A 124,810-nucleotide genomic window follows, 5' to 3' on the forward strand; every position below is an offset into this window, starting at 1 on the left:
TCTACAGTGCAGCAAGACTCGGCAAAGACACGCAAAAAGGTAGGATCAATGTGCTGCAATGGACAGATTGAATTCATTAGCTCATGGTAAATGATTAGTAGCATGTTGGTCAATGAATGTGGATTGTCGTTGATGACTACGATGGAAGTAATAGGGGGGTAGTCGACTAGATCAAAGTCGACACAGCCGCGCTGAGTTGTGCAATCCTGAACAGAACAAGTCGCTGCTGAGGCCTAAATCCATTGCATTGAATAACTGATCCTGCGATATCACAGTCAAATGGAATCATTCTAGGCAGATTTTCTTCAAATGAGACGATGACTCAATCACAGTACTGTATTACTCTTAAAGTGCTTTGAAAGGGCTTTTGATGCCATCAAGGACTAGTTTATCGTGTACAATCGTCAACTTTAGCAAGCTCATTGGTGAGAATAGTAGAATAGGAACGTCTTAACGCTTCAATTCAATCAAGACTAAATAGGGCTTCCTCTTGATGCTTGACCAACAATTTAGCCAGAATGTTGACGATATTATAGCTATTTGTGAATTACGTAGTACAGGACTGACTTGGTGAAGTAGAGTATGACAGGACTACAGAGGAAGGAAGAAAAGGACCTCACAGTAACCTGCTAAATTACACTGATGTTTATCCTTCAAGGATCTCAGTCATTCCTCTCCAAAGCAGCAGATGAAGAAACTGATTCCATTCCCTGTGTTGCGTACTGGTTAACGAGGACTGACTAGTAGACATTTTTGCTTTCTACAATGTGAATGACTACAGCCCTATATCTACTAGTCGGTAAGGACTTTACAAAAATGACTAGACTGAATGGATGACCTAGGAGTAGAAACAACTTAAAAAGACAGATTGACGAGTAGCAAACTATCGAGGATCATCTATCCAATGGAATACAGATTGAGATCGCAGATCGGAGGTGGTTATTACAATACTTTCAGCTACTTGAATCAATCAATCAATCACTTTTCACAGTCTATCCTTGTCGATAAAGTAAAATAGAGCCAATTCTCCAGTATCGCTCGTACTGTAGTGACTGATGATGGTCAAACGCTTAGCCAGGGTGACAAACTGAAGCTGTAGTAGAAATAGAAAATGGACAACATAAGTGATATTGTATGACACAATCTTATTCGTTTTGAAATCATTTTTTGAGTCGTTATCGCAACCTTAAATTGAATCAGCGATGTTTCTTAATAATTGAACTTACCTCAATGATGTTTCCATTTTTATATGAGTTCTATACGATGCTAGATATACTCGTCAACCTGCACTCTGCTAGCTTTGTAATATCTGATCAACTAGGATTACTTTTTATCTTGGGTATTTAGAGTAATTTTTTGTAACTGCTCTAGAAACTAGAATGATTGATACAAATCGATTATCTAATTCGTCTTAAGAGTTTGTGCAGGCTATAGAATATCTTTAGATGATCCATTCACTTGAGAATGTTTACATTTTTTTTCTTCAATTATTAATTCAAACTTTCAAAGTAGTTCAGACATGGACTACTGAGTTGTATATAAAAGACGATGGAACATATCAAAATTGATCTACTAGCTACAACTAGCTTCATGGCTAGTTGATTCTTCATAATGGTAATGAAATTTGAAGGTGGTTAGAGTCCGGTTAATTTGATTAGTCAAACCGAAGTGTAATTAAAACTTGACATGAATTGGTAATGAGCTATGCTAAACAGCAGGGGACGAAAACCAAAATAATAATCACCAGTGCTCACGCTGCCTTCTTGACCATTAGGCTGTTGACTGCTTAACCAAATCGGGGATAGACAATCTACAGTAGGTAATGTATAAACAAGGAGATTCATTTTGATCAACAGCCTCTTTTTACTCAATTTGTTTGTTAACGATTGATCAACTTGATAGCACATTGAGTATTAATAATTTATCAACCGTTGACAAGACAAAAGTACCAAAAGTGATGCACAATTAAGTATTGTCTTGGCAAATATTACACAGTGTATTTGCTAAATAACTTACTCATTACTTTATATTTTTAGTCTGGTGTATAATTGTTTCCTTTCAGTCCAATTCTACTCTAGTTGGTTTGCTATTATTATATACGTAATTCCATATGGATTTTTTCGCCTTCAAGGAGGTACCCACTATTGGCAAATGTGGATCTCGCCCTATTGATTTAGTGCTTTTTTCCTTTCATAGAATTAATAGTTCCATCCTGTGTAGCCTGCACTGTCTTTTCCCTCTTAGTCAATTAAAATAATAATATAAGTGCAATTACGAGATGGACTAGTGCTATTTTTCTACCAACTGAGATTGAAATAGTTGTTGCATCTGTCTAGGAACTGGGGATACGATATTCAATGTTGAGTGATAAGATCCAATCTACAGTAGGACAAAAACCAATTAGTACTATTGTCAGGATTAGTTCACCTTTGTACCCTCCATCTTGAAACTTTTCTACCTTGGTATATACTGTATATATATATACGTCTACTCCTTTTATTTTAAATTGCTAGTGAGGATACAAGTAAATAAATAAAAGATACGTACAGTCCTAGTACAAGTAGCAACGATATCATTACAGTAGTGCTATTTCTAACTCTTCTATCCTTTCTACTGGTTACCTTGATGTCCAATCCTTCTACATGTCAAGAATATCTTGAGGTACACTCAATGCCAAGTAGGATAAAGCTTTACACAATTTTTTGCGTCAGTTTGGATAACTACATGTGTATATATAATGGTGGAATTTTTTTTATTTTACTGAAATTGTGCACAAAAGTAAACTATTCTCTAGATTGAAAACTTGGTTTAGTATTGTTTTTATTACTAAAATAACCACACTGTCTTCATTTTATTGTGGTCACTTGGTGGTAGAACAGTCAATACATGTATTAAAATTGTTGTCTGTTATTAATCCTTCTTATCATTCTATAACATTTTCAACTTTGACCATAGTATTACATCGACAAATGTCATCCAATATTCTATTCCATGTTATTTATCAATCATAGCAAGACTGTAGTTTATCGTAAGACTACACAAACTAGTCCTTGAAAATACCTTGGTTGTGCAGTATTTTTATTCTTTATGTTTTGTAAGAGAAGAATCGAAAGCTTATTGATGCCCCTATTTTAATTGTTCGACATGACAAATACAGTAGTTACGTTAACGTCCGATAAGATCCTATAACCGATTGATAGGGTACTTCCATCTTACTGCAATGATGTTCTACTTGTTATATTACGATGTTGTCATAACTTTCTTTTTGCATGCTCGATTTCCTGTTCCAGTACTATAGAGTAGAATAGAGTAAAAGTGAACAACTATCGATACCAATGCATATTATTCTAAACGGTGTCATAGAACTGAATCATCTCAATGGATTATTTTATCAATTTTGAATTTTCAAAGATACCTTGTACGACTGTCTATTAATTAAGGGATATCTCTTCTTTTCCTCATCATGATAATAATGAAGGACAATGTGTATACTATTTTCTACTAACTTGTAAGGCGGATAATGCATGTGTTCATACTATTAATAATTATTTTGATTAACCAAGAGAGGTTAGATAGTATCGTTAGCAAGTATTTCAATCGCTGATGGACTTGAATTCAATATGAGAGCTAGTGACGTTAGATGGATAGTCATCATCTATACGATGGGGATTATACAAACTCAAAAGATATTCAATCGTCTCGTTTTTGATGATATAGGAAAAAAGGATATCATCCTGTTATTCTTTCGTCCAAGAGTCTTGTTACCCTAAAGAGTCCCTGTTGTTAGGACGATTAACACATGTATATAGACATAAATACACGTTGTTGGCCGACAATACATGGGATACTTTTTCTGCATGATTGACTTTATCCAATACGGTTATTGTATTGCAATGGAATGATTATTGGGCTCAGCACAGTACAACATCGAGTTTTTTCTTTTGCTTTACTACTTTTAAAGTAATACTCGTCGACATTGGCAATAAGAAATAAATTCATTTTACTTTGAGAATATCGTGATGATGCAAAGCACATGTTGAAGATTGAAAAATCGTATCCAAATGTTTTTCAATTGAACCTTTTTGTTGCAATTGTAGATGCTTAGGGCCGGCTCAAGGAGTGTAACTTATCTGCCTAACCTTCGCGCTGTTATAAATCGTGTAAGGCCGCTAACTGTTATCAATGGACCGACAAATTCTACCGGTAATCAATCCGCTTTCGCTCCTGCAGAAGAAGATTATTATAACGATTTCGGTAAGACCGATAGAGATAAACCACTTGGTATAATTGGTACGAAAATGTCATGATTTCCATCATATCTAAACTACTTCTTATTCTTTTAAAGTCTGTAGTCCATAATACTTATTTGTTTTTATTCATTTCACTCAAATAATGAAGTATTAAATACAAATTACAATTATTTATTATACCTCTATTCTTATAGGTAGGCGTCAATATTTGAGCGCTTACCCTATACTTTCTATCAACTTGGTAGCAGTAAATTTGATTGTTGACATTGATCTACGTTTTCATAGAATACCTTCCTCATTAGATAGATCCAATGGAAATATGTTCATTTTTAAAAATATGAATAACAATCTTTTGCTTGTATTGATTTTTTCTTGAATGGGTTTTATTTTACAAAGTTGGTGGCGATAGTAGCAGTTCTCTATCCAGTAGAAAGCTTGACATCAAAATGAGACAATTATTACTAAATGGATCAAAACACGAGTTTTTGCAAAACCCAATTGATGCTCAAGCTAAGCTACAAAAGGTATTGTATCTTTAAATTGTTGACATTTTTTAATACATTTGTTTATGGAGTTATTTTGACCAACTTGAAGTCTTTATTCTATCTCTAATTACGGTAGTTGTAAATTTTGAAAAAAATGGGCTATTTTTCCATTAGCTTATTTGTTATTTTTGGGTTGTATCGTTTCTAGATTATGAATAATGCTCCCAAGGACGAAGCAAAGCCTGTGAAAACTGTTTCGGTATATACCCAAACGACAAAATCACCTGAGGAGATAAAACAAGCTCCAGTAGGTAGTGTCGAATGTATCGTCCAGCAAGTACCTTCCTACTATCACCAAAGCTTTATGGAATTATTTCCCAGTATTCGTTGCGAAGTTGGCGATTTAAATGTTCTGACGTTATGTCAAAGAAGTAAATTGGATTCATCTGTATATTCAGAAGACATGGCATTAGAAAGAGAGCAATTATTAAAGAATGTAAGTGATTGAAATTTGATCGTGATGCCAAGAGTTGTAGAATTATACTTTTGATTTTTTCACGTCTTATCTTCATTCATTGAAAATGCTAAATGCTTTATGATATTAATACAGCTTAGTTTGGCTAATGTTGAAGGAGTTTATTGCATAAGAATAATAAAAAAGTCGCCAATAAAATTGTTTGGATAACGTTCGAATTCTTCTTCTTTAGTTTATATCTGCTTCCATGGAAATTGTCAGCAAGTTAATATCTGCTGGATATTGGGCTAACTTTATCGATCCTGCTTCAGGGCGAGCAGTAAGGATGCTACTTCATTATTGCATAAGCAAAAGTTTTAATATTACCGGCTATAACGGAGATTCTTCAATTTTAGTTTTTAGGTACGTATTGCAATAATACATTTTATGAAACAGATGAACGTTATAGACATCTTGGCTTCAAAATTGAAGATTTGGGTTGTTGTAAAGCGATAATTCATCGTTTTTGGGGAACTAACGTCTTTGTTGGTTCAATTTTTACCGATGCTCCTATTGATTCACCTCTCTTAAAAAATATTTTTACTGAGGATGTATCTAAAAATTAAAATATCAATACCGAAAAGAGCAATGATTTATTATTCTAACTACAGTCTAGCTTTCACTAACTTTGATGACTTTATTGCATTTATCGGATATTTGATGAATTTGGTTACTTCTCGCATTAAGCGTTTGTAAAACTATTTTTAAGGAATTGTTTTTGAAGCTTTATCTACCACGACACTGTTCACTGTGTATGTCAATCGCATTAAATGATTACAATTATGGGCATATATCTGAGTAAGTACATTAGTGGCGATATACTATGCATCGGTCGGAACAATTCCATCTATGCTTATTTCTTATCAAGTTTTCTACCATCTGGGGATTGATATAATTTTCTGGATAGCGGTAGAATGTGTCATGGACTAGTAAATCCTTCTTTACAATTTTGTAGTTTATGAGTGAGTGTCCAAAATGATTACAGAGAAATTACATGGAATCATTCCAAAAGAAAGGCTGTAGGCTTGAATGGAATTGATAATCAATGGTAATTCCCTATTTTTGAAACTTTCAAATGGGAAAACCTTGTATATTACTGAAGTAAGGATTGAATGTATACGGCACACCATATATAGTTATAGACTGCAGCAGTGAGCTGTCAAGTAGAAGAGTTAAACTTTAACAACCTAATTTGCAGCATTACCGTGTCTGGATAAATCATTGGCAAAATTATAACTTATGATCCTACTATTAATATCATCAATCTTTAGCTTAATGTTTACAGATTTCATTAATACCGGCATACTGCTTGTTGTTGTGTAATGGCCTAGAAGTTAATAGCATTTGTATTACGCTAAGTAAGAGCCTGTATGCAATAATTGAAAGTGGATAGACGCAAATTAAGAGTGTTTTGAATCCGCAGTAGATAGTGTACTAGAATGATCTAGCTACAGCATTTAGGATGCTGAAATTTGATAGAATCATGAATCTAATCCTACCTAGAAGTTTATAGCTGGAAGGTTACTTTTACTCATCCATATCTTGACTAGTCTTCATGACAGTGCGAATAGAATAAATTGTATACTGTAGGGGCAACTATTCTAGAACACTCTTGGTTATCAACTGTACCCGCTCCAACGGATGCCACTGCTCGTCGATGATATACGCATAGGCATGGGCTATAACTAGACTTTTGAATTGATTTTAATTCTATTCTACTGTGGTGAAATTGCGAACAACCGCTATCAGAAGAAACTCGAAGAGAACACCCTTTATATGACGTAGTATGCAGTATATGCGTGGATTATTACAAGAAAATACTTGAGCAAGATACTGGCAAGAGAGAGGGCATTAAGCAGCCATTCGACTTGCTCATTGGAGTTAGTACAGCATAAAAAGACTTTCATCATTGATTTCTGTTCTACTCCATTATAATGAAATCGCGAATCAACTGCTGCCAGAAGTAGCTCGAAGACAACGCGCTTAATTATAGGATTCGAATCCCCTGTAATATGCGTTGATTAAGCTTGCATCTCCATGAAATATCAATAAGCCGACGGATGAAATAGAATATCCTGTTCTATCCTAACAACTACATCTAAACTTTTAATATCAGGCCAAATTGTAGATCCGTTCTATCTGTAGGATCGATAGTTTAAGAATGTAATGGCCTCAGAATTGAAAAATTTTTCATTCTCGCTCACCTTCCTTTTCTTGTCTCGAAGTAGAACTACCGAAACAGTCGACGATTTTAGAGTATTTTGACCACATGATGGGCAGTGGTTGTTGATTTACTATGGTGACCAAGTCTATAGTAGAAAATAGAAGAGACTAAATGAATAAGCTTTTGTATGGGATTTTATCCTAGAAATGGGCTAGTATACTGATTGATTTGCTCATAGGAAAGTAAGACTACAGTAAACAGCTGGCTGAGACGGTTACGCCTACAAACTGTGCATTGGCGCTACTCTCTACCACGACTTCTATGCTAACAAAAGCGCTGTTTGCTACACTATACTGTAAGGTAGAAACATCAGCAACATGCAACTCCGTTATTAGCGTACGCAAGATTTTTATTTCCAAGCCTTCCAGGTGGTCTTAACTAGCAATAGAAAGTATCTTTTCCAGCTAAAATAACTTTCAAGGACAGTAGTAATCATGGCTGTTGAATCTACACGTGGTAGTAGAGCGGCTGGTAAGAGAATTTCAACAAGGCGCTCTCGATTAGATGGCGATCGATCACGACCAGGAATTGTAACCAAGAAAACAAACTACTTTAATACCCCTATAACTCCAGCTGAGATGGAATTTACTGAAAAGGTATTTTGCTTTCTCTCTCTATTATAGTTTATGCTTTCTTATTGTCATGATGATGGATGATAGGATTAAGTAGCAAGGCATGGCAGTAGAAGCAGGCTTGTATACGGCGTGATAGATCTTTTATAAAAAGTGATCAAGTTGAGTATCAATTCGAGCATCGATGCATGATGGATTGCTGATGAAATTAATTGTACGCTACCTTAACCTTTGATTAACGTTCAAGTACTGCGATTACTTATCACAACCACTACTGTATATAGAGACAAATGAATGAATTTATCTGCACAAGCTCTGTAAAAGCTTGTTACTCAAACTATGGCTACTCAAATGGAAAAATATAATCCTTATTGATGGTAATATTGTCGAGCATGAAATAACTATCGGCGTGCATGGGAGTTCAAGCATTCTCAGTGCTTACAGCAATTGACTGATTGGATTATTTATCTACAAGCTGAATTGACTTTTTCTTGTCACATTTGCATGTACATGGAAGCAGTGATGGCATAATGAATGATGGAAGGATAGTCATAGGGTGTTGTCTGAGGTGACAATCAGCATGCATAGGAATCAATATATTCTGTGTTACCTACAGTAATTTAAAGGTTGGATGGTTGAACTCTCGAACAGCTGAAATGACTCTTTCTTCACTTAATTGCATGGTTATGGAAGCAGTTATTGCATGATGTATTATGCAAAAGATAGTAATATTATATTATATGCAATGAGAATCTGAATGCATAGGAGTGAGTACATTCTCGGTACTTACAGTAATTTGAAAGGTTGGACTGGTTGTCTACGAGCTGCAATGATTTTTTCTTGACGTAAAGCAATTGTATAATGTATTATGCAACGATAGTAATATTGTGTTGTATGTGATGAGAATCAGCAAGCATAGAAATCGATGCATTCTAAGTACTGACAATAATTTAAAGGTTGTACTGTTCATCTACAAGCTGCAATGATTTCTTTTTCACGTAATTGCCTGGCTATGGAAGCAGTTATTGCATGATGTATTAAGCAAAGATGGTAATATTGTATTGTAGGAGATGAGAATCAGCATGCATAGGAGTCAATATATTCTCAATGCTTGCAGTAATTTGAAGATTGGACTGTTTATTTACAAGTTGAAATGATTTTTTTTCATCTAATTGCATAATATTCTGTCTACAGTTCAAATGACTTTCTCATTAGAATTGCATGCTGGCTAGAAAAGGAATTACATGATAAATTGTATAAAGAGTGACAGTAGTATTGTGTGCTATATGGGATGAAAATCTGTATACATAGGAGTTAATGCATTCTGAGTACTTACGATAATTGACTGATTTAATCAGTAAGCTCCAATAACATTTTCTCGTCGGATTTGCACGTATATGGAAATGGTTATTACATGATGTACACTATGTAAAAGTGGCGGTAATATTGTGCTATATGAGATGAGAATCAACGTGCATGGGAGCCAATACATTCTAAGCACTTATAGTAATTTGCTGAATTGATTATTTCGCTACAAGCTCCAATAATTTTCTTCAAAGTAATTATTACATAATAATTTATGGAGAGAGGGCATTTGCATTGTTTGGATATTTTTGATGTAATACTGAATGATAATAATTGAATAAGTATAACCAAAGGCATTTACTGTATCTATCATTGTGTAAGCGTTTCAGTATATACTCGTATTTATAATGTTGTACGTTTAAGTGGCGATGAAAAAGATTTCAACGTATAACTTATCACAGGATATGATGCTATGCTTTTATTTAGGCTAAAAAATTCTATGTTGGTGTCATAGTTTTCTGCATTTCGCTCATGGTCATTTTGGTTGTTTTCGTTGCTAAACCCACTGAACCTGATTATACTAGCAAAGATTGGTTTATGCCTAAAAGGAGGAGTATCTTAGCCATGGCTAGCGAAGTAATAGATAAGAAAGAAGGTGATGGATACTCTGTGAGTGATATGAATTTGCAAGAGATTGATGAAAAGGAAGGCACCAATAAACCTGCTGTGAATTGGAGTGCAGTACCAGATGAGATCAAGAATTTTAAATCAAAAAAGATAAGAAAAATAACCATGAAAAATATCTATTTAGACAGCAAACGTAAGGTGTACAAAGAAATTAAGCACAAAAATAAGAAAAGCCATGTTAAAATATACACCATTGATGCATTTCTAAGTGATAAAGAATGCGATGGATTAATTGGTGCTCATAACAGATATGTTAGCAAATTCAATAAACAAGATCCTATCATGTGCTTTGATGCTATCTCTACGCTCAGGTCAGCATCATTACTTATAACGATTTTAATCTAGTTGGTTATTGCAATGATTGATATAATAAAAGATATTCTTGGTTATGTTACGATCAGCCCTGGGAGATGAGTATTTCCCTCTGACCATAATAGTTACCTATAAATTGAACTGCAACATAATTTTTGACACGATGTACGTTACCCTATGAAGTATTTATTATGTAACCAATTCAAACTTACTTATATCCATCTAATAATATTTAAATATATGTATAGTGCATAAATTTTACCCAATCATTACAGTTGATAAAAAATTACTGATTAATATTGTAGTAATACTAAGAAATCTTTTTTAGCTTATCATATAATTTTATATTGTCTACCTGAATACAGGAGCCATCTGAAAGATGCAAAGTTGAAAATGCAAGTTACTCCGAATGTCTTTACAGAAGGCACGACATGTTTAAACGCTAGTTTTTCTAGCTTATTAAAAAAACATCTTAGGTGGAGTTATAGTACTGCCTTTTATAATGGTGAAAGCCCCTTTGCTACTCGCTTCGCAGAACGTATTGAGGCAGCGACAGGCCTGCCACAAAGCCACGGTGGAAAGTTTCAAATTACATCATATCCAACATCTATAAGTACGTCTCTAACAATCAGTCATGCAGTAACATAAATAAAATCGAATGAGCGAAATTTCTCTACTACTTTTAATTTTGCTAAAAGTATTAGCTGTAATATTAAATAAGTATTGTATTATTCGATCTTCAAGCTTTATTTGATAGTCTCCATACATAAACTAATACCGCTACCTGACTCTGCTAGTCATATAATCATACTCAATGTAACTAAAGTAATCTGTAATTAAGAGCAATGAATAAAAGTTGCTAATTTAATGTATGGATAGAATAAAAGTAATTTTATCAGTTAGTAACAATTCTTTTAATCTCAATTATGCCATACATGTTATACGCGTATATATTGTAAATTTTCCTTGAGATATCTTTTTGTTGCTTACAATATCTCAGTTATGATATATGGATTATGAGGTTTGTTAATCACTATGTAATTTATTTTTTAATCATAGTATTATTACGATTTCTTTTATAGATTACAAAGCTCATACGGACTGTATGACGGCTACTAAAGAAAAACGAGATAGATATGCAACTGTTTTGGTCTATTTAACGGACGTCTCGAAAGGCGGCTATACCAATTTTACAGAATTAAATGTACCTGTCGTCCCTGCTAAGGGTAAAGCACTAATATGGAATAACATGGACAAAGGCGGTAATTGCGATCCTACTTCCATACATGCCGCATCTGAAGTGGTTCGAGGCTTTAAATATATTATTCAGAGATGGTAAGAAACTTTTCCTTGAACACTATTATATCATTTTACATTGGAATTGAATTATATTAATTATTAGTCGAAATTACAGTATAAGCTACTTCTCCCTTAACTCCCTTAGTAAACAAATAATTAATCTGTAACACTGCTTATAATGCAGATATATAACTAATAGATATAGATACTTTTTTATGTAATTTAATTTTCTTACACTGCATTTCTCAGCAAAAGCAATGTAAATTTAAACATAATTAGTAATTACCTAACTGTAATAATATCTACGACTTGATGCAACATAGTTATTATTGCTAGCTTCTGTAAAAAAATTAGGGAATAGATGCATTTTAAATGAAGAAATCAAATTTAATCTTGGAAGTGCAATTTATTCCATAGGTACTATTATGAAAATTTTTATGCCCTTGGAAAGCGTTTAAAAGAACCCGAATTGCCTGACCGTAAGCCAGAACAACCCAGGGTTACTTGTGATGAATATCAATATGGAAGTTGTCGATGGTATGATGAATGGAATTATGAACACTTACTGGCTTATCGTGAAAGTGCAAATAAGTTATAATTTTAGAGAAAGTCACAGTATCCTAACTTCTAACTTTTGATCGTTCTTTTTTTACTATGTTTACAAGAAAAGCTGCTTTTAATTTCCATTTTGACATTTATTTTTGCGATACATCTGTTTGTTAATAAATTGTTCTACACTTTAGGTAGAAGTTTGTACAATTAAAAGTCTTAGTTTGCACTTAATGGGTAGAATCCTTCGTGGATTCATGATAAAATTCACACGTAGTATTTCTACGGTGTAGCATACTGTGAATACGATAATTTTTAAACTTTGATCAGTTAATATTTTGCAATCATGTATGAGTGACTAGTTTTATCTACTAAGTTGCATTTGGTTAATGCGGAAGTTGATTTAGATAATTTCTTTGCCGTGCTTCATAAGTAGTATTAGTGCAATAACTAGAGTAATGATCGAGACTTATTAGGGAGGCCTGTATCAATTCCAGCACTCATACCGAGTCAATCAGCTGCAGTAGCTTACTATAGGATATTATTTACGTAGTTGGTTAATCCAGTGGTCTACTCTTGCTATCAGATTATGAAATACATCGATAGTAATATAGGATTATTATTGTATTCTTAATAACTGTACGGTACTGCTTGCATCTGGAGTGTCAACTGCGTTAGTAGTTTTACAGATAGTTGCAACACATGACTAGAAATGCTAGGCGGCTAAAACTGTACTTAAACATTGTCGTCTCTAGTTAGGCGGTTTATAATGAATATTTAGACTAATACAAGTATGCTAGTGGCATAGTACGCGAATACTGTATGTAAAGGCAAAACGAAGCTAATCTAGAAGCAATCGAGTAAAAAAACGATCATTTTATCATACGATCGAGATCGCTACTACATTCATTTTAAATTTTATACCATTAAATTATAAAATAATTGCAATAAATGTACAATAAATTTATTTCGCCAGCTTACTGTTACAATGTAAAGTTTATATAATTATAAACCGTCGAGTCGCAACAGAAACCATAATATAAAATAGAATAGGAAGCCAAACTATCTATCGACTATAGGCTTAATATTAACCAATGAGATTATTCATTGTCCAAAAGTAAAATTGTAGGTAACAATCTACAGAGTCTACAATAATTTTCAAAAGCAAGTTGAAGAGAAATGTAAATTATTCCGTAAAGAACAACAACCATTTTAGGAGTGATTCTTAAATGCATCTTAATGTAATAAGCGAATATCCAAAACGAACATTCGATTTATAGAGAGTTGATGACTATAATAACTTCCACTTTGTAACAAAGATAGAAAGAAATACGCGAATACGTCATGAATATGATAAGAAAAATGCATAGATTGCAAAAAAAAATTCTATACATTAGTAAAGTTGATATTTGGTAAAGTGAACGAATAGGTCGAGTTAATAAATATTATTATTATAATAAGATTTATGTTAAATTGTTTAAATGTTTTTACGACATCTACATTGGAATAAAATATACAGGATAATTAAATGATATCATATAGTACATGACTGCAACTTGATAGTCGTTATGGAGGCAATTGTAGTAACGAAAGTGAACAGGAGATAGTCTCGATGCTACAAAAGTAATAATAAAATGAACTAGTAGATTAAAGGCACGAAAGGAAATACATAAACGTGAAAGTAAAATTGTAGTCGAAGTTATAATATAAAGATCTAATAACATAAGACGTTTAAAATCTCAATTATCCACAACAATTTTCCATTTGTCGACACCATCCAATAGTTCGTTGGTATGGGTGGAATAAAATGGAGAAGTTGGGCTAAAGTTGATATTGACTTTGCTTTTATCCGGACATAATATCGCAGGCACACCTTTCCGACTGAATAATGGATTATGATTGTAAAATAAAAAGTTACCAAAATAGCGAAACTTTACGTACTGTATACATAGATGTATAGTAAGCCTACATTAGTGATTGACAATGACAAGTTCAAACTTAACGCAACTTACTTATGCCCTTCGACCACTGTAATTATCTTTTCTACGCCATCAGGTGGTTCTCTCGCAAAAGATGATAACTTATATGAAATAGGCGACGGCGAATTTGCTACATCTAAAAACGAATAAGGTCGTTAACTTACTTGCACACACAGCATAATTAACATATGCAATTTACTAATGTATAATAATTGAAATTTTTTTATTCAAAATAGATATACGATTAATTCAATCGAGCGAAAAGGACAAGTTGAACTTGTCGATGTAGTAAAAAGCGAAATTCGGTATTTTTTGGACTAGTGAACACCAACAGTATGATGGAAAGAGAGTTAACTGCTATTGCTTTCGATTGCTATACCTATAGCGAAATCATCATATGTTTGAGTATCAGCGTTCTTAGTGGATGCTGGAACTGTTACTGCAGAAAATATCGGCATGGGTGCCTTGTGTCCATCAGGAATCTCTACAACCTATATATATTGGAAGGATCACAAACAAATTGTGTTTGATTTTATGCAATATTGTAGTGTAAGATCAAGGAAGGATATAGGATGGACATTGATAACAATTAGTTTTATGTGTGTTAATTCCTGGTGAAGATATCTCACCTCATTAATATCGAAAATATCACAACACTCTTCCGCTTGATCGAAATTAAGAGTTTGAATTTCTTGATTTAAACTTTCCATACTTTGGCGTATACACTTTGCTAAACATTTTGATACAGGCCAATAAGGACGCTGAAAGTTATACATTAAAAATATTGGAGACAACACAGCAGATGACGATTTTTGCTTTATTCTCTGTCGCTGTTGACGTAATACCTATGCAATAAATCAAGAGTTATATTCAGGATGATAGGCACGTGTATAATCCTTTGAGTAGATTACAATCTTTTATGATGAAGCACTATGATAAACTCAATAGAATGACAGCGTCTATTCTTTTGAAGTGATTCCGCAAATATCAATTAGATCTTGTACAGTAGATTACAAACCAATTTAAGAGTGTCTGCACTTCCCCACGATGCTGAGCGAGCGCATCTTCGCTTCGGTTCACCATCTATGTCACCAGTCTAGATGATTACAAATTTTGAAATAAAGTCAATCATAGACATTGATTAAAATGATATTTTTGCTTTAAAGTCATCATTTTTCCTTAAAATATTCTTCATCGCATAACACTAGCTGAATTATTGCCAATAAATCTAGGTCATGTTGTACTAAGCAAGTACTAATGGTATTGATAATGTCGCTAAGTAGGCGTCATGCAGTACAACACTAATGCATGCTATCTCTAAATCTGTGATGGAAATTGACAAAGCAACAACTACTAGCTTATGCGATACAATACGCATCTTTGGCAATTTCAAGCATCATTCATTAATAATCCTGCTAGGAATAGCAATAGCTAAGATTAACATCTTACTTGTGTAGCTTTATGGCAGACAATATCTTCATTAAAGAAACCTTCAGGAGGCCAATGACCAGCTAAATAGGGTTCAGCAATGGTATCTAGTGATCCTGTGCGATGAATAGCCACTGGCGATGGCGTACCGCGACCTAAAGATGGTACAAATAGACGTATCAAATATAAGCGTCAGCATACTTGATGTTTTGCAAAGTTAGCTGGTCATTTCAGGAATAAAGAAGGATCATCTACAGTACGTGTATTAACTGACTGTTAAATGGAAAGATTTTATACATACAAAAGATAGATACTACAATACGCTTAGTATCGTTAATTTAAACAACTGGAAATGAAAATGTAAGGTTACGATAGCGAAATAGTCGATTGATATCAACGTCCTGTAGACTGCTTGAGACAATACAGATTGGACATGATTGCAGCAGACATTACTGCCGTATGTACAGTAGAATAAGTGGCGTAGGTTTAGCGTTCAATTTTATCCTTTATCATAAGGTAAAGCCACTATTTTGGTTAGTGACACTATCAAGCTTTCATTGAAAGTGGCTATTTGGATATTTTATGAATATTCGACTAGTTGTGTCTTGTGTTGAACGTGGCCTACTTGAAGTACTACAAATTGCAAAAGCAAAGATTTTCCAACATATAGTAAAGTATGTCGAGATCGGTAGCGCCTACAGCTCCTATTCGTCCAGTGTGTTTTACAACTTGCTTTCTGATTGACATTTAAATTGTTTCCTGGCGTCCGATTTCAATCTATATATATATGTCATATACACTGTGCTTACAATATATTCCTGGATATTTATTTTCTACCCTACTAGTGCTTGCTTGCCTGTTGAAATAACAGCTTTTGTATCATTGTACAGCATCAGCCAAGAGACACTAAAATTGCATGCATCATTTTGTTACTGTAGTGTTACAGCAGCAACCAATGAAAAATGGCTATACTATTTGTAAAGCTTTTTTTTTTCAGAATAATAACTTTAAATTTTTAACGTATAGTATAATCTAATTTGAATATACTCCAGGTTTCATCCATGAGAGCACATCGAGCATTAGAGTTTATTCTGTGATAGTGATCCACTGAGTGAGGACCACTGGCTCCATCCAACTGTGTTGGTTTGTCGAGCGTTCTTGAAAAATGCATGGACAAAATTCCATCAATTCATGATTGGCATTTTATGCGTTGTTACAGTCCTCCATTAGCTAGTTGTCAGACTGTGGTTAACGTAAATGGACAATAAAGAGAAAAATGGAATCAAGCTCTATTGCCGCAATGAGTTATTTCGACTTTCCTCGACCCCTGTGTAGGCCTACTCCAATTCATTTTCAAGTTATTGTATAGTAGAGTATAGAAAAGTTGAAGGGAAGACGCTGTTGGAAAGACTTTTGTATGGCACTTGGGTTAGTGAATTCATGGTCGACAGGGACGGTACTTATTACAGCGTGCAATATACAGTAAACAGTATGGCATGGCATTGGCGAAAGAAATACACCAGCCGAAGACTGACATGTGTTTTGATATTTCTAAGTTGATTACTATGAATGAGTAAGCGTAATTAGAGTACATGAAAAATGGGCCACCATCTCTTGCAGCGATTCTATTATTTCTTACTCACACTTGACTACTCTTGATGCCTAATGATGATGCTGTTCAATCAATACGACAATATAGTATACAGTGGGGCTCTACACAAACATGCTTGGAACTTACCTTGATAGAAGAGAGGAAGATTGCCTATTTCGATAGAAGTTTTGTAATCTGGAGAAGATTCAGATCGACGCAAATGATAGAACGATTTCAAGTTCTCATTGGCTGTCGGCGAAGGTGGTGTCGTCGGACTCATGTGCCGAGTTGGATGCTGAAAATTTTGCTGCTGCTGTTGTTGATGTTTGACCGGGCTGCCATGATTGATCAAAGTAAACGATTGCGTAGCCCTAATAGGCTGGGGTTTTGTAGCCGTTGCCGGTGGAGGGTTACGCCGTGGTCTTTGCGATGGTGTAGCCATGGTGTAACTCTTTACATTGAATCAGTACACAACATACCATAGAGAGGAGGCATAGAAAGGGCTGAAAATACAATGATTAAGATTGGAAGTCGATGACAACTTGGTGTGCTGTAATTGCAGGCTCAACGACCAACTGGTGGAAAGAAGAAAAAGCAAAAGCTGCAAAATGATCGATCGGGTGATGATCGAGTGATTGGACTGCACTGTCGTCCGTATCCGCGATACTGTCTAGTGTACAGTATAAGATGTATCACGATCGACGCGTATCTCTATACAATACACTAGCAATGTATCGTTGTCAACGAATCCTGTGCGATGGACAATTTTCCCAATCGATTACAAGGTAGAAATACTACGATTAAAGGCAAGAAAAAATGTCCCAAATAGAGTTTATTTCCAATCAACTAGACTGTCGATTGTTCTGTTATTCAGGCTAGCGTCTTGAATGTGTACTACTTGCAAATTAATTGATTAATTGGATTTTCTTTGAAGAAATAACATTTGAGCTGCAGTCAAAATGGCAACCTTGGAGTGGCTGGGGGTTCTACGATACCCCTCTACATTGCAGTATGCAACAACCGTGCTGCGTGGAGTCTACAGTAGATAGTACTGTAGACACTGGACTGTAGACTGCAGGCTGGACGTTACAGTACAGTACTGTACAATACTACAGTATACGACGTACAGTGTACAGTGACAACTCGTCTTGTACTGTACTGTAAGTGGCCATTCACTATCATGTTTACTACAAGCACAGTAGGACTGTCGATTGTAAACAAGTGTAGCCGTAACCGCATCAGCTAGACCTGAGAAAGGTTCGGTTCGGTTGGATACCTTTATGCTCTATAGGACATCACCATGAAAAGAAAATTGTATACAGTACACCATATTGCACAAGTGTCCCATTTGCTCTACAAATGGGACCGATAGCACCAAACGATCCACTATCGTCGAGTCGGATGACGACGAGGCAAAAGTTAGTCAGGTCTAGGCAAAACATCGTCGTGGCATTAACTCACTGCCATTTCTATCCTAACGTAAACCACATCACCATGAAAAGAAAATTGTATACAGTACATCATATTGCACAAGTGTACAGTAGGCTCTACAAATGGGACCGATAGCACCAAACGATCCACTATCGTCGAGTCGGATGACGACGAGGCAAAAGTTAGTCAGGTCTAGGCAAAAGATCGTCGTGGCATTAACTCACAGCCATTTCTATCCTAACGTAAACCACATCACCATGAAAAGAAAATTGTATACAGTACATCATATTGCACAAGTGTACAGTAGGCTCTACAAATGGGACCGATAGCACCAAACGATCCACTATCGTCGAGTCGGATGACGACGAGGCAAAAGTTAGTCAGGTCTAGGCAAAACATCGTCGTGGCATTAACTCACTGCCATTTCTATCCTAACGTAAACAAGTGTAGCTGTAGCCACATCACCATGAAAAGAAAATTGTATACAGTACACCATATTGCACAATGCACAAGTGTACAGTAGGCTCTGCAAATGGGACCGATAGCACCAAACGATCCACTATCGTCGAGTCGGATGACGACGAGGCAAAAGTTAGTCAGGTCTAGGCAAAACATCGTCGTGGCATCAACTCACTGCCATTTCTATCCTAACGTAAACAAGTGTAGCCGTAGCCACATCACCATGAAAAGAAAGTTGTATACTGTACAGTAGAGTACACCAGGAGCTATTGGTACGATTGCACAAGTATACAGTAGGCTCTGCAAATAGGACCGATATCGTCGAGTAGGATGACGACGAGGCAAAACATCGTCTTGGCATCAACAACTCACTGCCATTTCTAGCCTTACGTAAACAGGTGTAGCCGTAACCACATCACCATGAAAAGGAAATTGTATACTGTACAGTACAGCAAGAGCCATCAGTACGATTGTACAAGTGTACACTGTACATTGTGCAGAACAAGCCAGAATTTTACGTTAGCGATATTTAGACGCGCGGGTTCAATTTATCATAGCGTCTTTTTGGTAAGGGTATAGTCATGACAGCTATTACCATGAAATAGGATAACCTTTACTCTATACCATTACAACAAAAATGTGAGAAAAATCATTGGAAAATATCCTGATATTACACTTAGAAATCTCAAATGACTTTGCACACACCCTGTACAGTGTACACTAGGCTCTGGAAATGGGACCGGTACCACCAAACGATCCAGTATCATCGAGCAGGATGAGGACGAGGCAAAACCTCGTCGTGCCATCAACTCATTGCCATTTCTATCCTTATTACGTGCACATCAAGAAAGGAAAAAAAGTTAATAAATCAATCAATAACGACCTCATTGTACTGTGCATTCCAACTCCATCATGTCGTGTATTGTAAGGCACTGCATGGATAGCATTATTGTTGGATTGGGAGATGGAAGAAAAGCTTCCGTAGTTGTCTGTTTTGAATTAGCGTCAGGACCTTGCAAGAGAAATGGTCTCTGATGCATTGCAGATTCCTTTTTATCCTGTCATGGCAAGACGTCCATTTTGTTGTTCTTCCTCCTACTCTGTACATATACAGTGACTGTCTTCAAATAATGAACCCACTCAAGCATACTTTGTCGTGCCTATACAAATGCCTTGATGGTCATGCCAATCACGCGTACATCCGTGCATACTGTAGGACATACTGTCTAGCACTCGTCAAAATCTCAACCTATCTTGTAGCGATTGATCATCATGCCATGCAAGAGATCATTCCTTGTACGCTAAACCGTGTAAAGCACCCTGTACGCTAATCAAACTACTAAAACGAGTGGTCCATTCATCGCGTGATGCACGGGCTGATACTAAATGCTTCCATTTTACTAAGAGTACCGCATACGCTATTTCAACATCAGTGGAAAATTGGAAATGACAATGTAACCACTTGGAGATTCCGCCATCAGCCATGGCAACAAATGCCAACAATAGTTGCCCAGTCTAACTTGAATCAATCATGGTGAATACGTGACAATGCGCAACTCGTGTGCGATTCCCCCCACTACTACGAGTAGTATTTACTAAACAAGCAATCTTCACATCCTTAGTCACAACGCCATGACATTTGAATTCATTTCAAACTGCAAAGTCTATTGAATGCATAGAGGCTTTATGCATGCAGAGGTTATTTTTCTCTTCATTCAGCTTAATTCCCAATACAAATTCAAATTACACTTATGATTAGTATTTGCCAATTTGACACTATTCTATGCATAGGCTTCACTAATGTAGAGATTATTTTCTCTTCATGCAGCTTAATTCCCAATACAAATTCAAATTACACTTACGATTAGTATTTGACACTATTCTATGCATAGGCTTCACTAATGTAGAGATTATTTTCTCTTCATTCAGATTAATCCCCAATATAAATTCCAATCACATTCTGACGATTAGTATTTGACACTATTCTATGCATAGGCTTCACTAATGTAGAGATTATTTTCTCTTCATTCAGATTAATCCCCAATATAAATTCCAATCACATTCTGACGATTAGTATTTGACACTATTCTATGCATAGGCTTCACTAATGTAGAGATTATTTTCTCTTCATTCAGATTAATCCCCAATATAAATTCCAATCACATTCTGACGATTAGTATTTACCAATTTTACACTGTAGAGATTATTTTTCTCTTCATTCAACTTAATACCCATTACAAATTCAAATTACACTTACGATTAGTATTTACCAATTTGACACTATTCAATGCATAGGCTCAACTAATGTAGAGATTATTTTCTCTACATTTAATCCCTAATATAAATTCCAATTATTGGAACAGCGTAGGCCAACAAGGAGTAAAAAGAAGATCAATTTATGAGAGAGTAAGACATTAGAAAAGACAGGCAACATTGAAAAATAGCTAATGTAAAAATGAATACACTCGTATAGTAAAATGGGATGAGACTTTATCATCAACATAGATCTCATCGATGATTATACGATACAGTAATGATAGAATGGGCTATCTTATCCACTCTTGTACACTTAATGTACAGCACTGCTATCAAGTAGAGTAGTATCTAGTAGTTCATAGTTGTACAATCCAAGTATAGTAGTAGTCTAGCACTGCATCTTGGTAACTAGCTTGACTGTATTGACAAGTGAAATTTTGAAAAGCCGATAAATTATTCTCCAATTTGAGCGTCTATCGAGTCTATTTCTTCAATTGCCGGCAAGGGTATTAATAATCCATTACTCAGTTAGGGACTACTCAAGAGAGAAAGCTCTCTGTCTCTTTAGTAGTCTATGACAGTACCGTACTCGTACATAACTTCTGCATGCAATATTCACTAGCACACACTTGTACAATGTACATGAAGATCTTCCAGTTTATTGAAACGGGCACCCGGGGGCAAAAATTGGGATGTTGCAATCCCTATTTACAATCAATCAATCATCGATTATTACATAGTACAAGATAGATGCTGTCCGTAGCTATACAATTACAATTCTATACAATATAAACGAGTTGTAACAGGAGTATTATTAATTAATTCATTCTATTTGAATAAGAAAGAGATTTTTCTCTTCCCTCTTGTCTATTTTGGACTATTTTTAACCGCCACAGTCGACTGTACCGTACTAGTACGACTGGACGTTAGTAATGGCCATGGATTGCAAGCGATTTGCCACTCCAAGTGGAGCAGATTTTTCCCAGTTACGTCATGGTTGGAACATTGGACTGTAAAATGAAGATCAACCCAAAGCCAAACCCTTTACTGTACTATCGGTCTTAACGTACTGTAGTCATCAGTAGTTACTCCACTAAAAGCAGAATCACTCTAGGATCTGCATCCCCAACTACAAATCGCATTGGTCTTCCTTGATCGGCAATATCCAAACCAATTGCTGCTATTACAACATTTATTCATACCATTCTAATGATTGGTATTGTCAACTTTCATCCTCTTGGCTAAAGTGATATGAACTGATATTAATTTTGACTCCCCTGTGTTGTAACTGATTCATCAACGGAAATACTGTCGACGATACTCGTAGGTAGTGAATTCCAAGCTTGCTATGTTTTCTTCTCTGTTCGGATCATCTAATAGAAAAGATAATAAATCAGCAAATACTTCTGACGATCGTTGCGTAGCGCCAACGATCGTTAAAGATGAGTTTGTCGTTATTGACAAGACAGAGGTACCAGGAATATCTCCAGCGCCACTTTTAACCGAAGTAAGTCAAAAAAAATCTATTCTATTAATCTATACAATTATTCGTCCAAAATGGCGAAATAACCTTATTATGAATGACAAGTCTTGTTTATAAAAATCCTTTTGACTCAATGCTCAATTGGATGCTTATGGATCAGTTTTAGCTACTACTATACTATCTCTCCTTCGACAACTGCTATGAGTACAGTAGTGTACTTTCTTGCCAACTTTTCAAACACTCATCATTTGCTAGTCTATATTCCATCATCGTATTATATCAATACTCAACAACGTTCATCGCTACCGTAGTACGCTTTCACAGAGGAGTAGGAATACAGGCCAAAATCCTTACTTGACTGTAGTATATGCTGAAATTGGTTTATCTCTTCTTCTTCTCAGGAGATATCAAGAAAGTCATTTTATTATTGACTTGACGTTGTCGTTCTAGAACGTCATACCTTGACTTGCAATCAGTACTTGATTCGAGAATTTTCCTCTGCACATTCACCAAAATGAAGATTTCACATAACGCTGTTCTACTACTCTATAACTTGAATTTTATTCTGAAAAATTGTTGAGATGGTAAAGATAATATTTTACGATCGTTGTACTTGCGCTTCTAGGGAAGTGCAAATAGTCGCCCCTTGATTAAGTTTATGATCGTGATGGATAGAACTGATAGCTAATGAAGTACTATACCGCGTAAGACTTTATTTATGATCACATAATTACTCAACTCAAGTCATCATAGATCATATAAAGTACACTACCACACAGTACTAAATTGGAGCATAGTGACTTATGCCTACGTAAGAATTAAATACATTGATGATAGTTCATTAACCTTGTAAACATAATTGAACTAGTGATAATGTTATGGCTTACTGCAGCATAGTACTGTACATCACAAATCTATCGACTGCATGGAATCACCTTAACTGTCCAACTAGAAATCACGATAGTGGTCAATTGCATGCACAGCTTTACAGAATTAGATGCAAAGGCCTCAACAGTAAATCTTAATATCAAAAGTACAGTATATATTATACCGCACTGGATCATCGATCCAGTTACATAGTTAAACTATCTACAAAATAATTTAATAAACATATAACCCAGTATTAATACTATGAGCAAAGGCAAAATACAGCATTTTATTTCGCATAAACTGATATTACAGGTACAACATGTACATAATTTATCAGTAAATCGATCGTAATATATTGAATGTTAAACAACTTGATCCGATACTTACAGTTTATGAACATTATTGTCTATACAGGCCTTATTTATTAAATTCAATAAATATTGTATGCTGGGCTAAAAGGACAAATAGTACGTGTAATAGAGCAGAAGGAAATACAGCCTGTTTGTTAATTATGATCTGAGTGGACTGTAATTGGCTGTTTCCGTTTTACAACGGGTATTGCGAAGCTAGTGGAATATAAAAATCCTCGATACAAGATTGATTGGATAGACTTATTCAACGCATATGATATACAGTACGCTATATTTTGTAGTTTATACATGTATATTCGTATATTTGCGCTTTCCGTAGTCAAGTCTAAATATCAATGGCTTGCGGACGTTATCTTTAGTAAACACTGGTTGCTTGCCTAATAATGTTTACAATGAATCTGTAGTTACATATGTTTATATTTATTATAACCTCAGTATTAAACATATGTCGAAATGGAATAGAGTCTCCTAAAAAATGTCGGGGATCATCCATCCAATGCTTTAGACCCTCCTTAAAAATGCGCATTCACCGTTAGACTACGAATTAGTGGTTGTACACGAATCAGCAGCAATATGCAGTACGTACATGAATTACGCCTTATGTTGTAAAATAAATTTCAGTCACAAACTTATTTAGCATCCATTTCTAGCAGATTCAATGGTAGACTATCAGCGTATATTGGAGTGATCAGGAATATACGTTCTATATATATGCCAACTCTCAAAGAATGTTCATAAAAGTCATCAATTTAGGACAGTATCCATGAGAAATACAGTAGAAATAATAGCAATAGATACAGGTACGCTTGCTCGTCTACTAAGGATGGATCTAGTATTTATTTAGGCCTTAATACTGTATATGGGCAGTGACTGCTTGTTGCCTCTGCTGTTTTGTGGTAAAAATTTTGCGACATGTATCGCAGACTACAATAAGACATTGGTAAAGTTGGAAAATTTCAGAGGAATCAATAGTCATGCTTCAATTTGAGACGCAATAAAGCTCACTAATACAGTAAATAGTTACGATTCTGATTCCTACTTTAAAATAGACTATTAAAATGCGATATCCAACGATACGATCGGCTCGCGATATAGTGTAATATCAAATTCCCAGCTTATTTAAGTATGCTCATATTTTAACGAACCCTTGCGTGCATACAATATATGCTAATATTTTAAATTGTCAATTCACAGTTTGTACGCAAGAAAAACTCTTTAAACAAGTAGTACTCATAGTATTGTATAAGCAACAATAATTTTAATGTGTGTAAGTGTAGTCGTCCTGTTCCTCCGCTACATTGACAACTAGTTCGCTCTATACTAACCTTATGATTTACAGGATTCGGTCTATTAAATTCCTATTCTATCATTATAATCTGGCATTCTATTAATTGCGCATTTTAGACTGCATTTGATACTATTTGTTTAAGATTTATATTATTTTCGATTATCAACTACTGTAAATGTTTATTATTCCTCCGTGATGATTTTCTCTAGTAAACTTCACACTCTAGCGCTTAACTAAATTTTTTACTATAACTATTTAATATAGCATTATCAACGTCAAGCTAATGCTGCTGTGGATTTAAAACCTCGCTCTTCGTCATACCAAAACTTTAATGCTAACTTAGAAAATCGGGATCGTTGCGATACTTTCCCAGTAATATCCGAGGACAAAAATAGTAGCAAATTCGATTCGTTAGATGGCGAAACTGTCAGTAATCTGGATAGGATACCTTTCGTTTTATCTCCTCATGTACGTGCACTCTGCTCATCGATGTCCTATCAGGGATCAATCAGGTCGGTACAGTGGAAACAATTCGAACACGACTTTACAATCGAGCAAAATGTACTACAAAATGTCAATTTATGGTCCGAATAAAATATCATAATTTGAATATCGACTTTGGAATCGATTCTGTCTAAAAATTTTAATGATTGACTAGATAATAAATTAGATAAATTAACCTGCTATATGTACCTCTTTATAATTTAATGACTTAAATCTCTGCTTTCAATGTTTGTATTACTATACTCTTTAATGTGTATACAACATAATCCAAATGTATCTGAATTACGCAGAATAAGAGCTTATCGCTTCTAGTGATAATAAATGTAACTATAGTATTCTAATAAAATCGAAATTTAAAATTATGTCTTCAACGATGTCTTAGACAAAGTAGATATTGATGATAGCGATCACAATAATGCCCTAGTAACTATGTCCTTCTTTAAATATTTTCGAGCTATTTACTGGTATAATGCGGCAATTGATATGCCTGCCGATTATTACATCACACTAAATATTATTAGCCCTGTACTTCAATATTAATTGCAGCTATTGTAAGACAGCTGAGATCAAAATCACTATTTTATCGATTGCAGATAGTGGCATTTCAGGTACTAATCGGATCTTACCATTGCAGTGATAAGAACATGTGAAATCACTATCAAATTCACATTTATTAGTGTAATATATCAGTACTGTAGTACTTACTAGGATCTATCACGGTAATTCACTGAAAAGTGAACTATATTTTACATTTGTCTAGTAAATAAATACAGTGTATGAAGCGTTAGCATACTCGACAACAATTATATTCGTGGAAAGATCAACCTTCGATTGTCAGTAGTAAAATTTTAAAACTCCTACGCTAATGACTTCAAAATACAATCAATCGCTAGAAGCATTACCGCTGAACTGTTACCCTCAAAACTTAATACTTATACGTACGAAAATAAATTGGTAGTTACTGAACTGAACTAACAAAAAAGCTGCCTAGATATAATCGACAACTATTAATCATAATTACGGTAATGGAAAAATTATTTATTCCCATGCAAGAAAGCGAACTATAACACTGCTTTACCCACAACAATACACTGATGATCGTACACATAAACCGATTTGAATAAGCAGAACTTTTCGTTATTTTCGACGCCACCATATCATGAAATGCGCACACACTTTATTCGAAGAATATCAATTTGCGCATTAAATTCTTCAACTAATACATTATAATAGTAATTAATAGTGTTTTAAAATCATTAATGTTATTGAAAGACGAAATACAAGTTACGATGTCAGTTACGACTACAGTGTTAGCACTCCAATTGCTGTGTATAGTGGATATCATAAAATATTCCATGTACTCAATCGTAGTCGCAATATCGGAGCAGATATAAAATGGCGGAGTACGTACAAAGTTAACATTTCATGTCCACCAGTGTGGTACTGACTACTAATCATTTAACTATGTCTCTTTAATAGTTATCCAGGGTACGTAGATATCAATATAAGTAGCTCACAACAAACCTATAACAGCTACATAATGTCACCTCGAATTGCGACAAAGTAACGCATAATACAGTATTAGGTATATTACATAAGCACTACAGTAACTAAGTTGCTACCTTGAAATTAAATCACGCACTTAATGATAGACAACTAAAGATTGCCTTAACCTTTAATAGCATAAGATTATAATATCTATTCCGTTTTAATGTCACCGTTACTAGTGTAAATGGAAACGAGAAATTAGCCATTGCTCTCGATACGCAGGAGACATACATTACTACCTATGTTAATGCGTTATACTAACTAGTAAATTGCTAGTACTACTATAAATGGAAATGAAAATTTCTTGCATTGCTCTCGATACGCAGAAGACATACATTACTACCTATAATAATGCATTATACTAACTAGTAAATTGATATCATAACATCAGCCATCACAACCCGACCGAAAATTGAATTATTTATCGATATTATTGCAGTAGGAGAATCTATAATACCGTAATAATCTTGCATTAAGCCTAAAGAGCTTCCTACTGTTAACAAAACGTTGACAACAAACATAGGTAGTCATGTGAAAAGAATAAAAAGTTGTATTTATCAAAGGTTAATCACTGCGTTATCACAATTTTCAAGTACAAGTAAACTTTATTTAGATCAACTCTTAAAATGTATTTTACGATCTATAGCCTATGCTTATTTGATAACTTTTTAATGATGGGAAAAAATAAGGTCTACTCTGACCATTCTACTTTTGACCTTTCAATTCGTTGGACAACCAATCTAATCCTTCATATAAACCATCACCATTAGTTGCACATGTAGCTTGAATATACCATGTGCGATGTCGTAACGAATGGAGTCCCAACTTGTCTGTAACTTCGGCAGCATTCATAGCATTAGGCAAGTCCTAATATGTAAAATTTCATTAGGTTAGTCAATTCTGTAACATATTCAAATTATTATCAAGCATAATATTACAATTTGAAAGCATTTAGGAATAAAGTACAGTAGTAATTACGCCTAGAGAATTAATTATTCAATATCATTTTATATTGTCAGTATAATAAGATAAACGGATCGCAATACAAATATGCTCAGCGATATCTATTTCCGTACATGCATGGTCGGTCACCTTATCCAATTTGCAAAATAACGTAATAAACAACGGCAGTAAAACTGCAATAAGTATAATGAACTTATTTAATGCAAATTCGATACCGAGCTCGATCGAAATCGCTACATCTTGATGGTAAAACTAAATGCAAAAGAATTGCAAGGCATTTCTGCTACAACAAAAGTATTAATATAAACTCAGCTCTGCCAGCTGTTGCATCCAAGGCTGAAAAATTGCCAGCCTTAAACGGTGTTGGCTATTACAAGATGAATCTTTACGACATAGCATTCAAAGATGCATTTTTTAACTAATCAATCGATACATGTCTCAGCCGTATGATACCAATTTGTGTAGTCTAAAGTAGGGGTAGTGCAGAAATATATGAGTTTCAACAAATTTTAGCTACAGCACCTCGATACTTGCAAGAAAGAAGTAGTGACGAAGTGTAGTAAAACAGCCGTTCAAACATCCTATTAAACTTTACCATACAAGCAACTGCGTGATAAGGTGTAAAGAACTAGATAGAGCATTCTATTGTAGTTATAGATCAGAGACCCGTAACGAGATGTCTCCCAGTTCCCATGGCAAAGAAGAACTTTATCACGACATCTCGAAACATGTATAACACATAATATTGACATATAACTATTACTACTGGTTGTCCAACGTCTATTCAAAATAGTGGTTTACATTTTGTCTGATAAAGACAAGATACTTTATGACTGTATCGTAATCACGGTAAACATATGGTGTACCCGAACCGGACATTGAATATACTCTATGATGATAATAAAATTATAGTTAAAAACTCTAAAACTATAATTAAGAGGTTGAACCACAATAGAGTTAAAGAGCAGATGTAAAGACTGCAATTTTTTATATTAGTAAAGCAGAGTTAAATGAAAATCCTAGTTAATAATTTGTCAAACAATCTAAAACTATAATATTTACTAAGAGTAGTTGTTCAATGATAACTTATAGTATAGTATTGCATATACTACGTACAGGTATATAAAGTAGTGCACATCAAAGAGTACAATAAGGTCATGTTTACCCCTTTAACTCAAAGAGTGTACAGCAGATGCGCGTGAACAGTCCGATGCATCATGCTCCTAATAATGTAAATTCTATACGTACGAGATTCCATAATATAAACCGTATCATTGCCATTGAGGCAGCTATGCGCCCATAGTACAGTATTGTAGTAACTCAAAAGCTAGTTCAATCACTACTTAATATTGATAAACGCCAAAAGTAAAGCAACTGCTATATCTACAATGGTCAGTTGGCATGACCGCCATGAAAGTAAAAACCTTACTACAATAGTTCAGCGTTAAAGGAGATATCATTTTGGATGGTAAAATACAAACTATACATATGCAATACTGTACGACACAGTAACAACGGATAAAAGGTCAAATAATCAATCATTTCGAATCACTACTGTCAATAAGGAAATCATCGCCAATTATAGAACGTTAGTTGCTCCGGACTAAGGATCCTACTAACGAGTAACACAAAGGTACGGCAGCAGAAAGAGATTGGGAAGTACGAGCCTTCTTGACTTCGTACGTAGCTATCGATCGAAATGACCATAATATAGTCCTTTGTACATCAAATTAAATCAAATCCAATGCTAAACGGACTACATTACTTTTGTAAATTGCAAAAATTTTAAAATATCAACTGAATTAGTGTGTATATAGACTACCGTACTAGACGATGAGGACTAGACGGGCTTCTTCTAGCAGTTCATCATTAGTGTAATTTAGAAATGGTTCAGGTTTACAATTTCAATTTTCGAGATTACAAAAAATTCCAACTTTTAAGCATAAGCAAAAATATTCGAACACTGTATTTGGTAGATATTTTAATAGAATGTCCGTTGCCGCTGCTGACAATGACACAAGCTCACAGCTGCATATCTCAGACACAGCAGTCAGCGATTGCCAGGTGTTTAGCGTACAGTACAGTAGATATTTTGATGACACGGTACCGTACTGTACTGTACACTGTAGAGTACCGTACAATACATTGTAATATGGTGAAATTGAAACATTCAAATGTATTGTACTATACAGTGTGATAAAAAGCATTTTTGGGGGATTAGTTCGTTACGAACTTTGAGCTGTACAGAACGAAAATTAATCAGCAAGAAAACATATCTGATTAATCTTGGCGTAAATAAGGGCAAAGTAACATTTCACTATGTTGCGAGCCTACAACAGCAGTGTTCTACAGTATAGTACTTATGAAAGTTATATTCACCGGTCGGTAAAATAACATTATTTTTACAAATTTACTAACAATATGTTTCAAAGGAAAAGAAGGGTAAATCATCGATTCAAAGGCTCTACAGTACAATATATGATGTCAGTGGGAAGTTTCGAATGGTGATTACTTATAGTACTCGGTACAGTAGCAAACCCTTTAGATTTACTATGCTCTAGCAGCACTAGATCATTGAAAAGGAGCTTAACGCCCCATGTCAGCTGTTACGTACAGCATTACCGATCATTGTACTAGGATGCAGGCAGACACTAACAAACTGTACCTGTCTCTGTGAAGGTGGTGCGATAATCTATAGTAGATATACGTCCTAAGTTTGAAGTAGCATCGATGAAATCGATGGTTTATTAAATCACTCCATCACTAATGCTGTAGCAACAGTCAAAATCGATAGGAATACACTGATACATTGATTGCGCATATATATTCATTGTTCTCAACTTTCCTCTAATGTTAATCAACTATGAATAAAAGGGAAAAGGAACAGAGTACGTACCCTTTACATGCCACTTCATTATTCAAGGAACGCATTAGTTATGAACTCAAGTCAATGCTAAAATATCGTTCTATTAGTCTTACGTGTTCAATAATCAATCGTTTCGATATTTACGATTACTACAAAAGTACAAGTATGTTCTGGTACTTCATAAAAGGGTTCATTTAATTATCCTTTAACTCTACGTATTCAATACTGCAATATATCACTACTTTCTTTTCGATAAAGCAAATTCCGTACCAGAAATAGTACATCACATCCTATTTACTATTCTTCCGTAACAACAAAAATTTATCGGTACAGTACATACATAGTACGTCACTACATTGACGCAGATGCGACGTTATCGTAATATCGTATACGAATAATAAAAATGAAAAAGCGTTGACGTCGACAGCAGCATTAAACTACCTAAGGTGGAATAATTATAACGCTAGCAATCACCCACGATCCACCGGATCAACTGGAGCAATTTCTACAGTACCTTACTCTCGATTGATTCAACTGCTCTTTCGGTGAAAGTATTGAGTAGTGCATATTAGATTAACGCGTAAGTATACTGCACCAATGCGCCCAATCGCATTTTTTGATATGAATGACTTCTTACTTTACCCTACGACGTTACAAGTCCAAAAATGCAAAAAGGCCGCCTTGGTACAGTACGTTAATACGGGTGTCACTGTTATTTAATGCAATTAACATCCGAATTGCGCACAAAAAGTTTCGCAAATTACATTACTGTAATAAAAATGATGATACCACACAGTTGCGAATAATCCATGTCCAAATTCAATGAAATGAAAAGGGGGAAAAAATAGTGACAAACATTCAAAACTAGGCGTTGCTCCTTGTGTAAAAAAAAAAATGCTGAATGTTGTAAATGGACGCTTCTTTGTACGGTACGATACTGCAGTATGCGGGATCCAACTAGGTTATTGTATAGTACCGAAACTAGTACTACTGTATTGTCAAGAATTAGGGTCACCTTCGATACTGTAACGTCTGCAGGTGTGACAGTCTGTTCGTGTCAAGCGTCTGTAAGCAGACTATACGGTACTATACTTGACACTAGGGAGGCTTCAGGGTCTATTCTTATTCTGTACACGCTACAAAGTCCGAACCCATACATTATCGAAATGATGTAGAACGATCATACTGTCGTTCGATTACTGTCATCTTTAGCATTGGAATATTCTACAATATTTAGAAAGCCTCTATTTCGTAGTAACAGGATATCGCGAAATAGATATTCAAGAATAGAATATGTATCATACTGGAAAGTACTACGTCTACAATAATCATACTGGTATTGCCGATTCTTAGGCATAAAAATTAAACTCATTCTACTACACAAGGATAGTTGTAGTTGCTGTCATGATTTACACATTATTTAAATGCTTGATGGCTAACCTGTTTGTTAGCAAAGACCAATAACGCTGCATCTCGTAACTCATCCTCGCTAAGCATTCTCATCAATTCGTCGCGGGCCTCATTAACTCTTTCACGATCATTGCTATCAACTACGAAAATAAGTCCTGCAAAATAGTTAAAAAGAAAATGCAAGTGTTAACGAAAATAAAATAGACTACATAGCATCACACGACAAAGCAGATTCTTTTTAGCACAAAGAACTTCTTTAACAATTATCAGGCGTTCGGTCCAAGACCATGCCGTCAGCAGGATGATTTAAGATATGGCATAAGAATTTATTCATAAATAGTAAGCGACGAATGATTCAATCTTTGTAAGAGTGTTGTATCCAATATCATCCAGGGGTATTTTATGGATAGGCGTATCATCCGTCAATGGCAGTATAGATACAGTAGAGTGGATTTCAAGGGGCATCATCACCGTACTTAATTTCAGCTCTCAAATTATTAGCGTACTCTTGAGTAACAATCTTTGTATTTTATAACGGAATCGAAACAGAAAAAGTTCCAAAGTTGAAGAGAAACTTTCCCGTCCGGACGTCCGGACAAGAAAAAGTAATCGACGGCCGATTACGAAGGTACAAGTTTAATTTCACATCTTTTGAAGGATTTTACCTTGGGTATTTTGGAAATAATGACGCCATAATGGCCTAATTTTGTCCTGGCCACCAACATCCCAGACCGTAAAGCTAATATTCTTATACTCGACAGTCTCTACATTAAAACCTGAACAGGATTTAGAAGAAAAAAATGTTAACAAGGATATCCCATGATATGGACCATTTTGATAAAAAGCCGTATGTACTTACTGTACTATGGATTGTCATGCCGTACTTAACATTGAATACTATATATCACGTACTATGGTATAGTACCGCAATACAATATAAAAACTACACTGGCGACTAACAATTCGAACATGCAGTCGTGGACATATGCACCACCACAAATCAACGTTGATTACGAAATGTCATGCAGATCAAGCCATTCTACGATTAAGTTAATATATCAACGGCGTATGTTGGCAAAGATTGTTAATTCTTCTTCATTTCCGTCATTACTCACCGATTGTGGGTATAGTAGTAACTATCTCGCCCAGTTTTAATTTGTACAAGATGGTAGTTTTGCCAGCGGCATCCAAACCGACCATAAGAATACGAACCTCTTTTTTACCAAAAAGTCCCTTGAATAAACTTCCAAACAGATTGCCCATCGTTAATATTATAGTGTGATTTCTGATAGTCTTTCCCAAGAACTAATTTGAGAATGGCATATAATAGTTCCAATCAATCATCAGGCGAACGAATTACATTGAATTGAAAAGAATAGTTTGGTTGAAAGATGGTGAACAAAAAAAGGAATAGTGAATTAATATTCAAAGGAATGAGTAGATTACTAATATTTTATTAAAAAGAAAGGCTTATCCTTGTTAAATTGGAAGAATTTTAAAAGTTGAATTAGGTTTTGATGCTATACCTGTGAAAAGGATAAAATAAATTAGAACAGCCAGCAATCACACACCAGCAACCTAATTCTTATAGCCAGACTTGAGGCAAAGCAACCGATGCAAGAAAAGGTGAGCTAGGAATGGTGGGATGCTTTCCGTCAGTAAAGCCGATCCCATCACATGGCTTGGTGATGTCATTGAATTTCAATGTACAATACTATCGTACCGTACTGTAGAGACGCTGAAAGGTGTACTGTACACTGTACTGTACTGTACAGTACAGTACAGTACTGTGACACTGACAGTACAATACAGTACTGTACTGTACACTCGAGACCCTAGGCTCTAACTACAGCTTGAGTGATGCAAGATTGGCCACGTGGCTAAATAAAGGGCATTTGCGACGCACAGCCTGTCTCTTGCCAATGGCGACGTCGACGGCTGACTACGCGTGCGCAAAGCAAGCTGGCGCCACAACACCACGCCAAACCACTGTACACGGTAGACTGTAGTACTGTACAGTATGAGCAGTAGGTGCAGTTGTACTTTCTGTATAGTACAGTACAGTACGGCGCTGTCTGCTGTACTATACTGTACTGTACTGTACTGCTCAAGGTACCGTAGATGGAATGACCGGGGCAGGGACTTGTTGGAGAATTTTCTATTGAAGCCCAGAGAAAAATGGGTTAAGCCGTAACTTCACTGCGAAGATCTCTAAAACTGTATATGGCACACTCGACAGATTTCCTGTACAAAACTGCACGTGCCGAGTAGCAGTGCTTTTAAAACACTACTATGTACTATACTGCCATTTTTTCTTTGGCGGTGACACAGATTTTTCTTTTATCCTCATGACGGTTGGCTGGCGGCAGAGTACAGTACATTGTACTGTAAAATACAGTGTACCGTCCTTCTCAGTCTGCTAAATACGGTAAGGCAAAGTTTCGCGGTAATCTCCAAAATTGCCATCAACAATCATGGAGGCTCGACAGAGAGTAAACGGAGCGATGATGAATGCTAACATCGGCAAAGAAGTGTGTATCATTGGCAAGATAGAACAGGTAATAAGAAATTAGATTCATATGGAAAGTACAATCTTTACTTGACTGTATAGCAAAGAAGTTTGTATCATTGGCAAGATAGAACAGGTAATAGTAAATTAGATTAATATGGAAGGTACAATCTTTACTTTACTTTACTGTATCGCAAAGAAGTTTGCATCATTGGCAAGATAGAACAGGTAATAATAAATTAGATTCATATGGAAAGTACAATCTTTACTTTACTTGACTGTATAGCAAAGAAGTTTGCATCATTAGCAAGATAGAACAGGTAATAATAAATTAGATTAATATGGAAAGTACAATCTTTACTGTATAGCAAAGAAGTTTGCATCATTGGCAAGATACAACAGGTAATAAGAAATTAGATTAATATGGAAAGCACAATCTTTACTTTACTTGACTGTATAGTATTGTAGCTTATTAGCTTTAGCTGTAGTCATTTTAATTTCAAATTTGTTAGTCAATAGATTCTGTTCTTGCAAGCATTGACCTATGGGTAAGCTTGTACCAGCATGCATACCAAGGATTACTTGCTATGCTTGATTGTTGTAAAACCTTCTATCTAGTACTAAATGATCATTTGGTACTAAACTGTACTGTAATTCAAAGGAATAGGTGAAGGGGAGAAATAATGGGTAGAACGTTGTGCCTGTTTGACCCTCAAAATAGCCATCAAGTCATTGTTATTAGTTTTGTCGTGCACTCAAGTAGATCCACGATCGATGGATGGATCTAATTACTACAGCTTTAAGCTAAAAATGAGCATGAAGCGGACTGGCAGATCTGGACATAGTACATGGCTATCGCTCCTCTCTGTGCACTCTACTATATATGTATTCTTGCGATAAAGATATTACATTAACTAAATTCGATCGTAGATTGCATGACCTGGTAATGTTGAACATTGAGCTTGCAGTGATTGCAGCAAATAAGATGTAACCTGTACAGTACTGTGGATCGATTTGCGCCTACAAATTACAATGAATGATTCACAGTTGCCTACTGTATCATTTAAGATCAGCATTGGATGTAAAGGATATCTTCTTTGGACCAATCTAATATTATATTATTATTCTAGGTCATTGAAGGAACAAGTATTAGGCTGTCTTGTTCCGACGGCAAACTTGTAACCGTTAGCTTTATCGAGCCTGTAAGTAAATCATTCCATAGAGTAGCACAATTCTATCAATGAATTCATTTATGCGATAATTGATGTTACCAAACTTACTCTTGTCTGTAGTTGTTACAATGCAATATCTATCCATGCATGGATAATCTATATATCTTTACAATATATTGTTCTAGTTCATAATGTCTAACGTACGTAACATAATATGATCCATTCTTATGTCAATCCATGTGCGTTAGTTAAAAGACAATACAGGTATCGTTGAAATAGTTGGAAAAGTAGAAAGTAATGGTAATGTAACCGGCCACTCAATCGTTTATCTGAATGGCAAGACACAATTTGGTAATGTACAAATTAAATTAATGCATATTTTCTATTCAAGATAATTATATTAATGCGAGTACATCATAGGCGTATATATACACGTTTACATCTTCGTAGCATTAAGTTAGCAATTAGCATGAATGACCGACATTTCTACTTGCTAATCTAATCTTTTAAATATCCACCGCAGATCTGGCTGTGTATAATGAAGCAATCAGTGTTGCTGTTAAGTATCCAGACCTATTCTAAAATCTTACGTCAGGATTGGGATGTTGTCATTATTATGAATTAAATTATATAGGCAATTACTGTAACTTTGAATATGCTATCATGAACGAGAATAACATCAGTAGTGATTCTATGATTCAATAATTGTTTACAGAATATTTCGATTGATACTACATGTAATGTATTGTAAAGTTCGTCAAACTACATCGTTTTGCTTTAAATATCGGATTATCCGATATTGTACTTGTCCTATCTAGTACCACCACAGTATTTAGCAGTACTAATTATAATAACTGAGATCTGATGTAGATTAAGGCTCCTTCACATCTATATTGTTACTACTACATGTTGTACTTATAAAATTACTTCCTTTTGTACTACATAACAGAAATAAAAAACCATAAAATTTTCAGAAACTGCGTGTTAAGAAAATATGGTCTTCAATAAATTAACTTAAAAATAGCCAGTTGTCGGTAATCTGCTGTAGGAAGTATATTCGAAGTTTCTTCGAACCACTATTGTTACTCTGTATATCAGCTTTCTTACGTTATGCTCCGTCAGAGATAAAAGAAAAATCTTTTTATCTTTATAATGCTATCTGAGCATTACAGTGATATAAGATGCATGATAATATACTTTGGAATAGAATGAGCCGCGATTTTTGCCGAAAATTTTGAATAATTGAATATATGGACTATTGTCCACATTTTGTCTTTTTACGTACGTATAGTACCATATCTACCTATTGTAGAAAGTAGCTAGAGTTCTAAATCATCAAATAATAACTTACTGATTACTTTTATCTCTGATTTATACTGCTAATTAATTAGATAAAATAAGATGTGATCGTGCAGCTTCGGGAACTTAAAATTATAACATCATACCGGTATAATCTATGCGAACATACAAGCAGATTTAAAGATGTACTTCAATACAAACCCAGTTAGTCTATTTTGACATGTCATTAGTTGGCATATCCATGCATAATGAAGTGGTAATCATGTAAAAAATTTTGAATATTAAAGTATGTCAATCGTCAAATTTCCAGAGCAAGAGTCAATTGCCTAGACAGTAATTAGCGTAAATCAATTCAATCCGATTATTTCATCTTTATTTAATGCAGTAAATGTAATTCGAACGGTACAAATAATAGAATTTTTTCTGGTAATATTCGTAAATATAGCGTTGAACTATTAAAGATCAAGTTCCTATAAATACAATCGATACTGTATAATATTATAAACCTTCAAATCGGAAAATTCTTCTATCTTTCAGTATGCATCATTAATACCCTTCAATTTTGGGTAAAATAACAATTACTATAGTACACTTTTAAACTTGATCACACATTTTTATGGCAAAAAAAGATGAATCTCTCGCAGAGCAGCTGCAATTGCAGTCTTGAACTGGACATTCATTGTGATTCCTAAATAATAGTCAATTAAATTGAAGTTATTATAATTAGTTACTGTGAATCAAGCTACTAAATAACTTTAATCTCGATGGGCAGTAGATCAAGGCTAAATGAAAGCTTCGAGTCTTTAAACTTACGCAAACCAACTCTCCATGTGTGTTGCGTGCCCGCCATGTCGGCAACTTTGGCACCATGAAAACCATGAATTAAATCTTTTCTTTGGATACATCACTTTGCCCCCATCAACATCTATATCAGTATGAGACCCAAAAAACATAACTAGGAAATCGTAATTTATGTTAATATTACTTTTGAGAGTAGGAAAGTGAGTACATATTATAAGATATTACGTATATTTGCTGATTTTGTATCATTGGGTAAACGATCGATATCAAGACACATATTCCGCAAGCAAATTGCACACTTCGGGAGAGCTTTCCCACAATTGCGACACCTGTCAAACTATTTAGTAAAAATACGCACGTTAGCTACAGTAATGGTACTATGCCGAAATAGTTACACGTCACAAGCAGTAACAACATTAATAAAGGGTAATGATATGTTCTAATATGACTAAAAAGAAAATCTACCCTCCTTACGTACAGATGCATTTTTGATCTGTTTTTGTAAAGCAATAGGAATTCTTGGTACGTATTTGGCATTAGGAGAAGTAAAATCTTTTAACAGAATATTGAATAAATATTAACAGCAAACTGGGTATCAAAAATATATTACGCCATCATTTACTCGATGATGATATTTTTAATCGAAACTCTTGAGTTTTAAAGCAAATTCAAATAAGCTACAATAAGTATCGCAAGTTGTTTAAAATTACCACTGGCTGTCAAATTAATTGGCTTAGAGCAGTTATTACAACTAAGAAAGGCGGTTTGAGGCGGTGGCGTTGTGTGTCTATTACGCTTACGTAAAATATCCAGTTTGCATCTAGTAATGCAAAATATACAGTACAAAGAACCAAAACATTAACTAGATGTAGCGGAATTACAAAAATCAATGAAAAACTTTTTTGGTTAAGAATCACACAATTAAAAACCTATAATGCCATAGCTCCAATCTATCGAGGAATTCTCGATAACTAAAAGGAAAAAGTACGAATAAATTAGAGCTAACTTAATAAAATTATTAAGTGAAAGCTAATAGACGCAATTTGCTCAGGGTCGATACAACTCAATGATTTATATTACAAAATTAAATGCAGCATCTAGAGCAACGAACATACGTTGCTATATTATATTTTACACGTGAATACCTTTCAATCCAAGATAAAACTCTTTCATTATTGGATATTGCACTAGGAATTCCATGGATAACAGCAAGGCTAGCGGTTTGAATATCACCCGTCTATTGTTTTGTCGCGAAATCGAGAAAAGGAATTAACTAGGTGAGAACTTATATGCTTAATAAGTCCGGCTTAAAACATTTACGACTAAAGTGGAAACTATGAATATAAACGATTATTATAATCATTTAAGTAAGGAGGCGTGTTTCTTACCGACGATTGATTAACTAACTTATCGTGAAATCTTTTGGGATACAAATACTACAGTTGACTTCATAACAACTAGCATACCTTATCAACGAATTTTTGTAACAATTTTAAACCGTCAGTTGTAAATCCTGAAATCAGAAAAATACATCAATTGTAGAATAGGTCTACAGATATTAGATGAAAGCAAATACACATAATATAATACTACCGGTCAAAATAATCCCTTCCAGGTTACCGGTACTGATAACTTCGTAAGTTAATGGGGCAACATAATTTTGCAGCTAATCATTCCATTCAGAAATTAAATCGTTTAATAGTACAGAAAATGAGTAAAGAAAGTATCGATATTCATGTACAAAAAGTAATCAAATCATTACCGTTTCATCGTCTAAGAACATGCATGCGAAGGCAATTCTATCGCGCAGTTGTAGGTCAGGTTCAGTCTGAATGGTATTAAATAATATTGTTTAAAGTTATCATGGCAAAATTATTGGGCACTACAATATATTCACTACTCTGTATTAGGTATATATATATACGACCAATGCGACCATACGAACCCAAATAACATCATCGAATTTTCCGTCATCATAGCTCGTAATAAATGCAAACGCAGCCCTCAAGTACGGATGTAAGAGCTATTTGAAATGACGAAAATGTAAGATTAGAAAAGAATTGAAGTAAATTTTGAATGGTATGTGAGTCATACATAATATCGATGAAGAGTATATGCTTTCAACAACTTTCTCGTCTATGTAGCTAGTTTACCATTACCGATATTGAATTTTATTCATGATATATTTAAGATTACAACAATAGATACTACCATCGATCTGTAATCGTTACACATTTTAGTCCAAAATGCTCGTTTATCATTAGTGTAACCAGACAATGCCATAGCCACCAAATGCAGGTTACTTTTTGATTCTAATTGTAGTTATGACGATGTAATAATGAATAATTTGCTTGTAATATTTACGCAATAGTTAATCATGATATAATAATAAATATTAAGCTTCATGTTACCTTCCCTAGCATCCCGTATCATTGCTCCCCTACTTAAGGTTTCCACAGCTGTTTTCATATCCAAATTAAACAAAGAAATTGCTGCCGCTCTTTCAAATTCATCATTTGCTTCAAGTCTTGATTACATATTGTACGTAATGTTGAACGTTATCATTGTATTGCATTCAGTATCGATCGTGTAAGGTGTTACAACTTACAAGTACCACAAGTGCTATACCTAGATAAATACTCTTTCCTATTTTTAGCACTATCAGAAAATCCCCAATTACATAATTTCATAGCTAAACTCCTAGAATTAAGTAAACAATTTAAGCTACCATATTAGCACATACGAGTAATCTGTTTACTAGTTTTAAATTAAAAGCGTAATAATTGCTGAAAGATAAAATTTATCACAGAAAGGCTATAATAAAGTCGATAATAATTCTGCTTCAGCTACTGTTCTCATAATTACCTGCAACTACTAGTATATCTTTTAACTTTTGGTCTACTCCCCGCGTCTGGTTTAACCATTACTGACTTCTCGGTTTGGTTAGAGTGAACTAACGCAAAGCAAATATATAAGGTGTATAATTAATTAATTAACTCTTTACTTTAATTGATATCCTGAATTTGTAATCGTAAATTGTAATCGTTAGCTATGACGTTAGCTAATATAACCGTCAGGATATCACCGAACTTATTTACCTTTTTTATTCGAAAATTCTCGATTTATAATAGAGTTAACTCCTTCAAACCGATAATCTTTTCTAAGTTCACCTATACGAGTTTTGGATGCATAATTGAATTGCATTACTAGTTTTAACAAAACCGAATAGCATCAACTATATAAAATAATCAATCACGCAAAACAAGCACTGGAGTTCCTGAAGATTGCTGTAGTAATCTATTTTTTATGAGATTTTCGCGGCTATTATATCAACCTTCATTTATTAGTGATTTAACATTTAGAAAATGTTAAGGCAAAAATGCGGTATAGCGATTTTATGCTTCTAAGTAAAATGGGAAAAGTAAATAGTGGTTCTAATCATGTTTAAAGATATGTTTAATCCACGACCAAAATGTCTTGAGATCTCGTTCATCGCAAATATTTTCAACATCTATCAATGATTCCTAAATATTTAAAGAAAGAATGTCACTTTACATATAATAGCCTATTATTAATTATGTTAGTGGGTAGTATCTTGCTTATCTTACAAATAAGCCGTAATCCTTGCATGCTCGGTTATTCATCTTGGTTGCTATATCACTGGATACGAAATTTAAATACTATTGCGGTAGTAATAAAATGATAAGAAACAAATTAAGAAATGAATTTTAATCGACATTTATGGGATCTAATTACTATATTCTAACAGTATTACTTACTGCCGCTCCTTTAGGCTTCTTTTTTTCTATATTATCACAGATGAACTCATTATTGGGTGACCATGACTTATAAAGAAGTATATAATGACATATTAGAGAATAGGTATCATCTAAAGGTATGCGCGGTACAATTCTACAGTCACTGCATTATCGATTCCGTTACATTCTCATCAATCGTTTAATCTATATATTGCATTCCATAAGTTTACGAAAAAGCAAATTTCTCAGATGACAATCTTTAGGAAAATTTTATGCAAGTATTTTATAATATAATATAATGCAGTTGCTATCACTTACCATTGGAATCAATCTGTTGATATCAACACTTTTAAGATATCCTGAGTAATGCAAAAGCGATTAAGCTATAAGTTAACTAGTATAAATATACGCCGTACAACCACCCAACTAAAGTTATATTGTATAACTGCTACTCTATTGTCGTAATTGATAATCATTAGGATCTCATTACATTTCAAGAACATAGAAGTCCGCCATACTCACCTTTGTTATCAATAGCTAATAAGTAACTATTAAACTCAGCATGTCTACAAAACGAAGCCGATGCAATAGAACTTACTAGAATGGTAACACAAATCAAAAATAAGAAGTTAATAATTTTTCTACTATATTTTACCAATATGTTTTATGAGATTTTACTTTAAAAATCTCTGAAACTGTTCTAGAAATCAATGATTATTGTGCTTTCGCATTATTAAAGAATTAGTACCCTACAAGAGCTGAAAATGATTCTACACTCAGTTGAAAGAATTGCTACTCACATTGTGTAGTTTTTTCGTAGGTATCATAATGTACACCTTTTTCTAGAATGTTTACGCTTTTAGATTTCATTTCTAACAATATTAAATAATAGCAACTTAACAGAACTGGATATCAAGAAAGATAAACCAATCTAAAGTATATTAGTACGAGGTACGGTAATAGATATTAAGCCAATTTACCTTCCCAAGAGCTGCATAAATCATGAACTTTAACAACAGAGCTATCCTTTAAAAACACTGCAAAGGAATTTTTCCTATATCCAATTAAATATAGGGATATTAATGAAATCTTTTTCCATACGATTTTACAAGTTTAAGATAATACCTGGAAGGACACCACTGAAGACTTGAAATCGGCGCGCCAACATTCCAAGAACAAAAGTGCATAGAATTAAGGAAAATTCCTTAATGACGTGATTATAATAATATTGTGACTTTTGAATTAAGAAACTTATATAACAGGATATAGCACTCGTAGTTTTCCTTAAATCCACTATTTCAATTGTGCTCTGTAGCGCATCCAACAAATCCCCATAAGAATTAGCAATTAGTACAAATTTCAGTTAAGAAAATCATGCAACCAAGCATGATCAAACAGTAGGGAAATTTTTAATGTAACATACGTCATTATAACCCATAACATAATTTGATGAGAATGGATCTGCGACGATTCCATTAGTTGCTTTACTGCTTATAATTGTTGGCGTACGAGGATTTTCTGTATCACAATTAGTCAACGGTCAGTAAAACATTGCAAAAAATTGTTAATTACTTAATGATAAGTAATAAGTAATTGCTGGTTAAAGGTTACAACAGTTCCTAATGTATACAGCTTACCTTTTATGTCGAATAATTTCATTTTTGACCCTATTCCTGCAATAAAATTTTTATCTCCGTTTTGAAATTTTGGAAGCCAACAGAATGAATCGACAAATTCTCCGTTGGCTTTTCATGAAAGAGAACATTATTTCCTTAAATTTAGCTCATCAAGGGAAAACTAATACATAAAATTATGAATATCCTCCAACACACTTAAAACTATGAATTAAATTACCGCAATCAAAAATAATTCCCTTGAATGTATCTGCATTTGATCTAGAAATTAAAACAGTTTTAAGTATCATGATTATGTCAGTAAGACCACTAATATTGATTATGAGATTACTATGAATTAATACATCTATCTTTACCGGAATTTATCTAGTGGAGAACAGTCTGGAGAAATATCTGATATTATTAGAAGATGCCGGTTAAAAATATCGCAATGATCATAATAAAAATAAACTTAATTATTAACATTAATTTCGCTAGCACATTTAATTGTATAGTGACATAATCATTGTAACAACTCAGAATAATTAACTATAATAAATATCGATTGCCTCAACGTTACAACATATCGTAGCATGCAAAGAAATAGCAGATGTTTACTCAAATCTCGGATTATAATTGAAGCATCTTGTCGAAATTTTGTCATAGTAGTAGCCAACTGTAGGAAAGAATGACGCATATTAAGATAAATTAACTATTTTTAATAATATAACTCAACATCAATGTTTAATATTAAATACGAACATAGTTTGGCCTTAGTGGATGCCATTCCAGGTTATGATAAGATTTATTGTTAAGATCTACAAATTTGTACAAATTATAGGTTATGAATATTATTTTTTACATTTAGTAGTATGTAATCAAATCTAGCAAGATATCATGAGTAAAATTCAATATGTGGTTATTTACATTAATTTCTAGTAATTTTAAGATATGTTTCCAGTATTTTAGGAATAGTCAAATATTGTTTGATACTCACGATTATCAGCAATGGTATGAAAGTATCTCTGACTTCCATTTTGTACAAATCTAAAAAGTTATGAGTAAAGCATGTTAAGTTAATACCAACCACTTTAAATGTAATACATCAAGAGCTGTCTTAGCTATTTAAAATCACAGTGAAGTTTTAAAATCAACAACAAATAGCAAATCGTATAGAAAACTATTGTATAACACCTCAAAACCTTGTGAGTGAATAATTTTACCTCGTAATAACAGCCTTATTAGTATTTTTATTGGATATTGCTAATGCAAACACGAAATCATCATTGCGGCCTTGACTTGGTCTCCATGACACACTCTATTAATATCGTTAGGTTGAATTAATGATTCTATATGTAATGACTATTTCATGTTGTAAATTTTATTAATTCGGGATTTCTACGTTGTCTTTTTTACGTAGTTTACAGACAAGAAGACTTCCTTGATACTGATTGCTATCTTAGGCTTATTTAGACAAATGTAGTATCCCATAATATGATGTTGGTACAGTATATCCACGGAAGATAATATAGTTTATCGTAACTGGCGAAGTATAGTCCAACAGAAGTCAACAACACTTTTGATAAAACTATAATACATGTAAAAAATACGCGTATATGTAATTAGTCCAATCCAATGATATTTACCTTGACAGTGCCAGAACAAGGAAAACTTTCCAAGGCATATGCATACATTCCATTATTGAGAGCAATCACTAAAAATGTAGAATAGACATAGGCATTAGAATTAGACACATACTTCAAGTTATATCCGAGACTTTATATATTATCAAGCAGCGGATATAAAATTTGCACACACAGGTCACAAGGCTAAGATTAGATTTGATAAAATATATTTGCAGAACTGGAATATTAATAGTGTGCAGGTATAAAGTTAATATTTCCATTTCGGTATAGCAATAGACTATACGATATTGCATATTGAAACAATAATTACATTTGCTTTTGTCCACATATTCGCTGTCAGCATCCTGTAATGTTGTAACAGATAACAGATATAGAAATACAAATAGGAATTAGATGATATCAAACCGCTTACTGCCAATTCTAATAAATACCTCTGATGAAATACTCTACAATTCTAATAAAAACATATAAGTAAATTTTGTAAGGTAGTATAACATTTACTATCACAGTGTTAAGACAGCATTAATGATGAAAAGTAATCGGTTTTTATACGATGAGCAATCATAAAGGAATTGTTTTTACTGTAGCATTCGATCGATAGTATAACAATAATGTGGTCATAATACTGTATTATCGCATGGATCTATAATTTAAATGAATTACCAAACAACCTTCCTATAAAATCAATGCATGCAACTGTAAATTTAAACTTGGACATTTATCAATTACCTTGTTTATTATAAACAATGATGCAGTATCCTTAGCATACGTATACGAGTATTTATACATTAAAATACAAATAAATAGATTATTGGAGGCTACCGTGCAAAAACATGCAGTAGTGTATACACCAATCACAACTTATTTTCACATACATTATCATAAATGGATAATTTTTAGAACGTCTATTATAGTTATGGCTATCGGATGCAGTAATGGGCCAGGCCCTCCTGATGATCCCAGCGACTGGTAGAACATCTCGGATACCGTACGTAGGCTACTTTTAGCTCCATTACTATCGGCATTAAAGCTCAGGTCTAAGTTGAGTATCGTATCTCACTTTATATTCACTGTGGTCTAAGGTTGGCGCAATTACCAATTTACCGGTACAAGATCTAATTATGGATCTTTGTTATACACTTGAACATTTCGAACATGTAATGATATTGAAGACGTTAATATAATTCATTTATGAACAATCTCGTTCTGTTATTACTCTGCTACAAGGTAAGAGAAAAGTCTTGCTATTGATCAAATTTAGCTACTTATCCGAATTTAGACGGTGCCGTATGATGACGTACTGTATTCTACATAGTATAAGCTATTAAGAAAAGTTCCACTTGTAAGTTACACAGAATCAACCCTAAAATCATTCTAAACATATTCATGTCCATTTTGCACTTAGCAGTCATTACAGGTAGGACTGTATAATAACAACGTTATTATTCATAATAGTCATGCTATAGACACGCATTTGCAGGTTATTGTTATCTTGGATATTATTCGATAGTATTTCGAGATTATGCATGTTGTAGCAACATCTCGACATTTGTTGACACTTACACTTCTGCTAAGCACAGTATAGATACAAAATTCCGATCCAGTGGATATAAATTTATCTTGATGATTACATGACCACAGAACACTATAATTGATGCCAGTATGCTGGCTGCTAACGCTTGTCATGGTAGTTTTACTTGCTATAAAATCTCAATAGAGAGAATTAAAACACCACAATCGATTGCTAGCTTGACACGCTATAACATATGATCAACTCGTTTCCTGCTTGAAGAATACACAGCGATATCTTGTCTGGAAGCACCAGTTGTAGAGTCAATTTCGATTCTTGCCAGAATAAATCGGATGGATTTGACGAAGGTAAACAAGAGCCGAAGAGTTGAAAATGTCCATCTACTCGGTACCGTATCCACTGAGCAACTCAGACTCCAGACAGATGGATGGCCAGACAGAGCCGAGGTGTACAAGTAGGGTACAGTACAGTCCATGACTGGGATCGAAAACAGTAGCGGTAATATGCTGTTGGTTTCACGCGACACATCTCATACTGTACAGGTTACATTAGTCTACGTATAACTCGATTTCTACGACAGCCATGATCGACTACAGTACGGTACAGTAGAAAAAGGCCTTGAGAATACTATAATGTCGTCATCGAACGGATGCTCGATTCTATAATTCATTTCTTTTTCTAAGTACAGTAATATTCCACTGACTCCTATTCTGTTTTACTAATTCTGCTTAAAAGTAATAATAAATATTGTTAAATTAGTAAAAAGTAACTAAAGTGAATGATTTTGGTATTTTTCTCCGGCAAATTCTGGAGAATTCATATCGATCTTTCCGGCGTCATTGGTTTCAAGAGTCTGTCTATCCGAAGCGTCAGAGTCCGATCCGAGCGACCGGGTCGGGGTCTTTTTTTCGAGTACATAATACTGTACCGTACTGTACAATGTACAGTACAGTACAGTGCATAGTGTACCGTACAGTATGCAGTATTGTAGTAAAGTACTATGCACTGTACATTGTACAGTACTGTACTGTACTAGGGCCATGTGCAATCGGAATCCAGTACCTGTACTGGACTGAACAGGTCATACTGTACAGTACTGTAGCTGCAAGTGCATGTTATTTCACTACTGTAGTACAGTAGAGTCTTTAGTCAGAGAGCCATATAGCCCATCAGCTTCCCTTTTTTCCTTCTCTTCCCTTGTAAGCAAAGCGACAAGTGATTTTTTGGGGCTGCAGGTAAGACATGATGTATCCCTAGCTTTATCGATAGCATCAGATCACCTATCGCTACACGATTTTCAAAATAATGTCCAGAAATTGTATCTATCGTTCATGTTGTTGTTATTTCCACTTCGTTTTTATTTTATCGTCCCATTTTTGTGAATGAATGTTATACGATTGACTTTGCTTAAAGGGCAAGTCATGCCTCAATAAGAAGATATATCAAATAGAGGGAGAGACTGTAGATCGCATACTGATAACAGCATAGACATGAAATAGTTTCTATCCGAGATTTAGCGACGGTTGTTTGATAGCAATCGTCATCAAAGTATCATGAGAGGACGACAAAAGTTCCATGATAATAATACTCTGTTACGTTTATAGCAGTTATTGTAGTAGTTCATCTTGGCCAACGCAACACTTTCAACGACCCGTTTTGAGTTCAAAGTCAGAATATGTAGTAGAAAGCGCGTTCCGAGGGTGCTTAGCTCGCCATGACTTACAGTACTCATCAGTGGTTAGCAACTGCCCAATGGCTATGAATAAATTGTCAATTTACTGGTAAAGATATCAGTTTAATGTACGTTTAACATGGAGGCGTTGCGCTATTTTATCAAACCCTTATAATGGTTACTGTACTCTTTCAATCATGGCAGTGCAATACCTTCGTAACACCAATCTCAGAAAAAACGGTCAAGTTTACTCATCGCACCATACTTTCAGTATTTTCCAAAGCGTGTAACCAATAAAATAGGGAAAATTATGAATATCGAATAAAATAAATTAAATTGAAGATGTGGGTCACTGTACATGCACTGAATCCTTCTTATTTTTTCAAGCCATGTTATCATAATTCATGACTTATTATAACTTGTTAATTGTACCAATCGCAATTGATGATTGATTTGTGTTTCCATTTAGCACGAAACCGCAATGGGAAAATTCTTAAAATCTGGTAAAGCTGTTATAGTTTTGAGTGGCCGTTATGCAGGTCGCAAAGCTGTAATTATCAAAAATCACGATGACGGCACTGGTGATAGGCAGTATGGACATGCTCTTGTTGCTGGTATATCTCGCTATCCATTGAGAATAACCAAGCGTATGGGCAAAAAACGTGCCAGCAAAAGATCCAAGATAAAGCCATTTGTCAAAGTCTTCAACTACAACCATCTCATGCCTACACGGTACTACCCAATGTTTATATAATTCAAAAATTGATGTGTAATTATCGTACAGTGGTATAGAGCTAGTTCTATAGCATAAAACATTGAAAGTTTGGTATATTAATAAAGACTACTGCACTATATTCGCTTTAACGTAGTATTACAATTAATTAAAATTGATACATTGATTTTATGTTATCACAGCTACAACGTGGATATGTCATTCGATAAGCAAGTAGTCAACAAAGATGTTTTCCGTGATCCAGCTTTAAAAAAGAAGGCAGTTCGTTATGTTAAAGCTAACTTTGAAGACAGGTATGAGATCATTATAAGTTTATATGGCTACTTTTTAGAATGGAGAGTAACTCTATTTGCATGGGACGTTAACTTCTATTTATGAAAAGCATGTAGTAATATTTACTCCTGTCTTTTCTTAAACAGATACAAAACTGGAAAGAATAAGTGGTTTTTCCAAAAATTAAGATTCTAAAACTCTGGTTTTAGTTGTACATTCTTAACACGAGATATTTCAATAAATTTGAACAAAAAATATGTTAATCGGTTGGAATTTTAATTTTTGTAACTCATGTAGGGTATTGTAGATCCATTCGCATGCCGTAGATATTATCATTATATATTTATCAATTTCGTTATGCTGGAGATCAAGTCAAATAATGATAGCTTGACGTAGAAAAAACTGCATTGACTCATATAAGTTTCAATGCGATATGATTATAAAATAGCGATCTTACCACAAGCCCCACTACAATACTCCTGCCTCATAAGGTTAAGATTATTGTCATTCCAAATTACTAAACTATCCAACTGATGTGTTAGCGAGAAATGACAGCAACGCATTTCATGTATACTTTCTGTGATTGTATATTATAGTATTAAAATGACTTTGATGAAGGTCCTGCATGCTTAAGTAGTAAATTGTTTACAAGCCAGTAGGCGTTAATCCATTTACAGTTCATTATGTACTCGTAAATATTGGAAATTTGGAACAACTCAGACTGAAATAGGAGGAAAATCTAAATTATCTTTCAATTGGTACAATCATACACCCAAGAAAGGCGAATGCATCTCTGAACGACCGTGCAATTTTTATATAACATGGATACTTTTATTCACTGTCAGTAATATTGACCTATAAATAGATGTAAATTAAATCACAATTTTCAATTATATGTTAGTGCTACATTTCCATTATGTATATATATATTATATTAATAAGTGGCTATCATTATAACTATTAAGTGTAAAAACGAATCTTAAGTTGAGAAACAGCAATAGGTAGGTATACGATTACACATACTGTATATACTGGTATATATATACGCCTTGTATAGTATGTATATAGAAACCTTTTAGTGGATACTAACACTATTTCATAAATCCGCTATTCCTGTAGACTTTATACAACATTACAAGATCTAAAAGGCAGCGTTTAGCCTCCTAAGTATTACTTTTGATACGTGGTTAGCTTCAAATCGTACTACAGTCACTAAATAAAAGGCTAAATTTAAAATATTATTGAGTTGATGATAGAGCTGATCAATAGCTTAAATATTGTAGCAATGTAACTTTTGACTATTACAAAGCGTAGAGATACTACAAATTCATAGAGCGTTAAACTTACAGCTACGACATTTCACGTCTGTTAGTTATTATGTGAAACGAATCATAGCAAAGCCAAATAAAACTCAATTTAATTACAGATAAACTATATATATACCGTGAACAAATACATCATATTATATATCAAACATTCCATTCATACAACATACAGTAATTTCAGCATAAGCCGATATTTTTTATAAATTAAATTATATAGAATCGGATTTCTAAAATTTAAAAGTAGGTTAAATGAGTGAACAACCCCCATAACAGCTAGATGCCTTGGCCTCCCCATCTCTTTCACCAATTTTAAGGCCACTGTTACTTTTTTCAGTATCCCATAAGCCAGGTGTTTGAATAATCTATATCAAGCAATAACAATCATCAATGATTTCGATAGGCGCATTAAATACCTTTTGTACCTAATATCTTTTGCATCTAAAGCGCAGAACCAATAGTGTTGAGTTTCACTTACTTTATGCACTAATTCATCGAAGGCATCTTGAACATGATCACAGGTTTTTGCGCTACATAGACAATAATTGTTGAAATGTTATCAATTTTATTACAGATTTGAAAGATTAGGAAAGCAACCTTGCAACTTACACTGGTACTGTATTGTTAAGTAATCTATTCACCGATTGGATTATTCACTTACCTGCATTCAGTAAATAGCATTTGATATCTTCTGGCAAAATTGGTTCCAGTCAATGTGTCGACTTCACGTTGATCCTAATTAAAATTAAATGATATTATTTTGTTTACCGATTTGGGATATAACTAGAATATACACCCATTATACATATACGATTATATACTTATTCTCTATTGAGCTACTTTGTAATTCAATTATAAAGGTAAGTATCAATATCTATATGTTACCTTATCAATTTTGTTACCAACTAACATTTTGATGACATCGCGCTTTGTGCAATAGGTACGAAGTTCCGTTAGCCAATTTTCTAGCTTATCAAAAGAAGTTCTCTTGCTGGTATCATATACTATTCGCAAAAAGAAAAAGAGAAAGAATCTATCAATTTTGATTACACCATACGCATATAGTATTACCAATTAAGCTGTTATCCTTAATTGTTTACCTAAAATAACCCCTTGAGCCCCACGATAATAGCTTGGAGTCAAAGTACGAAATCTTTCTTGACCCGCCGTATCCTACGAAAAATACATACATTTTCTCTTCAGATACTTTCCCTAACATTAAATTCTCTATTTATGTACCCGTTCTGATTACGAATTAGCATAAAATGATAGAGGTTATCATCAATGCAGAGGACTGTTATACAAAGTGTATCTAATTACGCACATTTTGACCTTATCAGTATGATCCTGATAGGATAATTACTATAGGAATCTAAATTTTATTACTATTGCTGTACTAGCAGATGTATACTTGTATATACCCAAATAGCCAATTTTACGCGGTTGCCTTCGACATTAACAGTTTTAATTTTAAAGTCAACTCCTGAAAAGTGAAAATAGAAAAGCAGAATACGATAAATAATGATGCACAATACATTTAGTACATTTAGTAAGTGTAATTGAAAACTTGTCTCGTATTATATGTATGTCCTAAATAGAACACTGCATCGTACTTCAATTCTAATCTGTAATCTCAAATAGTACAGCCATTTATGGATCCTCTATGCACTTTAGCAGTAGTTATTTAATTCTTGCGATTTATGGCAATTATACAATAATTTTTACTATTATGATAATAGGCCAACAAAAATCACGACAGTTTATTAAAATTGATCTGAATTAGGTTTTAGACTACTTCTACATAGTATGTCTAGTATAGTATTTTCCATGAAATTGAAGACTAATATCTACTTAGCATACTGTAGAGAGTACAGATATGCCAGGTATCACTGACATGATTAGTTATATATATTATATATCAACAATAGCTGTTGATTTCTATAAAAGATACAAATGCATCAAGTGCAATATTTTGGCAGTGCAGCAGAGTGCAGTATAATGGTCAAGGTAAACTATCAGATAAGTAAGACAGATTGGTAGATCTTAAATTGATATAAAAAGGATTAAACTGTATTATCAAGCTATTTAACCAATTACCGCTATATAGACTACAACTATCCAAATGTAGTACGTATAGTCAACAATTATACAACATTAATGATGGTATTTGTATACAGTAATTTAATTTCTTCCTGAAACAGCTAATTATTCTGTAAAGCGATAATTAATGTTATTCTTAATCCATGTATGATGAATCATCGTCAGTGATCAATAAGAGATTGATAGCGAATACAACGTTGATAATAGACGTTTCCGAATGAGGTAACACTACCGATGTAACAGTTTTCTAAAATGACGGAGCATTCCATGTTGTTACGAGTAGAGTATATAAAAATACTAACCGATCGTTGCCGACTGTTCAGGATCAAATTGGTCGTCGGTGAAACGGAGTAGAAGGCTATAAAAGAAAAATTGAAAACATACAGTTTTATGTATCAGAAGCACACCAGTCGTTACTGATGCAATATGGATTATTAGAATAGCGAAATAATGACGGCATGTAGTAAGCTAACATCATTTGTACACGCCAATAATAATGTCACCTGTAGAAAGCAGTTAGGTCTAGATCGAAAATACTGTCTACTAAATTGAACATTACATATTGGAGTATTTAGAACACTGTAAAGACAGAGAATCAATACTGTGGAGAATGACTATCTGGCAGAGAGATCAACAATATTTCTATACGCGTATCATCATAATTATTGCAAGTAGAGGGTCGATATTGATCCTAAATCCATCTCAATCTATTCATGCGAAGATAGAAATAGATAGGAGTCGTATGTCAACCAAGTTGATTTAAAACTGCCCTCGATTCCAATACTGTACACTATACTGTAGTCTCATCGACTCTAAAGTGTTTGTGATCACTGTCTTGCTTGCTAAGCGTGCTGTACCTGGATTTACCAACGCCAGCTTCGCCTATAATTAAGATCTTTAGTGTAGCAATAACGTCGTCCATGGTTTAGCCTTGTCAGTTAGATCAATCTGGCAATATTATCATGTAAAAGGCCTGAAAAATGGCTGCTGGCCGGATGTAGTTGTTGGATTGATGAAAGGAAAATACAAGGCTAGGCACCCAAAGTGTACAGTACTGCAGTACTGGACTGCACACTACACGCACTAGCGTACAGTAGACTTTATTATGACTGGTATGGTATGACTGGTGGAGTGAGTAATGGTCGTATAGTACTTTACCAATTAGTCATGGACGTCCAGAATCCGGATACATTTAGCTGGACACTTGCCTCGGACGGTCAGACATTTCTGCCTAATCTTGTACAGCTCTATAATAAATTAATAATACTATTTCAAACACTTCCATTCGCCATCATGTTATCAAGTGGATCCTCGATTTTGTCATTCACTTATTTTTCTAAATTAAGTAATATTACATTGAAATCTATTTTGTTTTACAAAGTTCTGCTGGAAAGCAGTTTTTTAGGTGATAAATATTTATTTTTAAATTAGTACAAGCGATGAAGAAATATAGACACTAAACATCCATACTATGGAAGTGATTTTTCGAGATTTGAACAGGAGTCATTTGGTCTCAAAAGGTCTGTCCGTCCGCACAATGTCCAGTCCAATGGAGCATGGAGTACACTAGAGACTTTACGGTGGGCCAAAGGGACAATTTTCCCGAGCAGAATGTGAACAGTTGTGAAAAAGAATTTCTACACAGTAGAGTGCAAATTCTACGGTGTAGAAATCATTTCTACACAGTAACTGTACTGATTGTGCTCTGTAAAGTTGTCCCTTTTGGCCCACCGTATTTACTGTAAAAAGAGAAAACAGGACAGACAAGAACGGACTACACCAATAACAACAGTGTAGCACAAGCGGCATCCTACACGATTTCATCATACTGTAATTGAATGGCAAAAGTGCTACAGTATGCAGTAGAGGAGTAATGGCATTTCCCCAAACAAGGAATGGAATACGCAAGATGTCATACGGACTACAATAACACTGTACGCATGCGTACAGTACTTTATGCTCTCCGTTGAAATGATTCTCTAATTTAAACATGACGCAATGTTTGAAAACCTGAACCCATTTGCTTGGCGACTAATTCATTCTGCCTAATTACAGTACAGTACTGTAGATTGGCAGTACTGTACTCTTACAGTATTATGGCTGTACTGTACACTGTACACTGTACAGTGGATGTAGCAGTCTGAGTAAGTCGGTCAGTCCGTGTGTCTGACAAAAGTTAGCGGTAGAATTGAAAATTTCTCCCTAGGTACAGTTGAATCGATAGACAATCATAAGATTTACAGTCTGAGTAAGTCGGTCAGTCTGCATGTCTGACAAAAGTTAGCGGTAGAATTGAAAATTTCTCTCTAGGTACAGTACAGTAGAGTCGATATAGATAACCATAAGATTTACAGTATAATAACTCAGTATCGACCAACAAGGTTGGATAGTATCGACTATCGCGATACGCTCGAGGTACAGTACAGTACTGAGTAATGAGAGCAGTAGCATACTGTACTGTACAGTGTGCACATACGCTGTACGGTAACGTGGACTACCGTACTGCACTGTACTGTACTGTATACTGTACAGTACAGTACGATAGTCAATTACATCGAGTATTGCAGAGACTGTACAGTACATTACTAGTCAGGACAGAGAGTCTTCATTGACCGTTACCGCTCCCACTAAGGTCTTGCAGATCGTGCCCAAAGGTCCTCAGCAATTTCTATCCATTGCTTAATATTCTTGCCTTCAAGCATTTTTGCAACAACAGTTCTTAACTTGGACGCCATTGACGATAGGTAGAGTATAGACTATGGATCAATTTTTCTTAAAGATACAACGGTTGTATAACTTGCAGACTGTTCAAACCAATTGTGACGCTTATTGACCAAGTTGAATCTTGATTCATTTTCTCCCTGTAGTTTCTTTCCTTATTAATTGCAATCAAATCATTCAATGGCGATAGTAGTACAGATAATGATTGCTGTAAGACTGTCTGTCAATGATATCACCGTAGTTACAGTATCGATCAGAGTATTACAAAGTTGAAAATTTGACACAATCATCTGCTTCATTTTAGACTTTCCACTCTAAACCTACTTACTAAACGAGTAGAATACGAATATCGCTAGCATGGCTTATTACTTGACCTACTCCCACAGTGAATTCGTCAATGTCACTACCGATGGATTCGCTGTTCTGATTGTGATACTAATAGAATATTACTTATGATACGTGGTACGCAATTGATTGTGATAGCTGCAACAGGGTAGTCTAACCTAATGTTAAATCAGTCTTTCGGCTTTATAATTTCATTGAGCTTAGTGTAAATGGCTTTCAATGATGTCATTAGTAGTCACTTGTAGCAGACATCACTATCAATTTCGTATCTCAGCGAATAATCACTGTAAAACTATGAACAAAATCTCGAGAAGACACCAACAGTTTTATGACCTGTAGACCGTTTAAACCATTCACTACGGCCGCTGTCATTGAGTAAGATGATCTTAATTCATCTTATTCTAGTATGATGACTGTGTAGTACAGTATTATTCCTGAAAGTCTTCCTGCAATCACAGTACTACAAGTTGAAAATTTTGCACAATACTTTAATTTGCCACGTTTTAGATTTGCAACTTTAAATATTACAGTTACTAGACTGGCATGTAGCAAGTATAGTGCACTTCGGAACGTATAGTAAACTAATCAATGTCACTGCAAATTAGATAGCTATATCTGGATATACTACTGGTAGAATGCCACTTATGCTACTAGTAATACTACAAATAACCGTAAACCTGGAACGTTTCTTTCTTAATTTTAATATAGAAATTCTGATTTTACTTCATATAGGATTCAATCAATGGAAAATACCAATACAAGTGATCCTGAACAACCTAGTTGCTTCAGTGCAATACAAATACTTCCTCCCACTGAAAATCAAGTAACTATCTGCGAGAAAAACTGCTTGTACCTTACAGAAGATGCCGATCAACTACGTTGCAATAGTCATGTTACTCAGGTACATCACGATGAGACAGAGTAAGATAATAATAATCCATCTGCAATGATACCATTGAATGCAAAAGCTTTGAAAAATAACTTCCATATATGTAATAGGACTAGCTACAATACCCAATGATAGAAATAAAGTTGTGCATGGTAGACAATTTCTACTACAGTACAGACAGTATATGACAGTCATATTATTATCAGTTGTTTACCACATTTCGCCTTGATTTAACTTCTATATTATACTTGATGTAAAGTTATCAAATTTTTTTCTTATATGGTTATATTCCATTTTACTATTCTTTACCAAACCTGCTACGTGCTGCAATAACGATGATGTAATCCAAAATTACTTTTCATGCTCATAGATTTCCAGTTATAAACGCATTGAGGTCAATAATGAACTAGAAAAATTTCGAATCGTATCATCCTCTGTTAGATCGGCCTTTGTTAAGCAGCAAAGTAATTACTGGCAGAAAATTTCACGTGCTTGGTATGTTTCTTTTCGATCCTGCTGTAATTCACAATAAGAATATAATGGATTATGTGGCAACCAATAATGCATTCACTGATACTATTTACAACAAATGTACCTTACTTGTTTACTGCAGTCAGAATATATACGCGTATGTTTAAATTGCATACAGTATGTAGTATATTCTTTCGATAGTCTATGCTTGTCAGCGTCATAGTTGCTATGATTTCATATGATAAAAATGGGTACTTCATTTTCAGCTGTATATATGCACATTCGCTATTCTAATGGCGCCTGCACTGAACATTGCGATATAGCAAAAACAATAACTATACACAATACTATAGATCAATCATGAATTGTCGATTGCTTTATAACGATAGCATACTAATATTATTGCATTCATCGTAGGAAAACTTGCGGTATTTCCGGCATTGTTCAAGAATTATCAGTAATAGAGAGTTCTTTAGACGATAATCAAAAAGCGACTTGGACTTTCAACTTACAGAAACTAACCGAAAAAGTGCTAACTTGTATTTTAAATGCACAAAAGCGATGGTTTCCTGCATCATTTGTAAGATAGAACAACTTATGACTATACAACTTAAGACTTACCATTTTTAACCAATTGGCTATTGTTTTTTTCAGATGATAAATAAACAACTAGAAGCCAGCTATCTTCATCCGCATGGGTAATTCTTATGTCATGTAATAGTCTCTAAAAAAATGTTGTATCTGTTTACGTTAATGCAGCGTAAAATATCTTTAAAACTTTAGCTACTGCTTAACAGTCTATGCAAGTTTGTAATATATTCAAGTAAAGTTACTGATTAAATTACTACCTTTACTGATACATACAGTAAGCGATCTTCTATTGTGGCTCTAGCTTGGCATCCGCACATTTCCAAATTTGCTGTCGGTTTTAAGGTAATGTTATCGAAATTGGCAAAATATCGATTGTGCATATTAATAAATTATAAAATCGCCTGTTATGCAAGTCTATAAAGGAAATAGATCATGGTTTGATTCTCATCTGTCTTTTATTGTAGGATAACACCGTTAGAATAATGTCTTTAACAAAGTTAGTAACGTTAATACCAATTTCATTCAAAATGCGATTTATTATGATGCCGTAACTTCACACTCCCATATTACAGTGATAAATATAACTTACTCAAGCATGGCCAGCAAGAAGGAGTAACTTGTCTTGCATGGAGGTAAGTTCGTATCCATGTTTAAATTTATTATTGTCAATAATTATTAAAACATAGTAACGACCGCAAGTAGTATTCATCATTTATTACTCCATATTACAGGCCATTTGCAGGTTCTACTCTCGCAGTTGGTGGATTACATGGCATTATCATCTGGTATTTAAATTCTACCCGAGATACTACGTCTAGGTAGATTTTGAAAAGTTATTTTTATCATCAACTTAAAGAAATGAACGATAATCTGATTTCCTCAATTAAATAATTATTCATCGCAGGCAAGGCATCCGCTTGTTGGAGTGTAAAAAGCATTCACCTGTCGTCACAATGGCATGGAGTCCAACCGGAAACTATTTAGCTTCTGGATGTCCCCTTGATAATGCCTTGATGGTATGGTATATGCATACCTACTATAGTTTAACTATATTTTTACTTTCTTGTCTTGATGTCCATATTTGATACGACAGATATGGGACGTAGAAAGTGAAACTTGCACTCCTCTACGTAGAAGTGGTGGAATTTCCCTGCTAAAATGGTCCCCTGATGGATCAAAGCTATTTGCTGCCTCTTCTGAATCGATCTTTAGGTATTGTAATATTATGTTTCGGTAGAAAGATTTAACGTAAGCATATTAAGCAGCGTGATAAATCGTCAACAATTGCGAATATTTACAAAAACAAAAATATCTTTGACAGAGTTTGGGAAACTAGATGGTGGTCATGCGAAAAATGGTCTAGATTAAAGTCTAGCTGTAAGAGCGCATGCTGGAGCCCTGATGGAAAAATATTACTGTTCTCATTAAGAAATGATTCTTCCTTATATTTTTTAAACTTTAAAGGTCAATATTTGAAGATAGCGTCAGCGATAATAGCGATAATTATGCACATTAATTGAATATTATTCTCATATTTTTAGATGGTAAATTAGGTAGTAGTGGAGAAGTTGCTACAAACTTAACAAACTTGCAAAGATTTGAATTTGGTAACGGTGTAAAGTGAGTAGAAAACTGAACTTCTTTTAAGAAAATTTCCTAATAAGCCCTTTTCTATCGCTAATTGATTACCCTCTCGATGATGATGCTTTTAATACAACACTGCATACTGTAACAGGGTTGGAGGAAATATATGCAACCTATCGTGGGAAAACGATGGGTCACGCCTTGCGGTTACTTTTTCCAGTTAGTACATCGACGAGTGTAATGTAAATATTTTGTTTGATTAGTAGTAATCATTAAATGGATATCAATTACCTTGCATTAGATAACGATGATGATGAAGAGAGTAATTCTGAAGTTATCGTAACCTTTCTGACTACGCTAAAACCGAATTTTAGGATATCTTTATGGTATAGATTATTGTATAGCAGTATCGAATTTTTATTGATAATACTGAAAAATTTTGGCTTATCGCCATTACCATTACCATTGCTATTCTAATCTTATATTGTATATGAACTAGCGGTTTCATTAGAGGAGAAGCTAATGAAACACCCGACCTTATTGAATTCCATAGCAGTAGAATCAACAAAACTTTATTATCAGTGGTATGTTAAATGTTATATATATATATATATACTGATGCTTTCACGCATTTCCTAAATTTTAATCGCTGCAGAGTGTCAATTATCATTCATTAGTCTTAATGTTTTATATTTCAGTGTTGGTCTAGTGGCTATATGTCATTTATTCCCTTTTACTTGAATGAATTAAGACAAATCCGCCAAACTGGTACAATTAATTCTCCCATGCCTAACCAACCTACAATGAAAAATAATATAACGTTATACTCAAATATCCAACAGCAATGAATAAAGTGTCTTTTATTGGAAACAAATTTATATGATAAATTGATTAAATAAACTAGCATCAGGAGCAGCTGACTATTTTGAACGCACAATAATTATATACTGTATAATACTAATATACATATTATATATGATACGCAATATTTAATGTATTCGTACCAAATTTGCTAATTTAAATATACGCTGACTTACTATTAATGGTTACTCGGCATGTATGATTGTATGAGGTTGTACATATTTTATTGATTTAAGTAAAATAAAATAAATCTCGTCAAGTATTCCTGATAGCTATTTTAAAATATAGTTTTGTAAATCAATAGATTTCAAGGCCTTGACTAGTAATAAAAACAAGTATTCATTGAGTGCTGCGACTGTTGCTAATTTGTTATACTTTAAGGAAGCATGAATTCACATTTATCAATAAACTCAGCAAGTTGACTGTGAAAGCAATGAACAAATTGCATTAGAAGATTGCTATGTAAACCGATATATTATACTTTACCATTGCTTATATTTTACTAAAATGTCTAAACTGCCCATAAAGACATCCAATCAATGTAAAGCTATCAGCTTAGTCATTGCCGTTATGCAGTAAAGAGCGTACGGTATAAAGAAAATACTGCAAAGGTAGATCTTTGAGCAAACTGGAGCTAGATTAGACTACTTTCAATGGTAAGAACGATTATCCGACTGTGATATTTTACGAATAAGCGTATATAGCATGAAGTACAATTTAACTATACATCGTTACGAGTACCTTCATTACGTGCAGAATACATCATACACCCGTAAAATAGTCCTTATATAACAAACCAGCTACATCAGCATACCGTTTTCTTATACAGTATAGCCACCATTACGATAATTTCTTTTAGACGTTTTTGAAATTTTATAGGAATCTTATTTGAGGACTGTTCTAATTTCAATGAGTAAGTAAGGGCAGCATACCTGACACAACCTATACCGTTCATTAATTTGTGCTTTTGATTCACGTGAGTTATTAAAATTAGCGAAGAAAAAAACTTTAAAGGCGCCGCAAACTTATGAATCATTGGGAAACTTTTTCACCTTAAAATGCTAAGTTTATCATAGCTAAATTCGTTACAAGTAAACTTACCTGACGTATATTATATACTATTATTAAGCATATAATTTCACTTATGTTATCGAAATTAAGATGATGATTTATTTTCATTTTCAGAGCTATCATTATAATATTTTCGAATAGTAAATATCATCAATTTCGATTCAGAAATATTTAATAGCTTGGCTTAGAATAATTTACTGATTGACCCTGAGGACATTGACATGTATCGCACATGTTAGCGAAATTTTAGATGATTTTACCGCATTGTTTCAGTTATTATCATAAGATCAACAAAGACTATCAGGTAACTAAAAATGAAGAATAGTACAAAAATAACTACGGTACTGTATCCGATTTATCATGTAATATGGCAGATTTTGCTTGTAACTCCACATCACTTTATTAATTTATTTCGTTACTTGTACAACAGTACACAATACAGCAAGTAAAATTTGCTACCTATCGACATTTTTATAGACTTAGCAGTTATTTCTAGCATGATTGAGCTTAAATTAGGATATGAATACAATCGTAATAGCTTAGATAGTTCCGGCTCCTCTATATGCGTAGAATAGTTATAACCATAGCATCAATAATTAATTGTAATAAACAAAAAATAAATAAAGATATAATCGTATTCGTCATATACCATGGATAGAAAAAACGTCTACATTATTGATCGAGTGACGTTTAGCTAGTTTAAAAATTTCATAGAATGATAATTAGAATTCATTTATGTAAAGCTGACATTGACTTGTAATGATAAGATACTAACAATATCTAGCACCATAAGCCATTTTTCAATATTGAATCCTACTCAGAAATCAATCCTTATTGTAAAACAGGGCCCTCTTCATTTCGAGGTAGGGTACAATCGGTAAATGTCTTTGATCTACTTAAATTAATTAAGTAGGTATCATTAATTTTTATGATACTGGTCCTTATGATTTCATACTACAGAGAATACTGTACTGGGGATATATCCCTAAGTATAAGAAAAGGAAAGAGTTATGCCTTTCATTAATGTATCATATTGCTACAACAATAGTCGAGTTGCAATCGTGAGGCAATAAAAAAAGATTGGATCGTAATTAACATTCACTCAAAGGTGATTATAGAATACAAGCATACGAGTATTCTGTCAGAAGCTATAAAACAAAGCTGGAGGATAGGATAGATAATTAAGATTGTTACTGTATCCTGTAACACTAAAATATCCGAGTACACTAACACGACCATCGGTTAGAAATTATCCTCTACTTAAAGGTAATTATAGATTATAAAACATATTTCATAATAACTTATAAAAACAAAACCAAAGAATAAAATAAGAAATACAATAGCTACACAGTACCGTAACATTAATATATTTACACAGATGCAGATAGAAAATTTAACTATCATCTTTATGCCAAGAGAGAGAATCGTATTAAACTTTACCCACCTGTTGCAATAGAAAGTTAAACGGATAGGTAAACAATCTACAAAATTCTAACATATCTACTATGATGAAGTTGCAATACTGTGTAGAGGAGAAAAAATGATAATTGAGTAACTTTACCCATAATAACCAAAATAATAATACGGATTATTTGATGTAGTCTTTGTATGCAACTATTTAAGCCTACGTACCATAAATAAAAAATTTTATCAATAGAATTCATTAAGATCAAGTAAAAAAACAAATTTATCAATGGATCTTTATTACAGCATAATATCCTTAGACATCAAACAGATAAATGATAAAATTTGTTCCTAATAGCCATGGCAATAATACAAATTACTAAATGTAGGCTCCAGTAGTCAAGTATTGAAGGCTATGGTACAAAAAATTATTATTAATACTATTAAATCAAGAAGAAAAAATCAATTTATAAATAGATAATTATCACCAATCTTGAAATTGATTGGATCGGCACTCAATGATTAATCGTAATTTCAATCTACCGATGATTGATGTAATTTAACAAACTAACATGTTGCTTGTAAAGCAAAAATAAAAAGAGTGTAAATAAGAATATCGATGAGTTGATTGAAGAGTCGATTTATAATTAAAACTATTATCTACCTGCCTAATGTTATATTTTAATCTATTATATATTAAATAACGTTATCTAGTTGAAAGCTAACCGACGCCTTCATGTTGCTTTGTCTATCTATTCGTCAGTTACTGGCGTCATATATATTATCTATCAGACAGGAATAATAACAATAGGTAATTTAGATTGACAATTTTCTTCTATATAGACCCTGCCTAAATTACCACTAGTATTCACCTCTAGTATTTGGACTTACTTAATTTGCAACGGAAATATCATTTTTCCGCAAGAGAACTCTATTCATTCCATTTACTTTCCTCCGAGGCTATATAAAATACATCTTCAAGTCAATTCAGTTATATGATCAAATTAAATCAACTAAAAGCGATCATATTTGACCTAATACTAACTACCTGTAAGACCAACGAAAAGTGCTCGCAATGTTACTTTTACCTTGCTTTATCCTAGCAACAGCTTTCCTTTCCAGTTCACTAATTACTGGTAAGTAAAATTGCCTCTGGTACTTCTTATTCTTATACCATTATATATTGTAACTGACCAAAATAGATTGTTCAACATACTTACGAATATAATATGATAAATATTGCAATCTCTGTAGCTGAAGCTGTCGATTAATGACGTAGATTTCAATTTGATATAGTTGATGACCTATGATCGACAGCATTAGAAATGTGTTAAAATTTACTACTAACAGCTATTTTCTACAATGTGTAGTATGTTGGCTTGGATCCAACTTTCAGTCTACCAATTTTTTCCCTGTATAAAGTAATCTAATAGAAGATTATAAAGCGATATCTTTCGTATTTATAGTTCTACATTTTGTTTTTGAACCTTAACATGATTTAGCTACAACAACTTCTTGCTGCAACTTGGCAACAGATTCTCTCGATTGTAAAGCCGCCTGTTTAGAGGTAAGAGTGCTCCTTCAATTCATATACTATTACACTTGGTTTCGTTGATAGATAAAACCATATCATCTAAATATTCTAGTAAATTATTTTAAGATTTTAAAATAGCGCAGTATATCATACCAAAGTACTCATAAAATTACTTGAAATCGCTATAGTAAGCGTATTTTAATCGTAATTAAATTAGCATTGATTCTAGTAATCGATAATAATTGAACACAACCACTATGTAATTATGTTCATACTCTGGTGCACAGTACAGTTTCATCTTGCAACGATACTAAAAGCATTTAAATTATATTCTTTCTTAAATTCTATACTCTCAAACTTTATGCTTTAATATATGAAATTTTCGCTAGTAAAATCTTCATTTTAAAATTATAGTAACATCCTTACGATAAAGGGGAAAGCTATTCCTTTTGATAGATTGAAAGTTGCTTTACGCTGCTGGCTGATAGAATTCAACATTAATTTTATTTGCGTACATCTAAGCCATTATATATTTCTTCAATATCTGCAGCAACTACGTTAGCAACATCTAATTATATCCACCTTATTAAACGAAATACTACCTCCATCATAAACTAAAATTACTTTATGCAACAGGTTGATTGCCTATAACATCTGTCACATTTGCGTAAAATCAAAGCACTACATGCCGTAATATATCATGTTTGCGTAAAAATCAAAGTATCACACATTTCTTTATCATCCATAACATCCATACGAGTAATATATTATTTTTGGCTTGTTTTACATGCTCATGTTATTCCTCGTTACGTTAGCATATTCTTCAAGTCTAATTCACCTAACGCCAAGATAATGCATGATTCAACAATTGAAAAGTCATTTTGCGCATTTTGAGTTAGGGTATAAGCTAATGGTATCTTTCAATCTACTGCAATTATTAGTGAGTCAGGTTAAAATTGATTTTATGCAAAATGATCTAATCTAATTTCGAAAAGCTTGTATCTAATATCCATTTAAAGTATATGCTAAAGCATATGATGGAGGTAGCATTAAATGCTCTCACTTTTTATGCATGAATTGCATAAAATGTGATTATTTATCAAAAGCAGTTTTAATGAATGCAACTGCATACTGAATTTCTAACTTAGAAATAGCTGCAATAGATTCATTATTTAAGCGATGCATATTTCTATATAGGTATCAGCTAATGCCAATGGTTAATATTAGGACATAATTTCATCCTTGATTGCATTTTTCAGTGGGGAATAAATACAGTTCTACTCTATATTACCGTTAGAGTAAAATAATTACGATTTTAATTTGGTGTATTCTGTTGAACAAATACGCGTGTATCATGTGCATGTTATTGTCCTATAATGATTCCATATACGATATTAGTAAGTATAACTGTAACTAAATTCATAGAAACGCTACAAATCAATTTAGTAAATTATTGAGAGATACAATATGACCTTCAAATTCTTCATGTTCTTTTAATGACGTGGAAGAAAGTCAACAAATACACTTGTATTGAATTCATCTCATTTTTTGTAGCCTAGCTACATTGGATAGCATTGAAAAATGTCACAATACATCGGAATCTTTGATCGCAATTCAATATAGTATCAATACTATCAATGTCAACAATGATCGACTTTGAATAATATGTTTGATACAGCGCTAGCGAAGAGGAGAGATTATAACTAAATCATAATTGTTCGTGTTATACTTAAAAATTAATAACTTTTTATCTATGTGTATTTACTACTTATGAATAAATTAAGAAATTTTATTACTCTCTTTCATTATAGCTGTACGGTGTTCATCCGGGCGACATGGAAGGTTATACGAAGAGTGTAACTGCCTTGCTAGAGCGTTGCCCTTCTAATAATGTAAGTTGAGTACAGAACAATATGCGTTTCATTTATTTAGCTATTTGTGCAGTATTATACAATACTGTGTCATGTCAATAATAAGAGCAAGGTCAAGTACATAAATTTTTCGGCAATAATATAAATAGTATAACGTTGTATCCACCAAACTGTTGCCATCACGCTGATATATCGAAAATAAATTAGTATTTATTTTTATAATAATAGTTTAAATTAAATAATGGAGACATCTGCAGCCATTACGTTGGCAGGTAAATTGTAGTGTATTATTTTATCTAATATTATGATGTAGTATCTAAATTATAGACGGCATAATTATCATCTTTTAATGATTTCTTCGCATTGTCTGCGCGCTAGTATACGTCTGCACTCCCTACTGTGTTATAAACTACCGCTACACAGTATGGCATATTACTGTTAATGGTTATAAGTATGATTTGAGGATAACGTCATTTACATTAATGTCTGCTGTCACAATCAAAACTGTCTCAACTGACCGCGATGATCAATTTTAAATTTATCGAAATAAGATGCGCAAAAGTTCATATTGCTATCTATAATAATTATCAGATGGAGCAAACTACACGAGGCTAGCTGATTTAGCGTTTAATAGATTTTATACTCTAATTATTATGAGAATTATCGTTGAACATTAAGTCGCCACAAACAAGATATCATATCTGACGATATATATATTGGTGAATGTATACGATAGCAGTTTGCAGCAATTTTGCTATATATTTAATATAGGATTGAATAAATTATAGCGCAATGTAATACAAATAGGACTTAATTTACAGCGAATATGCAATTGCGATAAAGATCATCATTGTGTACCGGATTTTTTCGAATAAGTATCACATAGAGGCAGATATGTATATATATACGGAATCGTGGTGGCGACATGATTGATTGAGTATATAACAACTATTATAACGCTCAATTCTTGATCGATTCTCGCTGTACGATGAAAAATTATTTCCGTGCATTCAATTTGCTCTAGTGAAATGTCATATAATCCTCTTCGTATACAGTATACTTGCAAGATTTTCTCTAGTTATAATGACGATATAGCTAGCTATACAATATGCGGCTATTACCATTAGATCGAGTAAACTCGAGTTGATGGTTGACTAATTGGCCAGACTTCAGCAATTATTTACGAAAATTATTAATGTCCCTATTTTAAGATCAATGGCGCAGTTATGTTATAGTATCAAGATATAGAGTTACATGTCTAGCGGCCTTAAAATTATACGCGAGGATATTTTTAGATCAATTTAATGTATATCTCGCCTATTAACTAGTCCAATAATTACCTAGTTATAATTAATACATCATAGCGTCGCGGCATTATTTTTACTCCTTCTGTATTCGTTTAGGATAAATGTTTTTGATGTACGATTTGGTAATAAATGTATGACTATACAGAATTAGCCGACACCCAAAGGAAGTTAATATCCACCGCAGCTACCTACTATGTTGCAATTGACTACTTAAGATGCGTTGATTCTAATTAGACCACGTTTACAGTAACAAAAGATAGTGCTTTGCTTCTATATGAGTGAGGAAATATTAAATACACACAATATGTCGATTACTCATACAACCATTCTTCGCCGTAGAAAAATATCTACATTTAGCAGTAATAAATGCGAGTATAGTAGAAGTACAACTTAGCTATGACACAGTGCGCATTCTTTAAATTGTATCCCATATAATTTACCTTTACAATTTTGTACTATAATTTTATGAATAATGCCGATAATTAGTAACTGAGAGGCATGTCGAAAATTAGATAGGTTCTTCTATACTTTTGAAGAAAAACTCTCTTAATCCCTCTAAATGGATTTGCTCTAACTACGGCAGAAATAGTTACCTCTACATCTCGATGCATAGTTTATCAGTGCATATTCTTTGCTTAATATGCCCCTATTGAACTTACTATCAATAAAATTAAGTAATTACAGGTTTCTTCTGTTGGAAATTCATTGAATAATTGAAATAAAACAGTATAACGACCTATTATAGCAATAAGGAATGCGGTATTTTTACCAATTAGTTTAATGTATTAGTATGACATGCTTTCATTACAAACACGGCAACTTTTCCTTGTCTCGTGCTTTCGGTATTAATCCTACATATCTAGATCGTAGATTTAGTGCTATAACATAATTATTAAAAATATAAATTTTAAGACTCTGATATTTTAGGTAGAGCTTTTTGCTGTTAAAACGGCTACGTTAATGCGGAATTTAATTTGAAGAACATACTAGCATAGGCGATACTTATTGTGCAACATAGGGTTGAAGCTGAGTGAAAAATCTATAGCCTAGCTTGACGCGGGAAGCAAAATGTCATGTTACATTACCTACAGACTTGATTAAGCATAACTATATCTACATAAAATTTAGTACATTAATTTGCTTATAACAATATCAATATTTTAATGACAACTTTATAGGGTGTACACTGTACAGTGTACACCCTATAATGAACGAAAGAGATGAACTGCAAGAATGAGTGAGGAATATGCCATATTATATCATAGACATATAAAACAGCAGAATCAATCAGGAAATTCGGTAGATTTGAATTACTTACAGTTAAAAAAAAGCGTCAAAGATAATTATGTAGAGCGAGCATTTTACATAATTATTATCTGTTAATGCAAATTAAGAAATGAAATTATAGAAATATCTTGGCATAAATAGAAGACGAAGACCAAAATAATCGTAATTATTTGTAGACAAATTTATTTAATACACATACTGTACTTATTACTAGCCACTACGTTTGAAGTATATCCGTATGATAGTATTAATATTAGTAGCCACATGTTGCACCAACAGAACAAAACATGGAAAGTAATAAACTATATAAATTACATTAAACAAGGGACAAATAATTACATATATAATCAATAAAACGCCAATTCAATATAAGTATCCTATCGACAACTGTTGAATGCAAGAATTTACTAATTACTTCTTCTAAATTATCAGACGCAGTTTTGGCAATGTATTCCTCCAACTCGATCAGGTAAATTGATGAACTAACTGATATTATAATTATTAATATTAAGCTAGAATATTATAATCAATGCCTGTACTTTAGAACGCAGTACTTACAATTTTAGAAAAGGTTTTAGTCGAATGATCTTCATATGTACATATTCATATTGTACCATGATTTTAATTTATTTTATCTCTATAATGGATTTTGCAACAGTAAAAGGTATCAAAATAGAGTGGGTCGAGGGCTACTACTTTAATTATCAAACACGAACCTAGCGTCATAGCATTCAGATTGTTACAATCTCTTCCCGAAGAGGTTATGGCATTTTATGCGTGTAACATAATTAAAGAGTCTTAGTGAAGCTATTTAGATTTAAAGCGGATTGAAATTAAGAGATATTTCAATTCCGTACTGTCTACTTCCAGATAGAGTCATATAATACTAATTAAAACATAGTAAAGGAGAATCGAATTTAGTTGATCGAATTTCTTCCTCAATTGATCAAAATATTAGATTTAGCATGATGAACAATTGAACATGCTGAAATAAACAACTTAGAAAGTGTTTCATTGAACAAAAATTTTTCTAGTTAAAAATAATATTTTGTCTTTCTGTCAGAATTTTTTGTGGGCACCCCAGCCCTTTTCGATGATCAACCAATATGGCGAGATTGTTGTAACGTTACGGTTACAAATAGATGTCGAAAAACATGTCTAAAGGTAGGAAAAACTACAGAAATAGCTAAATAATTTCCCTGTTCACTGCTAAATTGATCATTTTTAATGGATTATCTTCGTCGCTATTGTTTTTTTTCTCTAATTCTTGTGCTCTTTCGAAACTATCCAAGACACACCATTTGCAAAGGCTAAATGAGAGATGTCCTAACACTACAGAAGTAAATAACATATTTAAGATGTAAAACATCGTAGAAGCCCTAGTTGCTTTCTGCTAAGGCTGTTGCCAAAACAAAGAACTAATAAAATATTACTTGTTTCTGCTTCTATTAATAGCATTTCTTAATGGCATGCATCGAGAGAAAGAAAGGTGGGTGTGGAATAAATTGGTGAAACTTTTTTGAAACCAAAAGATAGACTTGCTATAATCAATAAGTAGTACAGGTAGTCTATGATTTTAAGATCGATTTTGCTTGTATAAGTTATTTCTACTATATTACAGTTTCTCAGGGATGTTGTAATATTGCATCGATTGGATCAAGATGTAGTAGAGCTTGTAATATGGTTGGTTTCCTATCTATTTACTTTCAAATTTTCATTTCACAAAGTTAGTGTTGATCAATAGACGGTAATCCCAACTAAAAATCATAAACATTTTCAGATCTTTCGAAATGATATTAACATCTCCAGGGCTCACCTGTCAGATTTAAAGTATCATTGCAAGTATGCCGATCCCGAGGTATTTCCAATTTCTTACGTAGGAAAGCTAATTTTTTGAAGTAGTAGAAATCATAGCGATAATTACAATTTGGATACTTTCCATACATTTTATTATTTATTTAGGTTTATCGATGTGCTATGGAATATGCTCAATCCGATCTAGCAAAGCAAACTGTACCAGGTTAGGTTTTAGCTATATTCTATTAAAATACGGATAGATAGTAGTTTATGATTACATTCTAAGACGAATTTTGCAAGATTTCTCGAGGAGATTTTTGTTAATGTTATTTTCGCATTCGAAAGAAAAGATTCCCTATACTCTTGTTTGAAACTTTTGAAATTAAATTTTACCCTATGCATCATCACTGTGACTGTATCAAATTTAGTTATACTTTCAACAAATTAATTTACTTCTAGGCCTATCCTGCTGTAGTAGAACTACTCTGAAACAGTGCGCATCTACTTGTCGAAGAGTAAGATTAAAGGAAATAAATCTCTCTATTTTACTAGAAACATTTTAGAAAGTTTGTAAATACTGAGGTAAAGTGATTCTATTGGTATTCATTGTAATAGGCATTAATGAACGCTAAGTATAGTGATTTAGAAAAACTTTATTATATTCGAAGGAAGTGCAGAAAGAATAGTATTTTGGTGAGTGAATAATTATAATAGGAGCTTTAAAATATGTGATTAAGATTTACAACAAATAATCTATATAAATTATAGTTCCATTCCTGATTCATTTTATTTATTTTCTTTCCCTTGGAATATGGATTTTTACTCTTGATAGTCGCCAATCCCTTACTGTTTGTTGCAAAATCTTCAATGTAAGACGAATTAATCTTTACTTGATGAGCGCATTATCATAGATATAAGATTGGATGAATTGATCTCAATAATCAGCCATTTCATCACTGTGGTAACTGTCATCTTGACCTTTTCAAAAATATTTAGCTTCTCAATCTGAGCAAAGAGCATTCTATTACCGGGATATTGGTAAATACATGTTAAAACTCAATTTATATTCATAGAACAACTAGAGTCTTAATGACAAGATTTTATAGATTTCTTGTAGAACTGATATGAATTAACTAGTTTCTGAATAATTAATACCTTGCTTAAAAGATTTGATAAAGATCTCCGGTTGTATTTCATTACATTAATTGCTACCAGCTCTATTACTTCCTAACTTATTATTGATCTTAATGTCATAAAATTAAATTTTAAATTGATTATCTGCCGTAAATAGCCGAATCAAACTACTAACTTCTTCTTAATTACCGGCTACAGGACGTTTTGGTGGGAAATTACAGTGTTGTAGCAAAGCTTCCTCTCTACAATGCAGTGAATTATGCTTCAAGGTATCAAGTTATTCCCTGTAATTACCTGTAGGAAGCTCATCTGAATGCTATAGAGACTAAAATTTAACTTTGTTTTATCCCATGTTGGCTAATTTTACTTCCATATGAATATGAAAACTAAATACAATGGCAGCTATTTAATCAAACATTGATTCCGCCATATGATTTTGATCGATATAATCGAAAATGTTCAGTTGCTGAAGAGGTAAGTTATATTTTACTTCATCGTCTTGTGACCATTGCAGTATATAGTAAACCTAGGAATAAAGTGAAAGCTATATTATTCTAAAGTATGGTATAGGATATTATTGATATATTAAAAATGGTCGTCATTGCTACTGATACTATTTAATTTAACTTATAATCTGAATCTTATTATATAAAAAATTTACTAGGGCAAGCTCAATACCTGTTTATTGGATGGTAAGAGATGGTAGTTACAATATCTACCTATTAAATGAAGACATTCAATTATTGAAACTATACTCCAATTTATTAGGATACTAATGAAATGGTTTAATTTCTGATCATAAATAGTCGTGCGACCATGCCAGCTTGGATGTAGAAATTTAACATTTTGTAGCAATTTTAATCGGTAATTATGTATTATGAGCTCTTATGATGTGGTAGGTCATACACTTTATACAATAGGATGATTCTGTAGTTTAACGAATCGCAACTTAATCATTTTTATTGATCATACTAATAATTGAATGACTAATGATGCTAAGACTTATTCTGCATTTGCATTTGCATTTTCAGACCATTAACTTACTTCAGAAACTGCGACAGCAGTTCTGATTCTTATGCCCAAAGAGTATATAATAATATTAAATCAACATTGGCCTCGGCTGCCTCGATCGATGTTGAAACATGTTATCCTAACATTTGGAAGGTATAGCTGTAATACTATTAACGTTATGTCCGCTATTTATTATCTCATTTAATTAACCTATTTCCTGTCCATTCGGATGAATACAACAGGCCATGGCTTGTATTCTACAATTAAGGCCATGTCATACCAGATTTCATGGCGCTTATATTTGCAAGTAAGTTATTCAAGATCTCCATATTTCGCTTTCTCCAGAGCATATTAAAATTATTCCTCTTTCTTTCTAAATTTAATTATAGATCAGATTGCAAACAGATAATAAGATCTTGTTCTCATAACGTTACCAATAATATCGTCGAATCATTGTGTAATAACTTAATTGCTACAAACTCTGCCTATCCTCATTGTATTCGTCTAGAGGATTATATCGGTAATGGATTTGCATGTATTAGCAATGTACATCATTTCTATTGCATTTCATGTATTTAGTATATAACTAGCTGAGATTATGATATCAAGTAATATACAGTATCTAGAGTCTCACGTCACCTTCTTAATACGGCTGAAATTTAAGAACTTTCCTTGTAGACCTAGACAGTAAAATAAGAACTTTCATAAAATTCATTACTCTATATAAGTAGTACAGAAAGATTTGAGATAATAAGAAATGACGCATCTAGAATCTTATGCTGCTGCCTACAATCCTACATACACGTATAGCTTAAATTTTAGGAGTATCTTTATAGGCTAAAACAATACAGTAAAATACAAATTTTAGTACAAGTGATTATAGGAACAGTGTAAAAAAAATATTCGTAATTATTAGCTTATAAACAAATTATAATAATAGTTAAATTGCTTGTTACATTGAAAGGAAATACAACTGAAATATCAACAGATAGCTGGACAGCCCTCAATCTTACCGGTAAAAATATTAAAATTATCGTTAATAGTTATAATTAGTTATAGTTTTAATACGCTTTAGACTAAGAATTGATAGCCTGTCTAAATAGCAACGTTCATCATTTATCGTTGCTGAATATTGTAGTTTTAATATAAATTACATCTTTATTACCATTATATTCGTATACGTATGTGGCTTATTTGTTAATCATTTTATTCAATCATCAGAGAGGCTTTCACCATGTCATCCAAATCCATGTGGTTCGTCTAAATGCGAAATTATTAACCGATGTCTGGTTGATGATAAGGATTGCGTTAGCTATAGATGTTTATCAGGTATGGGATAACAGGTTTATTTGACAGATGAGTCAATCAAATATTGTTTGAAAAGTTTAAACCATAAAATTATATATCGAAATGCAACAGATCTGATCTAGAGAGATCTATTATAATACTAAATTGATACGATGATGCTATAAACAACTGTATGCCAAAGATATTGGCCAGTATTTATTTGATCGACAATAAGAGATTTATCCATTACAAACACATCTTAGATATAGGATTACAGCTTTCGATCATGCGAATAAATGAGTCAAATATCATTTTAAAATTTAAGCCATAAATGAGATGTGACATTATATTCTGTGACTATCCGTATTTAAATGATAAATCCAAAATAATTTAAGTCCTAAAGACCTACAGTACTATAAAATTCGATAACCACATCTACACCAGGGGCAGCTAACACTATACAAAACTAATAAGCACTTCTTAACTCTATAAATTATTTATAGCGCTACGGTTACAATATTATAACTATAGTGATCTATACCATATTGGTAAATATCAAATCATTGTCGAATTTATATCGTACGATATAATTAATCTTTGATTGCCTCTTTAAGATTGCCCATTAGGCGTAGCATCGCATTACTTTATAAAAAAGGGAAGCTACATTAAGGTTAGTTCGCGTATTAGTATTGTATCTTTATGATTATAAACAATCTTATTATATATGTGAGTAAATTACAATATATTGCTGTACATACGTATTTCTATTTTTCAACTCTTGTTTGTACTGAATTGATCAAACTAATTAGAATTTTACTTCTTTATCTCATGCACTTTATAGTTACTTGCAACGCCCGGGATAGAGCGTTGCCATATGATTTGTAAATGTTTCGCCAATACTTCAATGATTGATCAATGCTATAGTTTGCCTTGTAATAGCGAACAATCCTGCAGGATAGCTGGGAAAAAGACCATAGGTAGAAATACTATATTAAACTTTCATAATGTCCATTAAAATTATTGCATTAATTTTGACCTATATTCAACATTACGTACCGTATTCTATAGCGATATAATCGGCTTGTTTTCTATATCAGAGCATGGTAAACAATTTTATGATCATTGCAATTTATGTGGCTGCTTTAATGGAAAAATAACATGTACTAAGAAAAATTGTTCAGCCTCAGTAGGCAAACCAATTAAAGGTATAATACATAAAACGTAGTGCTATCATTTATTTTACTTAAATAATGTCAATCTACCGTTCATTAATTTAAAAAATTTATAAGGCCGCTCTGGATATTTTAGTCTCCATATCTGATACCAACTATCAAAACATGATTACCTTAGGTCTACCATGTGATTGCCAATTAAAATATGAGCCTGTTTGCGGTATAAATGGACAAACATTTGGCAATCCCTGTCTGGCACAGTAAGTTGTTCTCTAGGGATGTACGTACTGTACTAGTTACTGTAGCCTATAAAGCTATCAGTATTTTAATCTACGAAATAACGTACGAGTAGATCAAGTAATAATTTCTAATCCCTATAATCTGTCCTATAAAGGTGTGCTGGACTGGGGGAGGATGAATATCGAACTGGCCAGTGTATTGAAATTGAGCCTTGCCAAGTGTTTTCATGCAGCTCTGGCATGTAAGTCAAGAATGAATTCGAAATTATTTCACGCAAGTTTGCCGTAACTATCATCTATTAGTTTTGATCTTTTGGTATTACTTCCTAGTTGTCTTACGGATAGAAAAATATGTCTTGGCAAACAATTTCCAGGCTGTCGACAATATAAATGCGGTAAGTTGAACTATTTCAATTGATTATCTTATAAGCTAATGTAAATGGCACTGCAGTATAACATTTTTCATAGCTATAAATTTTATTAATCACAGTATCAAATATATCTTTGATGTAAAGTAAATGTTGTTGGACTGTTATCATTTGAAACTTTTACATGTAACTGATGACTTATTCGCTATTATTAGAATTTATAAAGGAGCAGAATAAGGACCCGAGCAAGAGGGACATCAACTTTGTTTGCGATTCTAATAATATACAACATAACAGCACTATTAGCTTAATTGAAAGCCGACAAACATTCTCTTACAGCGGCTACTGCTTGGTAATGCTGAAGATTATCTGCTATAATATTTAATCTATAAACAGATGCTGAATGTAAAATCAATCAGTTATAATATAAAATCGTAAATTTTAATTTAATATAAATAACGATGATACTTGAAGTTGCTAACATCTCATGATTACCATATTATTTGCAACTTATTGACTATTAATCTAGGATAAATGCAGTACTGCGGGTAAAGTCTGCGGCACAGACGGCAATACGTATATTCATGAATGTGCAGCTTTAGCTGCTAAAGTTCTAATTGATTATCATTCTGAATGTCAGAATGTCGGTATTTATCAAGGTAATAGTCCCGGTTTTCCATTATTTGAAATATGACCAATGTGGATTGAATGATCCTTCTTACTGACAAAGGCAATTTTCACTCATTCTCTACATAATAAGGTTTTAAATCTTATTGTCACAACATTATTTGCCCTCCCCTACCTTTCTCTAATTGCAGAAAGGTTTTACTTAGTGGAACTTGCTGTCCTATTTGTGGTAAAGATTCAGACTTTATCTGCAAAATAACTTTATTATTTCTAATTCTGATAACTGTTTTCTAACTGTTCCTAAAATATGCAAATACGTCGAAATTTTACTTAGCGCCCTATCTCCAACTCGTAATTAGTGATGAATTAGCTGATAACAATTCTCTAGCAGCTGATCAAACTCCGATAACTGTAATCCACTTGGTTAAAGAAATTCAAAATCTCCTTACAACTGTAAGTAGTCTCGATTGTATTGTATGTAAATTTACCAATTTTATTTTAATTTTATATAATCAAAAATGATATTTCTATTACTAAGATTGTGTTGATACAGTAAGATTGATAGTTTATGTCATCTATATTGTAAGGTTTATTGCATTGTATACGGGCATAAATCTTTTGAAGGAGATGTTCAAATTATAATTAAAATGACCGATCCTCCTAGTATGACTAAGGTAAGAAATGACTTTATTTTGATACACTTTCATGCAATATAACAGAGATAAATGTGAAGTGGAAGACTTATAAGAATTTTTTTACCTTCTTTAGTTTCGTATTTGTAACAAAGAGACTGAAAGTTTGCAGACTATGTTTTATAATAAGAACCTACCTATAAGTGGTAGCATCTCTCTATCAACCGTTATTGCTGTTGAGCAGCATCAGGCAACATTTCAATCCGAATCTCCAGTCATTAACGATAATTCCAGTAGCTCTGCATATGGCATAACGATGGATAAGAAAGCAATTTTGTTCACAGTGCTAATTTCGCTAGGAATGAACGCACTCTATTGCAATTTTCAGATGCTTTAAAATTGCTTTCATTTCATTTTGTAATGTAAAAACTAACTCTTTTTTAGTAGTTGTATCTCAATCATGATTATCATTTCAGTATTTTGACTGTCATGAGTGTATGGCTACTTGAAACAATTTCATAATTGCCTCGCAATCTAATTAACGGCATTAATTTAGAATTATACTCTGCAAATTCTTCTATTCACATGATTATCCAGATATCAGTTTAGACTTACATTGATCATAGGCAGTTTATACTAACTGCAACTTACGCTACTCACCTATATGGTAGAACATGCGATGTGTCTCTTAAATTACGTGTTCAGAAGCCATGACGGAGTACTAGAGATTATTATTTTTTACCTACACTATAATATCCATTTAAGATATTGACTCGTCATCACAATACAACAGCTAAATGATCCTAATTTTTCATGCATGTAAAAGTTAATATTTCTAGTTCAATATATACTGTACTGTATAACACTATTTAATACCTATGTATGATGTGTTAATGACAATATGAATCTTCGAGTGTGAATTTCAATTTCCATCTCTTTTTCTCGTGATATGATTAATTTATCAAATAAAGTGAAACACTATTAAATCAGTCTTCCACCGAAAATTATTCCTTATTTATCGCTCTGTTATCGCAATGAAAGTTGCGATGATGATTTTAAATTGGACTTGCCTATTTATAAGGATATTTAAATTTGCCAGCTATATAAGGAAATAAGAGAAGCTATGCACTAGTCGATGAGACGTAAATAGGGCTCTTTACTCTAGCAGGCAGGGACTATTTAATTTCTCTTTAAAAAAAGGAGCCGCTGACTATGAACATAATTCTATCTTAGTTAGGATACAAGGGTTCAGTATGTGTACCTTGGACATATAAATTAACGGCAATTTTCATATATTTAGTTTGTCCAATAGCGGAAAAGTGCGGCGCTAGTTGTAGTGCGGTATACCCATTAACTTTTTAAGTTAGTGGATAAAAATATCCTTCAATACAATTCCTACAGCATGATGTCAAGGATTATTATTCAATTAGTAGATATAATCAGTGGGAATATATAGCATAGCAATGGTGAGAAAAGCAAAATTGACCACTTTAGAGGCATAGTCGCAAGCCTACGTTTCTTTTTCCCATCAAGTTCCATTGGTAAACAATAATGTGCGTCTTTGTACGCGTATATTGAAAAGGATAATTCTACTCCTCAGGATGAATTCTATTCAAATGAGAAGGACTTGCCTTCTTTTCCCATCAACTATATTATTAATCCTATCAACATTTGGCCAATAATGTCTAGTTTCTAAAGCGAAGAATGCCCGATGGATTTGGGGCCGAAGTAGAAAAAAAAGGAAGACATACATTATGTCACTGCCAGGGATCGAACCTGGGACCTTGCGCGTGTGAAGCGCACGTGATAACCGCTACACTACAGTGACGACGTCTTAGAAAAAGGGTCAATTTACATATTAGAACTGGTAGATGATTTTGATCGCTACTCTCCATAATTATTAATTCACTGAAGTTGAGAAAGGCTATTCTTAGATGCGTACCAAAACCAAAACTATATATTTCGATTAAGTACAAGATGTAGAATTCAAATATATAAGCATTACTCTTTACAAATGACCGTTTTATGTTTTTCATTACAATATTGAATTGTACGAATTTAACATCTTCAGTACTGTAATGCATACTGTACTGTACATTAGGTTTTTGTAGCAAAAAAGCTGTACCTGAGTTAAAATTAATTCCAATAATAATAATTTATAACTATCGGCTGCACGATCAGAGTAATAATCAGGCAATTCTTTCATTTAATAAGGTTAATAAGGAATGAGAGTGTTAGAAAGGGAAGAACTGTGTCAGACAACAACACAGAAAGGGAGTATGCCCATACATTCGCCTAGAAATAGACGCGATCATCTGAGCATACTAGACAGACAGACAGACAACAAAATAATTGAAAAAAGACTTTCGATCAATCGAAGGCCTAACTGTATTAGCATACTGCCACTAATAAGTTGAACTGCTGTACGGTACAGTAGCCTTTGTCCCTTTCCAATCGCCTAAAAGCACAGTACCATGTACGGAAATCGCATAGTACAATGTACTGTAGTTATACAGCACAGTGTACTGTACTTACTGTACTTTGTTTAGTTTACCAGCGTGCTCGGTGGTGCTTACAGTCGGCTTTTAATTAATTAATTAAATCCATCATTGCATTTGTATGAATAAAAAAAGAAAGAATGCATAAGGAGAGAAAAAGAAAATAATAATAACAATATTGGTAGATAGTGGCCTAAGCGTAGAGTAATTTCTTCTTGATGCTTGGATGTTATATTGTCATCGTTTAGAATTGTCTTGATCGAGGAGATTATTGTTGTTATCTCGTAGTAGTGATCGTATTAACTGCTGTCTTTGAAAAGATACGTTTGAGGTTGTCCAGTGGTACTACTTGACTGGGTGCATTAGTAAATATTGTCAACATGTTTGGTGGTAAGTAGTGCTTTTTACTGCTTGTACTTGCTTCGCAATGATTGTAGTTTTATCCACAGTTAACTATGTTCATGTCAAGAACTAGCGATGAAATTGTCGATTAAATCTATGATGTACCGCACAGGTGTTCATTATTGTAAGTGCTACTTCATTCATACTTAGTCATAAGACGGTAGTCGTCAGAAATGGACACTATCGACAACACTTGCACTGACATTGCAGCGAGCAGAAAATATCAATCATCATCATACAGTGTAGAGACTGGATCAAGGATTGACTTTTCGTTCATATTAATAATAAACATGGAAAGAGTGCAGTGGTACAGGGTCGAAGTGAATATCAACAGCATTCAGTTACACGTAATCGTTATATTTGCTACAGCAGTTGCCCTTGCAGCTGCTAGAAAATGCCAATGATCATGGTGCAGTGTAGAGACTGCGTTAAGGAATGACTCTTCTTCGTTCATGTTAATGGACCAAGTGGACAAGAGTGCAGCGGTACTGTATAAGATCGAAGTGATTATCAACAATATTCAGTTACACCTAGTCGCTATGCTTGCTTAGTGATAGTATACAGCATAGATTGTCGTTGAAGCTGATGTGGATTGATGATGTAAATCATGGAAAATGCATAGGGGTTGTGTTCAGCCTTTACTATTCATTTATTTATTTTGCGATAGAAATTATTGCAGCTATAGTAATTTACTCAAAACTAACTGTCAAACATAGTACAGCATTTGGTAAGCATGTTCCTTTGGTAGATTAATATTGTGCAGTATATATATATATACACAGCACAAATTTATTGATTTGTATTCAGAAATGGACACTGTGTTGAGGGTAGAAGTACTAGAGTATACACTATGTATTCAGGAATATCAAGATATTGAAAGTCAAGTTAGATAAGTATTAGAAATGAATTAGTAGCATGCGTTGTAAACAAATCGCCGAGAATAGTTACATCTGCTAGAAATGATAACCGTTACCTGTATCTACACCCTTTCAAGCCCATAAACATTCCATAGACTACAACAAGATCTTCCGAAATACAGTAGTACATAGAAGATTTCTAGTTCGAGGTCCAGCTCCAGTCTGTACGCGCATACTGTAGTAGTGCACTGCTAAAATGAGCGTCAAGATTAGAATTACTACTTTACATATGCATGTTATGTTGGTACCCAACTTATTTGAACTTCATCAATTTATAATCTTAGACTTGTTTTATGAAGTCGACGAAGCAAGTGATAATCAGCACAAAAGAACACATAATTCGACTATCCGACGACCAAGAGGGCCAACCGGCTTTTGTGGCATTAGTAACCTTGGTGCAACATGTTACTTAAATGCGCTATTACAAACACTCTTCTTGACTCCAGAATTCCGTAGTAAGCCACTTTCTTACAAATGACAGTATTTGTATCAGTGATATACTAATAAGGTAAATCTATCACTCTCACCTATGTTTAGGAAGTATATTCAGTATTGATAGAAATGAGTTGGGAGACACTGATGAAGCTACACAGGTGATAAATGTTCGGAATAGTTGTAATGTTTACTCAATTTCGGCTAAAGATTGGAATCTGTTAGGATATTTAGAGTATAAATAGAGTATAATCTGTTAGAAAATTGTTTCGGCTTTCTCGTACTTTACTTAAAAGTATAACTTAACGTTCAATATTGTAATACAGCATGATCTGGAAAGAACAATGCTAATCCAATATTATCAACTGCTGTGTATGTAATATCAATGTAGGTTCGCAATATTCCAATCCAATTGCGAAAATTATTTGCTAGGATGGTGCAATTAGATATTGACTTTGTTGATACTGACCGACTGATCGAAAGTTTTGGATGGAATAGCAATGATGTACGTAACGAAATTATCACCGTAACCCTGACTAGATAGTAAAATTTAAGTATCATGTCATAATTGAAGGTTAAAATCTTTAGATCATAAGCTGAATTTGTTTATTGAGCTATTTTATATACTAAATCGCAACTGATAGATTTTAAACCTTGATAATACTGATTACACCCGTAAATACTAATATTCGTATAGACTCGTACATTACTTGTATTGCTCTTTTGTTTTTTTACTCATAGATTAATATGATGCTTAGTCTTTTATTGGCGGTTAATAACTTTACAAAATTGATTGCATGAAATTTTTTTATTAGCGCCATAACTATATCCAATACGTTAAGGCCATGAAACTGTTGTTACTTTTTGCGAATATTTCTGCTGAAACTAAGGTTGTGATGGCCAACATGTATGAAACTTTCTAACCTACTATGCTTCCATATAATTTGCTAGACCTTTCTGCAACAAGATATTCAAGAACTTAATCGCGTTCTATTTGATGCGATCGAACAATCTTTGTTTGGAACAAACAGCGAGAAAATTATTAGAGACTTATATAAGGGAACAATTGTTAATGAGGTATTGTATCTCCTCAGACCCGTAGCTAGCACCGACTAAGTTATTATGCAGTATTTTTGAGGCATGAATTGATTCTGCTATCATTTAAATTGACGTAACAACGTATACTTTCCAGATTGAATGTAAGGAGTGTAAGGCCATTAGTCGAAGAGAGGTATCGTATCATTTAATTAATTGTGAAGTAGTTATACTTTCGGCGACCACACATTTACGATATAGTGGCCTCTATGCCTTCTTATAGTTTATTATACATATAATAAATGATCCACAACAATAAAATATTTTTAGGAAGGATTTCTGGATCTCAGCTTGTCTATTGCTGATGTATCGACATTGGATGGTGCGCTATCTAGATATTTTCTGGGGTATGAGCTTATGTTTGGAGACAATAAATACTATTGTGAAGGATGCGGTAAACACGTTGATGCAGAAAAGGTAAACTTCTATACTAAATTTACAACGATATATCTGGTGGAATTAAGATTCTAGAGGTTGCCGTTCTATCTCTAATGAATTATTTTTAATTATTTTTTTATATCAACATTGAACCTATAGAGCTGTCGTCTATTAAAGATACCACCAATTTTGACAATATCATTACTACGATTTTACTACGATAGTCGCATTGGTAATTATAAGAAGGTAACATGATTATTTTTTAACGTTTATTCGCTTTAAGCCGAATTGACTAGAGGTTCAACATATTGCATATACCTGTATAGCTGTATAATACATACTAAAACTGTAGTACAGTATTATGCTATCTAAGCCGTTATCATATCCTATCCATATTTGTACTCTTAGGATACGAAAAGATTTTCATTTCCGCGAAAACTTAACATGAGCTCATTTTGTAAGGTAATTTTACTGTAGTAAAATGTGCGGAAATCAATTGTGGACCTATATAGGCAGATGTATTATTTTACTAATCCCTACTTCGTGCATTACATTTATTCATTGAACCTGAATACAAGTAATTACATAAAACGTTTATACCTAGAGGACCTTAGGTTTAGTATGTCATATCATCTATATTGATAAATTATCAAGCTGACAATCATATTGTCACAAAGAAATGTTAACGCACAACTGTTAAAATTCATCTTTACTCAATATCAAATGTAGACTACGGATAAAGATAGCATTTACGAATTGTACTCGGTTATAATCCATCGGTAAGGATCTCGTAATGTATAATTTACAGCAAAAATTGATATAGGATTAAGATAACTTTTTACGATGTGTTAGGGGGAAACTTACAGGTGGACATTATCATTGTTTTACTGAAGATATCTGTAACATGGGGAAATGGAATATTTCGGTAGGTTTGCAGTTTGCTCAATTATTTATTGAATGCTTTCCGTACGAAGCTTTTAGTAACTAATGATTCTCTACTAATTTAGGAGGAAGATTCTACTAGTGTTACAGAAAGTAAAGATAGTAATCCTACCTCTAACATAGACTTTATGGATTTGTATGATCCTTTACAAATATTAATCGCAATAGTTGATTGCATGGGTCGTGTTAATGTACCTATCGATATCATAGGACAGGTATGAAAGGCTTTAGATTTACTACTGATAAACATTCTTTTCTACAATTAGGAATCATGGTAGAAATAGTCCTTTGTTTTATGTATATAAACTTATGTTAGTTATATCAATACAACTGAAAGGTTAATAATTTTATTAATATACTAAAAATTAAACTTTAACAATTCTTTAGAAATTAACAAAGGAAACTGGATCTTCCTGGAATAACCGTTTTCGTAGAAAATATGGACCGATCAAAAAGGTACAGTAATTTAATCTGGTTCTTTAAATCTATACCAATGATTTTAAGCCTACTTCTATTCAAATTCGAGATCTAAGCATATTGTAGGCTTGAATGTATTATTAATAAGGTAGGTATTAAGATCTCGTCTTAAATTACTATAATAGCGTCATTTAACGATGTAAAATTAGTCTAACGTTGAAGTTGATACCAGGCGTATAGTGTATACCGAATCCTTACATTGACTGTGACATATATATACGTTGTACGAGTTTAAGATTGAAGCAGTCATTAAGGTAGAAAAATCTAGATAATGCTATATACGATACCACATAGTGTCTAGATCATGTTAAAATGTAGATGATTCCAATATGTTTATTTCGTTATCAAATCTACGGTAGGTATATACCAAATATCCTATAAGCATTGTCATAACAGTATTCTTTGCTATGAATCCTATGATATATTCAATGCTATAGTGTAGCATTTTTTGCTGTAGTATTCAGTTTAACTTGTAAAATAAAAAAATTGGCTAGTATTATTTTTCTTGTGCAATGCTTACTTATCGACTATTTACAGACACTACTACTATTCGATACAGTTCTTAGGTAACCATTCAGACGTATTTTCCTTAAATGACGATTTAGTCTCTTTGATTAGCGCAGTCGATAAAAAGCAAGTAAAAGACAATTCTTCTAAAGGTACGACAAAATAAAAATAGATAATCAGATACTATAACTTCCTCATACAAAAGGTCCCTTATAAGTTATTCTACGCTTTTACAAATAGAAAACAGATGTGACCAGCACAATACCGAAGAGACTTCAGAGATCGTTGACAATCAACATTTAAGGTTTACCACTTCATTAAAGTCTACGCTTGATACCATGATTGAATAATGGATGATACGATCAACTAATTAGTGCTTTATTTTTACGCAGTGATGAACGACACTGGTTTGATTTCAATGACCTATCAGTTACTCCTATTTCGTATGATATGGTTGAGAAGAAATATTCGGGTAGTGAATCAGCATACATGTTATTCTATCGGCTGCGATCTGACGACAAGTCGACATGCAAAAACGATGTAATTGATGAGATTCCGAAGTATCTAATTGACGACATCAACGCAGAAAATGCCGAGTTGCTAGAAGATCGTGATGCCTTGTTGTATAAGCTCTATGTAAAAGTATATAATTGTAGAGACTTTAGCTACAATGATGGATTGTTAACACCTCTTGGGAGAGATGCAGATCTAGAAGAGCTGGCCGTCTTACTGCAGATAGACAAAAGGACGGGCGTTGTAGGGATTAAAAGTGATATATTAAACTCGTTTCAATGTGACACTGAGATTGGTGATCATAATGTTACAAATTCATATTTATATATGGCTCGGCGTTTTGAAGGGTGCTTACACTTGTGCCGACTACTGGATAATAGTTATGATATGGAAAATTTTGATATTAGTGGCGACGATGTTTTATTCTATTCTGAAACTAAATTAAATGGATCGATTCATATTACTGAAAAACATCAGCCAATAGTATTAAAATTTACAACAATGTCCGATATAGCTTCACTGAATGAAAAATTCGATGTTAGAGCTTACAGCAATATGAAATTGTCAACATTGTATGAAATTATAATTGAACATATTGGTTTTACAAAAGATGATTTATGTATATTAAGAAATGGAAGTACAAGTTTACAAGCTGAATTCCTTTGCTTGCTTCAAGATTTAAGAAATAGTGACAAGTTTGTGGAAGATAAAAATCTTGCCCATGTAGAGGAACTATATATAACGGATCTACTAACGATACCGGAAAGTAAGCAATTACACAATCAGCTTCACTGCATCGTCAAGAATATTATAAGAAAGAATAACCAAGATCATAATACAGATGATATTATAGTTCTACAGACAAGTCCTGATAGAATGGTATCAGAAATAAAGACTATAGTGATATCACGATTTGGATATGACGATTATCTTAACTATCGGTTAAAGACTTTTGATGGAACGATTTTACGAGAATATTTGAATATCAGAAAATGTGGATTGGAAGGCAACCAGGTATTGTTGTTATTAGAGAAAGGGGAAGCGATTACAAAGATGTCAAATATTCTACTTACATATGATACCCCTTCTAGTGCTACTGGAGGTAGCAATTGTGAGATTATAGTCGACTCTCATACCAGCGCTAAAAACTGTATGTCTAAAATGATAAAGTCAGCGAATTTAAAAGAAGGTAGCTATCATCTTATGAAATCAAATTTATGGTTGGATAGTTTCGCTGTTATTCATGATTTGGAAAAGAGTTTACATCAGCTTAATATCGAACATGGCGATCACTTAATTGTACAAGAGGGTCTACTACTTCCTGAAGGCTATATTAAGATTAATGTCAAAATTTTTATACCTTCGGAGGATAAATTCCATAATCATTACAATTGTGACGTGCTATTAACTCAGTGTCTCATGAATAATATGCAAGCGGAATATTTAAAATCGAATTATATCATTTTTGATAATTGTATAGAGATTGCATTAGATTCCACTCTTCAGGAATTAAAAATACAGTTACTGACTATGCCTGAAGCGTACAGACTACAGCTATCTTCTATTAATCATCTTAGAGTTTACCATCAGCGCGGCAATAAATGCAATCTTCTTAAAAGTGATACAAACCTGATTAAGAATTTAAACATTGAGCATCGATCAACTATTTGCATGCAGGCGTTGACCTTAGAAGAAATGCTGTCAGTAGACACAACTCTCTTATTTATTCGTCATCGGATTTCTGAATGTAGAGAGTATGGTCCAGCTATTGAAATATTATGCAACTCTAATGACTTGCAGAACCCTCAGTCATTAAAAAAGAGGATACGATATGTCTTAGGAATAGATCCTTCACAACAGTTGACTATTGCTAAACATGATCAGCAACAATTCCAATGGATAGTCATTACTGAGGTTAGCAATTGATGGAGTTGTAACCCTTAAATAAAAATACCCTTTATAATTTAAATTTGTGAAAGCAAATTGTTAGCATAGATTATGTTAAATATATGCTTTAAATATTTTTAGTATATAAATAATGGTAGCAATCAAGGTAACAAAGTACGCAAAAATAAGAAGGGTAAAAAGCATCGTCAGAAGTCCCTGTTAGATGGCCCGTATTTTATATGTGATGGTGATGTCATAGGATTGAAGGTTGGTATTGTAAATGTTTGATTGTATTATAGTTACAAATGGCAATTTTACTGACAGAGATGGATTGATATTTTTATTGTTTTAAATTAGATGAATGGAGATGATGATAATGATGATTTTAAAACCGCTGAAGACGATAATGGCAGAGCGAAATTAGAGATGATAGAGAGGTAAATTACATTTCAACTAGAGTATAAATGTAATTTCTATATCAGTCATTCGCTATATTTCTTGATTGTTTTTGTGTTAATAATTTACTATTAGGCAGAAGAATCAAACTAAAGCTGCTAGTACTGCTGGTATCAAGATACATGTTGACATTCAATAGACTGTAATATTTCCCTTATGCTTTCTAATGTATATTCAAGTACACGAACACAATGAGTACAATGGTTGCATTCCAAATGGCACCTACTTGCACATTATTTGATAAAAAAATGATCAACATTCTTGTAATAGCAAATTTATTGTATTTGCACAACAGAAGCTTTAGTAATGAATTTGGTTGATTTATCAATAGCATTATAGTAATCGTTTTACAACGGTAAGAGGATAATGTTTAATAATTGAAATTTGGGGTTTTATATATCTCCTGAAAGACGGATAGACGATATCCAATAACGTGTTATACAAAATTTTGCAAGGTGATAATATTTTCGGTATTGAAAAATAAATTGTATTATATAACTTTATCGGCTCTATACCACTCGAATAGCTTTCAAAATAGAGCAACATATTTTTGTGTGCTGTACTACCATGGTACTGCTAATATCACACAGTACTAATGGTAATATTGATTTACTGCAGTGGATTTGAAAGAATATAGAAATGTACAGCAGGATGCATCGCCTGCAATTCTACTGATATCGCGTGATTCATTGAGAACAAAACTATTCCGTTGTGAAAGACTTGACATTATCTGATTGCCGGCTGTCCATTTTCGTTCTTTCTGTATATTCTGTATTACTTACATTAACATTACGCCGTCGATTATTCGTTCCTCGACGCGGGTGATTACCTCCTCTTCCACGTCTACCACCTCGACTGGGATGATCACGTCGTACCTCCATAATATTGGACGGACCTTGATATCTAGATAAATATAGGCAATAGTCCTAATTTAATCATGGTGTCCATCTATTATATCAATAATTGCGCAGAATGATATTGTTAACCCTGATAATTTAACATCCATAGCATTCTTGCTTAAGGTGATAGTCATAGCAGGAATATGACGTTTAACTTTAAGACTGTAAACAGGAAAATAGAAATAGCATTACAAGATGCATTTGCATAAATTTGTTGTAGTTGAGAATGCGAGTCTTAACATCAGCTACAGTCTCTTGCATGATATTAAACTATCATTTCTAAATAGTAAGTGCTGCTGTAGTTACTTTTCTAGTCCTTCTTTTTGTGGTTCCCATATATCTTCAGACCTAGGAAGAACATTGAAAATTAGTTAAAGCAGCAAACATTCATTATTTCGTATGTTTCTGAAGCACTAATGCATTACAACACTCTTGTGCAGGGTATGCAAAAGGTCTGAGGTCTAGTTATGTGCTGTACTATAGCTTGCACATCGGAAGCCAGTGGTATCTAAGATTTTAAACAACATACGTAGTGCTGTTCATATAGCTTCCTTTAATGACAACTATAATAGCAGATAATGTCATTTTAAATAGATAAATTTCTGAATATTTCATATTTTTAACTGTTCATGAATAGTGATGATATGTATACGATTTCAAATATAATTGCAATACTTTGCACTTCCAAAGATAGTGTAAGAATATTGATTCACTACGATATCCAGTATTATGTTGACTTTTGTGGTAGTCAATTTATTCTTGAATCGTTTCAATATTGTCTTACTCCATAACAAACAAAGCGATATGACCGCAACAGCAATGGTAAGCGTTCATTTATGGCCGGCTTGAGCTATAACGCTAATTACAATATGGCTTGCATTCGGCCAGGTTTATTATAATAAAATGATTATTTTCAGCCTCTACTATCTTGGATTATTAATGTAACTTACAGCTGATAGTATATTTCATTCCTTTGATAGAGTCCCTAGCCAAGTAAAATTGGAACGAGAGTAATTTCAATTTAGACAAATGGCTGTGTATCGAGTGTAATACTTATTTATTAATTGAATCTCCAACCTGAATTACATCGACGATAGTAGCTAGAGCAAATTTTAAGATGGTTGATGTAGAGTATACTAGCGTTGCAGTTACCTGGCGTTTTCTCTTGAGTATTTCCGCACAAGAAATTGTCTTGGTAATATTTTTACCACTTGCTTGCAATTTAATGGTATCATTTGCTTGGTCTTGTAAGCTGGTTAAACATCGTTCAACAACGCTACGAATTTTACTTCCATTACTTACGACGATATCAGTAGGGCTAGTCGCTTGCAATTCAACATTTCCTTCCTTAATTTTTCGATAGGAGTCCACTAAATCAATCATATCGAGGAGATAATTGAGCTCAAAAACACCGAGGTTAATCTTATGCAATACGCCTATCCAACATATTATTCCTACTATACTACGGTACTGTACTGTTATGGTTGATCTCTTCAATCCATACACTAAGCATATGCTGTTGATCTAACATGTATGTATGATTCACTTTCTCGTGCAATCCTTACTATCCAATATCGAGCGACTCCTGAATTTATCCTAGCTCTAATTTGAAGCCAAGCACAATCTTTATAGGAGCATCTCCGATGCACTGTTTGCAGTTGCAGACATGGCAGCTGATTTTGATTCTTGTGCTGTTCTAGTCGCAGCTGCAAACTTGACAGTACAGTACTACTACAGTACAGTACAGTAGTTTGTACTCTACATGAGTGTACCGTACTGTGCTGTCCTGTACAGTACAGTACAGTACAGTACGTACAGTACACATCACGAGTAGAAAATTTTTCAAACCCCCTTTCATGTTCTGCATAGTACTGTAGAGTACAGTACAGTACTTAACTTCTTCAAGAAAGAAGAGAAGAGAGGGACTGGAAAGGAGATAACGCAGCAAAAAATGTGGAGGCTGGGTTCGGTTAGATCGAGCTTTTGTAACAGTATAACAAAACATTATGTTACGAGTAAAAGCTAGGCATGGACGACTAAATATTCCCCATTATTAGTTACTGTACAGTGTACAGTACTGTACAGTACAACAGTGTACAGTACAGTACTGTAAGCTGCAGTACAGTACAGTACTGTAGATGAACTTGACTGGATTCTCTTCAGACGGACAGATTCTTGACCGAGGAATTTGGAAAGAAGGCCGAAAACAGTACAATGTGAAATCTTGTCCATCTCGCCATCTGTCTATGCGTAATCGATTTCAAAAGTTTCCCGCCATCATCGCAGTCACCGTGCCAAGTCTATCAACACAATAACATTCTTTACTGTACTATACAAATGACAGTACTGTACGGGACAGCGGACTCCACTTCAAGTCTTGCATGTCTGCACATGTTCCGTACCGCATTGATTACGGATAGTAGACTGTCACTCATGACCGTCGACAGTAATAGAGATTGACTGGTTTTTCCTGCACGTCGACTGACGTGCAAAAGTTGCGACTTGCATGCCATCAACAACAACTAAATTCGTGTCATCCACATCATTGAATTCAAGTGCTCGAAGGGTGAGACGACGGTGGGGTACGTGTCAATACGCTTCATATTTCTACTCTCGCCATTGTTTGCAAAGTGAGTTGTCGCGCTTGTCTTCTAGACCTTTCTTTGCCTTACTACAGCCTTAAGCTAATTTCTGGTCCATCTTGAACCCCAATTTCCTCAATGAAATTGACAAGAATCAATAATCTTTTCTAGTTTAAGGAATTCCAACGTCAAGATAAATTGCTCGCAGGTCCTGTACCATCAAGAAACAACCATAACTGAATTGAGAGCCGCTTGATTGGATTGTTCTTCTATTAATTCATCACTCGATAAGGTGAGTTAGTGCGATTTTTTGAGGGCCTATCAGTGGCTGCATCTAGTCAGTGTGCATCATTTCCCTTTTAACTTCGCTTTTTGTTAATATGGTACTATTGATTAATCAAATCAGCTGCCCTAGCCAAAACCTTTGGCCAACCCCTCTCAAACTATGCTAGTCGTATTATTGATTGGCTGAAAAAGGATGAACTAAATCGTAAGTATTCTGTTGGTAGCCATTCTGCAACTGAGAATCCATTTTCTAGTATGGCGCAATTTCAATACAAAGTTGACGCACTTTGCATTCTACTCAATCATTATTAGTTCTCGCGAACAGATTGAATATTGTAGCATACTGCCGTAAGCGAGGGCTATAGTAAGCCCTAGCATGGATTAACAGAAGAAATTAGTTCATTTTTGATGGGTAACTCATGACTACATGAGAAATTGAATACAGTTTAAAGGCTGGATTCAAATTGAAATGGACTGACTGGAAATAAAGCTATACAGCTTATATCCAAAAGTATTAGCCATTGCTTTAAGACTACGGTAATCGAGGGCTGTATCATGCGATTCAAGTCGCAGTGTACTGTACTCAACCTGAACTGTACAGTATGAATCAATAAAAGGAATCGGTTCATCTTCCATGGATGAATCATTCGATGAAATTGGATGCGGTTTAAAGGCTTAAATTGAAATACATTGACTAGAATTCGAGAAATGAAGTGATACAGCTTATGTCAAAAAGTATTAGCGATTGCTTTGATACTGTCGTAAGCGAGGGCTGCAGCAAGTCACAGCGTGACTACCATGGATCATTAGAATGAATCGATTCATCTTCTATTTCATTATTAGATGAAATTGCATGCAGTTAAAAGACTTAAAATTGAAATGAGTTTACTAGAAATGAAGTTATACAGCTTATGTCAAACAGTATTAGCCATTGCTCTGACTCTGTGTCTCTTGCTGTGAATGACTTACTAATCTCTTCGGTAGTTTTAAAATATTAGTGATTTACTCCCTTTATTATTACCGTATAAGTTACTATTGGGGACAAAAATTTTAACCAATGCACTATTCACTCTTAATTATAAAGGTTGAGTTGTTATGTAGTTTTTGCTTCAACAGTCGCAATTATTGCAGTTTGCTCGAATAGAAATTTACTCGTAGACAGTGGCAATACTCTATCTACTCCTTGTACTGTACAGTACAACTCGAGTGGAACTCAGTAATCTATTGACCTGACAGTATGCTAGATTACTTGATTATGTGGGTACTCTTTTATAACTATAATAATTTACTCTTGTTGCAGATTGACTTAGCGTAGATTATTATCAGCAGCTGGTATCGATTAGCAAGTTATACTAAAGAATCATGCATACAGGCGCTAGCGTCATCAAGGAAGCAAAGGACCTCATCTATAAGCTGCAAAAATTTGCTGAGTGTTCCATTTGGTAAATATTGTTGCTTTAAATCGTTTCGTAAACAATGTATGTGATCATGACAGTCGTCAACAAGTACAGCACTGCCGTATATGATGTACATTGCATGTATAGTCTTTAGTGCATCACTATGAACAGAAGCAGTCGATTGATAGAATAAGAGTGTATAAAATGTTATAGGAAGAGGTTCTATAGTCTCAAGCAAGGACTTCTAAGAGAAAATTCTTTAAAAGTCCTTGTCTCAAGTTATTGATACTAGTTCATACTACATGCAGTATCCGGAATTAGTGAGCATGATAACCGTTATATTTTCAAGTAAGACATTTTCTTAGTAGAATTTTTCGCTCGGGTAATTATAGTTTGGACTTCTTGACTGAGCCAGTAGCAACCAGATGTGAACATGTTTTTTGTAGGTACGTGTGATCTCATGCTTACTCTTTAAAATTCTCTCCAATGCATGTTCATGTTGTTGATGTAAAGGCAACTGCTATTTCTTCTGTCCAGCGAAACATTTTAAAATCGATAATTAGAAGCAAATTTTGGCGTCACTTTGTGTACTGGCTGTTCTCTTGTAATGTAATCCGATATACTATTTTTAATTATGATAGAGATTGCATTCAGCATGTAATCAAAGATGCTAAAACGCCTTGTTGTCCTCTATGTAAGGAAGCTATTACCAAAAGGTATGCCTATAAATTATACTGTATAATAATGTAATCTACCAGCAAGGATACTAATCTTTACGATATGCATGTTCAAAATTGTATTTCACTGCAAGTCTGCACGTTGTTACGTTCACCACACTACATTCCTTATTACTATAATGTAACTGTTTGCTAATACATGCTAAGGTCAAGCTCTTTTAATCAATTTAGGAGTTTAAATACTAGATCCAGCCATGAAAAATTTGTGCAAGTTGTGAAAGATGTCGAACTAGCATTTCAGCAAGACTTGGATGAATTACAAACAGAAACAACAAACAAGAAAGTAAGAAAAAATTCATCCCAAACAGGTATTAACTGTAGTGCATACAGTACATTAATCATAAAATCTTTTAAATGTTCATTTACTAATGTCAAAATATTCTCTTGTGCCTTTGCCGTGTTTATTCAAGATTCTACTATAACTCGTGGAAATGATAAAAGAAGTAATAGCAAGCAGATCACTAGAACGACCTCAATGGATTCTGGAAATAATAAAATATATCCAGATAACAAACAATCCCAGAATAGCCAGCTATCAAGTAAATCTCGTAGCATGCCTTGTCAGAATTTACATTCTCACACTTCGACAGATAGAAAGGATGGTAAATCTGAATCTCAAAATGGTGGTGAAACGATACTACATTCTGGTCTCTCAGAAAATACTACTGTCGTTAGCCAAGACAAGGTTCGATTTGAACTTATTAAATCGAAGCGAAAATTAGCTTCAAAATCTATCAGACATGGATTTGATAAACGAACTAGTGGTTTATCATCGTCATTCGATAACGCATGCACTTCTAATGATAGCATCGACAATTTCTCTTCTAAGAGATCTGATAGAAACAACGATAATGTAAAATTAACGGCAAAAAATATGCAAACGATAGATTCGTGGTTGCGTAAAGATATTAACAGCCAAGTTCCCAGCCAAAAGAATGATAAAGGAGAACTGGAGAAAACTGTAAATAAAATGGTTGAAAGATCGCTAATTGGTAATCATGGGACAATCTATTTAGCTCGAGATAAAGCAGATCCTACATGGGAATTATACTCTTCAATTACAGATGTTACAAGCCCTAGTCAGAAATGTAACCCCATGGAAAATCAGGAAGAATCACGATCATCTACAAAACATCCAATTAATCTAGCATCATCTTTTATCGTAGCTCTTACGGATTCCCAAAAACTTCGAAATAGCAAGTCAGAAGTGGGTGCCTGTGTTAAGAAGTCCGAGGATTGGATCGACCTAATAGAAAAAGATATGCAACAGATCAACACAAATAATAATAGTCAACATAGTGAAGAGAACGAGAAGATTATTTCAAAGTCCCTCAGCAAAGATGGAGAAGGCTTGACAACTCAGTTAGATTTGAATACATTAACACCTGAAATGAAGTCATCGTCACAAAATTATCAAGAACAAAAGCATCATTCAGACCTAAAAACATCTATCAAATCGAATCAGATAGCTAATAATAGTAATACTACTCCTAAACGATTTTTTGCTGGTAGTATAACTCGAGCAATGCAAAAGTGGAAAGACTCTTCCGCGAATAGAACACCAAATACCAATCATGTAAAAGCCCGACTACGGAGACTTAACATCCGAAGAAGAAACGATCGACTAGCTACAGAACATATTAAAATTGATAGCAGTATGCTCTCGGTCCAACAAGAAGCTCCGAAAGTTGCGTTAATGTCCACGAGCAACGGTGACAACAATAGCGATAGTAATAAAATTTCGAGTTCTGCATCCTCACAGAAAAGAAAAACCTCACCATCTGCTACACCAATTCAGATTGCACAAGAAAAATTCGACAGTAGCTCTAATGCAACTCACGATTGTGGTAAAAGTAACCATTGTATACCCAAAATGGGAATTTGTCACTCAGAAAGTATTTCTTCAGATGGTGATAGTGCGCGCAATATTGGCGGTAAATTATATATTCCTGATAGTATCAGCAGTTCATCTATGGAAACTACCTGTGAGGGTACACCACATTCACATAACCTAAATCATGCCTTGTCACAAGAGAATTTAAATTCTGATCAAGCTTTACCAGAAGCACCAACGAATTCCCAGGAATCCCTAATAAATCGGGTAAAAATAGTACAGCCTACGAAAACGCCATCTAAACGTGTTTCATTGGAATCGTCATTTCCAGACAGACCTCGAAAGAAACATACAGCATTACCGGTAGATATAGGTAAGAATTAAAATTCATTTCGCATCATTAAAGGTTGACCTTAATAATGCCTTGAAAAATTTTCTCATGTATACGCAGCAAAAATTGAAGGTACTTTTAAAGTTCCACACCACCGTGCTCAATCAACGACAAAATGCCAAAATATTAAAATTACAACGGAAGACTCAATAGCAAACTATGATCATCAATCGACTAGTGTGAAGGATACGGATCAAAACTTAACTAGTGTTCTTGATAATCAGTTTATAGAAAATAGTGAATCTATGCCTCTGTTTCTTTCTAATTCTGATGCACTCGTACCAAGACATAAAACATATAATATTGACCATGGTCATACCAAAAGTCAAGGTAAACAAAAACAAAGATCATATTGTTATAGTAAGCAGAGTTTTGATAGACTAAACTTAATATCTACATTTTCATTAGATATTAAAGGTAGCTCCGAAAGCAATCATTATTGCGGTGAACTTACTTCAAAATATAAGAATTTAATACCTGGTGGTGACGGTCGCAAGGAAGCGGATATTTTTGTTTCGCCAGACAGTGATTTAATGGATTACCCATTTAATAAATATCAGCAGAGAGAAGCAATCCAAACATCAGATTCAAAATATTCGACTGAGAAAGACTATAAGTCGGAAACCATAAATTTTGTACCAGATCCAGCTCTTGAGCCCAGCGCTAGTGATGAAAACAATACAAACTCATACATACTGAAACAAAATTACGTAGTTCCTAATTCGGAAGAGTTAATGCGGCAACTAGAATCTTCTAAGATACATGGTAATAATGATGATGAAGTTAGGCGTTGTAAATATGTCTGTATATATAAATCTATCACTTTTGCCTTTTAATATGTAAAAATATCGATTTATCCTTCATTTTAGAATTATCTACTAGTCAGGAATCAACTCAAAATTCTTCTTTTTTGGATTTTTTTGGTATTGATTCTAAGAATAATTAACGCTAATTCAATTCCACATACTACATTATCTAATCAGAACCGTAATTTTTTTGCTCTTTGCAGACGACAATAATACTGATAATCCGGAATCAATTGATTCGCAGGTTAGTATACGCGTATTATATCAATCGATTCCTCATATTAGAGATGATATTTTCACTAATTTTTTCTAAGGTTCTTGAAAATATCCGCGTTAAAATGAACGAAGAGAAAGAAAGAATCGCTAGGATGAAATCTTTACTTGATGCTGCACTACCAACTACATCTAGTCAATCACCACGAAAGTCAGATTCTTCCCTTGCAAGCGATTTGACATGCACTGTTATGCCGATTAGTACCCAGCCATATATGATTGATAGTGAATCTGATGATCATGTCGCTAGCGATAGTGATGACACTCATAGCCTTGAATCGATGGATGGTGACCGTGATCTTAAAGTAGAGAAAAAAAGCGATAATAATGTTTTGCTTTGGTCTGCGCTAGATAAGCCTGACGATCCAGATGAAGATTCAAAGATAGGTCTGAAAATAATCGAATAGTGTGCTTTTCTGTAGTCAATGGTCGTACAGATTACGATTGTTCAGAAATCTTACATAAGTTTTTGAGCTTCTTCTACCTTAAATATACTTTTAACAATAATTTGGTGGTATCTTTTAGAAAATACATTTCAAGAAAGCCGCAACCTGCAACCAGGAACGGGAAGCGTACGAGTGTTAGCCGAACAAACTAATGCTTCTGATGCGATAGGTTCTGCACGAGTTGCAAAAAATGAAAATCTTAACTATAAGAGAATGGGCGTAGACCGAAGCCGACATTCTGACTTCCACAAAAATCATCATCTATCTAGTGACGTCCTCACCTCAAATATTTCATTAGTCGCGACCGGACTATTGGATAAAGAAAAGGTGGATGATACTCTAGATATAGTATTATTTGCTAATTTTGTTGTTTCTGCAATGCTAACCTTTGGAATTAAATGTTACGTTTATGTCGTAAAATTTAGCATAAAGTCGCATTGTTAGCTAAGCTTTTTAATGCGAAATTTGCTAGAGAAATTAATCGAACTACAACTCATGTAATTGTAAAAGCAGGTAAATAATACAAATTCAACCAGTTCTTCACGTAATGATTACTCTTGTAATGAAGGTGTTCTTATTGCAGACGAAAACAATCTAGCAGAATGTACTGTAAAATACTTCCAAGGGATCGCAGCAGGGCTATGCCTTGTGAATTTTCAATGTAAGGAGAATTGATGGTTACTTAATTCAAGCTGAATCTGGAAAAGTATTTAATGTTGCTTTATACACTTAGGGGTGCTTGAATGTATATCCTGGAATACGCTTATCCCTACGGTAAAAATTCTTATTCCATAACATATTAGATATGTAGATGTTGTACTGCCTGTCTTTGGAATAATTAGTATGATGAATTATATGTTTGAAACGAAGGAAATGTACGAAATTAAGGGTAGTACCAACAGTAATACTCGTCGAAATGAGTTAGGCGCTCCTCGTCGATCTCGATTGGCACGCCTTTCTAAGGTATTTAATGTATATCAGAATTAAAGTGTTTCGACTATACACCAGTTACTCATGTTTTACACTATATCTTATCCTTTGTAGAAACCGCGACTGTTCGATGGCTATTCTTTCTGCTGTTGGGGACAATTTTATTCTATAGCCAAAGGTAATGAGGTACAATAACACTTCTTTTTATATCAGACTGATTCTTACATCCATTATTTTATTATTATTATAAATTTTAGGGCAATTAAGACGTGTCCTGGAATTTGCTGGTGCTAAAGTCATTGAGGAATCTAGTGCAAGATCTGATAAAGTAGTAGTTTATGTTTCGTTTTGCGTTTTGCGTTTTGCTACCTTATAACATTTAACAATGTTTGATAAATGCGTCTTTTTTAGATTAAAGGTCTAATTATTATATGTGATCCAGATAACAGCTCGAATGACTTCTTCGGTAATGAATTAATACATTTGATGTTACAAAATTTTCTTTTCTGAAGAATTTTTAAAATAAAAACATTCCCAATCTAACGATTTTCATTTCCGTGCTTAGAATTGCGTGAGGCCTTCCTTACTCCACCAATTTCTATTGATTGGATTTTAGATTCCATTTCTAGCTATGAGTTAGTATAGAACAGTTATGCAGAGGATATTTCATGGCTAGAATGTTTTAATTGCTCCTCTTTTTTGTCTAAACGCTATAGAATTCATCCAAAGGACCACTATTACCTCTGTGATGTCAACTCTAGCCAAGTTGATGATCACCATGTAACAACCTATTCTGAAGATACCTCTTTATTCTGAAACAGTATTATCGTTTGAATTTTAAATTATATATATATAACTTACGTAATTAATGTAACAAGTTACTGTACGTAGTATAACCAGGGATAAAACTCTTTCGCATTTTCTATATTAATTCCTATCAAAGGTGACAATGTAAAGCTATTACCAATTGCAATACCTTACCTGCGGATGGAAAAGTAACAAAAAAGCCTAATTTTGCTTTTAGATATAACAAGATTTCCAGATATGCGATCATGAATTTGTATCACCCTTTAAAAATGATCACTGTAATCATTGTAGTAATAATAAGCACATGATACAGTACATGTTTGTAGTAACTTTAGAGTTTCATCCCATGTAAGTATCAGTTTTATTCGATATAAATTGGAATCATCGTGGTACAGTATTAATAACAAGCGACAAGATTTTAAAATTTTGAAAAGAGCAATTATATTGATGTTAAAATTTGCAAATTTATGATCTGTAAATTAAGCAGACAGTTAAGAATGATGAACACTACAATCGTCATAAAAGACTTTTATGTTCAAAGATTATTATAATCGTAATGTGCACGTAAAGATTTATCTAATAAATCAATTCTATTATCGGTTTGAACGCTTCTATTTTTGCCATGTTGTTGACAGTATTAAAGTGTAATGATTGCTTTTCGGCATTACGAACGGAGGATGTAACAACGTACAATCACATTATGTTAGGACTTGACACAGCACCCATGAGCCTGAGTTAGCACGCAGTAACTTTGCAAAGTTTTGCAAGAAATCTCCTTTATTTGATTTAACAGTATATTTAAATCATAGTTTAGTATTCAAAAACTACAAAATTCTACGTCTTGTAAAGAACGAGAGTATTCATCTCAAAATTTTTTGCAAGTTCATTAGCCATACATCAAATAATTCTGAGCGAGAAACACGTTAATAGACATGAGTATATTAAACTGTAAGTGATTGCTATTGGTCATGATAGAAATAAAATCAATCAAATTAATTGCATTATCGATTGCATTGCGAGTTTGGGAAATATTACTGATAGTTTTACATTCAAAATTTACTTTTCAGTATTTCATAAATTGATTTGGAAAGTAAGCTGATATGATTTCGGCTACGGATAAGTAAATCAAGTGATAACCCAGTTACTAGGAATACCTAAATTAGAAATATTGACTGGCTCTACAGTCACTCATAAACTGTGCAGATAGGCAATGTATAATTGTATACTGTATATGTAAAACATGCTGAGGATATACGCTTCTATTTACTAACGAATAATTGATATTAATAATTATAGCCTTATGAGTACTTCATTAATTGCCTTAAATAAGTATTCATATCCACAGGTTATAGTCTAAATCATAACTTGCAGTGATATTGGTAGGGATTAACGCTGCAAATTACAATTGCTAAATTTTTATATTACTTGGCTAATTCGTTTTCGGCGCATTTCGTGGCATACTTTAATTAATTTTGCAATCTCAGCAACCTATTAATAAAAATAAATATTGTATAGAGCTATAAATGGACTAAGCGTATATGATAACTGATAATTATAATTAACAGCGCCTCTATAGAATTACAAGAGATAATAGAAAGCTTCATGATGCACCCTTAAACTTAATAAAAATTTGCTATTTCAAAAGATGGTTTCATTTACCTGATTGGTTTCAAATATAATAGATTTAGTTTTATCGATTATGATCTTATAGTTACTATTGGATTCTATGCCAGACCAAGTAATTCTAATAAGGATGCAATGATAAAAAAGTATCAAATATCAGCAAAAATACATTTCCATTGCAAGGAACATTAGTATTATGTTTTACTTTGTAATTATATCATACTTCAAAAAATGATTCGCTGTATAAAATTGTATATTTTTAATTCAAATAAGTAATAATTCTATGATTATAGCACTTTCAGTTATAAATATACTGCTAAATAATAATCTCTAAATACCCATTATAATCCATAGTCGATAATGCAACCGATTCTCCTCTTTTATAGATTGTAATGTTCTCATAGCCAATAGCCAACCAAACCTTAGTAACAGCAAAGCCGCCACTAATAACCTAAATGCACCGAAACATAGGTAAAATTTACGACATTCAAGTAAAGAGCAGCATTTGCGACATCTTTGGTAGCATTGCGATAGATGAATACATTATCATGCCTTAACATCATCTGCAGTCGATAATCATATTAATGTAAAAAACTCGCGTTCCTCTTTCTTTGCCTGTGCTATCATGTTTTATTTGTTATTGTTTGTAGTTATTTCCAATATACAAGTACAGTTTTGAAGTTTGATACTATGTAGAATAAATTCTAAATTTCTGTAATTTATTAGACGGTCGAAGAAAATAGAGTGATAAAAAGAATTCACTTAGGCTAATATTCATCTAATTTTGAAATTCTAATTTGGTATTTCTTAGTTATTTTTAATAGCGCCCTCTAAATAAGTTACCCATACTTAGTAAGAAGTAATTTTAAATACTTATTGCAGTATTATTACAATTAATTTGGTAGTATTATGTTTTGAGTTACTATTCCAATTGTAAGGAAAAGATATTTGAATCTTTGTAATAGCAAAGGTCTACATCATGATGCTACAAAATTGTACTTTGGCCCAACATTATGTTGTGAAATGATTTTAGACTGTTTACTAAAATTATTGAATTTAAAAGTGCTACAAATATAAAATTAATGGTACGCGCATACTGAAATATATACCTACGCCTATTTACAGCAATAAAATATTAACTAATGCTTAAACTCACCGAAATATTAGTGTTGAATTGTATGAGCCTTAATTCTTTATAATACTACTGCTCTTGACTACAGTAAATTCAATGAAATTTATTTATACCTTAACATCGAAAATGGTCGCAGATGAGCCCGGCCACGTTCTGATTATATCCATATACTGCTCTAAAGCCGTATCTTCAGTCATTCCCTATACAGATACAGTGTGATTGGGATATAAGTAGTAAGTAATAGTAAAATGTATTAAATAGCAATTCTTATCGTGCAATACCTAGCACAATTTGAAAAGAACTTAACTACCTTTAGTTGTTTCCATTTTTCCACAATAGAACTTTTAATAGCAGATTTTTCGTCTTCTGTCATTTCTTGAAAGTTTATATTTACGTTTTCCTCTAAGTGTATGAAATGGAAATGTAGATGACCAATTATTTCAAATCGTTACTCGATGTGAAATAATATTATTTAGGTCTATTATTTATATGTAAATGTAAACTCTCACAATTTATACAGTAACTACAGCACGAAGCGTAAAAAGCGTTATTATACTAACTAAATCTGAAATTGTATGTATGCTAATCTAAAAATTTTTACGCCTTAGATACACTAATTCCTTTAGTATTTATATCCATACCGGGCTTAACTATTTTGGATTGTTTCCTAAATGAGGCTCCCTATAGATTTATTATTGATGCTGAACAGTTAATATCCGTAATTATCAGCAATCACTAGTAGATGCTGAAATCCAATAAACTTACCAATGATCCAAAGCCATGACTACTCTTTAATTTAGATAGAGGATCTTCCATTTTGATCGATACATCTACAGACTTTTTGATTGGGTAAATTTCTTCTAAATTTGAACTAGATTAAGACACAAAGCAGTTGCACTGTACATCAAATTCATGGCGACATGATACTTAACCCAAAACCATAATCTAATGAGTCCAAACTGTATCTGCAATGAATAAAATATCTCGCTACTGCAAAATAGAAATTACATCCAAGCTCCAGCAAAATAGTCTCCATGATTAAATTGTTGGTACAATGCAGCAAGACGAACCAATGTTGGTTCAGAATTCAAGAAGTGGCCATTAACGACGGATTCGCGTGCCTATATATGAAAGATAGCATCAAAATTCTTAATTGATTATCGAAATTGATTCCCTAATTAAATTTACGGAAATTATGTTAAAAAGACAACTGGTAAGTGATCCTATCTAGCATATCTCAGAAAGTAATTGTATGAACAAATAAGAAGGAAAGAATCAGTCCAACCTCTTCAAACATGAGAAATTCTTCAGCAATGCAAGAAATTGACTTTAGATCAATAAAGCAATATGGTTTAAAAAAGATTTGCCACCGATTAGTCCCTTCTCCAATACCTCGCGTACGATAGCTAAACAAAAATGAAACAAGTTCACAACTAATTAAGATATTATACGAATATTTTTAATCTGCAAAGTTGTCGAATACATAAAGTAATCATCAAAATATCAACGTAAAATAAATTTTTAACGAGCCAAAATGGATCTATTTAACACATATTTGAGAGATATTAGTATTACTCCACTGTTAAAGTCATTTTCTACTAATGCCAGCATACAGTAATATTAGTTGACATGAAAACATAACTATACTTGTTGATACATAAGGTTTGGACAGAGAACAGTATGTAAGAGTAATTAAATTTACATTTCAAATTTAGCAAGGATATCAGTCATGACAGTTCTACCATCAATAGCACGGTAAATGGTGCCACACTTCTCAAATAGAGCGTAGCAATTTTTTGTATTCGATAACCCTAAGCCTAAGCGTAATCGTTGAACAACCTATAAATAAACAGTTACCGCAATCAATCCATGGGAATTCAAAGTAATTTCTTTAATTTGCAAAGAGCTTAATAAAATCGGATATAGACAATATTTTCTATCTGATGTACCTCATCAGCGATAATGGATGAATCAACAAGTGCTTTAACAGATGAATTGCCGTAAGTATAAATGTAAGTTAAAATAGGCCGACGACCCTGGTAGTAGATCAAAAGAGTCGAAAATATGTTTTAGTTTTGAAATTTACAATAGGTAGTTCAATCTGAATTACACTAAAGAAATTGTCTCATCTTGCTATACAATTGTTGCATTTTTATACGGAGATGACAGCTGTGCTGTTTATGCACGCTATTTACCAAGATAGCAATTATTTCTTCTTTACCCGGCGGATATTCTCTAGATAATAAATAAAGATGCAATTTTATGAGTAATGCAATATAAATCAATGCTGGAATAAGCACAGTAATGCAGTTCATTACTTTGTTGCTAAGTTTTACCTAGGTTTGGTTTTCGTGCATGCAGTTAAGCAAAATTCCATAAATTTAGCAGCTTCAGTATTTGGAAATCTTTTTAAGGATCTAGTAGTCGAAAAATGTAACGGATGATTCAGTTGAATTAACAGTAATAGTGTTGTAAAGATTTTTACATCGCTTACAATAGATGAGAAAGTAGTGTATTGCTTCATTTTAGCTATATGTAATGCCAGCAGATGTTGTAGTTGATAAATAATAATTATTATCGCGATATACCTTTGTAGGTAAAATTTTAAGTAATATAGGTATTTTCTTGAAGGGGCTCTAGTGCAGCATAAACAGGCTAAAAACTGAATATTATTAATTTAATATATATTGTTAGTATAGAGTCATTTAGACGAAAAATTATAAACGTAAAACCATACACTGTATGGTAACTATTCAATGCTATTCGAAATTAACTGTTATCGAAATGAGTATATTACTCTCAGTGCATTTATAGAAACTTAAATACTGTAAGTTCTTATATCATTGCTTTAAATAATACCAAGAATATTAATTAATCAATCAAGTAATGTGATTTTGTTATCTGTGCTTCCACTAGCAGGAAAATTAACATTTTAATGACTTTGAAAATTCCCTGTAGTCCATACCTGCCAATAACGAAGATTACCAATGGAATCAGGATTATTTGATATATTTGTTTGCTTGATAACTTGACAATAAATCTACAAAATACAATTATAGCCAAATCGACAAGTAGGATCTACATTAGCATTGAGTAAAAAGCAATTAAATGAACAAAGTTTGTCACTGAAGTTAATTTTGTTGATTTTAATTGCTATACGACATCAACTAATCGATCCACGTCAGTACTGCATAAAAAACAATCAAATGTTCAGACAAAGTTCGCTACTAAAGTCTGTGTTGATTTTAATTGCTATACGACATCGGCTAATAGATCTACGTTAGCATTGGGTAAAAGTGATTAAATGAACAGATAAAGTTTGCTACTGAAATCGATTGTGTTGATTTAAACTGCTATACGACATCCACTTACGCACTGTAAATAATGTGTAAGCGAATGTGTTTTCATTTACCGAAGAAACCAGCTCAATTTAGTATGCATTCTCACCTCGTCCCGTAACTCTGGCAGATCATGAAACTTTTGCAGTTGACTCTATTAGTGGCGTACAATTGCAGGATTAAGACTCTGGTATGGCTTTAACTATAATGATACTTAAGATAACAAGCTACTAATCCCTAAATATTACAATCATGTTACAAGATAAATAGTTACTTGAATAAGAGCAAGATAATCTCCAACAGTTTCACTAGTCAGTAAGGAGTTGAAAGTTTTTACTGCTTCCTCCGAAATCGTTCCATAGCCTCGTTTCTTTTTATCTATCACAATGATACCAATCATGCAATTTTATGGATCTCTTGAGTAGATGACTTATAATTGAACTCCACGACATTGAACAGTAAATAAGAAATTATAAAATCATAACTAATGCTTCATGTTTACCGTTGGCACCAACAGTTTTTCCATAGGGTAAAGCTAAAAGAGGTGCTTTAATGGATGTATTAGAATAATTTAAGATTGGATTAGATCGATAGATGTCTTCTATTTCAACATCATTCGAGTCCTAGTACGGCAATAAAATAATATTAGCTAATACACAACTTTAGTCCTTATTTATGATATGAAAAACTTAGATGTTTTAACCAATATTTACGGATACCCCCATTATGACAAGTTTACATCTAATACTAAATACAGGAAACTTGATAAAGACTCTATCTCAGTTTAGTTAAATAAAGAAATGGTACTTTGACAATTAGTAACCTGCTACGGCAAGTTCATCTTACTTGAAAGATTTTAATGAAATAGCAAAACAGATTATGAGAGTGTATGGTCTATTAAATTTATTATTAAACCGTTAAAATTTTAAAGGTACATTTATTAGAACGATATGCTGTATTTGTCCACTTTTGTGGAAATTCAGTTTTATTATTGATGTAACCAACCCTTATTTTGCTAATCAGTCGTTCTGTCGGCATGATCAGTCGAGGTTTGTTATCAATAACCTATTAACATAATACGCATTTATGTTAATCTCTAAATATTTCTGGTTGCCCAGAGTTTAAAGCTTATTAATCAAAAAATTGATAAAGATATCGAATTGATCTGAATCTATTAAATCATTAACAACATTTAATATACCATTTATTTAATTACCCGTTGAATACTATTAACCCATGCCATGGAATCTTCTTGAAACTTGGTAAAAAAATAATGGACCTGGCGCCGTACGTAAACAGTGAACGTCCATAGAACTAGTAATTGATAAATTAAAATATAAGTCAATATCATAGTTTTACAAATTCATGGTATTTTTTACCACAAATCTTTGAATTAATCTATTAACATTGCAAACTACAGTAATTAAAATATAAGATCAGTTTACATAGAGCAATGTGTACACTTATTTTACATCAGTTTACCATTATCTCCAGACATCTTTTCTTCAGGACCATATACCGAACATAAACTAATAATAGAAAACATCCATTGGTGAATCTCGATTTAATAGTAACGAAAAAAGTAAAATACATTATTAACTAGAATTAGTATAATAATGGAATAATGCTAAATATTAAGAATTGAATAAATACAACGATTATTAAATCAGTTCTTTCGTAATTAGGCCAAGGTGATCGGACAAAATTTACAGTGTGCTATAAAATTTTTCTATAGAACAGGATGCACAAGTTTACTAATAAATGAACTTTCGAATTTGATAATAGTAAAAAATCGTAGCGGTAAGGTAAAGTTTAACATTTAAGACGAAAGCGAATGCTACTTATAAGTAATAATGTTTCTCTTAATTATTACAAAATATAAATCTAAATAATAACTTTAATACCTATTGAAGACTAAAGACTGTACGCGAAGTTTCTCTTTCTCTGGATTCTTATAAAATTCCATACCATTAGAAGTAAGAATGGCCCAGCTGCCCGTGATCAAAATTTATCAATGCCATATTTAGTTATAAAGAAGAAAATTTGACTACTAAATATTATTTGGATTAACATGAGTTAATGAATAATAAGTATTGAAACTTTACAAGGAGCAATGCTAATCAGTAAAATTGATTATACGCTACGATTAAAAAGCGATATTATCACTAATTCAATACAGATAATTTACCATTTTTTCTTTGTTCCTTGGGTCGGATTTTCACGATATAACCAACCTACAATAGTACTCGTAATGTTATTTGGTTTTACCATATGATACTTTATCACAAACGTTTTGCTCACTAATCAATCCTTTAACTGGCCGCGCTTATAACCACGATAATAAATTATTTTTGCTAAGAATTCAACTTAAATGTTTATCACATACCTTTACCCTCGGAACCAGAGCCAGTATGTTCTGTTTGATAGGATTCCTTTACCTTTTGTATATCTTGAATGATAGAATAGTTTTTAAATCATTCATAAATTTGGTATTAGTTATAACAATTGTGCACTTAAGGCCATATCGAATAAAAATCAAATTATAAATATGCGCTGAAGAGTTAGCTCAGAGAATAACAATTAGGCTATTGAGGGCTCATATTAAGTAATACATTGATAATATTAGTTGAAGAATACAAATTCGTTCTGCAATAACAGTTTTCGACACCTACTTAATACCCATTCTTCCATTATCTGAGGAGTATCAGCAACAAAATTATAGATGCGTTCAGTTGTAATAATAGCAAAAGACCCAGGCCTAATGAGACAGTTAGATTGTTGGAGAATTTTAATATTATATATAATTATAATTGTAGCATAATACAACCCTTGAATTGAATTTATAAACGTAGTACATAATTGCATACATCGTCTATAATTACTGAGAGCAACCAGCAATCGCCTATGTTATTAAATTTTCTTTTTTAACTTCAAATTTTGTATTCTTAATACTTAGAGTGAGTAATAGAATATATAGAATATGCTTAATTAATAACTTACTTTGAGGCAATACTATGAGGGTAAACCGAAGAGATTTCATCCATATCTAGAGCATCCTAGATTAATTATAAGGTAGGTTATATGTATTTAACTCCCATTTTAACATTTATCTTAATTGTAAGTCGTCTATCACTCAAAATTTCTATCAGTTTCATTGTGTAGATTCAACAAAACTATTACTATAACAAAATTATAGGCTAATTTTTATTCAAATAGTAATAATTTGCAATTTAATCCTGAACTTACAGGTATAAATTAAATTGATAATCTAAATTTTAATAAAAAGTATCACCTCATCCAGCAATACACTATTAATATGGTAAACAGTTCTAATGTAAGAAATTATTAAGTGTTAGTGGCCGTAGACTATTCTACTACAACCGCTAGAGACACAATTGCTTAATTAATGTAATATTACTAATAGCTTAAACTTCTATAATCAGTATAAGAAACCCTTTCAATGCTAATTTTGCATCTTTATAAGATTTAAAAGCTATACAGAATTTAGCTAGGTCGTGATTAGTACCAGTGCAGATTTGAAGTAGGATGTTTCATCAGCGACTTTCCTGACTTCACTGGCATCTGCTGCCATGACAGAATGTAAACTTGCTAACCATTGACTAAATATCGGGATATAACACATTGTAAGGATTAGAAATATATTATAGTAGAGTCATAATGTAGATTCAACGAGAAATCTATTAAAAGTCAAACATTCCATTCTCCAGGTAATACCTGCAATCCTCATGGCTGTCGGCACTAAAGTAATGTGCTTTACTGCCTTTCGTTGTAACAATAAGCGAGTTATCACTTGTTGGATCTCTCTCAAGCTTTCTGTATTCATAATAATTAAAATGGATATGCAATTTAAAATAGATTATCAATTAGTCAGCTTCAAATCTACAAAGTTTCCATTGCACATATCAAATAGTAGAATAAATTAGTCATTCGAATATAATGTTCAATTTCATTTCATTTAACTGCGATCTATCACAGATTTACGCTACCATTACGAATATAAAGTTAATAGCCCTCAAAAATCAACGACTTAATCCATATACATTGACATAAGCATAAAACCAGATTCACTCTAAACTATCACTTAGTAGTCTAGCTGCCTTATCTGATATTTAATTGCAATCTAGCCTAAACCTACGCTATCACTACGAATAAGAACTGATATTACTGTTTTGTATAGCTTTAATTTCGACTCACTCAACTATGATATTGCGTAAACTTACGCTATCACTACACATATAAAGCTTGTAATTTTTAAAAAGCGAACCACTTCATATGTAATGATCCATTTACAAAAATGGATTCAATCTAAATCACCATTTAGCGATACAACTATATTAAACGTTTAGTTTTGTTCCACATAATTACAGTAACGGTAAATCTGCGCTACCCCTATAAATACAAAGTCTATAGTTTATAGAAATTAATAACTTAATCTACATATAATGCTAAGTTCATCAAATTAGATTTAACTGAAATTATGACTTAATGATACAAACCCCTTACTTCATTATTTAATAAAAATACCAACACTAGCACTTACGTAATAGACTTGATTTCAATCTTGCCAACAGTTCGAGCTCCATCCTGATCCGATTCTTTGTACTTGAGAACATTATCTTTTAAGACAAACCATCGACTCCTAGGTTGCTTCCTACATTAGTAGGAAAAAATTGTAGAACATTAAGAGTTCACTTATCTAAGAAGTGATAATAACCGTAGAGAATTTTACGAAATATGGAACTAACTTAGAAACCGTAGCTGCAGGCCCATTACGGATAGTTAACCAGCCACTTTTCAATACAGTCTAAAAGGAAATATTAATACGATTTGTAATAAAGTCTTCTCAAGTTCTGAAGCTCAATGGCAAAAGTTATTTATGTATTTGATTTTAACATCAAGCATCATTGAGCATCAGAATTAAATTATATATAGGATAACGACCGTTCCTCTTCTTAAAATTGTAAGCGATAATCGTTTTATAAACAAATATAATTCATGGCAGCTTATCATATAAAGATGGAAGCATAATCAAATGTTAAGCTCAAGCACTCATGTCCCTGACTATAAGGCATTTATAATGATTTACTGAGCTGCTATACAGTGATGATGTTAATTTACTAATCATTCTTTATTTTCAAAAGCATAACCTGTTTACTTCGAAACCACATCAAATTGTCTGAAGTTAATACACCCCACCTTCTTTTCCAATTATTCATCATACCAGCTAGTAGAGCGAAAGAAGTAGGATGAATTAGAAAAAAAGAGCATTGTCTTGTAAATCAAGCCTTAATTTTGCTTGCAGGGTACCCTACCTTTCATGGATAAATAGCCTTCATAACCTAAATATTCGCTAACAGATTCTTTAATGCTGATTTCATCATATTCCGATTCTTCTTCGTCACTTAGCTCTTCCGACTAGATAAGAATAAGTTAATTATAAATGAGGATAATATAAGAAGTCTACTGTATTCTTTATAATTATTCTATTTAGTAATATTCATAATATGATCGACTTGATATTGGTAGGTAGTAAATTTTTTTGAGCTATGTGAACTCATTTCAGATCAACCTGATGCTAATACGCATACCTCAAATCTATCTGAAATAGAAGAGTATAAATCTCCGTCTCCCTGTAGGATACTTTCTAATGTCAATTCTTTCTTTAGCTCCTGCTTTTTACGTCTAACAGAAGTGGATATTTTGAGCGATAAAATTTATCTTTCATATGCTCTTTATCTTAAAATTAATTCTATTCAACAATATAATTCTGCATATATACTTCATATTCCACATCAATAAATCCAGATATTTGATGACCATCACATTTATGATTAGTATAACTAACTACATGACTGATTAGCTTAAAATAGCCCCTTCCTAGCCGAAAGATCGCTAGTCGGTCAGATATTATAAGTAATATCCAATTAATCTTGAGCTAATTTTACATTTGTATAAGCACATTTCATTTTCTAACGTACAATCCACATTTGCGATAACCAATTTTAGTAATGTATGAACTCATTTGCTGCTACTATAATCGTTTTTCTTGGTACTTAATCTCGAGATTGAATAAGCGTATGCTTAAGCACTTACTCCTCTTCTTCTGCAAGCTGCCTTTCCTTTTCCTCCTGCTTTTTCCGTTCAGCTTCTTCAATCTATTATAAATTAATAGTTATATAATTAAAACTATATATTGATATTGCTGTTGTTGTGTTTTGTGTTAGACTAAATGAGGATCAATTGGAAACCATTCACTTAAGCAAGACCTTAATTCATGTTTAATTTATTAATTTTCAAAAAACTTGGTATTCCTATACACATTTTTATTCAATAACAGAATAAAATTGTTTCATACTTTCTTTTTAGCTAGCATTTCAGCTTTCCTAGCTTCTTCTCTCTCCTTAATACGTTGGAGTTCCATCATAATTTCCTCTTCTAGTCTTTGACGTTCCCTTTCTTCTTGTTCTTTCTTTAACCTTTCCTCTTCTTCCATCTAATAAATATATAAGAATAAGAAACTCTATCTTAGTCTTGCTATGAAATTCCGAGAAATCGCTTATGCTGTTATCAATTACTACTTTATAACAATCTCGAAATAACAAGCTATAATAAGAAACTTAGGTTTCATATTAATTAAAAATAGTAAATGCAGTAGCCATATTAGTATTTGGAGACATAATTTAGTGCAGCATAAGTTAAAATTACCTTTTGCTTCAATTCTTCAAACTCCTTTAACATTTTTTCTTGTTCTAGCCTTTCTAGTTCTCTAATTTAGTTAATGCGGAAATACAAATAATTAAGAATTAATACGTTTAGCTATGATATTTGACTAAAACGTCATCGTTTCACAATATACAAATAAAATATGTTAATAATATTCTTAATCAGGTCTAACCATACATATCAGTATGACATCACAGCCAATCTATACTATCAGAACTACTGATAAGCATTTATCTTCATATTACTCATACTTGATATATATCTTACTTTCTTTTTCTTTCTGCAGCTAATCGTTCTTCTTCACGCTTTTTCTCCTCTTCCAATTTTTTGATATAGAGCAACTCTTGAAATACAAGCCGGGCTTTTCTGCCTTTCTCATACTGCAGGAAGTAGCAAAAAATGTAGTCAGGGGTAAGAAAAATGAATTTTTTAATTGTTATTTCAAATGATAATAAAATAAAAAAAGGAATACGCAGACTTTATATACAAAATCTCGCAATCAATTTTTTAAAATAGTTTCCTTACCTACTATTCTGGAGAAGGGTTAATACATCGCTACGAAAGGTATCTCTACTCTTTTCTAAAAACTTCTCAATGTCATAAAATATCTACACAGAGTGGAGTATCCCTTTTAGCTACTTTGAAAATCGACTTTATCTTACTTAATTGCACAATAAAATCAGCAAAATCTAGGTTTTACTCTGATCTTAATAATTTCTATCAGCTGCAGATGAATAAATGCTTTCGACTAAGAACTATCGGTATTTTTATACCGCCTGAGAATGATATCTGGTTTAACATTGATATGGATAATTCTTCACATATATCAAGGAATTATTAATAGAAAAAATTCGTGTTTTGAATATAGAAGTGTTTCGGTAGCTACGATCCCATATGTAATTAAGTGTTTGTGGTTAGACTTGAAAACAGGCTGTTTGCATAAACTATAATTATACATTGAACTAGAACGGTTACGGAAACTACTTCAAGAATCGGTATTAGAAATTTTAAATAATTGCTGATTACTAGGCTGAGCTATCGTTTTGTTTTCTAATTGTATCAATAAACTGTAAATACTGTATTCATTCAAGCTGTCGTTCAAAATAACCTTGAGCAAGAGTTAATACATGTTACTTACATCTCCTGCATAATGCTTCACTCCAAACTTGGCTTGATTGACCTTGGGTTTGATGAAATAGCGATTTCCCTACAGTAGAAAAAGGTGTCATAGAGATAAAATTTCAATCAATTGTATCATATCTACATTCGCCTGGAAAAAAACATGAGCTATGGATCAATTATTTACAGAATGAGTAGAATAAAGTTTGCTTAGCAGTGTTTCATCAGTTCCTTTGGGGAAACGACTTTCCTCATCAATTAAGGCAATGATTCCCATTTTCTAGATGCGTATAGCAGTATTATAATACTTTTATGTGGGGAAACGTAGATCTTTAAATACGATTATTAGTTAAATTATACTGCACGTTCTATCGATTCATCAAGGATACTTATTTAGTGCTACTAACGAAAATTACGCTTAGAAGCTTAATTTATCAAATAATTATAAAGTGAAATTCTAACTCTTTCAATCAAATCCAAACATTCGCTATTGTCAATCCAGTTGATATCTGACCATTCAATACCTTCCCTAATAAATAATAAAATAGATATTTATTAGTCATTGAAGTAGGACCTTTAAATTTTCTTTATATTGCCATTAGTAAACTATTTGTCAATCCTTACCGATTGTATTCATACTGTTCAAGGGAAAAGATATGCTTGTTGAAAAAACTCTGTAATTTTTCGTTTGCATAGTTTATATTGAATTGTTCGAATCGATTCACCTAAACGTAGTTATATTGAAAACTTAGTGAATAAAGTTCATGTAAGATTACACGTTTTAAAAAACCCTCTAAAAGAAAGCATAGATGTATTATACTTATACTTTAAAATTATTATAGCTTAATTGAAAATTACTTTATCATATATTTATAAGAAAAATTATGTAAGCAAAGTTCATGTTAGATAAGGTGTTTTAAAAATCTATTAAAAGAAAGTATAGATATGTATTGCGTATATTTTAAAATTGCTGTAACTTAATTAAAAATAACTTTATTTCATCAATATTGAAAATTAAGCGAGTTAAGTTAAGTTAGATACGCGACTTAAAAATCTATAGAAAGAATATATATATTTTAAAGCTGTTGTACTCTAATTGAAAATAACTGTATGACATCAGAAAGGATATCTTACTTTAAAATTTTCAAAGCCAAAGATGTCCAGTACACCGATAGATTTATGATCACCTTCAGAGACTATTCTAGAATTAATTCGCGAGATGATATAACGAAAGCAGTGCCGATAGATCGACATTGCCATAGAATCTCTAGAATCTTCAGCCTAATTAAACAGTTTAATCTATATTAAACTACTTTCGTATACGAATTTCGAATAATTTCCATTAAATGGCCAAATAAATTTCGCAGAGAAATCAATATAATATACATTCTCAATTCATTTAAGTAACGGTACGTTATATAGATATAAATTCAGTACAAGAATTAGACTCCAAGACAGTTTCATTTTATCAGAAAAAACAAATGGATTGGCCGAAGTAAGGGAGCTTACTTGTTGAACATCAAGTGGGGTAGAAATTTGTTCACCACGTAGATACATTTGTTTTTGAGTTAAAGCAATCGTAAATTCATAAGGATCTAATCCCAGCAATTCTGCCACTTGCCATACCACTACACGAAGTAAAATAATTAATCATTGGATTATGCCGTATTACAGTAATACATTTACAAATAATACAATTAGAAATAATAAAATATACTAGTTGATCTAAAAGACGAATAGGTTAATTTTTATACCAGATTCATCTTCAATTTGAGCACCACCAGAGGTCATAAATGTTGTATTGCCAATGAGTAAAATACCAGCAAGAAGTTGTAAAATATCATTGATTTCATCTTCCTTGAAAGACATTACCTGCATTGCTGACTATATGACATAAAGAATTAATTTTTGATATTATTCCGTACTTATATTTACCACTATTTTTCTTGACATTATTAAAAAGCAATGCATTACTTATAAATGTTGGAAAATAAATACTGCCATTGCTTTTTACGTATATTTGCAAATCCACTATATGAATGGCGTTTCATAAAAATATCTAATGACTCATTTGCGTATTGGTGCATCAGGTGTTCTTTATGGAAATACTCTGCTCATTAGCTATTTTTCCCTCTTTCATGTAATAAATACCCTTTATACGCGTTTACTTACCATAACATCCTTGTAGCTTTCTAAATCATCAATTGTGTCATCTTTAATACAACCGCTCTGATTTAAATAATGAAATTGTGACGCATCTTTCAAATGGAGAGCCTCTGTAATAGATTTTCATTAAACATCAAATTAGCTTTGTTTTACGCCACAAAATACGAAGAACTCTTACTTTAATTGATAAAAATGATACTTCTGTCTTGCCGCATTTACTGCAATATTTACAGTATAATTAGCTAATCCTGCCAAATATGTGTCACCTACGTTTTTCGTCATCATTTAAACCGGCAAGTAAATTGTAAAAGATGTGGTAGTTCCTCTCTCCAGCATTTTGTCTAACAATACGGTTCTGTTAAACAAGAATAATGAAAAGTAAGCAAAGATAGAATGTATTAGTATCTCCTATAATAAAATGTAGCGTTTTTACACTTTTAATTATAAATATTTTAATTGCAAATCTGCCGACAATAGTGCTATAATTTTACCTTCTCTAACAAATCTGCAGATTGTCATGATTTTTTTAAAGATTAAGGGACATAATGGCAATAATTATAAATAGATAATGTACAATTATCCTTTACTGGTAAAGCTATACATTGGCCTATGATGATAAATTACATTTTCTTATCCTAATCTGAACTACGATTGAAATAACTAAAGCCAGCATAGTCTGTATGAATACCGAAACATTTCAATGATTTTATTATAGCAGAATGAGTAGGATACAATCAGTAATTTTTCCACCAACAATACTCCCAGATTCATCAAAATTAATGAGGATAAATTTTCCAAAACGGCTACTATTGTTGTTATGGACTGTTTTAGCGTTGCCAAAAGCTTCTAGGATGGGACTAAATAAGATAATTCATGCTATTAGCTTAGTTTACTCATGTGATAACGATTTGATTCCATTGAACTATATCGAATTGCTAATATACCACAAAATTAATAGATTTCAAAAATTACTTTATAGCTATGCTTATCCTTCACTACTTATAATGGAGACGATGACGATTGTAACAACTACAAGATGCATTAATGTTATGATAAAAGAAGAAATCTTTTTTAGCTAACCTGCTTTCCACTAATACCCGTTCCACTTTGCCTTTTGTTAAGGACGAATCGCCCTGAATTTTATGGCTGATGGAGGTCAAATAGTTAAGGATATGCTTTGTCGTCTCGGTTTTACCAGCTCCTGATTCTCCACTTAAAATAGGCATTCAAAATAATCAAACTGATACACTTGCATCATGAACTACTGGAGCTATGCTGCATAAATTTGTTAGTGCTTAAACGCCCTTAATCAATGATGTCATGATCTGTATCATTCTACCATATTCCATAACTGAATAAGCTAATATTGCCGGAATTCGCTACGTGTCTAGTTTTTGTTTCTGAACTAATTTAAATTTACGGTATGGATTAATTGAATCGAATGTATAATATAATACAAACTGAACTACTTCTATCTGTCATAAAACTCGTTCGATTATAAATTTGTTGGTGCCTAAACGTCCTTTAATTAATTGCGATGTCATTCTTTATAATTATACATATTCTGCAACTAAATAAGTCAACATTATTATATTTTCCATGTATTTAGTTCATTTTATAAACTAATTTTAAGTTTTTAACATTGCTTGACTGAATTAAAAGTATAGTATGGTACTAAATAAACCACTCGTACTTCTATGAAGGATAAAACTTACTCTACTATCATTATTTGAACTAGCTTTTACTGTGGCCTTTTCAAATAAACAGGATTAAAATAACGTTGGGGAAATGAGTCATTTCTTGATTTAGAAAGAAGAACACAAGAAAAAAGAATGCTACATTACCTTACAATAGCGCATTGAGAGCGCCTATTTTCTATAAGGCAGCAGTACATTTCATTAGCAACTGCAAAAACATGAGGTGGTAAATCGCTTAGCCTCATTTTTTGGTATAAACCGATCAGATCGGATGCATAAAGGCCAGGAATAGATTTATAAGGATTGACTGAAACAAGGATTGAACCTACGTATGTCTATTATATAAAGGAAAATATTCAGTTTTACGATTTATGTAAGCTTCAAAACAGATATACTACTGCAATAGAAGAAGTTTATTTTTAATGGTACTAAAATTGGGAATGTTGTAGCCGTAGACTCAATAGTATCACTAGCATGGTAGTTCATAGGTGAATTACTACGGAAAAATGAAAAAGATCGCTTCCTTTTGCCATCATCCAACTAGCTTAAAACTCATTTCTAATGAAGTGAAATAGCCGTAGATTCAACAGTAAACGCGTATAGCTGAATTACTACGGTAAAGATAAAGATCGTTTCCTTTTATCGCTATCCAACTAGTTTAAAACTCATTTTCTAATAAAATTAATATGTAATTAATTTATACGGTGTAAGCAGGCAGTATTCCATATTAAACTATTGGATGGAGTTACAATCTTAAAGAAAACATTCTTTATTCTCTCTTCCTTACGTAGATGTGATTCGATATATATCGAATCTTTAAATTATAAAGAATTGAGGCTTCATGGAGATCCCCTAAGGTAGCCATATCATCGACGCCATCAACGCTACTACTATGCATTTGGGTGAGTTTATTTCGGTTGCAATCTACTACTGCTTCGGTGATAACCTAGTAAAAAATAAAATTTCACAGTGTTAAGACGCGTTCTCCTCTGAAATAGATTGAGAATGATGGATGAATATATTATAGCAATAACTTTACTGTATTTAACCTACACAGTCGTAACTTTGTAAAATATTATTGAAAGTGAATATAAGTTAACGTGTAGCTGGAATAAATGCATAGGTTAACGAGACTTGAGACTGACATTTCATCCATCTCCTACCGGGGATCGTAGGAGATGGAAATTAAAATGCAAATAAAGCCATGGATGGATTGATTTTTTATACGTGCGAGATAGTATGATTCCAATGAATCATTCAACGCAATGTAGTTCTCAACAGTTTATAGCTATACCTGTACATATATATACCTGTATATACTGTCGTAGATATATAATATACCTAAATATATATATATATGTATATGTTTGCGTATATCATTTAAGCACGATAGAATATTTCTCTATATTCTATCATTTTTATGCTATAATGCCGAAATAGGCGAATATGGATATCTGTTTGAATTAGTAAAAGCGCGTAAACTGCTTGAGTGATTTTATAATCTATTTTAGAAGATTTACCTCGCCATAGCTGGTTTCGAGTGTTATCATCCCACCGGCTACTTGTGTTACTGTTGCTGGCAGCCATTTTTGACCACTAAAGACCCATACATGGGCACCCTAAAGTCAAGGGATAAAGATTATATTCAACGTAGTTCAAGCGTGGTTCTTATTTCTAGCTAATCTTGGACAATATCTATTATAGCCATGCCAACTATCATGTACTTCTCGTTGCAGAATATAACATGTTGCAAGATTCTATCAAGAACTGCCAAAGGTGCATTCAGTAAAAGGTTAATTATCAACAAGTTAATCACGACAAGTTAATTTTAAATCAATCCTACGTCGCAGTTATCGGTCGATTATTAAAAGAGAACTGCATCAAATCTCACTTCTAGGTAGGATGGTGACCATTTCGTTAACGCGGATCGTAATATAGTGCAATTAAATTAATTTAGGAAAAATCATGATCGTATACTTTAACAGTGAATGGTCATACGAGTAGAACAATTTCTATATTGGATACTTAACGAATTGTCATTGAGTTAAAAAGGAACAAGATTTTACTAAATAATTTTATTTTATACCAATCGAAAAAATGAATACCGTCAAACATGAATACATAAATGGCGAATCCGTTTACTATTGAGATAGTTAAAGATAGTACAAACTTGTGTCATTTGCGTGTCCATTTTGCTTGATATCAAAGGATAGTAAATAACTTTCTAAATTAAGACTGCATTCATCATAGTAAAAATAACATCTACTTTATAACAATTCTGTCAGTATATAGCGATATCCGCATGCATTTATTCGACGCAGACCTTGTTGCATAGTCTGTGTATGCAGGCTAACACCCTAAGAGCGATATTGTAAGCAATTGTACAAAGTACACTTTCAAAAAATTTTGGAATTAATTAAACCATTGCAGCCAGTTGGAATTGTCCTTATGATGAACGCTTGGCTAGAATGTTTATTTATTTTGATTACTATTTATTCCCTGAATTTATTGTGGCTTTTTGAAATTTACATGTTGCGATTTTTTTTCCTTTGACTCATAGCTAATATCAGTCGGCGGTTACAGCGTTTCTTATGACGGTAGTTGTCGTATGTATGTTTTAATAGGGACTGGCCAAGTTGAAGCCTGCCAGTCATGGTTGACTATCTATACTTGAGTCATTTTGGTTATGATCGGTCCTCTATCGCTGGCTGCCCAATCCAAGTATGGAAATCTAAACGTCTAAACCTTGGAAATGAAGGGGGAAAAAATATTTCCTTTAACCTCTATACGTTATGCACTGATCAGCCTATCATACTGTATAGTTCAATAGAGAGGGGAAAATGCAATTTTCTTCCTTTTTTACCTTTATGGTGACAACAAGAACTACTGAAAGATATACTGTAAGCCAATATTACAGAGGTTTTCAAAGTCCGCCATACAGACTCGTGTACACTGTACAGTAGCATTTTTGCCATGATTTATCCACTCGGTCATGAAATAGATTTTGAATCCCTCAGATTTGCCATCTACGAACTTCCAATTTGAGATGTTCAGATAGCGCAAATTCCTAATATGTCACTCAACGCATATTAATACTGGTCATAGTACAAGTAGACAGATTTCATCGTATCAGTCAGTATCTGCAATTACTTTATTAAGCTCAAACCGACATTCTACGTTCCCACGGTGCTTAACCAAGTAATTACGAGTATAGTCAAAAATTCAATTCTCGAAAAAATTGACCTTGTTTTCCTTTTGTCATATAATGGCAGACTGTAGTCAATTTCAGGTGGCACTGAATAATTATTATAATCTAAGCTGGATCAGTCTATTTCACGGGCTATACGCATCTATTTTTTAGCTTAGTCACTGTTTTATTCGTTCTTGTGATTATTGACGCTACCGTTCAATTTTATTACTGATCCTCATTTGCAATGGCTACCATAGTCACTCATTGATTGTAGAAAATACCTATTCAATGTATGCTTAGTTACACACCCGCAATGTGCCATTTTAAATCTCACTAGCTCTTGATGATGAGCCCTATGACATACCACCACCTCTACGCTGATGCAGTGGCAACATGTTATTATCGCTATCTAAATTGACATATCCTTTCTTTCTTGAATAAGTCAATTGGGCAGTAGTATGGAATAGTCAGTAGAACTAAAGAAAGAGTGACTAAGCTGAATAATTGATCTAGTTTGTGAAATGGACTTGATCCTACAAGCTATATATCACAATAAGTAGTCAAATGGTCAACTAGAGAGTTTAATCTTTTTAGATATGAAAATCTACAGGCGATTTGACTATAGAAATCCGATCTGTGTTGCAGGACTAGCACTAGAATCGACATGAAACTGTAGACAACTAGAAGAGGGACTTTAACAATCTATATACTGTCCTATACGACTCCCCTACATTACATGTATATATAAATACAGTCCAGTAGATTCGTATTTCTATGGAATATGGGAAAGTCGTCTATCATCAAATGATCTTCAATGCGGTTGTATGTACAATGTATATGTGTCACGCTGTTAGTATACACTTTCATAATTATTAACTGAATTAGTACTATATTGCGTGGAATTTCCATGGGTTTCGCTACTTGATATTGATACAGTAGATTTTATATGTCATATAATGTACGGGAGTCATATATTGATGTGGATCCGAATTGATTGATAGAATAGAAAGAATTTCCTTCAAAGTCTCTGATGATGTTGCCGTCTCTGGAGGCACATGGTTGTACCAGGGACTTTTAGTATTTGTCTCACAAGTCCCAGGCTGTACTATCCATTAGTGCATTGCATTTGCCTAAATCAGCACCTCTAACCAAGGACTTGTAATGCCTTAACCTTGCAGTCATCATCTTACAGGCAGGTGGGCAAGTAGAGACCATCGATGGGCTAATATCAATGCATTTATTCAGCTATTTTCCTGCTGCTGATTTGGATTGCAATCATGGACTACGAGAAACAGCCTTGTCCATTTTGGCAGTCCAAGGTGCGATTGCGCCGACACTTCGACTGATAGACAGGTGGCATTTTACTGTACATTTACGGTGCGGTATGGTACGGTACAGTAAGCGTACAGTACAGTATGTTCGCCTACAGTACAATATAGTAAAAGATTCGCGATTTTTCTCATACTGCCACATTACTGTACTGTACAGTACAGTACTGTACTGTACTGTACTGTACTGTACTGTACACTGTACTGTACAGTACTGTACTGTACGCTGCGGTAACGAGCGAGCTCGGGACTAACAGACGGACCGACCCACCAATCTCGAGTTCTCATCCGCTTCTTCCAACTATACTTAGCATCAGTAGCTTGATTTGCAGTTGGTTTACAAGAATACCTAGGAAAGGAAAGGTAAACTTAACTTGTTATTGCTCTTTTCCATACAGAGGACATAATTGATGTCTACGGATAGAAAGTAGATGAAGATAAATATGAGCTAGAGTCAATACTTTAGCCCAAGTATCAGTATACGTTGTACTGTGAAATGTCTCTTTTGGCATCTTTCTCGCCAGCTAGTTTTAGCCATCCCTTGAACCGATCAAACTAGTCTGGATACCGCACACATATGAATGAATTATCCAACGAAATAGGAGTACAACCGAAATTTGAAACTGTACAAAATACTTTAAAAGTTCAGTTATCACTGCTTACTACAACTCCAAAGCATTTAAAATATCTTTTGTACTACACCGTGCTTATGGGCGTATACTGGACGGTAGTGTCGAGTAGACGTGTCAATAATTTCCTATGGGAACATCATGACTACTCGCAACAAGTTTGCTAGCTGCCCTTGTCATCAAGAAATCGTTAAAGCTACACGATGATACCAATATTGTATTCGATAAGGATTCAACTGATACACTATAGTGTCTGGATACTATGGAGCTTTTCGCCATGGCATCATCTCTAGATTCCGTGATTTACCACGACACTCCCTCTATCTCCTTCATCACACAGTCACTGCACTATCGATGGAATACAACATTCTACCTAACCTTGTAATAACAATCATAACAAGTTATGTAATAAAAAGCCATCAATCTATCCTTAGTAGCACTAGTGCTCTACTCATTTTGACGTTAAACGAACGGAAATCTGATCATCTTATGGTAGTCTGTTGTACAACATCGTGCTGTAAATCTTCCATGAATATCATACTTAATGATCAAGGATGAACATGACAATGATGGATTGAAAATGCGCGTAGTTTAGTTGACGAACAGGTACTTGTTCAGCATGTGTATTATAGTATGTATAATTTCACAAATTTATTCACTCACTAACCAACTCCCGCATACTCATCTGCACCGCACATATTAGATTGTATCAAGTCTAGCAATCAACCCAAATGTTGATCGATATTGTCGTCTTACCTATAGTAAAGTAGTAGCTTACGAATGAATCATACTCGTAAAGCTATCTTACTGTGCATTGATATAACGTGTCTTTTTAGTCTATCATTGATCTTAATCTTCTTCATTATTTAGATTATTACCAGTTGTCATATTGAATTTGGCCGTTTACCTCTAGCGTAAGTGATGCATCAATTACTGTATACATGTGCTTAACTTTTCTATGAATAGGATTTAATACGTCATAATCTGCAGTAAACCACAATATACAGGTAAAGTCTGCAGATCGAAATATCAGTTATACTATACACCAACACTGAAACTTTTGTCATCATTGGGTGAATATACGTATGGACAGCTTACGATTAAATCAGTCATGGCACTACTAGTGACGCTCATTCTTTCTAACCATGACCCTTTGAAAAAGCACCAGTTTCCACTAGGTGCTATAACATTAGTATTACAGGCAATTTCGTACTTTTCGCTCACTATAACAAGAAAAATTATTCAATAATTCATATTAAGTACGTCATCATACGACCGGATATTCAGGATGTGTACTAAAATCATTAGTAGAGAATCCTTTCAAGCTATACAATATACAGTAGTTATGATGATATAAGACCATATCGTAGCATAGATGGTCTACTCTATTGCAGGTAGTAATCGGAAATTCAGGACTACCGTTGTTTCTGTTATACGGTATATGTACACGTACATGTACGATGTTATCGCTTTATTACTTTAGTAGCAGTGTTCAAGTCTTTGACTCTTATTGATGTTATCAGCCACGAAGACGATTCTAAATGAATACATGTATCACAGACCTGTATTTCCTTATGTTAAAACTTGCTAATTAACGCGTATATCACCTACCGACAGGGTTAAACATCGTGATACATTAAAATTCTATTACCCTCAAATAGATACAGTGCTATCACTATAGCAGAAATCTCCTATAGCTCGATAATATCCAGTAGAAGCTATTTTTAGTCCACCTTGCAATAATGAAGTATTTGCTTAAATAGAATACTATGTACCTATTTAAAAATTTCAATGACCATGTTTTCTATTAACAGGAAATTAAAAATCCTACCATGGACGAATGGGTTTTAGACGAAAATCAATTTGCGTATGTTATCGCCGTTATATTAATTATTTGGATAATTCTAGGCTATTTCTTTCATCCTCACTTTGAAAGACGTCCCAAAAAGAAGCAAGAGTAAAGACCTTTTGCATCTGTTTCTTGAACTGTTAACTTCAAAATAGCCATGCAGTTAAATCTATTTTAGAATCAAATTGCCTGAGCATTAAGTATTAACGGTATGCAGCCGTACACTTAATTATTATTACGTCAAGCCTACATGATGGCTTTTCTTAACTAACTAACTTCCTATTTTTACGTGGTTGATGCTATCTTTGTACGTTTGATGGAGAATGCTCAATTGGCTTAATCAATGAATGTTATGTAGGGTAATCATTTGTGTCATGCTAATTTTTTTTTAGGCCTAAAAATCAGTGTTGTTTACTTAATCTTTAGCACAATTTATTGTTTTTCTAAGAGTAAGATTTCACATGTACAAATTGGTGATTGATTAGCATTTTGTTTTATTTAAAACTGTATTTAAATGCATACGAGATTGCTATCTTTATCCCTTTTTTGGTTACTAAAGTTAATAAAAAAAAACCAATGAATTCCAACCATTTTATTGAAGTAAGCGAACTTGCATATTGAAGATAGAATGGTAGTATAATTATCGAATTTGCAGGCAATGTGGACACATATCGTACAGTACCTTATTTTACGATTACTCTTCGTTCATAAATTAATCATACTACAGAATTTGAGATACAAGTATATTGATTTATTATTGATGCCACTTATTTACTACTATATCTAATGGATTAATTTACAATCAAAATATTTTAAAATTTAGCTGTA

At 33.3% G+C, this 124,810-nt stretch overlaps 16 protein-coding genes across 16 annotated transcripts; 9 read left to right on the top strand and 7 right to left on the bottom strand.

Annotated features, from left to right (window-relative positions):
- Nucleotides 1-4,946: 4,946 nt before the first annotated feature.
- Nucleotides 4,947-5,815, top strand: TRIADDRAFT_22771 (uncharacterized protein; the record flags this gene model as incomplete). Its single annotated transcript, XM_002110209.1, has 3 exons — nt 4,947-5,231; nt 5,443-5,529; nt 5,606-5,815. The coding sequence occupies 3 exons, from the start codon at nt 4,947-4,949 to the stop codon at nt 5,813-5,815; spliced, it is 582 nt and encodes a 193-aa protein (XP_002110245.1).
- A 2,092-nt stretch (nt 5,816-7,907) lies between these two features.
- Nucleotides 7,908-12,246, top strand: TRIADDRAFT_54048 (uncharacterized protein; the record flags this gene model as incomplete). The annotated part of the gene is made up of 5 exons (XM_002110210.1): nt 7,908-8,069; nt 9,837-10,348; nt 10,715-10,962; nt 11,432-11,684; nt 12,066-12,246. 5 exons carry the CDS (start codon nt 7,908-7,910, stop codon nt 12,244-12,246), a joined length of 1,356 nt encoding a protein of 451 aa, XP_002110246.1.
- A 1,690-nt stretch (nt 12,247-13,936) lies between these two features.
- On the bottom strand, nt 13,937-17,637 carry TRIADDRAFT_54049 (uncharacterized protein; the record flags this gene model as incomplete). The annotated part of the gene is made up of 7 exons (XM_002110746.1): nt 13,937-14,078; nt 14,210-14,312; nt 14,556-14,667; nt 14,806-15,021; nt 15,195-15,272; nt 15,626-15,759; nt 17,343-17,637. The coding sequence occupies 7 exons, from the start codon at nt 17,635-17,637 to the stop codon at nt 13,937-13,939; spliced, it is 1,080 nt and encodes a 359-aa protein (XP_002110782.1).
- A 4,636-nt stretch (nt 17,638-22,273) lies between these two features.
- On the top strand, nt 22,274-26,206 carry TRIADDRAFT_63707 (uncharacterized protein; the record flags this gene model as incomplete). Its single annotated transcript, XM_002110211.1, has 3 exons — nt 22,274-22,353; nt 22,722-22,848; nt 25,618-26,206. The coding sequence occupies 3 exons, from the start codon at nt 22,274-22,276 to the stop codon at nt 25,945-25,947; spliced, it is 537 nt and encodes a 178-aa protein (XP_002110247.1). The 3' UTR covers nt 25,948-26,206.
- A 1,802-nt stretch (nt 26,207-28,008) lies between these two features.
- TRIADDRAFT_63238 (ADP-ribosylation factor 1) lies at nt 28,009-33,907 on the bottom strand (the record flags this gene model as incomplete). The annotated part of the gene is made up of 4 exons (XM_002110747.1): nt 28,009-28,272; nt 32,675-32,799; nt 33,310-33,420; nt 33,760-33,907. 4 exons carry the CDS (start codon nt 33,905-33,907, stop codon nt 28,111-28,113), a joined length of 546 nt encoding a protein of 181 aa, XP_002110783.1. The 3' UTR covers nt 28,009-28,110.
- A 4,311-nt stretch (nt 33,908-38,218) lies between these two features.
- TRIADDRAFT_23176 (uncharacterized protein) lies at nt 38,219-40,936 on the bottom strand (the record flags this gene model as incomplete). Its single annotated transcript, XM_002110748.1, has 12 exons — nt 38,219-38,312; nt 38,438-38,549; nt 38,651-38,762; nt 39,107-39,245; nt 39,355-39,396; nt 39,571-39,662; nt 39,892-39,938; nt 40,016-40,091; nt 40,188-40,253; nt 40,371-40,448; nt 40,637-40,737; nt 40,837-40,936. Coding segments are annotated over 12 exons (1,059 nt in total), but the record flags the coding sequence as incomplete, so codon positions are not given.
- A 923-nt stretch (nt 40,937-41,859) lies between these two features.
- Nucleotides 41,860-45,702, bottom strand: TRIADDRAFT_54053 (uncharacterized protein; the record flags this gene model as incomplete). Its single annotated transcript, XM_002110749.1, has 16 exons — nt 41,860-41,949; nt 42,034-42,105; nt 42,205-42,270; nt 42,502-42,542; nt 42,706-42,780; nt 42,984-43,055; nt 43,164-43,220; nt 43,309-43,387; nt 43,607-43,701; nt 43,821-43,928; nt 44,038-44,078; nt 44,174-44,210; nt 44,794-44,843; nt 45,020-45,114; nt 45,443-45,510; nt 45,615-45,702. The coding sequence occupies 16 exons, from the start codon at nt 45,700-45,702 to the stop codon at nt 41,860-41,862; spliced, it is 1,134 nt and encodes a 377-aa protein (XP_002110785.1).
- A 2,480-nt stretch (nt 45,703-48,182) lies between these two features.
- Nucleotides 48,183-49,907, top strand: TRIADDRAFT_63098 (expressed hypothetical protein). The gene is made up of 4 exons (XM_002110212.1): nt 48,183-48,208; nt 49,115-49,377; nt 49,561-49,671; nt 49,798-49,907. The coding sequence occupies exons 2-4, from the start codon at nt 49,127-49,129 to the stop codon at nt 49,844-49,846; spliced, it is 411 nt and encodes a 136-aa protein (XP_002110248.1). The 5' UTR covers nt 48,183-48,208; nt 49,115-49,126; the 3' UTR covers nt 49,847-49,907.
- A 1,314-nt stretch (nt 49,908-51,221) lies between these two features.
- Nucleotides 51,222-53,995, bottom strand: TRIADDRAFT_49948 (uncharacterized protein; the record flags this gene model as incomplete). The annotated part of the gene is made up of 8 exons (XM_002110750.1): nt 51,222-51,338; nt 51,452-51,503; nt 51,635-51,708; nt 51,859-51,977; nt 52,074-52,146; nt 52,395-52,456; nt 53,376-53,431; nt 53,931-53,995. The coding sequence occupies 8 exons, from the start codon at nt 53,993-53,995 to the stop codon at nt 51,222-51,224; spliced, it is 618 nt and encodes a 205-aa protein (XP_002110786.1).
- A 2,472-nt stretch (nt 53,996-56,467) lies between these two features.
- TRIADDRAFT_54056 (uncharacterized protein) lies at nt 56,468-60,522 on the top strand (the record flags this gene model as incomplete). Its single annotated transcript, XM_002110213.1, has 17 exons — nt 56,468-56,514; nt 56,872-57,040; nt 57,399-57,523; nt 57,917-58,079; nt 58,154-58,197; nt 58,366-58,432; nt 58,555-58,586; nt 58,663-58,722; nt 58,822-58,908; nt 58,995-59,106; nt 59,184-59,302; nt 59,412-59,467; nt 59,632-59,710; nt 59,826-59,893; nt 59,976-60,060; nt 60,174-60,258; nt 60,373-60,522. The coding sequence occupies 17 exons, from the start codon at nt 56,468-56,470 to the stop codon at nt 60,520-60,522; spliced, it is 1,548 nt and encodes a 515-aa protein (XP_002110249.1).
- A 3,563-nt stretch (nt 60,523-64,085) lies between these two features.
- Nucleotides 64,086-77,673, top strand: TRIADDRAFT_54057 (uncharacterized protein; the record flags this gene model as incomplete). The annotated part of the gene is made up of 33 exons (XM_002110214.1): nt 64,086-64,146; nt 64,513-64,577; nt 66,356-66,436; nt 66,644-66,687; nt 67,819-67,853; nt 69,224-69,303; nt 69,442-69,478; nt 70,073-70,173; nt 70,465-70,498; nt 70,631-70,692; nt 70,790-70,867; nt 70,972-71,029; nt 71,266-71,321; nt 71,422-71,499; nt 72,343-72,414; nt 72,605-72,632; nt 72,747-72,804; nt 72,972-73,104; nt 73,194-73,258; nt 73,341-73,471; nt 73,916-73,966; nt 74,173-74,280; nt 74,853-74,908; nt 75,080-75,215; nt 75,336-75,443; nt 75,589-75,670; nt 75,805-75,891; nt 75,980-76,044; nt 76,233-76,369; nt 76,547-76,676; nt 76,979-77,097; nt 77,232-77,318; nt 77,413-77,673. 33 exons carry the CDS (start codon nt 64,086-64,088, stop codon nt 77,671-77,673), a joined length of 2,784 nt encoding a protein of 927 aa, XP_002110250.1.
- Nucleotides 77,674-81,331: 3,658 nt separating this feature from the next.
- Nucleotides 81,332-85,428, top strand: TRIADDRAFT_22517 (uncharacterized protein; the record flags this gene model as incomplete). The annotated part of the gene is made up of 15 exons (XM_002110215.1): nt 81,332-81,548; nt 81,631-81,695; nt 81,917-82,030; nt 82,477-82,602; nt 82,718-82,756; nt 82,891-83,037; nt 83,158-83,244; nt 83,407-83,460; nt 83,728-83,777; nt 83,851-83,923; nt 84,009-84,155; nt 84,328-84,396; nt 84,977-85,039; nt 85,182-85,246; nt 85,299-85,428. Coding segments are annotated over 15 exons (1,446 nt in total), but the record flags the coding sequence as incomplete, so codon positions are not given.
- Nucleotides 85,375-87,919, top strand: TRIADDRAFT_54059 (uncharacterized protein; the record flags this gene model as incomplete). Its single annotated transcript, XM_002110216.1, has 4 exons — nt 85,375-87,351; nt 87,466-87,591; nt 87,682-87,761; nt 87,856-87,919. The coding sequence occupies 4 exons, from the start codon at nt 85,375-85,377 to the stop codon at nt 87,917-87,919; spliced, it is 2,247 nt and encodes a 748-aa protein (XP_002110252.1).
- Nucleotides 87,920-88,150: 231 nt separating this feature from the next.
- On the bottom strand, nt 88,151-90,062 carry TRIADDRAFT_54060 (uncharacterized protein; the record flags this gene model as incomplete). The annotated part of the gene is made up of 6 exons (XM_002110751.1): nt 88,151-88,183; nt 88,563-88,683; nt 88,767-88,841; nt 88,986-89,027; nt 89,630-89,664; nt 89,832-90,062. 6 exons carry the CDS (start codon nt 90,060-90,062, stop codon nt 88,151-88,153), a joined length of 537 nt encoding a protein of 178 aa, XP_002110787.1.
- Nucleotides 90,063-93,245: 3,183 nt separating this feature from the next.
- TRIADDRAFT_54061 (uncharacterized protein) lies at nt 93,246-98,736 on the top strand (the record flags this gene model as incomplete). Its single annotated transcript, XM_002110217.1, has 15 exons — nt 93,246-93,291; nt 93,587-93,659; nt 93,852-93,988; nt 94,091-95,887; nt 95,966-96,235; nt 96,314-96,670; nt 96,915-96,955; nt 97,026-97,371; nt 97,510-97,757; nt 97,856-97,943; nt 97,999-98,091; nt 98,164-98,204; nt 98,301-98,393; nt 98,475-98,538; nt 98,618-98,736. 15 exons carry the CDS (start codon nt 93,246-93,248, stop codon nt 98,734-98,736), a joined length of 3,813 nt encoding a protein of 1,270 aa, XP_002110253.1.
- Nucleotides 98,737-99,606: 870 nt separating this feature from the next.
- On the bottom strand, nt 99,607-119,177 carry TRIADDRAFT_54062 (uncharacterized protein; the record flags this gene model as incomplete). Its single annotated transcript, XM_002110752.1, has 52 exons — nt 99,607-99,639; nt 100,593-100,655; nt 100,827-100,911; nt 101,129-101,241; nt 102,036-102,122; nt 102,233-102,324; nt 102,564-102,603; nt 102,688-102,793; nt 102,931-103,043; nt 103,208-103,328; nt 103,625-103,761; nt 103,872-103,958; nt 104,118-104,157; nt 104,259-104,339; nt 104,511-104,584; nt 104,888-104,962; nt 105,370-105,414; nt 105,535-105,638; nt 105,763-105,883; nt 106,107-106,154; nt 106,266-106,325; nt 106,477-106,574; nt 106,743-106,789; nt 107,165-107,251; nt 107,449-107,494; nt 107,647-107,709; nt 107,933-108,018; nt 108,261-108,316; nt 108,787-108,880; nt 108,996-109,094; nt 109,822-109,932; nt 110,027-110,085; nt 110,429-110,505; nt 110,594-110,696; nt 110,870-110,963; nt 111,375-111,436; nt 111,637-111,774; nt 111,987-112,047; nt 112,272-112,384; nt 113,143-113,211; nt 113,586-113,652; nt 113,748-113,848; nt 114,258-114,404; nt 114,633-114,751; nt 114,878-115,007; nt 115,296-115,399; nt 115,781-115,794; nt 116,370-116,501; nt 117,134-117,321; nt 117,774-117,932; nt 118,507-118,605; nt 119,157-119,177. 52 exons carry the CDS (start codon nt 119,175-119,177, stop codon nt 99,607-99,609), a joined length of 4,569 nt encoding a protein of 1,522 aa, XP_002110788.1.
- Nucleotides 119,178-124,810: the final 5,633 nt, after the last annotated feature.

This window comes from Trichoplax adhaerens, genomic scaffold, assembly GCF_000150275.1.
Source record: "Trichoplax adhaerens TRIADscaffold_3 genomic scaffold, whole genome shotgun sequence".
Lineage (NCBI taxonomy): Eukaryota > Metazoa > Placozoa > Uniplacotomia > Trichoplacea > Trichoplacidae > Trichoplax > Trichoplax adhaerens.

Excerpts from the sequence above, each read along its gene's own strand:
- TRIADDRAFT_63098 (XM_002110212.1), top strand. The coding sequence starts at position 49,127 with ATGGGAAAATTCTTAAAATCTGGTAAAGCTGTTATAGTTTTGAGTGGC. Across the intron at positions 49,378-49,560 it reads AACCATCTCATGCCTACACG|CTACAACGTGGATATGTCAT; the intron begins GTACTACCCAAT and ends ATGTTATCACAG. Across the intron at positions 49,672-49,797 it reads AAAGCTAACTTTGAAGACAG|ATACAAAACTGGAAAGAATA; the intron begins GTATGAGATCAT and ends TTTCTTAAACAG.